Source organism: Oncorhynchus masou, chromosome 17, assembly GCF_036934945.1.
Source record: "Oncorhynchus masou masou isolate Uvic2021 chromosome 17, UVic_Omas_1.1, whole genome shotgun sequence".
NCBI lineage: Eukaryota > Metazoa > Chordata > Actinopteri > Salmoniformes > Salmonidae > Oncorhynchus > Oncorhynchus masou.
The window spans coordinates 27,677,241-27,821,419 of NC_088228.1; the positions used below are offsets into that span (position 1 = coordinate 27,677,241).

Sequence of the window (144,179 nt, forward strand, 5' to 3'; positions counted from 1 at the left end):
TAACCTCTCTGGGATCGTTCGGGACACTAGCGTCCCACCTCGCCAAAAGCCAGTGAAATGGCAGGGCGCCAAATTCAAAACAACAGAGATCTCATAATTAAAATTTCTCAACCATACAAGTATTTTACACCATTTTAAAGATACACTTCTCGTTAATCCAACCACAGTGTACGATTTGAAAAAGGCTTTTCGGCGAAAGTAGAACATATCATTATGATAGGTCAGCAACTCGTCACAGAAAGCATTCAGCCATTTTCCAACCAAAGAGAGGTGTCACAAAAAACAGAAATATAGATAAAATGAATCACTAACCTTTGACGATCTTCATCAGATGAATCTCCCAGGACTCAATGTTACACAATACATGTATGTTTTGTTCGATCAAATTCATATTTATATCCAAAAACCTCCATTTACATTGGCGCCATGTTGAGAAATGCCTCCAAAACATCAGGAGAAATTGCAGAGAGCCACATCAAATAACATAAATACTCATCATAAACTTTGATGAAAGATACATGTTTTATGTAGAATTAAAGCTAAATTTGTTCTTAATGCAACCGCTGTGTCAGATTTCAAAAAAGCTTTACGGCAAAAGCACAATATTCAATAATCTGAGAACAGCTTTCAGCCACAAATGCAAGCCATACAGTTACCCGCCAAATTGTGGAGTCAACAAAAGTCATAAATAGCATAATAAATCTTCACTTACCTCTGCTGATCTTCGTAGGAATGCACTCCCAGGACTCCCACTTCCACAAGAAATGTTTGTTTTGTTCGATTACGTCCATATTTATGTCCAAATACCTCTGTTTTGTTTGCGTGTTTAGTTCACTATTCCTAAGGCAATCCAGACGAAAAGTCAAGAGTTCCATGACAGTTTGTGGAAACATGTCAAACGATGTTTACAATCAATCCTTGGGGTCTTTTATAATATATCTTCAATAATATTCCAACCGGAGAATAGCGTATTCATTACAGAGGAAAAAGACCTCATTGGAGACAACTGATTGGCCTCAGCCTAGTCCACTTGTTGAAACAGCTCTTATTCAACACCCTTCCACAATAGAAACCTCAAACAACTTTCTAAAGACTGTTGACATCTGCTGGAAGCCTTGGGAAGTGCAATCTGGCCCCATAGACACAGCATATTGGACAGGCAATCACTTAAATGAAACTACAAACCTCAGATTTCCCACTTCCTGGTTGGATTTGTCTCAGGTTTTTGCCTGCAATATGAGTTATGTTAAACTCACACACCTCATTCAAACAGTTTTAGAAACTTCAGAGTGTTTTATGTCCAATACTACTAATATTATGCATATATTAGCATCTGGGACAGAGTAGCAGGCTGTTTACTCTGAGCACCTTATTCATCCAAGCTACTCAATACTGCCCCCCGTCACCAAGAAGTTAACAAATTATAGTTTTGGAAAGTCGGTTAGGACATCTACTTTATGCATGACACAATTAATTTTTCCAGAAATTGTTTACAGACAGATTATGTCACTTATAATTACCCGTATCACAATTCCAGTGGGTCAGACATTTACATATACTAAGTTGACTGTGCCTTTAAACAGCTTTGAAAATTCCAGAAAATGATGTCATAGCTTTAGAAGCTTCTGATAGGCTAATTGACATCACTTGAGTCAATTGGAGTACCTGTGCCTGTGGATGTATTTCAAGGCAAACTTTCCAACTTAGTGCCTCTTTGCTTGACATGATGGGAAAATCAAAAGAAATCATCCAAGACCTCAGAAAAACAATTATAGACCTCCACAAGTCTAGTTCATCCATGTGAGCAATTTCCAAACACCTGAAGGTACCATGTTCATCTGTATAAACAATAGTACGCAAGTATAAACCCCATAGGACCACGCAGCTGTCATACCGCTCAAGGATACACGTTCTCTCTCCTAGAGATGAACGTACTTTGGTGCGAAAAGTGCAAATCAATCCCAGAATAACAGCAAAGGACCTTGTGAAGATGCTGGAGGAAACCGGTGGCAGCATCGTGTTGTGTGTCTGCTTTGCTGCAGGAGGGACTGGTGCACATCACAAAATAGATAGCTTCATGAGGAAGGATAATTATGTGGATATATTGAAGCAACATCTCAAGACATCAGTCAGGAAGTTAACGCTTGGTCGCAAAGGAGTCTTCCAAATGAACAATGACCCCAAGCATACTTCCAAAGTTGTGGCAAAATGGCTTAAGGACAACAATGTCAAGGTATTGGAGCGGCCATCACAAAGCCCTGACCTTAATCCCATAGAACATTTGTGGGCAGAACTGAAAAGGCGTGTGCAAGCAAGGAGGCCTACAAACCTGACTCAGTTTCACCAGCTCTGTCAGGGGGAATGGGCCAAAACTCACCCAACTTATTGTGGGAAGCTTGTGGAGGCTACCTGAAATGTTTGACCCAAGATAAACAATTTAAAGGCAATGCTACCAAATACTAATTGAGTGTATGTAAACTTCTGACCCACTAGGAATGTGATGAAAGAAAGAAAAGCTTAAATAAATAATTATCTTTACTATTTTTCAGACATTTCACATTCTTAAAATAAAGTGGTGATCCTAGCTGACCTAAGACAGGACATTTTTACTTGGATTAAATGTCAGGAATTGTTAAAAACTGAGTTTAAATTTATTTGGCTAAGGTGTATGTAGTAATCTTCCGACTTCAACTGTATCTATAATTATCTATGGCCCTTTGTGTGGTCTTATGGCTTTGTTTACACAGGCAGCCCATTCTGATATTTTGCCCAGTTATTGACTGAAGCTGATCTGATTGGTCAAAAGACCAATTAGTGAGAAAAAACATCAGATTTGTGCTGCCTGTGTAAATGCAGCCTATCACATATCAAATATTTAAAATAATCAAATAAGATAATTTAAAAATATGAAATAGAATGACAAAGCTGTTAAACATTATCCTAAATTTAAACTGTCAACTTAGTGAACACCATTTGTGTTTAATATGAGGGTTTTTAAGCATGAAATATCCATTATATTTTTTTACTCACTTATTAATTTTACTATGTCAGTATGTTGTAAATGTTTTGGCACCAAACCGGTGGCAGTTGTGAAAAAAATCAATAGTTGGAAGAGTTTTAGAGTTAATTGAAAATAATGCCGTTGTTGATTAAATGCTTTTTTAATGAATTAGGCATGTTCTCTTTAACCATATGGTCTATCCACTAGAAACTTGTGTACAACATGGTCTATATATGAATATTTTGGGGTTGTTGTATTTGTTCTTCAAGTATAAATTACCAAAGTGTTTATAGATTGCCATAGTTTACTGGTAACTTTGGTAAATTACTGGTAGTTTTGCAACCCTAACTGAACTGATCAGCCAACAGCCACCTTCCAGATACGCCTCTAATAACCATTAAAAAGTAGACTAGAGACCACAGAAGGGGTAAGAGTGACACCTAGCGGTTGTAAAAATTTATAATTTGCATTGTAATAAGACATTTCCAATGGCCAGGTCCTTCATATTGTAAATGGAAATATCCTTACAGTGAACTAAAAATCATTTTGAAGTCCATCAATGGTTAGGTCACTGTGGTAAGGGACAATTTTATTTAAAATCCACTAATATCAGAGTATACTGTTTATGGAAATGATCTTGACTTGAATTATGTTCATAGAAGCAAAAATGTCAGCAATCAAATTTCAAGTCTATTGACTTTGATATAGATTTGGAAACATTTTTCACAGTGACAAGAAAGAAAAAACAATTTTGGAGTGTACAGTAGGCCTTTGTGTTTAAATAATAGGACTGTGGGGTTACAGCCACCAGTGGTTTAAGAGGCCACAGAGAGAGCCCCTGCAGTGCATTGTGTCTCCCTGTCAGCCAGTCCCTGTCAGCCATGGAGGACTGAGATGCAGCAGCCAAGTGCCCTCAGAGTGTCCCGTGGAGGACGAAAACGAACATCTAGAGAGACTGGTTTCAGAGTATGCAGAAAACTAATTACAAGCAATAAATTAATTTCACGCTGTCGCTTTAGAATTAATTGCATCTTTAAAGAACTGACTGGAAGAGATGGCTTGAGTGGTGATAACAGTGGACAAAGTGTTGTATTAATTTATGTACCAATGGCATCGCCGTGCTGAAGGTTGCACTTCATGCTTCTTAAAGGAATGCGCTAAACCTCATTTAATTGCTGCTTTAGTATTTTCGTCATACATCTTATGTGGTCTATCTACAGTCTATAAATGGCCATAAGTGCTTAGATTGCCTCAGCCTGTTTCCCCACTTTTTTCTAAAGTTTGGTGTGGGAAAAAGGAAAGAATGAAATCTCCCAGTCATCTTGATCGACAGTCTGCTAGCCTCGCTTCAACTTCTCACCTATGAGACAGCCATTTTGAGGTGAGGTGATACATTTTACACCATACAGCTGGGGCTAATAATAACAACTGTTGTACCAGGTAACCCTGACTACCAGGCTTCCAACAGGTCCACGTAACACGGGTGCACGTCACAAGTCCTCAATAAATAGTACCTGCAAAACACCAGTCTCAATGTCAACAGTGAAGAGGCAACTCCGGGATACTGACCTGCCAGTTGAGGACTTGTGAGGCGTCTGTTTCTCAAACTAGACACTCTAATGTACTTGTCCTCTTGCTCAGTTGTGCACCGGGTCCTCCCAATCCTCTTCATATTCTGGTTAGGGCCAGTTTGCGCTGTTCTGTGAAGGGAGTAGTACACAGCGTTGTACGAGATCTTCAGTTTCTTGGCAAATTCACATATGGAATATCCATCATTTCTCAGAACAAGAATAGACTGACGAGTTTCAGAAGTAAGTTATTTGTTTCTGGCCATTTTGAGACTGTAATCGAACCTACAAATGTTGATGCTCCAGATACTCAACTAGTCTAAAGAAGGTCCGTTTTATTGCTTCTTTAATTAACACAACAGTTTTCAGCTGTGCTAACCTAATTGCAAAAGGATTTTCTAATGATCAATTTGCCTTTTAAAATTATAAACTTAGATTAGCTGACACAACGTGCCATTTGAACACAGGAGTGCTGGTTGCTGAAAATGGGCCTCTGTACGCCTATGTAGATACTCCATAGAAATCAGCCTTTTCCAGCTACAATTGTAACTTACAACATTAACAATGTCTAAAAACTATTTTTGATCAATTTGATGTTATTTTAATGGACAACAAATGTGCTTTTCTTTCAAAAATAAGGACATTTCTCAGTGACCCCAAACTTTTGAACAGTAGTATATGTGTTTATATAATATAAATATATACACACACACTGTATATATACACACATATATCATCAGGGGTGCTGCAGCACCCTCAACATCCCTGCATCCCGCAGCTATGTATAGGTGCCAAGGATTCAGACATGTTGAAGCATTGTGTAGAAGGGATATCCCACAATGTGAGAAATGTGCAGGAGGGTATAGTCAGAGGGAGTGTAAAGTTGGGATAGAGAAAGCATTGTGTGTGTCAACTGTGGGGGCGCAGATGCAGCTGAGGATCCGAAGTGCCCTGTGAGAGAGACAGGTTGAGATTGCCAGAGTATCCACTTTGTTAGATTTGTTGAATATACTCCAATCCGGCATCCTTCTTTCTAACTAGGTTCAAAATATATCCCATCTTCAACCGTCTTCTATCCCACACGGTCTGCGTTCCAGTAACCTCTTTACAGCATGAGCAATAAGCATGACACATTTTGAATATTAAGTAACTCTGTGTATAAAGGGGAATGCTTATTTGGATCATGCCGGCCAGGCTTTCGCTCCTGTAAAATACGAGTTATTCAAAGAAAAATTTTAACGATAAAAAGTACTACGTCATTCATTGCCTTATCCAAGCACAGTTTTAATGTCACAGGGGAACATTTGAAAAATACATATTTGGTTTGAGGTTATTTGTAAGTCTGTTCTTAGAATGCCTTCTTATTAAAATTGGGTCAACTGTTATTTTCTATTATTTTTAAATGCAGAAGAACTGCTGAAGTCATTTTTGTGGATTAAAAAACAAAAGAGAGAGTCTTTTAAGATAAAACTAATTGGCTCCTTTGGGAATTTGTGCAGAAATCTTTGATGTGGCTGCTCTGCTCCCAACTCTCTAGCAAGGCTCCTTTACATGAAATAAAAACTATGTTATTGTGTAATCCTCTCATAATTATGATAGTAATTGTAATCTTACCAGATAACATTGTATTTTGTAAAGCACTTCACTGTTTGATCATTGTGAGGAATTTCAGACTTTGTACATTAATTTCCATTCCCATTTTACTGTTTCACTCTCATCTTTAATATTCATCACCCACAATTGATTGACAGATGTTCCAATCTGGACCTTCTGTGTTATGTTTCATAGACATCTTCAGAGTAATTTTAATTAAATTGAGAAATGATAACTGCAAATCTCCTAAGTTGAAACACGGTACAATTCCACCATTGGAATGTAGCACAATTTTCTGTCATTATGCCTAAAGGCCTACTCTGTATAACCATTTTAATCACAGTTAGATTGAAACCACCCTCTGTCAAGGGTTATGGTACGATAACCACTTTTTATTAGTAGGGTTTACACTATTTTTATTCAGCTGTGTTTAGACAGGCAACACAATTCAGATCCTTTTTTCACCAATCAGATTAGCTCTGAAAAAGATCTGATGTGAAAAGATCTGATGCATCTGGTCAATAGACCAATTAATGGGGGAAAAAAATATCAAAATTGGGCTGCCTGTGTGAATGCAGCCTAACACTGAGATCAGCATATGCATCTGGTTTGGGTGTGCTCCCTGTGTTACTAAGCTGTGTTCTATGGTATGTAATGTTGGGCGAAATTATATTGCTAAGCACAAAGTACCACTGAGTCAAAGGCTATTTCTTGTTGTATATACACAATACGAGTCAAAAGTTTGGACACACCTACTCATGCAAGGGTTTTTCTTTTGACTATTTTGACTATTTTCTACATTGTAGAATACTAGTGAAGACATCAAAACTATGAAATAACACATGTGGAATCAAGTAGTAACCAAAAAAGTGTTAAACAAATCTAAATATATTTAATACTTTAGATTCTTTAAAGTGGCCCACCCTTGATGACAGATTTCTACCCCAGTATGCACTGGAAGGAAGAGAGGTTAGTGGAGGAGTGGCGAAGCGAGTTCTGTGCCATCTTGGCCCAGGGGACGAACACCGCCCATTCCCCCATTCTGGGAGCCTGGTCTGTAGGAAAGGGTAAACACAAAACGGGTGAAAAACATGGCCCACCTTGCCTGGCGAGGATTCAGTCTCCTCGCTGCCCACATGTACTCCAGATTGCGGGGGTCAGTCCAGTTGAGAAAAGGGTGTCTAGCCCCCTCAAGCCAATGTCTCCATGCCTTCAAGGCCTTGACGACAGCTCCCCAGTCCCCCACATCATATTTTCGCTCCGCCGGGCTGAGCTTCTTCGAGAAGGCACAGGGGCGGAGCTTCGGTTGCGTACCGAGCGCTGACAGAGCACAGCTCCTATCCCAGCCTCGGACACGTCCACCCCCACTATGAACGCCAAAGAGAGATCCGGATGGCTCAGCACGGAAGCCGAGGTAAACAGAGCCCTCAGCTGACTAAAGGCCTGTTCGCCTAAGCTGACCACTGCAAGCGTACCGGGTCCCCTTCAGCAGTGAGGTAATGGGAGAAGCTACCTGACCAAAACCCCGGATAAACCTCCAATAGTAGTTGGCAAACCCTAAGAACTGCTGCACCTCCTTTACCGTGGTGGGAGTTGGCCAATAATGCACGGCTGAAATGCGGTCACTCTCCATCTCCACCCCTGAGGTGGAAATGCGATACCCTAGGAAGGAGACGGACTGTTGGAAGAACAGGCACTTCTCAGCCTTGACGTGCAGGTCAAGCTCCAACAGGCGACCAAAGCACACTGCGCACCAGGGAAACATGCTCGGCGCATATAGCGGAGTATATCAAAATGTCATCAATACACACCTCCTGGTGACCCCCCTGCGTCACCATGCCCAAAGGAGCGGTGACCTCCCTAATCAACCCTGACCCTAATGGTCGACTATCTAAGGCGTGAACGGGGAAGGGCACAGCCACGGGAACAATGGGGATCCCTAAACTATAGACTAACGCTCTATCAACAAAATTCCCAGCCGCGCCTGAATCGATGAGAGCCTTATGCTGGGAATGCGGGGAAAACTCAGGGAAAGTGACATACATAAACATATGTGCAACAGAGGGATCTGGGTGAGAATGGTGCTGGCTCACCTGGGGTGACTCCAGAGCGCCCTCCCTGCTGCCTCGACCCCCAGAGGAACCAAGTGTGACCTAGTGCCACAGATGGTGCACGAGCTGGAACCCCCTCCGGTCTCCCTGCGCACCGCCCCTACCAGCTCCATGGGTATCGGAGAGGGGGTGCAGGAGGATGGAACCACCAGACCCTGGTCAGAACGTCCGCGGGTAGCCAGCAGGTTGTCCAGCTGGATGGACAGGTCCACCAGCTGGTCGAACGTGAGGGTGGTGTCTCTGCAGGCCAGCTCCCGACGGACGTCCTCGCGCAGACTTCAGCGGTAATGGTCGATCAGGGCCCTGTCGTTCTATCCCTCGCCGGCAGCCAGGGTCCTAAACTCCAGGGCGAACTCCTGGGCACTCCTCGTCTCCTGCCTCAGATGGAAGATGTGCTCACCCGCTGCTCTACCCTCGGGCGGGTGCTTGAAGACTGCCCGGAAACGGCAGGTGTACTCCTCAAACTGGTCCAATGTCACATCTCCCTCTCTCCACACGGCGTTGGCCCACTCCAGGGCTTTCCCGGTGAGGCACGAGACGAGGGCGGACACCCTCTCATGGCCCGATGGAGCCGGGTGGACGGTGGCCAGTTATAGGTCCAGTTGAAGAAGGAACCCCTGGCAGTTCGCGGCCTTTCCGTCGTATTCCTGGGGCAAGGGGAGACGAACCCCACTGGGACCAGGAGGAAGAGGGGCGTTCAGAGGAGACCCCGGTGCTAGTGGAGGCGCTGGAAGAACTCCCCGTCTCTCCAAGTGGTCCATAGTCTGGACAACGCGGTCCATGGGGTGCCAAGATGGTGGAGCATTGCTGCATGCTCCCGGATGCGCTCCTCCACCCCTATACCCGGGGTACCTGCTCCTGCTGACTCCATAGTTGGGTCAGTGATTCTGTAAGGGGTGCGTACTGGCGGCAGAGAAGTCAGACGCAGGAGAGCAAAAACGGTGTTTCCAACGGCTCAGTTTAAAAAAAAAACCCACCGGAAACAGAACAATCAATAAATGGGTACATAACCCGACGCACACCAGGACAGACGTGCACAAGCACATACAATAAATAATCACCGACAAGGACATGAGGGGGAACAGAGGGTTAAATACACAACATGTAATTGATGGGATTGGAACCAGGTGTGATGGAAGACAAAACCAAAGGAAAATGAAAATAGGATCAGCGATGGCTAGAAGGTCGGTGACTTCGACCGCCGAACGAACAAGGAGAGGGACCAACTTCGGTGGAAGTCGTGACAGTTTCCTTACTTTCCGGCAACTGAGTCAGGAAGGAAGCCTGTGTCTTTGTAGTAAATGGGTGTATTGATAAACCATCCAAAGTGTAATTAATAACTTTACCATGCTCAAAAGGAATATTCACTGTCTGTTTTTTGTCTTCATTTTTACCCATGTAACGCTAGGTGCCCTTCTTTGCGAGACATTGGAAAATCTCACTGGTCTTTGTGGTTAAAACTGTATTTGAAATGCACTACTCTTCTGAGGGAGCTTACAGATAATTGTATGTGTGGGGTACAGAGATGAGTTAGTCATTCAAAAATCTAGTTAAACACTATTATTGCAGAGTGAGTCCATGCAATTTATTATGTTAAGCACATTTTTACACCATAACTTATTTAGGCTTGCCATAACAAAGGGGTTGAATTATTATTGACTCGAGACATTTTAGCTTTTCATTTTTAACTAATTAGTAAACATTTTGAAAACATAATTCCACTTTGAAATTATGAGGTATTGTATGTAGGTTAGTGACCAAAAAAATCTAAATGTAATCCATTCTAAATCAAGCTGTAACACAACAAAGTCAAGGGGTGTGAATACTTTCTGAAGGCACTGTACAGATTACTACTTGGAAATAATGTGTTTTTGCATGGACATTGCCATTGAGGACCACCATTTTAAAGTAGCCAACTGGGTGGGACTTCCTATAGATTAAGGAAGGATCCCATCCAGGTCATCAAATGAATTATACTAGTGAGCAAACATTTCATAACTGCAGGTGTTCAAACCTGTTCAAACACACTCCAGATGGAAGTATGCAACCATTCAGTTTGTTTACCAAGTCATAGTAGTAGAAGACAATTCATTACTTCAAAATGTAGATGGCCTCAATGGCGCTGCCCATTCCCTCACAGACGCCACAATAGGACAGGTACAATGTGTCGTGTAAGTCTATGGTTCAAGGGTGAATAAAGTGTCCTTAGTTACAGTACCTTGTGATGTTACAGTTATTGTGCAAGGCTATATGTACTGTAATGAACAATGAACCACACCCTCTTAACCATTCACCAGGCTTATCTAGGCATGAGTAACAATATTTCAAAGCTAATCCACTCTCTCTCACTCACATCCTCACTCTCTCTCTACTTAAAATGAAGTATTTACAGTAAAACAGCATGACCAAAGTGAATAACACAACAAGTGTATTTTATATTATTTACTTTAAAAAAAATATTAGCAAAATGTGACACTTACGAAATAGGCAATACGATTCATTTACAAAACAGGTCAGTTTGGTAATTGAATTCCAAATTAATAATATGAACATATGACAATGCTGCATAGAATTAGGAATTAGAATATTAGAATGGAAATGAACCTTCTAAAAATTGGCCAAAGGTCAGCCATGTTGGTCAGGGAGTTTGCCAGTGATCTGATAAGATAGTGTAAAACAATGAATGTGGAGAATTTATCTGCACTGTATGTGTGTTAGCTAGCGAGCCAAACAGTTTTAGATGAATGATTCCAAATTAACTACCAATATGCCAACATTCCATTCAAACAATGCAGTCAATTCACAGCCATACACTGGTTTCAATCAGTTGATGAGGGGACATAGACAAGTTGTAAATGCAACAAGTACTGAAATTGTATCATATATTAGCACTCACTGCTTTCCAATAAAACTACATCTGAGACATTTAGGGGCTATTTACACATAACATTTGTATAAAACCCATATACATTGTATTTATAATTATATGACAATATTTGAGGTCGACTATAATTACATTACACAATTTCTGATACATCACATGCCTCACTTTTATTTTTCTGCATAAGTAAAAATCAGGAAATAGATCACCTATACCTCTACTGCCATTCATTCTAATTAGACTAGTTTGGGATTTCTCCCTGACCAAGACAGCTGCCATTTTCGCCCCATTATGGAACGAACTTTGAGGGTTTATGACATAGCACCTCTAGTAATGTCATAGGGGGCGGCAGGTTAGAATGTTGGACCAGCAACCGAAAGGTTTCTGGATTGAATCCCCGAGCTGACAAGGTAAAAATAGGTCATTCTGCCCCTGAGAAAGTTAACCCACTGTTCCCTGTGGATGTTGATAAAGGAAGCCTCCCACACCTCTCTGACACATTTCAGTTGAATTCATTCAGTTGTACAACTGACTAGGTATCTCCCTTTCTATGGATCAATCAATAGAACAACATGTCGCTATGAATACTCACAGGCTGTCTGTCTGGTTCAAACCCCTCCCTGCTCACACACTCAGCCACATACTGAGTGTGTGAACTGACTCACTGTCAGACACCGTCTCATCAACCCCATGGGCCGTGTCAGCACCTGTCTCTTCAGAACCTTCTATTCTAAAAATAAAATCACCCAGAACCTTCTATTCTAAACAGAAGCAGGCAGAACATTATATTCGAAAAAGAAGCACCCCAGAACATTTTATTTTAAACAGAAGCACCTATAACCTTCTGTTCTAGTCTAAACACAAGACTGTCTGCAGCCAATCAATCATAGGAATCGAATGGATTAAAGGGACGATGGTAGTGTGACCAATTAAACATAGAAGCCCCAATGCAGTCTAATCAACACTCATATAGAATAGTGTGTAATGTTTGTACCCCATCCACCTAAATTCATAAGTTATTTTAAAAATCGAATAATCTCGTCAAATATTCATGTATTCTTCAAGGCACCTGTTTTTAGAGTCACATGAACAAACATTTTATTCTACGATACTAAACTTCATGGCGCTTTACCATAATATACACAAATAAAATAACATGACCAATGCCCCCCCAAAAAAAATCTTTAGCGCTAAAAATCACATAATGTACATTATTTACACACAGGAAATTGGTCAGTGTTAACGAGTATTGTTTTTTTTGTGGAATATTTCTAGTTCCCGATTTAAATGAACACTCAGTGGTGCAAAAGAACTCCAGTGTTGGTGTTAATAACCAGATTTGAGTGTGATTAAAAAAAACACTTAAAAACACAGCCATCATTATCATATTTCCCAGCAAGCTCTATTACAGTTTTTATTTTTTATTATTGTTTGTTTCAATATCTGTGTGTTTGCATGTACTGTACATTGACTGATCAATTAAGTTTATGCTACACAAAGATAAATAACATCATTTTTTTCTACACTAATTCAATCTGTTAGTTAGATTTATTGCAATGGTTGTTTCAGTTTAGATGGTTTAGGTAGTCTCCTATATCAAATTTTCCAAACTCTGACAGTCATTCTGAATGCAGGCTACGGGTGATCAAAAATGTACTCTTGGATATCCACACTCTGGCTAGATTCCAATAGGAATGACATCACCTTGCAAGCCAGCATGTGAATGCACGCCTGTTGTGGCCTGTAAACTATGAGTTTCGGGCCACTGTTAATAATTTTATTTGGTGAAAGCCACAGTACTGAACATGAATGAATGCAATGACCATGTCTTTGTCACTAACACCTCTACAATTCACTCGAAAAGGTAAGGCACACTGGGAAATATGCAAATATGGCTTTACACCATACCCCAAATACGAGTTACCTTAACACTACAGGTATCCATTAAAATGTTAATATCACTGAAAAAAGTGTGGACCCGTATAGATTCTGAAAAAGTGTTACATTTAACAATCGCAGAGTTGATTCAACACTGGGGAATTTGCTGTACAAGTAAATACATAGTACTTTCCAGTGCAAAATGTCTAACTAACAAACAGTTAGAACAATTCAGTGTGATTACTCTGAATGATAGCATAGCAACCCTCTTAACAGATTCCTAAAATTCATGGTATTATCAGAAAAAGAGTACACTTACAGTAATAAAACATATTGCATTATATTCTCTTTGTTCATTTCTTGTTGTTACAGACCTCAGCTAATGTCTTGAACTTTGGCCCCAATGTGTTTAGGAAGTCCAGGTCTTCCTGGTTGCCTTGGTCACTGCAGCAGCCCACCGAGCCGGCTGGAGACCCCACCCCCTCGAAGCCGTACGCGTGGATGATGTCATCGGCATATCGCCCCTCCTCCCTCGTCCCTAGGTAAGCCAACTTCTGCAAAGACAGGTAGACAATGTAAGAGATGAGGTGAAGAAAGGAGAATGCATTTTGTTATTAATCCATAGAGAGCAGCCAAGGACTAGTCCGATGGTAGGGAAAATATTACACTAGGTGATATTACATCTTTGCATAGGATATTACTGACAGGTATTACACTGAGAACAGACCAACATTTCACCAACCAGACAAGATATATGAAAGCTAACACAGGATTTAGCAAGAAAGAAAGCATTTCAGATGGGAATTGTCTAGGCTTTTACCAATAGGAAGAACGATTGACATTGTTTGAGCTGTTTCTCAAGTTCTCTACAACCACTTTACCTGTTGTAAAAACAGCCCGTTCGTTTGCCAGGTGTGCCAGGCTGCAGAGTTGTTGAATTTCATGAAACGTGTGTTGTCAAAAGTCATGTTTCCACCTCCATATTGACCTCCGCCATATTGACCTCCGCCATATTGTCCAACGCATTGGCTGCTTTCGTATTGGCCTGAGAAGCCGGTCTCCATATCGGTCACTATGACGCCGCCGGACTCCTGTAGCAGATTCTGTTGAGCGCCCAGGCCTCCTCCAATCATACCAGAGTTCTTAGCTCCCACCCACCCCACGTCAATCATGGATCCCTTCACTGATGAGTCGATCCCAGATGCAGGAACGATGATGAGATTTGAATCCTGAGGAGCCATATGTCAGAGAACGAAAAAAAACCATCCAAAAACAAATTAGGATATAACAGCGAAATTTGCTAAGATTCCATGAACATGAGAAATGTGTTTTGTAATGCTGTCATTATGACAGACTTACCACTGCATCCCCTGGGGCCTCAATGTTAGACTTCAGGAGGATACCGCCACTGTCTCCCATATCTTCCAGCTCCATTTTCTCATTCTTTGTAACACAGATGAATGCAAAGAAGATACCTGCGATAAAGAACGAAAAAGAAAAATAGCTCAATAAAAATGTATGGTCCGAAAGTGCTCACAGGTTCGTCTGACGAACAAGAAGCACAAGCCATTTGCTAAGGAACAAAGTTATACTAGCGGTCATCAGCTGCTTAAGACTTCACCTAATGTCTAACGCCTCAGGGCCTACACAAATAAGATGAATGAACATAATAAAACATTAGAGACTCACAGAGAAGAAGTAGCAGGCACAGCGCCAGCAGCATGGCCAGGATGGCCCACACCCCCAGCGACGTGGAGTTCTGGTAGGCCAAACACGCTCCGTTCCTGCAGCGGCAGATCCGGACCGTTACCGTCTGGGTCTTTCCAAATCCCTGTAGGTCCTCGACCATCAGGGGGACAGTATACAGACCATTAGGGAGCTCCTGGGTGTGCTCCAACATCCCTGCAGTGTCTGAGGAGGAAATACACTGTTGTAAAGAACAGGAGTTTGGGCACTAGTTTTCCTGGTGAGATTACAATGTAAGGACAAAAACTCCTGGCTCTAAACAATACTCATTGTCAGTTAGGTGCTGTGTAAGGTGGCTCTGGTGATGTTGCATTCTAGAGTATTTTGGCTCTAAAGCTGTATTGAAGAATGTATGAGACTGACTACTCACTATAAGATGCGCATTTTCCATTTAGATTTAAATAATTGCTTCACTTTTTAAATCACATATGCAAGATATCAATTTATATAGAGATGGAACGGAGTCCGGAGGTAGGAATCATTTTCATACCGTTAAGTCGCTTCACAGCCCATCTCCCATCATGCTCCTCTCCCAGTTTGAAGCTGAAGGGGGCGGCGAATGGAGCTCGGTCTTTGTCCTCTGCTACCACCAGCACAGAGCCCATCTCTCCCCCATCCTGCTCACACACCACCAGGTCTTTAGAGGGGATGACTGGGACATGGTCGTTCATATCCTCCACTTGAATAATCACTGTCCCTGTACCTGTCTTGAGACCTAAAAATAGAGTAAGAAACACAATATATATATATCAATGAACAATTCTTACTGTTTTTTTTGTGGTTTTATTGTGAGAGCTTGACTGAGTAAGATTTCCAATGTATTCAATAATCACACTCAGCAATACACTTTAAATATCAGTGAAATATAGATGCTATACAGTACCTGTATCTCCCTAGTAGTCACTCCCTGTTATAAATGCAAAGCAGAGATAAGGGCCAGTAGCTAGGGTAGATGTGGTTCTGTCCTTGAGCTGTTCTTGTCTGTTAATGTGCTGTATTATGTCATGTATTGTGTGGACCCCAGGAAGAGTAGCTGCAGCTTTCGCAATAGCTATTGGGGATCCTAATAAAATACCAAGTCACACCAGGTGTTATAGAGTGACTACTATACCCCTCATCTTGTCACTTAAACAACACAGACTTATTGTTCCAATTCATCGCAAAGATGTTCGATGGGGTTTAGGTCAGGGCAACAGCTGTGGCTGAAATAGCCAAATCCACAATTTTGAAGGGGTTTCCACATAGTTAAATACACAATATATACAAAAGTAAGACACTGTATACAATATCTACTTACTGGCATCAACAGCTTTCATAGTGACGTTGTACACGCCATTCGTTACAAAATGGGACTCCCTGTCGATATTATTGGCCATCTTCAGCTGCCCGGTACTTTCATCTACCTTGATCCATGAAGCAGGGTCTGAGACCTTGTAATACCTGAGAGGGAACAGAGAGAGAAGGAACTTTTACAGCATTCTCTATCTTCTTTTGAAACACAATCTGACCTTACTTGTTATAACATCATATTATTGTTATGATGATGATTATTATCAACATGGTCACACAATAGGCCAATACTACCATGGTTCCAGATCTGTTTGTGCAGTCTTGCCATCTCCTGTAATTATGGCAAGACAGTACAAACAGATCTGGGACCTGGCTAGGTCAATTAGTGGTGAGATCAATAAGGTAAACTAGGGTCTTACTTGATGCCGGCGCTGCTCTTGGTCTCTGGGTCTATGGCTATGTAGGTCCCAATCAGGGTGTCGTTAGGAGTGTTCTCCTTGACTGTGAAGACTACGGTGGGGGCGGTGAACTCTGGTCCCTCGTCCTCGTCCACTACAGAGACGGCTACAGGGATGGACATCCACTGGGCCGTGGTCCCACTCAGCTCAGCCTGGTTACGGGCCAACACCTCCAGCTTTAGGTTCTTTGTCTTCTCGTAGTCTAGAGGCTGGAGACACAGCAAGGACATTGTGTTATTTTACTGTATTAGCATCCGTCAATGACAATGCGCAAAGAAGTCTTTTGGCTCAATATTTTGACTGTCTTTATGTTATGGGATTGTTCACCAAATGTATAGATTAGCCTCATTTTATAAATAACTAGCAAGACATCTATGGAAAGTCATGATCAGATAAAAAATTAGAGGTTCATTGTGAGTACCAGCTCACCTTTATTAGGTAAATTAGTCCTTCATTCGTTTTGGGGTCTCTTTCGATCCTAAAGTTCTCGTTTTCGTTCCCCTTTTGGATGACAAACTCAGTGTTCCAGTTTGGTGTCTTCACCAAGTCCTTATCTTCAATGGGGATTCTGAGGATGAGTCCCTCTCCTTGGTTCTCTTTAACTTTTACATCGTACTGCAAAAGGAAGTAACATATAGGTATTTGGCCAAAGCAAACAGAGTATTCATAAAACAAACTGGGACATCCATGCCTTTTTTGTTATATTGCGGAATAAACTGCAATACAAACTCCACTACTGTAAAAAGTTGTCAAAGAAAACGTACAGATGTCTTTGTGAATGTGGGAGGGTTGTCGTTGATATCACCCAACACAATGGTGGCTGTGGCTGTGTTGAATAGACCATTCATAGCTCCATTCATGTCTCTGATTTCAACTGTCACCAAATAATTATCATTCACCTGAAAGACAAATAAAAAAAACATACATTTAGATCAATAATTTAAGCAATGATAGCCGTGATCAACAACGTGGAACCCTGGAAAACTGTCAGTGAGATATTTTTTTTAAAGGTACAGCGATGGGACTGACCTCTCTGTCGAGGGTGTCTGTTTTGGTGCTGATGACTCCCGTCTCTGGGTTAATGTAGAACAGGTTAGTCCCAGAGAGGAGGGAGTACCTGATCTTCGTGTGGTCTGTACCACGCTCGTCTATGTCTGTGGCATTCACCATCCCCACCACCGTCCCTGCAATAGAACGTATCACAACACACCGGCTGTTAGTTCACATCCACAAGTTCCCGTTACGAAGGTCAATGTCTGGATGTGTGCAGAAATTGCTCAGACAATTGACTAACTTGTGAAACATATGTCACTTTTTCCATGTACTGTATTGCAGAGGCTACGGGCACTCTGGTATTTCTTATTTCAGCTGTGTGTTTCTCACCTGCTTTGCTTTGCTCCAGCACAGTAAACTGCAGTAGGCCAGTGAAAGTTGGTGCATTGTCGTTCACATCGTCTACATTCACTGTGATGGGTAATGGTAGATCTGTCTCCTGGTTGGTGTATCTGTCAAACACTCTGGCTTGAAACTGGAGGAAGATGGACTCAGTTTAGAAATGGCTTACACTGTTTGTGTTGTCTGTGCTACAGCATCAAGAGTACAATTGTCATGTTAACATCACAGATAAAGAATCAATCAATTATTCAAGCAAGCAATCAATAATTGTTGTTTACTACTCACTACAAACTGAGGAGTTCTCTCGCGGTCGACAGCTTTGTTGACCTTCAACATCCCAGTCTCCATCACCACACTGAACACACCCTCAGGCTCCTCTGTCACTCCAGGCCCACTGATGGTGTAGTACACACTGCGAGTGGCCGACGAATCAGATGCAATCTGGACCAGGAAACAATCAAGTATTATTTGCGGTGAAGCTTCAACAAGCAGTGGGATAATAACATCACCCTGGTTCAAGGCCGTGCACAGACCTTTCAGGGGGCAGGTGCTCAAAATGACAATTTTAACATATTTGAGCATAAGCCTATTTATTTCTGCAGCAACAGTCTCAATCATTATCATAAATTGTGAACTTGACGATGACTTGCGGGCAGTGGGTTACGAACAACAATGACAAAAAAAATGAATACAAAATTATACCACCACCCAAAAGGGCACCTCAGTGACTAGAAGGGCAAAGGGGCATGTGCTCTCCTATCTGTGCGCGTGCCTGCTCAGGTTAAGAAATTGCACAATTTAGAATGTGAAGCATTGAGCTATGCAAAACAGAAATGCTCACAAGCCTTACAGGTAATAGGCCTAAAGCACAATACCTTTCGAATACTGTTAGAAACAGTTATTTTGTGTTAATATGTATTCCACTAGGCAGGTTACAACAGATCCAATTACAGTGCACACCCAGCCCAGTAGTTAGAAAGGAAGGGGAAGCGTTAAAAAGGAGAAAAAAACAACTAAGTAAACGCTCCAACTGAACCCTCTGTGTGTGTCTGGGTGTGTGAACCCCCAGGTGAGGGCGTGGACCATACAGGTACAGAATGTGCATTAGCTCCAAGTGAGAACGAATGAGAAATAGAGTGGAACATGGGGGTGGGAGAAAGGCAAGGACATGTAGAGGATAAATTGGAGTTTGTTACATGACACAAAATATGTACATGGTTTAGGTTTTTATATCAATATTCAAACACAAAATGTGCTGGAATGTGATGCAAGTTGTGACTTATTTTAAGGACATTACCAGATCAACGTCCTTTGGAAATGGCGGAACGTCGTTTTCTATGATGTTGAAGGGCAGAGGACTCCAACGTCTTTTGGAGCGCTTTAGTAGACCATCTTTCAATACCTGAAAAAGCAGAAAAAAGACCACACAAAGTCACAAGTCAACAATGTGATATAGATAAATTCACAAGAACAATACTTCTTTGAAAAATGAGACTTCGTACTATAAGCCCATGCAGAATCCACCTTACCTTTCTAGAGTTCTGGACAAGGTAAACATTCATTTCTCTCTTCTGACCATTGGGGTCCTGAAACTGCACTGAGAATGTTCTGCCATTGGCTGGTACCATGGTGGTGGCGACTGTTACTATAGTGCCATCAGTTCGTACTGTGAAGTCGGGGTCACTAGTTGTAAAGTGCAATGTGATGGTGTCACATTGGTCCACATCAACTGAACAACGAGAGAGAAAGAAACGTTGTCAACTATACAAGGACTAAAAAACAAACATGGATCATCCACAACACAATAACTTGATTATGATTAACGATCGTCAACTGGTTATAAACAGTTCATGACTATATTGATTGTTTCATTCAGTATTAAGTACATTCAAAGTTAGACAGGGCGGAAACATTTGTGAATGGCAGGACCTTTTGTAATAACATGTCCAACTTGTACTGTCTGAGGTACTGTTGCTTGTATAGAGGCAGGGATGAAGCAGGAGTCCACACATGAGAGGGTCTGGAATTGCATGAGAGAGAGATATTGTTCATACATTCTAACAGGTGGCATATCATACAAAAGCTGTGTTACAAATATGGTACTGCATTCATGGATATTCTGTCTTGTCAGTTCTTCGTACTAGATGAACCAAAAGAATATACATTTAAATGTGTACATGGACGTTTTCAATGAGTGCATAGGCTGCACAGGTACAGTGCCTTCAAAAAGTGTTGACACCCTTTAACTTGTTCAACATTTGGTTGTGTTACAGCATGGATTTAATATTGATTCAATTGAGATGTGTGTAGGCCAGTGACACAACAATACTCCATAATGTCAAAGTGGAACTATGTTTTTCAAAATGTTTCCGAATTAATTTAATTAAAAAGCTAAGATATCTTGAGTCAATAACTATTCAACTTCATTGTTATGGCAAGCCTAAATTAGTTCAGGAGTAAAAATGTGCTTAACAAGTCACATAATAAGTTGCATGGACTCACTCTGTGTGCAATAATAATGTTTAACATTATTTTTCGAATGACTACCTCATCTCTGTACCACACACATACAATTATCTGTAAGGTCTCTCAGTCGAGCAGTGAATTTCAAACACAGATTCAACCACAGAGACCTGGGTGGTTTTCCAATGCCTCGCAAAGAAGGGCACCTATTGGTAGATGGGTATATAAAAAAAAGCAGATATTAAATATCCCGTAGAGCATGGTAAAGTTATTAATTACACTTTGGATGGTGTATAAATACACCCAGTCACTACAAAGATACCGCCGTCCTGCCTAACTTAGTTGCCGGAGAGGAAGGAAACCGTTCAGGGATTTCACCATGAGGCCAATTGTGTCTTTAAAACAGTTACAGAGTTTAATGGATGTAATAGGAGAAAACTGAGGACGGACCAACAACATCGTACTGTAGTTGCTCAACAATACTAACCTCTAGTGTAAGGGACATTTTTGTTAAACCTTGCTGATGCTTGTGTACAAGAAGATCTTTCCTGAAGCTTAGTTGCTTAGGCATTAAGGTTGAGATTGCTAAAGAAACGAGATCATATAAGATAGAAGATATGTACGTTCATTAGTTTAGGCCTGTTTTAACTTGTCTTGTGAGTGTGTAGCATAGAAACCTAACTAGGAAATGAGGTCCCTATGATGTTCTGGGCACACAGTCAGTCAGCTGACTGGGGCAACCTTTGGTTTCCTGTTAGTAAGAAGGGAATGATCTGGTTCCTTTTCAGTATATTAAAACAGAGCAAAGTGTTGTATCCTGCACACCAGTCATAGAGCCTGTTGCTGGGCGACAGGTTCATGCTTGTGAATGTGTGTGTGTAAGTGAAACCATACATCATCCGGTCAGACAGTAAAAGGCTCTTGCTGGCTACTTTATGAGGAACTATGTCTGGAGTGATTTCTTGTTGCTTTGACACCTATTGTCCTCACTAGAAGATTAGAATAACCAGCAGTTGCTCCAGAACGAGATGACCAAATTCACAGTTAGTCTGTAACTTTAACTTCAGTTTTGTCCTGTTCTCCACACACGTACACATAACAAGATCATGTGTTTTGTACACGCTTGCATAAGACGGTGGGCCTATATAAGGTTTCTGCACTCCTTGTTTCATTTGAGCTCTCGGCTTTCAACCTCAGAGTGTAGGGATGACCAGCTACATTATTGCAAATCTTATCAAATAAAGGTTTATTGTTTGAAGAAATTACAAGTATCTCCTTATTGATTAGAGTTTCGACGACACTAGCAATGAGCAACAACCAACATGACAGTGCTTGAATATTTTTTTTTAAGAATAATGGGCAGAAATTGTACAATCCAGGTGTGCAAAGCTCTTAGAGACTTACCCAGAAAGACTCACAGCTGTAATCACTACCAAAGGTGATTCTAATATGTATTGACTCAGGAATGTGAATACTACATTTCTAAAAACATGTTTTCACATTGACATTATGGGGTATTGTGTGTAAATGGGTGAAAAAAAAGTCATCCATTTTGAATTCAGGCTGTAACACAACAAAATGTGGAATAAGTCATGGGGTATGAATACCTCCTGAAGAAACTGTCGATGTATCAACAAGCTGCACCTTGCCAGTGATCTTTTTAGCTGAATGTTAAACCACTGCATAGCCGTGGAAAGTAGGGGTGCTGAGAGTTCTGCAGCAACCACTGAAAAATCTGAATAAAAAAAAAATATAAGCGGAAATAGGCCTATATACACTATATATACAAACGCATGTGGATCAATTCCATATTAATGCCCATTACTTTGGAATGAGATGTTCGACAAGTAGGTGTCCACATACTTTTGGTCAAGTAGTGTATATATACAGAACCAGTTAAAAGTTTGGACACTGATTCATTCAAGGGTTTTTCTTTATTTTTACTATTTTCTACATTGTGGAATAATAGTGAAGACATTAAAACTATGAAATAACACATATGGAATCATGCAGTAACCAAAAAAAGTTTGGAACAAATCAAAATATATTTTACATCTGATATTCTTCAAAGTGGCCACCCTTTGCCTTGATGACAGCTTTGCACACACGTGGCATTCTCTCAACCAGCTTCACCTGGAATGCTTTTCCAACAGTTTTGAAGGAGTTCCCACATGCTGAGCACTTGTTGGCTGATTTTCCTTCACTCTGCTGTCCAACTCATCCCAAACCATCTCAATTGGGATGAGGTTGTGTGATTGTGGAGGCCAGGTCAACTGATGCAGCACTCCATCACACTCCTTCTTGGTCAAATAGCCCGTACACTGCTTGAAGGTGTGTTGGGTCATTGTCCTGTTGAAAAACAAATGATAGTCCCACTAAGCTAAAACCAGATGAGATGGCGTATCGCTGCAGAATGCTGTGGTAGCCATGCTGGTTAAGTGTTATTTGAATGCTAAATAAATCACTGACAGCGTCACCAGCAAAGCACCCCCACACCTCCTCCTCCATGCTTCACGGTGGGAACCGCACATGCAAAGATCATCCGTTCACCTCACAAAGACACGGTGGTTGGGACCAAAAATCGCAAATTTGGACTCATCAGACCAAAGAACAGATTTCCAACGGTCTAATGTCCATTGCTCATGTTTTTTGGCCCAAGCAAGTCTCTTCTTCTCATTGGTGTCCTTCAGTAGAGGTTTCTCTGCAGCAATTTGACCATGAAGGCCTGATTAACGCAGTCTCCTCTGAACAGTTGATGTTGAGATGTGTCTGTAACTTGAACTCTGAAGCATTTATTTGGGCTGCAATTTCTGAGGCTGGTAACTCTAATGAACGTATCCTCTGCAGCAGAGGTAACTCGGGGTCTTCCTTTCCTGTGGCAGTCCTCATGAGAGCCAGTTTCATCATAGTGCTTGATGGTTTTTGTGACTGCACTTGAAGAAACTTTCAAAGTTATTGAAATGTTCCGTATTGACTGACCTTCATGTCTTAAAAGTAATGATGGACTGTCATTTCTCTTTGATTATTCTAGCTGTTCTTTCCATAATATGGACTTGGTCTTTTACCAAATAGGGCTTTCTTCTGTATAAAACCCCTACTTTGTCACAACACATTTTATTGGCTAAAATGCATTAAAATCATTAAGGAAAGAAATTCCAAATTAACAAGGCACACCTGTTAATTGAAACGCATTCCATTCCACGCATTTACTAGTCCTGTATTAGTGGACCAATGCCATCTGTAACACGGGAAAATGTATACATTTTTTGAAAATGTTATTTTTTCACAAACGTACTGGACTGGGCCTTTAGTAGTACTGTATTAACTGACCTATGAACCCCCACCGCAAAAAAAAAAAACATCTTCCCAGGCTATGCAACACTGTAAAGTCAAAGTTTGGCTACAAAGTTTGCAAATTCAATTACATTAATAGAAACTTGAGCAGGTGATATATCAAAATCAAATGTGAAAAATACAGAAACACTTTTAATGTAATAGAATTGACTTACTTACCAAAAAGATGCATAAATGTACAGGTAAATTCGGTGACATTTTTGTTGTCGCAATTCGAAACACTGTATCCGACTAGACACGATTAAACACGCAATAACAATAACTAAAAGTTGTTCTGTCAAGTGGCGGGATTGAGATGGTGGATATTCTTTACGTCAATCAATTACAGTACCCTAATTTTGTCCTTATGGCGACTGGCATTGCAGGTAGCGGAATGACGATTTCGTTTGTTCTAATATGACCGTAGAAATGAAGGCATGCTCCCACGCCCGCGATTACTCACTAACTTGCATGTCGATGACGCATTCGTAGTCTCGGTATGAGATACTCCCCCTCTAGCAATCGTCAGTAGGAATTAGATCGAAGTCATGCCCAGCCTTCCTGTGGGGAAAACAACCTGTTGGCTCACAGTAAAAACTTCACCCTTTTTCAAACGCAATTTTCTTTTTGTTTTAGTCAATTACACAACGACATCTAAGAAAAGGGCAACATTGCCTGCTCCCTAGCGTTCTCACCACTTAGAAAAACCCTCAAGCTCTTTTTCATGACGGTGCCAGCAGCCAGGTGAGTGAGTTAGTGCTAGCTGCAGACCGGAACATTAACCAAGACCAACAACACAAACAAACAGCTACAAGTAGTGAGTGGAGTTATAAACGGACCATACTAAACAAGTCAAATGTCGTACCTGGGGTGAAATGTTTTCTACATACATAGCTACATGTAGCCTACTTGGACACCGGGTCAAATAAAATATTATTTGTCACATGCGCCGAATACAACAAGTGTAGACCGTACCGTCAAATGCTTTCAAGCCCTTAAAAATGCTTTCAAGCCCTTAACCAACAATGCCGTTCAAGACTATCCCACTCCCCTTACTAAAACAGATTGCAGTTGAATTGAGCAATTACTGCGTCTAATATACCACAGTCGACTGCAGTTATTGCACTTTTACTGCAGTTTCAAAACTAATATTTTTTGTAGGGGCCAAATGGCTCTTCTCGCAGCCTCTTTTTCCCTACCTGGGAACATTGAAAACCGTAGCCCGGGATTTCTGACCTGGTTTCATGTACATGGAACAAAACAGATGTATGACTTGTTATTTCTGTATAACAAAAGAATCGACGACAAAGTTGGCTCTTTTACAATGGGAAAGAATGTTTGTTTTCCCCAATTTGTGGACGTGATCAAAGGGAATGTCTTTGTATTATTATGTAAATATCGACTCGGAGTATATGTGAATTGCTGGCTTAAAAAAGTTTGATATTAAGTATGTGGATGATGGTCATACTGTATTTAGGCAAACCAACTATGAAGGGAAATAAGTGGCTACAGTTTACAATTGCCACAATGGTGAGAAAAAAACGTTTGTACAAGCATACATGTCTAAGGTGTACTTTCACAGACGAATTTGACACCAATAGTATGTATTTAAAAGTTTAAAAAACAAATACATTGTTACATTTGTTAAAGATTTTCATTGTAGTTTACATATGTACCTTCATTTTCAATACATTGAATCCATGATGCACGTGTTATATGAACATATCTTAGCGGTAACAATTGTGACCAATGGGAAAATATACTGGCACTAATTTATTATATACTGTATATTTAACCATAGCAGATTATACTTTTTTTCAGTAGATTGAAGTTGAGTTGGGTTCAAATGAAATAAAATCCCAATTTATTTGTCACATGCTTCGTAGACAACAGGTGTAGACCAACACTGAAGTACTTACCTTCGGGTCCTTTTCCAACAATGAAGATTTAAGGATAGGATAAATAAATTGAAATAGTGACACAGTGAATAACAAATGAAAATAAAGAATAAGAATAACATGGCTACATATAGGGAGTAGAAAATGACCACTATGTACAGGAAGTACAAGTACCGAGTCGATGTGCAGGGATATGAGACTACGTCTTGACAAAATGTATAAATACATATTTATAAAAAGTTTGCTATTCGAATGGTTGTTACAGTGACCACGGTCATTTGGCTGGCCAATTACCATCATACCACAAATCCATGACTGTCACAGCCCTAGTCCCCATGGGGCATGGGGCAAGATGCCTCATGAAGATTAGTGTGTTAAAATCCATTTTATACATTTTATTTAAAAAAAGTTAAGTAATTGACTCTTAAAAACTCAATTCTACGTATCTTATTTTTATTTATTAAATCAAATATCGAAAGAAAATGTTATTGCACCTCTCACTAAAAAATATTGTCACGATGATGAAGTTTTTAATTTTCAAGCTTCATGTCCAAATCAAATTGTATCTACAAATTGATTGTGAAACTAAATGAAGTTGCTTATACATGATTTGGAAAATGGTAATATACAGTAGGTACCGTTGACTTGCACTGGATTGCCCTGAGGGCATCTTTCCCCGCTGGAGGGGGGAGGGGGCCCAAACATCACTTAAAATATTACAACTTTATTAAAAACTGATTTCAGTTTTTCTTTCTTAACAGGTGAATTACTTATCTTTAGTCTGCCCTACTGGTATATCTAAAACGTTTATAGATCTAACTTCATATGTAACTTTTTCTAGATTACTATTTTTTTAATGATTTTGATTTTTAACATAGATGATATGATACAGATTACATTTTTAGTTAAGCAAGAGTAGTGGCAGCCAGGGAAGGTGTTGGGAAATAAAATGGATGACAAAAAGTGTTTTTTGTGAGAATTACAGGCAGAGGCAACTTTCACTGGGGTTCGCTTTACCCCAAGTTACCCTACTGTAGTCCACCCTCTGGTCTGTAAAAAATCAAATATACAAGTGTGATTGATGCTCTATTCACATGCGATCATAAGCTGCTCAAAACATGCTAAGTAATTTGTGTTACATTGTAACATGAGAAAGCACTGTGAAGAAATGTTACCGACAGGGGGAAATGTATTGGCAAAGGGTCATTGTCTGAAATGGAATGCCCCTTAGCGCTTGTTCCCATCTATCAACTGTCCCACCATGCAATGGATTTACAGTGCCTTGCAAAAGTATTCAATCACCTTGGATTTCTAAACAATTTATTATGTTACAAAGTGGAATTGAAATGGATTTAATTGTCAGCAATCTACACAAAAAAGTATAACAGTTTTTAATATAAATGTAATAACAAAAAATATAGTTGTTGCATAATTATTCAGCTCCCTGAGTCAGTACATGTTAGGAACACCATTGGCATCAATTACAGCTGTGAGTCTTCTTCGGTAAGTCCCTACGAGCTTTGCACACCTGGATTGTGCAATATTTGTAGCTGTTTTAAAATCACCAATGGCCTCATGATAACATCCCTGAGCAATTTCATTCCAGGCCTGCAGTTCAGTTCAGAAGGATGACTATCTTTGATGTGTCTGGGTGGTTTAAATTATAACCCACAGCATAATGTCTGATTTGTTATTGTTACCCATCTACCAATCACTGCCCTTCTTTAATGAGGCTTTCGAAAAGTTTCCTGGTCTTTTTAGTTGAATTTGTTCTTGAAATTCAATACCTGATTGAGGGACCTTACAGATACAGGAGATGTAAAGGGGTTTGAGGAAGGGTTAGTCATTCAAAAATCATGCCAACCCCTATTATTTCACAGAGTTAGCCCATCTCAATTGTTGTGTGATTTGTTAAGCCAAATTTGACTACTGAACTAATTATTATATATATATTATGTCTTTACTCTTTTATATAATTATATCCTCCTAGTATTAATATCTAGTTTTTATGTATCCTTAGAGATTGAACATAGTGTTAGGTTTAAGCTCTTGGTGTATAGAAGTGTAATTATACTGTACAAAAATATGAATGCCACATGCAACAATTTCAAAGATTTGACTGAGTTACAGTTCATACAGTATAAGGAAATCAGTCATTTGAAATAAATTCAGTAGGCCCTAATCTATGGATTTCACATGACTGAGCAAGGGCACAGTCATGGATGGGCCTGGGAGGTTATAGGCCCACCCACTGGCGAGTGAGGCCCAGCCAATCAGAATGAGTTTTTCCAAACAAAAGGGCTTCATTATAGACAGAAATAACCCTCATGCTTTTAATCAGCTTCTTGATATGCCACACCTGTCAGGTGGATGAATTATTCCTTTACACTTGTGTGTATAAGGTAGTTGTTGTGAAATTGTTAGGTTAGATTACTCGTTGGTTAATACTGCATTGTCGGAACTAGAAGCACAAGCATTTCGCTACACTCGCATTAACATCTGCTAACCATGTGTATGTGACAATTTTATTTTATTTTATTTATATTGGCAAAACAGGGATGTCAACAAATTTGTGAACAAAATTTGATAGAAATAAGCTTTTTGTGCGTACCGAAAATGTTGGTGATCTTTTATTTCAGCTACATGTTGCGTTTATATTTTTGTTCAGTGTATTTAGTGGACTGCAGTGAACAGTAGGGATGTGTACTCCCAATAACTCAAGGCTTCTCGTGACTGATAAGAAGTCCTGTGATATGCACAGAGGAGCATGGAGAAATCCTTGATGATGGAAAAGTACTGAAGGACACATTTGTAGTAAGGACTGTTTGAGTGCCAAGGGTATGCATCGAATGTATGCATTCAACTGGTACATCTTCCCCGAGTAAACATTTGAAATGTCAATCAGAGTTTGGCCTCTTTTGTATGAGAAATATGTTTATTGTATATTGAGATAGTGGTTTTCTAATCACTAGAGCTTTTGTAACTCTTTTGTAATTCCTTGGAAATAGGGTCAGATACATTTAATCACATCCACATCTAAGCCCCTACCATTTTGATTTGTTCTGAAGAGAAGAGGAGAGATTAAAATATGTTGTATGGTTAATGTCATCCTTAATGCAGCTATCATGTAAAGTGTCTTTCCATTCAACAAACCTATGATCAGCATTTTCTACAGCTGCTGTTCCGGGGAAAAGAAGATGACATAAATGACATGTTCCTATTTCTTTCTCTCATAATACAGGGATGCCAACATTTGAATAGAGCTTGGAGTGAGATTTCCTAACGTGAATGCCATTGGCTCCACTAGGTTTAAAGCTAATTTCCTGCTATTCAACATATTTTCACATGGCTTAGGCCCATGAACAGGGTGGAATAAAAAATACAAATACATTATTCTTTTAAAGTTGAATGCACACAAGCCATTTGACCACTTGGTTTGAAGGTACTTTGAAATAATTTTGCCATGAAAATTGGAGTATGCTAACTGGGGGACATTGAATTACTTTGGTTTTTGGTTAGAAATGGATCATTAACTGTTGGTAGCAGTGGCTAACCATAGGATGGATTGCAGTTTCTCCTTGTCCATAAGAAACAAATGTAAATATGTAATTCATTTTGGTGAACTATCACTTTAAAATAGGACAATAGAAACTCCTGCCTAGAGGTGCATGTATAGCTCTCCAAGAGCGTTGGCCACCGCTGATGTGTTTCCCAAGTCCTGTGGGTTTGAATATGTTCATGTTACATTAGAATTATACAAATTACACAAAATAACAAAATGAAACAGTTCTGTCTGGTGCAGACACAAAATGGAAAACAACTACCCACAAACCCAGGTGGGAAAAAGGCTACATAAGTATGATTCTCAATCAGAGACAACGATAGACAGCTGCCTCTGATTGAGAACCACACCCGGCCAAACAACAAAGAAATCCAAAACATAGAAATAAAGAAACTAGAATGCCCCCCCTAGTCACACCCTGGCCTAACCAAAATAGAGATAAAAGCTTCTTTATGGCCAGGGCGTGACAGGCTGACAGTCGTGGTATATCAGACCGGATACCACGGGTATGACAAAACATTATTATTTGACTGCTCTAATTACGTTGGTAACCAGTTTATAATCACAATCAGAGAGAGAGAGACATTATGTTAATCCTAGCACCTCGGGGGTTTGTTGTGTATGGCCAATATACCAAGGCCAACGGCTGTGTCCAGGCACTCCGCAATGCATTGTGCTTAAGAACAGCCCTTAGCCGTGGTATATTGGCCATATACCACACCCCCTCATGCCTTACTGCCTTATTGATTCTTGACATAGCTCACTCTAATATATCTACTGCTGTACACATCATTCTCTATGCTTCCACACGGCAAGTGGTACTGGTGCATCAAGTCTTACACCAACAGGCTAAATAGCTAAGAGAATGAATAAATGGACTACCTGAGGTGACCCTTGTATTTTATAAAACAATTTGCACTGTCTCTATGCACATTCACAGGACTCTACACTCTCACACACACTGACACTCCAACACACACATAACATGCATACACATGTATACTGACTCCACACACACACACTCTCACATGCAATCATAACTGCTGCTAGTCTGTTTATAATATACTGTATCCTGATGCCTATTCACCTACTGTAGCTTACCCCTATACATACAGTGCCTTGCGAAAGTATTCGGCCCCCTTGAACTTTGCGACCTTTTGCCACATTTCAGGCTTCAAACATAAAGATATAAAACTGTATTTATTTGTGAAGAATCAACAACAAGTGGGACACAATCATGAAGTGGAACGACATTTATTGGATATTCCAAACTTTTTTAACAAATCAAAAACTGAAAAATTGGGCGTGCAAAATTATTCAGCCCCCTTAAGTTAATACTTTGTAGCGCCACCTTTTGCTGCGGTTACAGCTGTAAGTCGCTTGGGGTATGTCTCTATCAGTTTTGCACATCGAGAGAATGAAATTTTCCATTCCTCCTTGCAAAACAGCTCGAGCTCAGTGAGGTTGGATGGAGAGCATTTGTGAACAGCAGTTTTCAGTTCTTTCCACAGATTCTCGATTGGATTCAGGTCTGGACTTTGACTTGGCCATTCTAACACCTGGATATGTTTATTTTTGAACCATTCCATTGTAGATTTTGCTTTATGTTTTGGATCATTGTCTTGTTGGAAGACAAATCTCCGTCCCAGTCTCAGGTCTTTTGCAGACTCCATCAGGTTTTCTTCCAGAATGGTCCTGTATCTGGCTCCATCCATCTTCCCATCAATTTTAACCATCTTCCCTGTCCCTGCTGAAGAAAAGCAGGCCCAGACCATGATGCTGCCACCACCATGTTTGACAGTGGGGATGGTGTGGTCAGGGTGATAGCTGTGTTGCTTTTACGCCAAACATAACGTTTTGCATTGTTGCCAAAAAGTTCAATTTTGGTTTCATCTGACCAGAGCACCTTCTTCCACATGTTTGGTGTGTCTCCCAGGTGGCTTGTGGCAAACTTTAAATGACACTTTTTATGGATATCTTTAAGAAATGGTTTTCTTCTTGCCACTCTTCCATAAAGGCCAGATTTGTGCAATATATGACTGATTGTTGTCCTATGGACAGACTCTCCCATCTCAGCTGTAGATCTCTGCAGTTCATCCAGAGTGATCATGGGCCTCTTGGCTGCACCTCTGATCAGTCTTCTCCTTGTATAAGCTGAAAGTTTAGAGGGACGGCCAGGTCTTGGTAGATTTGCAGTGGTCTGATACTCCTTCCATTTCAATATTATCGCTTGCACAGTGCTCCTTGGGATGTTTAAAGCTTGGGAAATCTTTTTGTATCCAAATCCGGCTTTAAACTTCTTCACAACAGTATCTCGGACCTGCCTGGTGTGTTCCTTGTTCTTCATGATGCTCTCTGCGCTTTTAACGGACCTTTGAGACTATCACAGTGCAGCTGCATTTATACGGAGACTTGATTACACACAGGTGGATTGTATTTATCATCATTAGTCATTTAGGTCAACATTGGATCATTCAGAGATCCTCACTGAACTTCTGGAGAGAGTTTGCTACACTGAAAGTAAAGGGGCTGAATAATTTTGCACGCCCAATTTTTCAGTTTTTGATTTGTTAAAAAAGTTTGAAATATCCAATAAATGTCGTTCCACTTCATGATTTTGTCCCACTTGTTGTTGATTCTTCACAAAAAAATACAGTTTTATATCTTTATGTTTGAAGCCTGAAATGTGGCAAAAGGTCGCCAAGTTCAAGGGGGCTGAATACTTTCGCAAGGCACTGTATCTACCTATGTCACTCCAGTATCCCTGTACATTGTAAATATTTTATTGGAACTGACCCTGTATATAGCTTCTTACTTTCCCATGTTCTTCTTATTTCTAGTTCTTCTGTGTTTTTTTTGTTCTACCTCTATGTTTATTTTTAGTGCTACATTGATATTGATTACTGCATTGGGTTTGGAACTTGCAAGAAAGGCCTTTGATTGTGCTTGTGCCAGGACATAAAGAAATGTGGTGTAAAGTCTTCTGGTGTATATATGTATAGATTGCATTTTGATTAGCGTTACAGTGCTATTTGGGTTGTTAATTGAATTCGTCCCAACAATCTTCATTTCTTCTTTTTTTTTATTGTGCTTTTTTAACATTTAATTATTTGTGTACTTGTTTTGTGGGAATATGCTTTGTCATTATTAAAATGAGTATGAGATTTTAGTGAGCCAAGTGCACCATACCTGTTGGTCCCAAACTTTTCTTTTGCACTCCAACGGACACGCCCAAGGCCTGTTAACCCATGTAAAGCCTTCCATGGTCTGTACTTGAAAGTACATGACCTCCCTCTGCCCCTCTTGCTGCATGTGGTAAATGTGTCTTGGATGGGAGCTAAAGTGGAGGAGGCTGGGATTTGTGTTTAGACCGTTGAGCTCATGCTATCACTATAAACTGCTGATAAGACTGGAGTATTCAGTCAGCTCAGTACATGTAGATCTCTGCTGAGAGAGAGAGAGAGAGAGACAGAGAGAGACAGAGAGACAGAGAGAGAGACATTATGTTAATCCTAATTGCTGCTATTATTACATTTTGGAAAAATGCTTCGCGTGGGTCTGGGTCATGGTTGTGGACATTATGACAGGCCTTGAGAAGGAACACCATAATGCAAAGCAGATACACACGCTCACAGGCACACACACACACAAAAACACACTCTGCAAATGCCCCTACAACGATGTCCCTCTCCTCTCTCTCTCTCTCTCCTCTTTCTCCTATGTCAGTCTCCAAGTGATCAACTTTTATACTGTTTATTTATTTATTTTATTTAACCTTTATTTAACTAGGCATGTCAGTTAAGAACACATTTTATTTACAATGACGGCTTACCAAAAGGCCTGCGGGAATAGGGGCTGGGATTAAAAATAAAAATGAAGGACAAAACACATCACGACAAGAGAGACACAACAACACTACATAAAGAGAGACCAAAGACAGCACAGCATGGCAGCAACACATGACAACAACACGTTAGAAACACAAAATGGCAGCAGCACAACATTGTAGCAGCACAAAACATGGTACAAACATTATTGGTTACAGACAACAGCACAAACAGTACTGTAGGAGCTGGACCAACAAAGTTGTGGTGCAAAGCATAAAGGATTATTCACCGTGTGCAGACGTTGATAATAATATAGACAGAAAACAAAACCACCTCATCCTGAGTTTCTGTCGTCGTGCCTGTGTTGAGGCATAATCTTTCTTCCACCTGAGTCATCCATTAACTGATAAATACTTAGTCATTTAGAGCTTAGTGTGAATAGGTGTGTCTACTACAGGCTAGTAGACAACTGCAGGTGTGAACACAACCCCAGGATACCCTATGCACAGGTCTGTTAGTGTTAGAATCATTTCACTGTGAAGTTAATTTGAGTTAGTAATGTCTGTTATTGTCAACCAAGGCTCAGCCAAAACTACAAACAAAAGTACCTTACCTGTGATAGCAATTTCATGTAAGAATGTTATTTTAAGTAGAAATCCATCCATGACCATATATTGCATTAAAACCTGTGCATTAAAAACATAGTGTGAGAAAGTTAAGGTAAAGTTATCCTCATGCTGGACAGTTCTGGAGACTTTCTGGAAGAGTTTGATGAGATGCTCTGATGTTACCGTTCTAAACCTCGCCTTCACATGTCACGCTGTCAGTTTTACACACATGATCCAACAGAAGAAAATATCCCGTAATTTAAATCAGTTCAATGTATGGGCATATACAAATGACAGATTGGGTTTCATATTCTCTCTGATTTACGAGTCCTAGTTTTATTTCCCCTAAACAGGATAACCAGGCAAGGATTGATGATTGTTCTTGTTCTTTCAACAAACCACATCATTTCAACCCCATTTACCTGTAAGTCTTATCAAACTATTAAGACCTAGAAGGAAAAAAAGGAAGAAAAAAAAAGGAGAGGCTTGTGCAACTCTCCCCTCAACTGTCAGTTAACGCTCTTAGTTCAACGTAAACACAAAACAATACCTTAGTCAGTACTGTTCGAGTACAAGGGAAAGTCTATAAAGGAGGTTGCTCAATGGAACTTTCTTCAGTAGAAAGGTCAGTGACAGGCGAGGGTGTGGCTCTGCGTATACCTCAGCCCCACCCCCCCTTACCCAAACATTAGCCTCACCAACACACCCTTTTCCTTTCCCTTGAAGCCAGTGAGTGAGAGGGAGGGGCACCAACGTTGTGTGTGAAGAGGAATCATTGTCTGGGTGAGAGAAGATGCATTATAGGCTTTAAGAAATCTAGACACTATCTTTACTACAAAGAGATTAACAAACTACTGCACCGTCAATGGCCCTTCTGATTTTAGATTTCAGATGACAAAAAGTCAGAAGGAACATTGTAATTTTTCAGTCAAAGGACTGGTCTGAGGCCTACTTACAAGTCATCTCAGTCTTTATTGGTGTACAATCAATCATACTTGACTTTTGACCAAGACCCAGGTTATGAATGCACAATATCACTAGATAGATGTCACATAAACACATATTCATATCCTTAGACACATCACCAAATATAACACACATTTCTGGAGTGCCTTATCTGACTGGCTGACTGCAGTCGTTATGTGTCTCATTTATGGGGTTTCCATAGCGGTGTTATCTGCTCTTCTCTCTTCAGAGAGGAATGCCGCTGAAACCTGTTCCCGGCCAAACACGGTGTGGTGAGGCATCCAGGGTTCTACTCAGATTAGAGAGAGAGCCATATCACTGGACACACCCTGTGTCCTGCCCTCAGATGGTATCACACACATACACATACACACACACACTTATCCTGCTTCCTATTCTATTTATTTTTTTAAGTGTATTTAAAAAAAATAAAAATAAAATGAATTGAACTTTTATTTAACTAGGCAAGTCAGTTAAGAACAAATTCTTATTTACAATGACGGCCTACACCGGCCAAACCCGGACGACGCTGGGCCAATTGTGCTGGATTGCAAAAAGGCAAAAATTTGGTGTCGTCCTATTCTTTAACTTAGATTTTAGTCGTATTCTTTTCAAAGTTAAAAGAATACGACTAAATGGAATTCAATCAAACTTTAAATAAACTTTTATTTTGATTTAGTCCTATTCTTTAATTTAGATTTTTGGTTGAGATGGAGACATGAATCCAACAGATCAATTATTCCCTGTAAGATTACATTTGAAAGCAACTAAAGCTTGAAAACGTACAGTACGCCTATATATATATATATATTATATTTTTGGTTGAACCCTCGGTTAAATTGAAACAATAGCTGTTGATGACTTTGCCAGTCCTATATACTAAATAGCATCATTGATTATATATTAATTATAAAGTATGGTTAGATTTCATTAGCTCTGTTAAACCTACCCTTTGGAATGACTTTGGTAGCAACAGTGAATCTATTTAGTCATTAATCATTTTCACTACATTGGTAGTAGTCAGTAACAAATATCAAAGCTAAGCATGACTGGGCTTGGTTAAAACTCTTGATGGGAAACCAATTGCTAGCTGTAGATAGATCAACTCTCCAGTAGGAAGTACTACAGAGCATTTTTTCTGATAGTTGAAGATCTGACATTGTTTCAAAGTTACAAATTCATTTTTTTTTTATTGTCTATGTGTAGTTGCCTGTCAGCACTCGTGTCTTATTTTTTGTCTTATTGTCACGGTTGTTTGGTCTCCTCGCTATGACGAACGTGACACACGGATGCTAGGGATGTTGCAATCACAACCAAGTGAGAACCTAAGGGAAGGGTGAGGGAGGCAGGATGACAAGATAGAAGGGCAGGACTTCTACAGAAATTATTATTCAATGTTTTTCCGTATGTACGTACGGTCACTGTGGTGACAACGTCGTTGATGTACTTATTAGTGGTAAACTCCTCAATGCCGTTGGATAAATCCCAGAACATCTTCCAGTCTATGCTAGAAAAACAGTCCTGTAACTTAGCATCCACTTCATCGGACCACTTCCGTATTGAGCGTGTCACTGGTACTTCCTGTTCCATTTATTACTTTCTAAGCAGGGATCAGGAAGATATATTTATGGTTAGATTTGTCAAATGGAGGGCAAGGAAGAGCTTTGTATGTGTCTCTGTGTGTGGAGTTATTTTTTGCACGTGACATGCTGGTAGAAATGAGGTAAACCAGATTTGTTGTTAATAAAGAGATAGACATCCCTACCTATTAGCTTACCCGACGCAGCCATTCTGTCCTGCTGATGTATAGAAAAACAGCTCGATTTATATTATCCATGTCCTTATTCAGCCACGACTCGGAGAAACATAGGATATTACGGTTTCAGATCACATTGATAGTATAGCTCGAACTGAGTTTATTTTCCAGTGATTGCACCTCTGCCAATAGAACGGAGGGTAGAGGCGACTTATCCACTCTCTCTGAATTAGTCTCGTCAGGTATCCTGCACGCCGGCCTGTCTAGCACTGTCTCCTACTTTAGTGTTGGGGATTTGGACCTGGTACGTGATAATCAATATGTCTTTTAGACTCCTGCTAATTGACGTAGAAGTCCTTGTCCAAATGGAAGTTAGTGATAGTTGTTCTGATGTCCAAAAGCGCTTTTTGGTCATAGAAAATGTAGTTTTGATTTTAAGCTTCAAAACATCTTGCTCAGCTAACAACTACATGTTTGTTTTTTACTTTATAAATTCTAATTATATTTTCGAGGCTCCACATGTTGTCATGGAAAACAACCAATGAGCAACTCCACCATAAATCCAGCACATATTGAACATTGAGATTGCCTAAAGGGAAAGTTTTCCCAAAAGGGAACGCCTACTCTGTGAAGTGCATGTGCAATAACTCAATTTGTCCTTGCACTCCTTCTAAACAATTCAATTAAAAAAAACTTTTGCAAGGAGTAAAGTCTACAAAATACAGTCCATTCTGTTTGTTCCAGATTATAGTTTTGGAAAATCTAAGGTAGATCAAATGTTTCATTGATGTGCAAAAGGTCGGCCAAAATCCATCTCGCTCCATTTTCTCCCAGACTCCCACTGCCGGCCACTGGGCTTCCTTTCATCACTGACCAAGACGCACCTCCAACAACCTCACAGAATTATTCCCCAAAACAATTACAGATTCTCTCAACCAGTGGCATATGTTACGTTGGCCCAGAAGAACCCATCGGATGTCGCTGCCACCGATAGTTGGCAAAATGCCCATAAAATGTCCATCGAGTAAAAATGACTTTTTCATGGAAATTGAAATTTGTTATGAATCAGATACTTTGAACCATTTACTTAGTATGTGTTCACAAGTCTTAAATTAGTCAATTTAGTTTTTACACTGTTCACGTTCGGTGCCTGGCTAGCCAACTGACAGCTCCCGCATTGGCTTAGGCTCGTAGTGGGTTCCTTGAATTATTTATAGTACAACTAGGCTATGTATCAACAGATCAGAGCGCAGATTGATTCTAATTTTCCATATCATTATAGTGTTGATGCGGATGCAGGGAGTTTATCCGAGATTGCTTTCCTAGCCTAACTGAAAGCTAAATCCATTCAGATGGCCCAAATAAAATGGAGTTGACAGTGATCAAAAGACAAACAGTGATGAATATTTTGTACCCTACTTCATGTTAAACGATAGCCTACCCTATTGTTAAAACATTAGAAGTGAGAGACAGGTCAGTCACCCTGTCCTAATTCACATGAAATGAACCTTGTATTTGACTGCACCCTCCCAATGATTCAAGCAAAGGCAGTGGATTATATGAAGTCCTTTATCTCTGTTAAACTATAATCTATAAATCTTTGAAATGAAAAGAAATCACGGAGAAACTGCCCGCATCCGCACCTTGTGAAGATGGTTAAAGTATTCAGGTGCACATCCCACTCTACGTCACCCCCTCCCCCGCGCTTCCCGCTGTGTCCGAAATGAGGACGTCAACTTCAAAAATTGACAGCTGTCAATCATCAGGATGGCACCTTTTTCAGGTAGTGAAGTTGCTCATTGAAGTTGCTAATTAGATCTAATTAATATGAGAATTGTTGATAGTGGTTCTGATTTGCCAGAATTGATAAATGATTATTTTACGAGGGCCCTGCTGCTGCTGAAGATGATGATGAGAGAGGAAGTCAAAGTGACAGTGATGGCTCTTCTTCCCAAAAACGTTGTTTGACCAATTCAGATGAGGAAAACAATCAGACGGATGATGATAAAGAACAAGGTTAACATACTGTGAGGTAAGTGATTGTTCTAACATATGACTGGACAACATTCCTTGGCAGTTTCTTCAGGAAAGTGATGGGGGTAAAAAAATAACCAACATTTTATTTCACACAGGGGTCAGGGTCTGTGAAGAACAAAGAGTTTGCAGACAGTGAAGTCACACAGCAAAGTCTGCTTAAAGATGAAGAGTCTATGCTAGAGAAAAAAAAAGTGATTGTTCCAAAAGGACTGGATACAAAATGACCATGGTATCGCTATGACAAGATAAGGCCTTTCACCGCTGAAGAGTGTAGGGACATCACCACCCCTTTCCCATCAGTCCCTAAGCCTGGGAGGAGGGCTTACTGGGAACTGAAGAACTCATCAGTTTTGCACACACCAACACGCACACACACACACACAATAACAACTCAACTGATTGGCTGAAAGAAATGTTTTGTCATACCCGTGGTATACTGTTTGATATACCACAGGTATGACAAAACATGTATTTTTACTGTTCTAATTATGCTGGTAACCAGTTTATAATAGCAATAAGGCACCTCGGGGTTGCGTAACTTGCATTGCGCCAAAGAAAAGCCCTTGGCCATGTACCACACCTCCTCGTGCCTTATTGCTTAATTATATAATCATAGTGTAATGATTGTATAATTACATATGGCCTTTAATATAATTATTATAGTTAATTGTTTGTGATCTTTTACACTGTATCCAACTTTTAAATGTAAACGGATGTCAAAAATAAATAAATAATATTGACTCTGAAATGTGTTCATTCAAGTGGTACCAATAATTCAACACTATTGTTGTCAAAATAATCTGTTCTATGTGATATTTTATTGCAAATAATATGAATAAGTGTTGTTTCAAAAGATATAAATACAATAACAATCTTTTTGAAGACAACCCAGTTGACTATCTTTGAATCTTTTAATTAATATTTTTCTCTTTTTAATTTGGGGATGTAGACAACATTAAAAGGTTCTTATTTTGGTTCTGTTAAAGATAGCGGTGTTAATAAAACAGATTTGTATTCAAGAGAGTTTGTAGTTTTCAGAAATACTGGATATAAACTCAGCCCAAAAAGTTACGTCCTCTCACTGTCTACGGTGTTTATTTTCAGCAAACTTAACATGTGTAAATATTTGTATGAACATCACAAGAGTCAACAACTGAGACATAAACTGAACAAGTTCCACAGACATGTGACGAACAGAAATGGAATAATGTGTCCCTGAACAAAGGGGGGGGGGGGGGGTCAAAAGTAACAGTCAGTATCTGGTGTGGCCACCAGCTGCATTATGTACTGCAGTGCATCTCCTCCTGGCAAATCTGGTGCAGTCAATGAGTTCTTGCTGTGAGATGTTACCCAACTCTTCCACCAAGGCACCTGCAAGTTCTCTGATATTTCTGGGGGGAATGGCCCTAGGCCTCACCCTCCGATCCAACAGGTCCCAGATGTGCTCAATGGGATTGAGATCCAGGCACTTCGCTGGCCATGGCAGAACACTGACATTCATGTCTTGCAGGAAATCACGCACATAACGACAAGCAGTATGGCTGGTGGCATTGTCATGCTGGAGGGTCATGTTAGGATGAGCCCGCAGGAAGGGTACCACATGAGGGAGGAGGATGTCTTCCCTGTAATGCACAGCGTTATGATTCCCTGCAATGACAACAAGCTCAGTCCGATGATGCTGTGACACACCGTCCCAGACCATGACAGACCCTCCAGCTCCAAATCATGTGATGTTCGGATGTACCGATCCTGTGCAGGTGTTGTTACACGTGGTCTGCCACTGCGAGGACAATCTATGTTTGGTCCGGTCTGGACAGATCTTGATTTGGTAAAAAAATAGACATCTATCAAGGACATCTTTTAAACTTTCATTCAGAACGGAAAATGAACCTGATTTCAACATCCTTAAAAGACATCTTTCCAATGTCACAAAATAAGTATTTTCACCTTTCATTCAGAACATAAAATAAACCAAAATTCAACGTCTGAAAAATACTTACTTTAGACCTCTTGTCGACGTAATTTTGCTTACTGGGACTTTTCTACATTTTTTTGGTCTAGCCTAGGGCGGCCAGGGTGCACATTAAGGAAAAACATTGAATAATAATTTCTGTTGAAGTCCTGCCCTTCTATCTTGTCATCCTGCCTCCCTCACCCTTCCCTTAGGTTCTCACTTGGTTGGGATTGCAACATCCCTAGCATCCGTGTGTCACGTTCGTCATAACGAGGAGACCACACAACCGTGCCGCTATAAGACACGAGTGCTGACAGGCAACTACACATAGACAATAACCCACAAAACCAAAATGGAAAATGGCAACCTAAATAGGATCCCCAATCAGAGACAACGATAAACAGCTGCCTCTGATTGGGAACCAATTCAGGCCACCATCAACCTGCATTTACCTAGACAAACCAAAACCCCATAGATATACAAAAAACCCTAGAGAAGCAAAAACACACATACCACCCTCGCCACACCCTGACCTAACCAAAATAATAAAGATAACTAAGGTCAGGGCGTGACACCGTGTCTCAATGTGCAATCCACCCCCAATCCACACTGCAATCCACCCCTTACAAAAAAAGATTGCAGTTTTGAAATTGCAGTAAAAGTGCAGTAACTGCAGTTGACTGTATTATTTTGGACGCAGTAATTACTGAATAACTGGAGTGTTTGGTAGTTGAATTGTAGTTATACTGCACTCGAACTACAGTTATACTGCAGTGTACTGCAGTTATACTGTACTCTGAATGCATTTTTTTCATAAAGGGACCTGATGGACTTTTACTGTATGAAGACAGACTGCACACATAATAAAACCATAGTTTTATCAGTCCAGATGAAAGATGAAATCAACCGCCCTACTCCCCAAAGACCATTAAGTAGTTCCTTGTAATTTGGAAACATATGCAAAAGTGGAATTGTTTTCTTTTATCAGTACACTTTCTTAATCTGTCCCTGTCTGTCTGTCTCTCTCTCTCTCACAGGCACACACACAGACAGGCACACTGCAATACTATTTAATTAGGTGAATCAATTTATTACCAGGCTAAAGACTGTTGAAAATGTAAACATTAGGAGTGTCTTTCAAGTTCTGAGTGTAGTCCTTCCTAGCAGAAACAGAGATTTGGGAATCTCACATCCCCGAATGAGGTTTTTCACCTGAATGAGAAAGCACTAAACACAAGATGGTGTCCTAACATTTTATAAAATATTAATGATTGTGGATGCATTAGCTGCAGTTTTGGACTACTAAAGAAATCAAAACAATGTTGGTCAATATATTGTGATGTGTGTTGTACATGAGATTGTAATAGTTTATATTTAATTTTCAACACAATAATAATAGCTTTCCCTGTCGGGACTGGCCACAAATATTCCCTCCCTAGTTTCGCCTCGATTGGCGTTTCTTGTAATCAGCATATGTGCTGTGGTGAAACTAGTCGAGGCGCCGCCTATTGCAGTTTGTATAATCTCAGAAAAGTTGTGCCTACACCTTCGAAGAGGCCAAAGTCCAATGCAGAATAGAAAATACTAACCGCGGATTTAAAGCATTGTACTTCAAGAGGAGAACGTTTTACTGAATTGCAATGGCCCGTGTAGAAACTGTTGTTATATTGTTGCCGTTCATACTAACGGTAAGTAAAGAATAATACGTTTCATATCGTAACAGGTGTTGATAATGATATACCCTAACATTTATAACAGTTCTCTCTTTTTGGGGTGTGGCACTGCTCAAGTAGATTTAAGCGTCAATCTCAGAAATACAGTTTATATCTCGAATTAATTTACTGTTTTCTTTTTTTTAGCATTGTAGCCATCCCTTAAACCGACAAGAAGAGAGTGCTTACTCTCTATCCCGTCATTTAATTACAATTTCTCTGTCATTGTTTGCGTGCAAGTGACAACGACTACGGACAACATGAGAAGAAAAAGTGTTTAGCTGCGTAGTGGTTCTCCAGGGAGTCATAGCCTACAGAATGTCAGACCACATCTGGTCAATGTCAGTTTTAGCTCAGATTTTAAAAACAAAAAATGATACCGACACCCACTATATCGACAGTGATATCACTATTACAACGTTCTCCTTTAAACGTTGTGAAATGAATTAGTGAGATATTTTCATTGGTCCTCAGCATACGTAATATGTTTTTTTCTTTCATAAACTGAATTAGATCCAGCTTCCTTTTGTAGGCCTTGTGATTGTGAACGAAAACTAATTGGCCTAATTGCCTAAAGCTATATAATTGTAAGTATGCATGTCATATGGTTTTCATTATGAACAGGCCTAAACATGCAATTATAATTTGGCCTGTGAAGAAACCACACACATTAATCGGTACAGTGGAACAGACACCGAGGAAACAATCATGACATGGAGCTGTGCACAGCACACTTAGTTACATTAAGCTATAACTACTGTGCTAGAAAATATACGTTTTTGTACAACTTGTACAGTGTTGCGTGATTTCGAAGAGATACATTGGTATTACAGTGTTATTACCGTAATGTTCAATGAGGAGTCAACGTTATTTGTTGTGTTTTTCTCCGTAGTTTATATGTGTGGTGGCAGTAGAAAGCGGCGGGCTGAACCTGAGAAGACAGAAGAGAGAATGGATCATTCCTCCTAAGAACTTGAAGGAGAATGTAGATTACAGGAACAGGGAGTACATCGCAAAGGTATGAGCTCGTCTCTTAGTCAAACTCGTAGAGCGGTTCAGATGTTTCCGACTACCATAAGACCATGTCTGGAGCATGACATACAGTCAGGTCTAATGATCGGCACCCTTGATAAAGATGAGCAAAAATATACTGTAAAATGAATAATACAAATACTGAGTTACATTGTATGCTAAAAAATATATATATATTGTTTATTATTTTTATACTAATACAGTTGCTCAGAGAATGAGGTTTCGTTTAACAAGTGATACAAATAAATACAAATAAAGATGTATGTGTTGTGAACAAGCTGCTCAGAGATACAAGCCCAATGTGTGGGCACGTACAGTCATTCTAGCTGAGGAATGGTTCAGGCTACAAACAAAATATGAAGTCTCTCAACAAATATTGTTGTATGCCTGCTTTTCTAGAACTCAGACATACAATTCATTGATCTATAGTGTCATACCTATACCTTGACATGAAAGCTATATTGAAAAAAACTAAAAACATTTTGGCAATAAAATAACATTATAGCGTTGTAGTGTACCAACCTAGCTATTCTCCCGATGCTTATAACACATTGTATCTGCATTTAGGGTCATTCTTGGTGACCATAATCCAGCTGTATAAATATAGACTGTGAAGTGTTCGATAGGGGCCTCATGTTACTGCATTTTTCTTTGGACAAATGAGGCTGCTATATGAATACTATTACAATAACAATGGTGTTTTACTATCTTGGCTGATTGGAATGTGTGTCTGTGCCAGATTCGTTCTGATGAGCAGTACACGTCAAGAGTGACGTACTCACTGACCGGGATCGGTGCAGACCAAAACCCCACGAACTTATTCACCGTCATCCCAGATAAAGGCCTTGTCAAAATCAACGGCATTCTGGACAGAGAGGAGATCGCTTCCTACCATGTAAGCTACCCACTAAAATCTAATCCAAGGTGTTGAATGCTTGTGCTCAAAATGTAAGAAATGAATACAAAATATGTTGTTCTATCATGGTCTCTTTTAGTTACTTGGAGTAGCGAAGTACAACAATGGAAGCCGTGCAGAGAAGGACATTGAACTGAATATTTTTGTTGAGGACCAGAATGACTGCCAACCAGTGTTCGTTTTTGGCCAATCTGGATCCGTCAATGAGTCCAGTGCTGCAGGCATGTACAGTAGTTTCCAACTATTGTATATGTTTCTATCAGAGTTGGTAGTCAGAGTAGTGGTAATGGTTGAAGTTGTAGCAGCTGTTGTACTAATATTGCTGGTACCAGTGTAATCAGTAGAATAGTGACAGTAGTGATACAATAGTAGTAGTAGTAGTAGTAAAATGAATAGTAATAATACCACAGTATAGTACTGCTATGCTGCACAAGTAAACCTTCCCCTTGGTCAATTCCAGAGACCGTTGTCATGAAAGTGACTGCCACAGATGCGGATGAAGTGAACACTCTACACTCTAAGATTTACTACAGCATAGTGGAGAAGAGTGCTTCAGATAAGATGTTCACCATCAACTACCAGACTGGAGAGATACTGGTTCGCAGGGCTACACTGGACAGAGAGGTGAGAGAGATGCCTTGGTATACTATTATACAGTACACAGTGCATCTATGTGAGCATCTATGTGACACTTTCAGTGGCCATTTGGTCAATATTTGAGTAACTGTAAGTGACTGTAAGCTCCATTGTATTTCCTGGTTGTCTAGACTCAAGACACCTACACCCTGACTGTAAAAGGTTCAGACATGAACGGAGCATTCGGAGGAAACACAGGAACAGCAGAAGTTGTGATTAAAATCCTGGACATCAATGACAACATCCCCACCCTGGAGAAAGAATCTGTAAGGACAAAACCTCCACTACTTTTCTATTTTCTATTCAGCATAATAGGGAATAATATGTATTATATTGTAGCAACCTTAACCTAACACTTAACGTCAATAGGTTCAGATCCCTTGGCTACGGTGTTGGGTTGACAGTTGCTGGACTCCCCAAATTCACTGCAATATGTTCCTGGGCTGTATGACCTTTATGATGTGTGTATGTGTGTTTGCAGTACGAGGGCAGTGTGGAGGAGAACACGGTCGGTGTGGAAGTACTGAGGATCAAAGCCATTGATCTGGATCTGATGTACACTGAGAACTGGCTGTCTGTGTTCACCATCATCACAGGCAATGAGGCCGGCTACTTCAACATCACCACAGACGCTAAGACCAACGAAGGCATTATATGGATAACCAAGGTAAGAGATTGACTCTGCGGCTAGAATTGAATCGAAGGACAGTTAACATTCTCTTTTAGATTGAATTCCAGCCTCAGTGTCCCCACTGGGCAAAAACTAGTTGAATCAAAATAGTTTCCACTTCATTTCAACAACAAAAAATGCAATGTCATGACGTTGAATCAACATGGAAAACTGATTGGATTTCCATTTTTAATCCTAAATCCAATGGCATGGAGACATTTATTGTTGATTTCACGTTAGTTGACAGCTCAACCAAATGTACTATATATCAAAACTAGATGTTGAAATGACGTCTGTGCCCAGCGGATTGTAACTACTATTTTTCTCACCTTATTCCAACATTGTTTGTATCACTTGACTGATTCTACTGTTTATTCCCTTTCGTTTGAATCTAAAGGCACTGGACTATGAGGAGCTGAAAGTGCTCAACCTTACCATACGTGTTTCCAACAAAGCAGAGTACTACTTTGGCTCCTCCTCTACGAGTGGATCCATAGGAGGAGGAGGGGTTATGGGAGAAGCCATCACGGGCGGTGGTAAGACTTACCCCATCAAGATCAACGTGATCAACCAGAAAGAGGGCCCCAAATTCAAGCCAACGGTTAAAGTGGTGACCATCTCTGAGGACTCCAGCTTGGTCACCATTAACAAGGTTATCACGACCTACACAGCCATCGACAGCGACACATTACAGATCGCTACCAATGTCAGGTGAGGTCCCAGATGTTTTCATATTGTTTTATTGGGGTTGAAGATTATGTGGTGTGATGTTGTGTTGTGTTAATCTCCATCATACAGTACTATAGAATCTTTTAATTTCATCCCGATCGCGTGCCGTTGTCATGATCATCTTCTCAGGTATGCCAAAATATATGACGAAGACCACTGGCTGATCATAGATGAAAAGACAGCGGAGATCAAGCTGAACAAACTGCCTGACCGGGAGTCCAAATACCTGGTCAATGGAACATACTACGCCAAGATAATAGCCATCACAACGGGCAAGTACCCATAGTAATAATCAATTGGTCCTAATGCCATTCTGTAATATATGGAATTAAGTCAAGAAATCTATCCAGAACAGTTGTAGTTGGAGATGCACTCTAGGACCTTTGCTCCACAAGAAGCTAAAAGAGAACAAGTCAGGTCTGTATCTAATTCTGTATTTTCTTTTGGTGTCCAGATCTGCCATCCAAAACGGCCACAGGGACAATAGCCATCCAGGTGGAAGACTTTAACGACCACTGTCCCACGCTGACAGCTCCGACTACGACCATGTGTCTGGGGGATACAGCTGTGTACGTTACAGCTGTGGATGGGGATGCCTTCCCCAACGGAGCTCCCTTCAAGTTCAGAGTGATTCAGGACGACAGCAAACAGAACTGGATGGTGGAGCACCTCAATGGTAACAGCCTAGTCGAGGACATTTAGGTTTGGCATGTAGGAAGCAGATAGACAAGCTTCTCACAAAGGGACTGTTTTGGAGTTATTTTGTTGAGCTTGTTTTTAAAAGTGCAGTCTTAAACTGAACTTAAATGATATCTTGTTGTATGTTGTATGATAGATTTAATTTTACAATTTGTATAATTCATTTTGTATTTTCTCTTTCATGTCTCTTTTAGCCACCACTGCCATTTTACGAGACCATGCCCACATGTGGCCAGGTTACTACAAGGTTGCTGTGGAGATCAGTGACCAGCAGGGGAAGGCCTGTGCTGACACCCAGGTTCTGAATGTGGTTGTGTGTACCTGTGATCAGGTCAATAAGGTCTGCATCGAGCGGCAGACGGGCACTGACATCACGTTAGGAGCGCCTGCCATCCTGCTGCTCCTCCTGGGCCTCCTGCTGCTGCTGCGTGAGTAGACCCTCTGTTATCTTCATACTCATTGGCTTCCTCAGACTGCTTACCTGATAAGAATCTAGGAAGGAGAGACTGCTTCATCATGCTCGTAAAACTACACCTGTTTCAGCATGCTTTGAGTGATTAGTAAGATGACCAAGACAAGTCATTGATGAGTCATGTCCACAACAGGCCTTTAAGCCAACCCACAGGGCACGCACTGGTTGAATCAACATTGTTTACCGTGGAACCAACGTAGAATAGATGTTGAATTGACGTCTGTGCCCAGTGGGAAGACATCCAGGTCTCTCACCTAGCAACATGTCTTGTGCTTTTGTCTTGTGTTCATGAGTTGAAATGTGGAATGTTGGTTCACAGTGGTTCCTCTCCTGCTGCTGTTCTGTCTATGTGGAGGAGCAGCGGCCATTGGAGACTTTAAGTCCATCCCGGTTGACACTAAAGAACACCTGATTGCATATCACACTGAAGGACAAGGAGAAGACAAGGTATTTTATACATAACGGCACTGCCAATGGATGACATGAAAATATTCTAGAGTGAGTGAATAAGAAAAATACATGTTATGTTCCATTATGGCTCAAGTTGAAATTTGTATTGCTCTGAAATTCCCTCCTCTGATTAACCCACGCATTCCCCCTCACAGGAAGTTCCTCTCCTGAACGTTCCCGTGGAGGTGGAGCATGGCCCCATCAAAACTGTGAATGTAGGGAAGTACGGGGGAAATGCGGGATTCATAGGAAGAGTAGGGGAGATAGGAGGAGCAGCAGGAGGCGTGTCAGGGAACGGCTTCACCTCATCCTCAATGTTCACAGGAGCGAACCAACAGTACCATGGCTTCCACCAGCCCAGTGGCAGATTAGAGGTGGACTATGGCATGGGCGGAGGAATCATGACAGAACATCATGAACACTCAATGTTCTCCAGATTTCCTGCTAGTGCTTACGACGGGATGGCACTCTCTGAGGAAGTCCTAGAGGAGTACTACTCTGCAGTGAGTATCTTACATCATCCAACTTCTTGGACTACTCCTTTGACATATGAGTTTAGGGGCAGTGTTATTGTAGCCATTTTGATTAAATTCAGTCATTGTCTTAATAAATCTGTCCCTATCAAATTACCTTTGCAGAAAGCCAATCACACTGCGCAGATCAACGAACAGAGAGATGCCCTGCTGATTTACGACTATGAAGGTCAGGGGTCACCGGTAGGGTCTGTGGGCTGCTGCAGTCTACTGGGGGCTGATGATGACTTGGACTTCCTCGACGACCTGGGGCACAAGTTCAAGACCCTGGCCCAGATCTGCCAGGGGTCGATAACTATGGAGGCGGAGACTGTCAATGTGTCTGTGTCACCCACTCATCCTAGACCTACCACATCCATTCACACAGAGGTCAGCAGAAATACTGCTCTCAATGTCAATACCCTGAACACCTCCGTCACCACCTCCACCACCTCTGTCCCCCGACAGGAGAGCCTGATTACTCGGGACCAGGGATCAGTCACCATCCCCAGGTCTCATATCCAGGAGAACGTGGTGATCCCCAGGCAGACCGTCCTCATCCAGCAGCCCACCATGTACTATGCCGCTGCCCCCACCATGTACATGGTGGAGCCTCAGCCCCAGTTGTTGCTGGTGGAGCAGAGAGAAGGAGGTGGTTATGTCCATGCCCAGCAGGCGGTAGGCCATGTGGGGGTAGGGACCGGTCAGGGGATGGTGCAGACAGGAGGGCTCCATGGTTCTCAGGGTATGCTGCTAGTAGAGAAGCAGATGGGGGTGGGTGGTGGTGGGGGAGGCCATGGTCATGTCGTTATGGGCGGAGGCCAGTTCTTACAAGGAGCCGGCCAGACTATTACTGGGGGAGGTCACGTTATTACAGAGGCGAGCCAAACCATTACGCAGGGAGGCCAGATTCTACAGGGGGCAGGGCAGACCATGATTGGAGGAGGCCATCTCTCGCCAGGAGGAAGCTTCTCACAGGGTTCTAGGAAAGTGCTGGTTGTTGAGAGCGGGTCCGGGCCAGCCTTGGCAGTAGGGGGCAGTGCAGGCTTATGGGCACCCCAGGTCACCCTGCAGAGAGGCCAGGGGTCATCCTCCACCTTTTCCTCAGGTGGTCATAGTGTAGAGGTGATAGGTCAGAGGGGTGCTTCCACCTTGACCTCCAGCTCCCTGTGTGGCTCGATGGGGTCAAATCAGGCCTCTGCTGCTGCTGTCACAGTCACCACCACACCCATGCCTACGGCTGCACCACGTAGCAGGAGCCACACCGCTGTGGTGCAAGAGGAGAAATCCTCTGTCACTGAGAAATACACTGAGACCAGTACTATAGCGTAGAAAAACAACCTCACATTTGCTTGAAAACATAACAGTACAGCCAAGTCACTGTGGGTGTTAAAGAGATGTTTTCTTTTTAGTCAATGAAACAACAGTCAAGGGAGAGACAGAGGGATTGGTGCTCTCTGCTGGTCTGAAATGATTCATGAATAATCTACTGACTGTTAACACTACTGTTTTATAATGATTTTAGTTTTTACTGGAGCGATGTGCTTTATTACGATTACCAGCGGGTATTTCATCCTTGATATGATGAATTGATAAATCTGTGGCTGTGGTGGATGATGTATTATTTGTTCATGTAACAAAATCTTTCTGTATCTTTGATTTAGCTTTTCTTTCTGGGATGGTCAATTCTTGATCTAATTCATAGTTGAGTAGGCCAATGTTTCCAATGTTACAGTTGTACAAACGGTACATACAAAAATATTGTGACATAGAAGTGTGGGACCCCTCAAACAGATCCTATTTTTCTATTGTAAATAGTTTACATTTTAAGCCAAATAGTGCCTTGTTTTTGCCGTTTGGCCTCATATGCATTAACTTATCCCATGATAAAAAAAAGTGTGTTATTGATGCCAAGTTAATATCATTTACAGAAAATGGATTTTAAATTGTTGCATATATTTTTTTCCGTTCATGCAATATAAAAATAGAGATTACGTAGGATATTTACCATGAGGTTGGCTTATTATGCACTGATATGCATTGAAGTATGACACAGATGTTGCTTTTAATGCTACTGATATTTTTTGCCAGTTATTTCACATATAATGCTTTGTGGCAATATAAGGGATTTTCCTGCTGTGTGTCTCATTCTGTATCAAAATGTTTGATAAAATGTTTTGAGAGTAACAATAAAACTTGAGTGATAACATACACGCTCTGTTAGTCATGTGTTAAGGTTTAATATTGACCCATATGCTATAGTCATGTGACTGGAAAGAGATCCTTTCTACCCTGGTACTGTAAGTGGTTCTTCTGGGGAGAGAGAGTGGAAAATCCCGTTTTATATTATCACTCCTGTATCACACCTCGACATGTTTACATACCTTATGTAATCTCAGACGTTGTCACTGCTCATCCACAAAAACAAAAGGGGACTCAACAAGTCTTTACCAGTTTTCAGTGAAATATTGACTCACCTCCCACCTGCCCCCTCCAAGAATGCAATGGGAGTATCTTTTGATCTTTCAGAGTTGTTTCTGAGTCAGCCTACGGAAGTCTGACAGGAACACTTATCACAGGTGAATTACCAGGAGAATGTTAGGTCTATAGTTCTATTTGATTCGATAAGGATGTTTGAAACCAGTTCTGACTTGCTACTGTGCATGGACCCGAAGTGCATGATTATAGTGCTGGACTCACAATACAGAACAATATAATGAGAAGGGGGGGAAAGAGCAATCTCAACTGTTGCTGTAAGCAATGGGCAACAAAGGAGTAATGCAAGTACTGTTGCCAGGTTACTTTAGGGCAGGGACAGAATGGGACCCTGGAGGAAAATGGGGGAGGCTCATTGTTTTTCAATTTCAGTCAGTTGGAGGGTTTAGTGGTGTTTAAGTCTAGTCTAGGGGAGGGTCATGTAATTTGCAATTGATGACATTTCTATTTTCCTCTGTGTTTTAGATTGAATTGGTTATTATGCTATATATGTCAGTGAAGTAAAACCAGGAAGAGAGGGGAGGGGGTATGAGAGGTTATGGGTATCATGCCATAGCAAAAAGCATACGCCTGACCTTGTTAGTTTAGGATTTGGAATAAAATAAAATAGATCTGATTATATAATGTGATCTATAACAGCACTTTGGTCCATGATGCTTTATGCTAGCAACAAATTGTTAAATACCTGGGAAAGACATGACTCTGAATGTATATGTGGATATCCTCCTTAAGATTCTATGACAATCATTGGCTGAGCCACAACCTTCTACAGCCGAGGAGACAAAAAACGTGCTTTGCTTGTAAAGTAATCTTATTCTGTCGCTATCACCTGATTGAGCTATTCCCTTTCTGTAAAATATAAGATGTTTTAACAGACCGTTTTTACGGAAGTACTTGTGACCATCTCCCGTTGGGTTATGCCACAGAATAAGAGTAGCTAGCAGTTCCAACTATTTAAAAAAATGCGTCGGTTGGTGGGAAGGAAGGCCGAACTTTTGATAGTACCATGCATAATGATTTGAAAACGGTTTATTTGCAAACAAGACACACTGATTTGGCATTGGAGAAAGATGATAAGATGAATGCATAGGTCTATCTCTCTGTCCATTCTTAGCCTGTAATTTCGGTAATTTGTGTGGTATAAAAAATTATTCTGCTAAAGTCTCTAGCCATGTAAAATGACGTAGAAATGCATTCATTTTTTACAGACCCGCAAATAGAATGATAGATTCATGCAATGCTTTTATTGTAAAGCAGATATTTCCACCACTACTCTTGTGCGTGGTGCATGGTGGTCTGAGAACCCACAACCTTCTGGCCCGCAGCCCTGTGAGCTATCAAAATTTCTGCAAATACTTACAGGGCGAAGAACAATGCCTAAAAGTGCATAGGCCTATCTAAGTTTCTGGTTTGTCCTAGAAGTGAGGGTAAACGGTAGGCATGTTCTCTGCTATTCACTGTATGTTTTAATTATTATTTCAGTTATAGGGGAGGGTTTGGTTGTAATATATTTTGCTGCAGGGAGGGCCATCCATTTTAATTTCAGAGAGGTCCGACCTATCTCCAGGTAACTCTTATTTTTAATAACATACACTTCCGTAACAAAAAAGAACAATGGCAATAGTTTTTCACAGAATAGCTTCAGATGAAGGAGACAGCGCACAGGCACAGAAGACAATACAGGTGAAACTCAAGCATTTTACGCTGAACCCACGGTAACATCTTCAAATCTGCGTACACGACCGTGAACTTTGATTTGACTTTGAGTGGTTTTTAATCACTCTATCTCAAAAGGCACTGAGAACGTAACGAAATATCTCGTTGGAAATGGTGTGAAAAATATACAAGAGCAAGTCGGTTTATCTCAGGGAATATTCTCTTCCTTGGAGTGTTATTACTTATTTGGCTTCAAAGCCTGAGTCCTTAGCATATACTCAATTGCAGTAACACTCCACTAGGTGTCATCATTGGCATATCAAACATTAGCAATGATTCTAACCCTAACTTCAAATCCACACCCCGACACAATTCTAATTCTAACCATAACTTCACCCTGGCCTAACCTGTCGTTTTGGGTGATCCTATTGGTTTCTAATGAATACGTTTCTGATAGGTCCTCCTTGGTAGTCACACATTCATTCAATGTATGATGTATTCGACAAGAGCATCTTCCGACCCAGTTGTCTGAATGTGAAAACATAAGACGTCATTTTAACACGTTGGCAACTTGAACACTGGCAGCATTCCTCCTGGTCAGACTTTTTAGACGCTTTCTGTCCAAATAGAATATCAGTTGCAGAATTCTTCAGTCTTCAAGTATTTATGGAACTCGGCGCAATGAAGAATGTAACCGTTATTTACTGTACCTCTAACGTAAGTCGAAACTCTTGGCAGTGAGCCTTTCTAGCCCTTGCAATTCATATTCGACCAAGGACCTTGTTGTAAATGATAACAAGCAAATTGAACAGGTTGAATAAAGGCGTGATATTGTGCTGAACCAATGTGAAGATCTGATTAGGCTTATATGTCCAAACCTTGGTACTTTGTCTTAATTATTAGCCAAAATATTGAGGCATTGAAAGAGCGGCCTAATGATGTCGTCATTGTTTGTGCGAGTCAGTAAATTGTTGGTCGTATACGTTTGTATATGGAGAGTGCTCTACTTCTCCACACGTTTAACTCTATAGTCTAACAGCTGCCAAGTCTGGCCAGCCCTTTAATCGGATTTACTAGCTCTCAGATCAAAACACGATAAAGAGGAATAAACAGATATTCCTTTTCTCTCTCTGAGTCTTTGAGGAAGTGTTTCCTGTCCCAGACAGACACACAGTCATGATGACCCAGGACACTCACAAGACTATAAAACGTAGTAAGCTTCTTGGGGTATGGTAATAACATTCACCTTGCATTTTAAAAGCAGAAAACATCTCTTTCATCCAGTATCATCATTACAGCATGGAGAACTGAGTTACTGAATTTTGGTTACACCTACTCCAAGTCTGGAGTGTTCATTGTATCTCACCTGCTGAATAAGATTAGCACTCCCATGAAAAAAAGCCTACAGATATTCATAGGACAGCACCATTTTATTTCACGACAAAGAATGTATTCTGCGGTAAATGTTACAAAACTCGTTTTTTGACAATACTGTAGTTGTTTTATTGACACAGCATGAATTGGAAAACCAATGACGTCATTTAAAATACTCACATAATTGTTATGTTTCTAATATCACTTATGGTCTTCAAGACATAATCGAAACAATGAAAATGCACTAGTAGTAGTTTTTAGACTAAACAGCTATAATATATCTTGACGCAACGATAACTCATCTGCGCCTCTATCCTTCCATAACTATTGATAATTTAAAATGACTGGTGGATATAACATACAGACTGCTGTGCTGCTTCTACCCGGCATCCCTCAGTGGCGGACATCATGGTGCTGCTGGACATCCTGCTCCTCATCCTCCAGCTCGTCTTCTTCGTACTCGCCAATCTCGTCAGCGGTGGCATCCTGGTACTGCTGGTACTCAGACACCAGGTCGTTCATGTTGCTCTCAGCTTCTGTAAACTCCATCTCGTCCATACCCTCTCCGGTGTACCAGTGAAGGAAGGCCTTACGGCGGAACATGGCGGTGAACTGCTCAGAGATCCTCCTGAACAGCTCCTGGATGGCCGTGCTGTTGCCGATGAAGGTGGCAGACATCTTGAGGCCGCGGGGTGGGATGTCGCAGACGGCCGTCTTCACGTTGTTGGGGATCCATTCTACGAAGTAGCTGCTGTTCTTGTTCTGCACACTCAGCATCTGCTCGTCCACCTCCTTCATGGACATGCGCCCGCGGAAGATGGCGGCCACGGTGAGGTAGCGGCCGTGGCGAGGGTCGCAGGCGGCCATCATGTTCTTTGCGTCAAACATCTGCTGTGTGAGCTCGGGCACGGAGAGGGCACGGTACTGCTGGCTCCCCCTGCTGGTTAGAGGGGCGAAGCCGGGCATGAAGAAATGCAGGCGGGGGAAGGGCACCATGTTAACAGCCAGCTTGCGGAGGTCAGCGTTAAGCTGACCAGGGAAGCGCAGGCAGGTGGTAACCCCGCTCATGGTGGCCGACACCAGGTGGTTGAGATCTCCGTAGGTGGGCGTGGTGAGTTTGAGGGTACGGAAGCAGATGTCATAGAGAGCCTCATTGTCGATGCTGAAGGTCTCATCTGTGTTCTCCACCAGCTGGTGGACTGACAGGGTGGCATTGTAGGGCTCCACCACAGTGTCGGACACCTTGGGTGAGGGCATGACGCTGAAGGTGTTCATGATGCGGTCGGGGTACTCCTCGCGGATCTTGCTGATGAGCAGGGTGCCCATGCCAGAGCCGGTGCCCCCTCCCAGGGAGTGGGTGAGCTGGAAGCCCTGGAGGCAGTCACAGTTCTCAGACTCCTTCCTGACTACGTCCAGGACAGAGTCGACCAGCTCGGCTCCCTCTGTGTAGTGGCCTTTAGCCCAGTTGTTACCAGCTCCACTCTGACCTGAAAGACCCAGGGTGAACCTGTGTTAGAGACATCACACCTTTGTGTTCTAATACACATCTACAGTTGAAGTCAGAAGTTTACTTACTTTTACACAAAAAAACTCAGTTTTTCCACAATTCCTGACATTTAATCCTATAAAAAATTCCCTGTCTTAGGTCAGTTTATTTTTAGAATGTGAAATGTCAGAATAATAGTGGAGAGAATGATTTATTTCAGCTTTTATTTCTTTCATCACATTCCAAGTTGGTCAAAAGTTTACATACACTCAATTAGTATTCTGTAGCATTGCCTTTAAATTGCTTAACTTTGGTCAAACGTTTTGGGTAGCCTTCCACAAGCTTCCCATAATAAGTTGGGTAAATTTTAGCCCATTCCTCCTGACAGAACTGGTGTAACTGAGTCAGGTTTGTAGGCCTCCTTGCTCACACACTTTTTCAGTTCTGCCCACAAATGTTATATAGGATTGAGTTCAGGGATTTGTGATGGCCACTCCAATACCTTGACTTTGTTGTCCTTAAGCCATTTTGCCACAACTTTGGAAGTATGCTTGGGGTATATTGTCCATTTGGAAGACCCATTTGCAACCAAGCTTTAACTTCCTGACTGATGTCTTGAGATGTTGCTTCAATATATCCACATGGCATCATGAGAAAGGAAAACTATCTATTTTGTGAAGCACACCAGTCCCTCCTGCAGCAAAGCACACACACACACACACACCACATGATGCTGCCACCCCCGTGCTTCACAGTTGGGATGGTGTTCTTCGGCTTGCAAGCATCCCACCTTTTCCTCCAAACATAACAATTGTCATTATGGCCAAACAGTTCTGTTTTGGTTTCATCAGACCAGAGGACATTTCTCCAAACAGTACAATCTTTTTCCCATGTGCAGTTGCAAACCGTAGTCGGGCTTTTTTATGGTGGTTTTGTAGCAGTGGCTTCTTCCTTGCTGAGCGGCCTTTCAGGTTATGTCGATCTAGGACTCATTTTTACTGTGGATAAAAGATACTTTTGTACCCGTTTCCACCAGCATCTTCACAAGATCCTTTGCTGTTGTTCTGGGATTGATTTGCACTTCTTCTCGCACCAAAGTACGTTCATCTCTAGGAGACAGAACGCGTCTCCTTCCTGAGCAGTATGACGGCTGCGTGGTCCCATTGTCACGCCCTGGTCGAAGTATTTTGTGTTTGTCTTCATTTATTTGGTCAGGCCAGGGTGTGGCATTGGTTTTTGTATGTGGTGTGTTTGTATTGGGATTGTAGCTTAGTGGGGTGTTCTAGTTAAGTCTATGGCTGTCTGAAGTGGTTCTCAATCAGAGGCAGGTGTTTATCGTTGTCTCTGATTGGGAACCATATCTAGGCAGCCATATTCTTTGAGTGTTTCGTGGGTGATTGTCCTTAGTGTCCTGATGTCCTTGTTCTGTGTTTATTTTACACCAGTAGAGGCTGTTTCGGTTTTCGTTACGTTCTTTGTTTTGTAGTGTTTGTAATTGATTCATGTTTAAGTTTGTTTATTAAACATGGATCGCAATCTACACGCCATATTTTGGTCCGACTCTCCTTCCCACCTAGAAAGCCGTAACAGAATCACCCACCAGTCCTCCGGTGGCAGCTCCCTGCACCAGGCTTCCTGTGCATGTCCTCGGCCCAATACCACCAGTGCCAGCACCACGCATCAGGCCTACAGTGCGCCTCGCCTGTCCAGCGCTGCCAGAGCCTTCCTCCTCTCCTGCGCTGCAGGAGTCTCCCGCCTGTCCAGCGCTGCCAGAGCCTTCCTCCTCTCCAGGAGTCTCCCGCCTGTCCAGCGCTGCCAGAGCCTTCCTTCTCTCCTGCGCTGCAGGAGTCTCCCGCCTGTCCAGCGCTGCCTGAGTCTCCTGCCTGTTCAGCGCAGCCAGAGCTGTCAGTCTGCATGGAGCAGTCAGAGCTGTCAGTCTGCATGGAGCAGTCAGAGCTGTCAGTCTGCATGGAGCAGTCAGTCTGCATGGAGCAGTCAGAGCTGTCAGTCTGCATGGAGCAGCCAGAGATGCCAGTATGCATGGAGCAGCCAGAGATGTCAGTCTGCAAGGCGCTGCCAGTCTGCAAGGAGCTGCCAGTCTGCAAGGAGCTGCCAGTCTGCATGGAGATGCCAGAGCTGTCAGTCTGCAAGAAGCCGTCAGAGCTGCCAGTCTGCAAGAAGCCGCCAGAGCTGCCAGTCTGCAAGAAGCCGCCAGAGCTGCCAATCTGCAAGAAGCCGCCAGAGCTGCCAATCTGTAAAAAGCCGCCAGAGCTGCCAGTCTGCATGGAGCAGCCAGAGCCGTCAGTCAGTATGGAGCAGCCAGAGCCGCCAGTCAGCATGGAGCAGCCAGAGCCGCCAGTCAGCATGGAGCAGCCAGATCTGTCAGTCTGCCAGGATCCGCCAGTCAGCCAGACTCTTCCAGATCCGCCAGTCAGCCAGACTCTTCCAGATCCGCCAGTCAGCCAGACTCTTCCAGATCCGCCAGTCAGCCAGACTCTTTCAGATCCGCCAGTCAGCCAGGATCCGCCGGTCAGCCAGGATCCGCCAGTCAGCCAGGATCCGCCAGTCAGCCAGGATCCGCCAGTCAGCCAGGATCCGCCAGTCAGCCAGGATCCGCCAGTCAGCCAGACTCTTCCAGATCTGCCAGTCAGCCAGACTCTTCCAGATCCGCCAGTATCCGCCAGTCAGCCAGGATCCGCCAGTCAGCCAGACTCTTCCAGATCTGCCAGTCAGCCAGACTCTTCCAGATCCGCCAGTCAGCCAGGATCCGCCAGTCAGCCAGGATCCGCCAGTCAGCCAGACCCTTCCAGATCTGCCAGTCAGCCAGACTCTTCCAGATCGTCCAGTCAGCCAGACTCTTCCAGATCCGCCAGCCAGCCAGGATCTGCCAGATCCAACTACCTGCCTGAGCTTCCTCTCAGTCCCGAGCTGCCCCTCAGTCCCGAGCTGCCCCTCAGTCCCGAGCTGCCCCTCAGTCCAGTGGGGTTCTGGGTGAGGACTACTAGGCCATGGTCGGCGGCGAGGGTCGACTATCCAAGGACGCGAGGAGGAGGGACTAAGACTTTGATAGAGTGGGGTCCACGTCCCGCGCCGGAGCCGCCACCATGGACAGATGCCCACCCGGACCCTCCCCTATAGTTTTTGGTGTGCGTCCGGGAGTCCGCACCTTTGAGGGGGGGGGGGGGGTTCTATCACGTCCTGGTCGAAGTATTTTGTGTTTGTCTTCATTTATTTGGTCAGGCCAGGGTGTGGCATGGGTTTTTGTATGTGGTGTGTTTGTATTGGGATTGTAGCTTAGTGGGGTGTTCTAGTTAAGTCTATGGCTGTCTGAAGTGGTTCTCAATCAGAGGCAGGTGTTTATCGTTGTCTCTGATTGGGAACCATATTTAGGCAGCCATATTCTTTGAGTGTTTCGTGGGTGATTGTCCTTAGTGTCCTGATGTCCTTGTTCTGTGTTTATTTTACACTAGTATAGGCTGTTTCGGTTTTCGTTACATTCTTTGTTTTGTAGTGTTTAATTGATTTGTGTTTTACGTTTGTTTATTAACCATGGATCGCAATCTACACGCCACATTTTGGTCTGACTCTCCTTCCCACCTAGAAAGCCGTAACACCCATGGTGTTTATACTTGCGTACTATTGTTTGTACAGATGAACGTGGTACCTTCAGGCATTTGGAAATTGCTCCCAAGGATGAACCAGACTTGTGGAGGTCTACCATTTTTTTTCTGAGGTCTTGGCTGATTTCTTTGGATTTTCCCATGATGTCAAGCAAAGAGGCACTGAGTTTGAAGGTAGGTCTTGAAATACATCCACAGGTACACCTCCAATTGACTCAAATTATGTCAATTAGCCTATTAGAAGCTTCTAAAGATATGACATCATTTTCTGGAATTTTCCAAGCTGTGTAAAGGCACGGTCAACTTGATGTAGGTAAACTTCTGACCCACTGGAATTGTGATACTGTGAATTATAAGTGAAATAATCTGTCTCCAAACAATTATTGGAAAAATGACTTATGTGATGCACAAAGTAGATGTCCTAACCGACTTGCCAAAACTATAGTTTGTTAATAATTTGTGGTTGAAAAACAAGTTTTAATGACTCCAACCTATGTAATCTTCCGACTTCAACTGTAGCAATACACATCAATTAGCATGAAAAGTCAGTTATCCAGTTAACAAGCAAATGCATCGGGCATATTATTTGTCAGTTTCCATTGAGAGAGACAATTCCAGTTTGTTAAGAGTGGACAATAACAGCTTAATTGAGCATGATCAAGAGTACCATTACCATGATCTAAAATATTATAGTGTAGAAGTCTGCATATACAATAGGATGAGGAATGTAGCCTAACTATCCTTTATGCAGTAGAATTGGCAAGGTGTGGTGGGTGGATTTGATTTAACTCTATATCCCCATCTTGATGGGCACTGCAACAGTAGCAGTCTATGCCCTATTTTCTGCTGCGCCATGCTAGCTGTCTGTGCCTGACAACCGCTCGACCGACCATTGCATTCCCTTCCTGGTACATTGCTGAGCTGTTGCAGAAAAGTTGCACACTGAACACACCGTCTATCTAGGTCAAAGTTAAACTAAGCTTAGCTTTCAGAGGAGATGACAGTGGATGCTGACACAGACGTGACATGCTGTGGGTTGAGGATGGAAGTGCTGACAGGACATGATGATGACCCATTGGGCAAGACAGCACAGACAGATCTGGGACCAGGTTGGGCAAGATAGCATAAAACAATCTGGAACTCGGTTGGATAACCACTACTCACCAAAGACAAAGTTGTCTGGTCTGAAGAGCTGGCCGAAGGGCCCTGAGCGGACAGAGTCCATGGTGCCTGGCTCCAGATCCACCAGGATGGCCCGGGGGACAAACTTGTTACCTGTGGGGGGGGGGGGAGAGAGGCAGGGACATCAGGTTTAGGGAGGGAAGGAGGATGGGCTCTCCCTCTCGCTTTCTCTCACTCACTCAGCCTCTCTTGCAGACTGCAGCACAGAAAAACTGCTAGCTCCAGTCCAAGGAGGCTGAGGTAAGCTGAATTCATTCAGACCAAGATGGCATCTCCCAGTAGACATGACACATTTTCTCTCTTATCGTCATATCATCTTATCATGCTGCTATGCGCATTTCTCTATGAGTAGATATTCAATCAGAGCCACGTTAACAAGAGAGGTCAATAGTGCTTAGCATTGCACGCACAGGAAATAGGATCGGTGCTAAGTACAGGACATTTAGGCTACTATAGGCCCCGGAATCTGCAGTCTGGCTGGTTTGCCATAGGAGACTGACTGTTCCGTATGAGAGAGAGAGACAGAGACAACGGTTGGGATTCTGCATGGCCATGACCTTCAAATGCCTGGGCAATAAAATAAAATAAAAATCAGACCAACGCAGACAGAAGGCAAGCGTTAGGGTTGGGTTGGTTTTACAGAGACTGCACTCACTGCAGATATATACATGCCAACCCTCCGCGACGGGCTCTTAAGAGACGGAGAGAGAGCCAGAGAGAGAAAGAGATGATGCTGCAGAGAGAGGTGATACAGGGAGAGAAAGAGAGAGACCGGGAGGGAGGGAGGGAGAGAGATTGACAGGTCAATGCTGCTGTCCTCATTTCCCCTGCCCTGCCACAGGGCCCACTGCACCCAGACAGATATTATGGTCACAATGTCACGTTCTCAATTTAAAATTTGGCCTACAGTGCATGAGTTTGCAAGTCAAAAAAGGTCTGCAATTTTCATCACCAGGGAATATCGTTTTTATTCTGAGTTTATTTAGGGCAAGGCCAAAGCACACTGAGTGTACAAAACATTAGGAACACCTTCCTAATATTGAGGTGCACCCCTTTTGCCCTCAGAACAGACACAATTTGTTAGGGCATGGACTTGACAAGGTGTTAAAAACATTCCACAGGGATGCTGGCCCATGTTGACTCCAATGCTTCCCATAGTTGTGTCAAGTTGGCTGGATGTACTCTGGGTGGTGGACCATTCTTGATACACACATAGGAAACTGTTGAGCGTGAAAACCCAGCAGCGTTGCCGTTTTTGACACACTCAAATCAGTGCGCCTGGCACCTACTACCATATCAAAAAGCACTTAAATAGTCAAAGGCACTTAAATATGTTGTCTTGCTCAATCACCCTTTGAAAGGCACACACACACACACAATCAATATCTCAACTGTCTCAAGACTTAAAAATCCTTCTTTAACCTGTCTCCTCCTGTTCATCTACACCGATTGACTGGATTTAACAAGTGACTTCAAGGATTTAACAAGTAACTTCAATAAGGGATCACAGCTTTCACCTGGAAAGAGCTGGTGCTTCTAATGTTTTGTACACTCAGTTTATGGTTGATTATTTTCTTGGACCTGTTGTTTAGATGCATGCAGAGATGACTTAAAGACCAATCTAGATAGTAAATTGAGATGTATTTACCTGATGCTTCATTGTAGTACACGTTAATCCTCTCCAGCTGCAGGTCACTGTCACCTTGGTAACTGCCGGAGGGGTCGATGCCATGTTCGTCACTTATCACCTCCCAGAACTAAAAATGGGACAGAGAATAGGTCATGCAAACGTGATGCTTCATAGTTTGACCTAAGAGATCTGGCTATAACCTGATCAAGACATGGAAAAGTACTGGACGGTCGTTGTGCGTAGTCTATCGCTATGGCGCAGCTCCTTTTGGCGACGGCATGACGCGCCAGCCCCGCAGGTGCGCGACATCACTGCAGACCCTTTGGCTCCTAGCCCAAGTCCAAAAGCAACACACCCATAATCAACCTAATGGCATCTTATAGTTGTGAATAAATGAAACACTAATTTCCACGAGACATTCGTCCAAAAACATGACCACAAAATATTGGATGGCTGATTTTGTTCTCTTGGAAAATGTAGTGCGATTCATGTTGGGACAAAATTGTAAACATCTAACAAAAAAAAAGGATTGCTCTATAATAACCTCTGCGTCTAGACAAATATACACATAACACCTACCTTCGCACCAATCTGGTTTCCACATTGCCCGGCCTGGATATGAACAATCTCCCTCATGATGATGCCTTTTGGGTGCACGCAGATAGCAGCCTTTTGTCTCAACTAACAACAGTGCCCTCAACCTGGTTGCGACCACTGTGTTACTCGCCTCTCAGCAGTTGTTACATTCTTATGGCGATCGGGTAAACCAAGGGAGACTCATCATGTTGATGCTGATTGGGTGACGTCACACCTGTGCTGCAGCCCAACTTTGTGCACCAGCCTATCAGCGGGCACCGGTTTGATGCAGTGGACGGGATGAGGATCCTGCTGCATCACTCTCCATGACATCACCCTGTCCCGGGCCAAAATGCGGGTTGTTGCCAAGCACTTTTAATCTAATACGTGGCGCATAGGCCTAACTATTAGTTTTTCAAGTTAAGGAAACACAGCCTAATCGTCGATAAATACGCCCCCTTTCAATATAACCAAGGCATCGTCCATGTACCTTGCAGTCCTGAATCTACTTCAGGTGTAGCCTATATTTTGTCCACTAGAGGTCAGTTTGGAGCTTTGCAACTATACCGTCCACAATGTTCCCATCAAAGACAGGTTACTTATTTGTTCTTACTCATCACTTGTTTATCAGAGACAGGAAAAGCCTTCACCTAGGAGCACGTATGACATCATACAACAGGAAGTGGTTAAAGTATTCCAAGCTGAAAAATCTATTGGCAGCATGAGTGAGTTATTTTGGTTAGCTAGTATGGTCTTAAAATATAAAGATCAAATCAAATTTTATTGCTGACATAAAAAAAAAAGTGTATCAGATGTTGTGGTTGTAGTGAAGTGCTAATCAATACAACTAATTACTGAATCATATTTAGGAGATGACTTTCCAGCACAGCAGTACACCAACATGAATCCACAATTCATTAAGAATGTGAATATTGACAACTGATTCATTACATACAGAATAGACACACTTTATGCCCTTGTCATTATCTTGGGTTAGAGAGGACATCAAGTGGTAAAAAAAAAAAAAAAACCTTGCACAAAAACACCAAGATTCAAGAGGTAGCTTGAAAATTGTCTGCAGACCAATTAACTCAACCAAGACCCAGAATGCATCATTGATCAATAAATAGTGAAGTTTATTACGACACGTATGGCTTATATACAAATGCATTATTCAAGTTAAAATAAAGGGAAAATTCAACTGGTAAAAATCCATGTTTTTACATTCATTCATTCATTCATTCCAATCATGCAAAAACAAAGTGTTATATCAGGATTATTTCTCATTTCCGCAACAGTTTGGCTGCAGTGGGGACAATTTAGGATGAGGGGAGCCATTTGATCAGTTGAGAACCATTTCCAGACTACTGTATCACAGCACAACCTATCAATGCACAGCAAATCAAAGTTAGTTTACATATCAGTCTGCTTTTCCATCTCCAAATGCATTTTCTTTACCACTGTATACTCAATGTATTATATTGTCCATCTACTTGTACCATTTTAGTGTAGCCACTTTCCAAGCCATCACCCCACTCTACCCATAGAAATAGAATGTGTCATTATACTTCTGACCAAGCATACACCATCGCTGGTGCGGACGATGCTGTCACATATGAAATCGGAGACTAATGTGAGGTTGTAATGTGTTGTGACATTTTAAGACAAGAGCGGTTGCAGTTCAAGAAATGTGGGGTCGAGAAGTATTGCTACAGCTGCAGACAATATACTCTTAACATTTGTACGATTGACCTCTGTTGTTCCAGTGTCAATAGACTATCGTGCGTTCGTAACACCGTCCTCACATCACAGCTAACCAAATGTACTAATCTGACGGGAGTACAGGAGACATTATGGTTTGAGCCGTGAAGTCTATTAGATGTTAAAAGAAGCTAAGAGGCTCATATAGGGGTGTAATGAAGTTTTACTTGATTCACATATCCTTTCTCTACCGTGCTTGAATTTTCCGAACAAGGTGGATGTAGTATTAGGAATGAAGACCACAGCAACAAGTATATCTTCTTTAACAGTGTGCTTATTTACCAGGAAATAACCAGAGAATATACGGAAAGTAGGTTGTTACACTTTTAGTATTTACATAGTCATTTTTATATCCACAGAACTACATGACAGTGTGTGTTGTGATGACTACTTTATGATTAGTGTACAGTTGAGTGATCAGTGGCTGCTATTGCATGATATTTTGGTCACCTCCAAAGCCATTGTATTTTCCATTTTAAATAGATATTAAACACACTGTAAAAGACAGGACTCCATGGCATTTGAAAAGGACAATACGTCAAAGATTTTTGAAAAGAAAGAAGCTCTACATCACAACAAGTGATGTTGTATTTGTAAAACAGTGGCCTACCAACACAATCTGATGCAATTGCCTAACCAGTGAACTGACAGCCACCATTTTGTTTGTCCGGTATGTACTATTGTCAATAGTCAGTCATTCACAGGCGTTGGTAAATCATGACGTTGACACTAGACATTTGGGTTTTTCAAAAGAAAAAGAAAGCTCTTCATACATTTTTGTTTTAATTAAAATAATCAGAGACATTTGTTGTAGCTTTTCTAATAATGACGACAACATTTCACTATCATGTCTGTATTGATTACAATGAAAGTAATTCAAGTAAATGGTAGTTAAGTTTTGAAGAAAAAAAAAAGAAAAAAAGGGATAAGCCTACATTTCAAAACGTAACAGAATTTGAGTCAATATCACAAATATAAATGTTGCATACTTTGGTGAAGTTTAAATATTTCTGGTATATTATTTGGGAAATATACTTCAAATATTTTTACATCACCAAATATGCTAATTACATGTAGAAAACACACACACAAGATGGTGGCAATGACAGATGTATTTGTAATGAAGACAAAATCCTTTTGTCATTCATGTGTCCATTTCAGAGATAGCTCTTGTGATTTTTTTAGGTAACATTTGAACATCACCTCCCCGTTTCATGGAAAAGTTCACATTTTTGTTTACATGCTCAGTCCCCGTAGCGAAGATTAAAGTGCCACTTACATTCACACAAATAATGTTAACAGTGCCGCCTATCTTTATACACTAAGGACACCCCCCCCCCGTGAAATAATGGCAATATTTTTTTTGGTTTTTGTGATCAAGCGCAACATCAGTAGCACAACAACAAACTAAGCAATTTGACCTAGAGTATCACATTAACAAGATCCAATTGCCTACAGTACAATTCATTAACGTTTTTTTAAGAGTGGAAACAAATGTCCCATGAAACATTTGATATAGTCTGTAAATTCTCAAATGTTTCACTTACAGGACCGCAACGTCAACAAGCACAACATAGTCCTAAAGGACCATCAGACCTCTCACTTCTACCATGGCACCGGTACAGCTCTCCTTCTCTCAACATAAACAGTCCATAGTCCTAATAAAAGTATGAACATGTCTCTTCAGTTGGCAACATTCTCTTTCTCTAGTACCTCTTCATACACCCATACTTGTATAACACTAAGGACTGAAGTCTTCAGATGTTTCGCTTGTCATTTTTAATTCATTGCATCATACATGAAAACACCTCCAATACTTGGGGCCAAACTTTTATTGCCCTTTTTTTTCTTCATATTTGGCAAATTGCTCTTTTCCCTACACAGATTCCATTCAGTTTCTGACAACAAAAACAATTGGGTGACTAAACTCAGTTTAGATATCTGGCACTGTTGACATTTAAAATTCTGCATCGTAATCCTAAAGTATTTTTTTTCTACATAAGGCAAATGTACATCAAACACATTGGGCGTACATCTAAGTCTGCAATTGAGGCAAATGTACAGTCAAATGGTTTTTAGTGGTACGTATAGCATCTCCAACTAAGCATTGGGATAAAGTGTCAGAGGAAGTCAAAGGGAGTTTTGGCTGGCAGTATCTCAGTCTAAAATGACATATACAGATTCCTCCAACAACAACTATGTAAAACGCTGATGATGTCAGTTATTTACAGTTCCGCACTGTGGCAGAGTAACCACTCATTACTTTCACCGCAGCACGGTCCCCCTGTCCTGTTTTCTGGCTGTTCCCAGTAAAAAGGTGTCAGAGACACACTCGTCCCCATATCAAGCTGTTCCCTCTCCTGTCTGTCACTGGCATTCTCCCTACAGAGCAGCCAAAATGTCTGAGGCCTGATCAGCCAGTTAGTGACTCCATACATGTGACCTGGATGACCAGGACTTCTTCTTCCGCGAGGGAGTGGCACACCTCCTTGTTCCAGAGGTAGAGCCTTGGATCATGACGACGCCACCCCGTTGATGACGCGGTTTTCTGAGATCGTACAGTCCATTATAGGGAGGATTCCCGAGTCTATGGGGGAGGAGATGGTACAGTCCATTATTGTGGAAGCGGTGGCCGCCTCTGTGGTCTCAGAGTCTGTTACGTTGGGGTGCTGAGAGTCTATGACAAGCGGAATGGTAGAGTCCAATGAAAGGGGTTGAACAATGTCTGTGATGGGGTGAGTGGTAGAGTCCACAGTGGGGCTGTGAACAGTGTCCATGACAGGGGGAATGGAAGAGTCCACTGTTGTGGGGATATGACCTGAGTCATTGGGTGGTGGTGGTAGTGGGCGGATGGGGGGATGAACAGGGGAAAGAGCTACGGCAGGGTAAGTGGGAGAGACAATAACATTATTAACACATGGGGATGAAGAGTCCAACTCTGGAGTATGGACAGAGTCTATGAGAAGGGGAATGGTACAGGCTGATGTAGGGGGAGGAGGGGCGGGGAGTTTGTCATCTAGAGAGTATATGATCGGGTCTGTGGTTATGTGGTCAGCAGAATCAATAGGAGTCGTACAGTCCGCCATGGGGGGAGGGAGAAAAATGTCACTGATGACAGGACCAGGGGAGGGTGTTGGAGAGGGGGTAGAAGGTCAAGTACAGGGGGAGTGGCAGAGTCCAATGTAGGGGTGGTTTCTATGACAGGGGGAGTGGTAGAGTCCAATGTAGGGGTGGTTTCTATGACAGGGGGAATGGTAGAGTCCAATGAAGAGGTGGTTTCTATGACAGGGGGAGAGTCCAATGTGGAGGTAGGGGGAGTTTCAATTACTTCTGGAGCATCCAATGAAGTGGGGGTGGATTCTATAACAGGTGGAGTGGAAGGATCCACTACGGAACTAGGAGTGGAAGGGTACAATGCGGAGGTAGGGGTTGAATCAAGTACAGGCGGAATGGTTGATTCCAATGAAGAGATGGGAAGAGTTTCAGTGACAGGGGAAATGGTGTTGACCAAGACGGATGTATGGGTATCTTCTGTGAGGGGGTCAGTGGTAATGTCTTTAGTAGGGGAGGGAGCTGTCTCATCAACATTGAAAGTGGATGAAGGGGCAACAGAATTAATGAGGGGTATATCAGTGGAGTCTTCAGTGGATTTGCCATCAGACTCATGCTGGTGTGACATTAACGTCCTAGTGGAGGGCGCCGAAATATCAATAACCGATGGTGCTGCGCGGTCAACAGCGGAGGACGCCGTGAACTCCATTGTGGAGACGGCGGTGGCGGCCGCCTCGTGCAGCGGCGTGTCATGGACCCGGGTGTAGTCCCTGTTGCTCTCCACCTGGGCCAGGAGGAGGCGCTGTTCGCCAGGCCTCCTGGGGGGCAGCAGGGGCTGGCGGGTGTAACACTCCCCGTCGGCCAGGGTCTCGGGCAGGGGCTGGTAGCGCGTCTCGGGGAGGAGGAGAATGCAGATGATGCAGATGAGGGTGCAACAGGCGAAGATGATGTGGTGAAGGAAGTAGCCCTTCTGGTTGTGGAGTTCCATGATGGGGGCGGTCAGCATGCCGAAGCCAGCGCTGGCGAGCACCAGGCCCAGACCCCCACCCCTACGGAGAGAGACAAAGACCATCAGTTAGGAAGTCACTATCTCTGAAGAACATGACTATACCCAATCCCAAACCAACCTCCAAGCCCTACCGTCTTTAAACCATATCCATCCTGTAGAAAAGGTCTGCCCTGAAACCTCTGCCATTTCCAGTGCAATGTTCTGCTTTGTTACATTCCAAGTCCGTTCCATTTCAATGCTTTCTTTTATATTCACATTCAATAGCACATTCCAGCCCCTACTATTCTCATTTCCTTATGCAGACACACGTGGTCTGTGTTATTGACATGTCCTTGCCATTTTACGCCCACAGCAGCAGAGACTGCTGCAATACCATGTAACAGCAGTCTGCCAAGGCAGTACCCTCATTTCTCTCCCGTCTGCTCCATTACTGGCCACCAGGTGGCGATCCACAGTCACTCTTCAGGCAGCACAGTGCACCATATCTTACATAACACAACATCATGATGATGATGATCCAAAGCTGTGTCAGTTTGTCAAGCGAGGGAAAGGCTAATTCAAAACCAGGCTGATCTGTGAAAGAGACCTCTGTCTCGGCCTGACTCCCTGTCAAAATAAAAGGTTAAATTAATTAATAATAATATAAAAAAATATGGATATTGAACAACACCTTTTATGGTTGTGCATATAACAAGAGATCCATGATCACACACTCATTTTAAGTGCTTATAGCAGGGTAGTAATATTCAGGTGATATCCTGGCAGGTCAGACACACTGAATCATGAACCTCTCTATTGAGATCAAAGACTGCGACTACATTCCATTATGATATAGTGCGCATCATAAAACAGGGTATTTTCCCTTCACACTACATGATGACAGCAACCTTCAAACCTCTTTATCTTTCTCCAATTACAGATGTGTATACGGTATGTTTTTCATAGCTCGACAGAGTGAATGTTCTGTAAAATGTTATAAAATTAACCAGACACTTGACCCGACCCATCTCTGAATGAAAGGGGAAGAAAATGGAACCCTGTTTTTGCTTTCCATGAAGCTTTCTCCTCATCCCTGGCCTGCACATATCCTGACTGACAGCCCCCTCTGAAACCTATCCCTCCCCTCTCCCTCGGCCCCTCTCTGTGGTATGCTCCAGTGGTCCGTTCCCAGCGCGTGGGTGGGCTTACCTGATGACGGTGGGCGTGATCTCAGCGCAGAAGAAGATGCTCAAGTTGCTGACAGCGTGGGAGGAGAACATGCCGATGATGGAGAAGGCGATGGAGAAGTTCTTATTCAGCGTATCCGAGCGCTCTGCACAGACAGACGGCAACATACGAGTCAGCCATTAAACACGACTCACTATTAAGTTGAGGTTTGTGTATCCGAGTACTCTGCATAGCAAGAGAGCAAACATAACAATTATCCAGCCATCATACAGAGAGAATACATTCTAATGTACTGTAGAAAAGGGGAGATTAACTCAAAAAGAAAAATACTATATCTAACCCTGAATGAATGCTTCTCATATTAGAAGGCTCAGTGCACTGATGAACAGTATCTAATACATTCTCAAAGAGCAGGTTGTTATTAAAGTAGTAAGATGATCCTATTAAAATGTACTTAGACTGTTACATAATTCCCATGCGTGTGTTGGACAACATACAGGATGCTCAACATCACCCTGACCATGTTATCCATTTAACTAAACTAGCCATGAAGGATTACCCTGACGTTGATCTGTCTGATCCTCAGCTAAACAGCAGCAAAACAATCCTAGAACTAACTCACACGGGGCTGCTGAACGAGACATGTTCAAAATTGACAGACAATCATCTGAAAGTGGTCTCAGTATCAGTTTGTTGCTGAACGAGACATGTTTGAAGTTGCCAGAAGAGCATCTGAAACTGGTCTCGGATGAGTTTGTTGCTGAATGAGACATGTTTAAGTTGCCCTAAGCGGATAATCTGAGGCAGAACTCAGATCAGTTTGCTGCTCCTCTCTAATCCTCTGGCTGTCAGACAACAGGCCAAGCTAATTCTGCTGCCAGGTGGAGGACTAGGGATGGAGAGAACGGAAAGAAGAGAGGAGCTAGATAAACACACGGGAAGAAGAGGGCAAGAGGCTACTTAGGTTAGCTAGGGTCAATGAGACTGAGCCAAACAGAGAGGATCATCAGAACAAAGCAAGGATCGGGAAGTGAAACACAGACAGGAAGACTTCTAATAGTTGCAAGAAGTTACATGAAGAACAGGCAAGATCAAAAAAAGTTATGATGAACGATGGCGATAAAACCATATAACGTACTATAATACCATGCAGTAGTCTGGTTATTACACAGTCAACGTCAGGTTTATTTGTTATAATGGACTGTTGTACTACCAAGTTGCACGACTAGCCTACTGCTGGTTCCATGTGTTAGCTGTAATGTTTCACTGAAGGACAAGCAGGCTGGATCTGAACGTGTGTTTATGCAGTAAACAGAATGCAGCTAGATTGTCCTTGAGAGATGTATTCATTCCTCGATGCCTACGGGCGTTCTGAGCCCCATGGTGCCTGTGTTTGAACTGTCACTCAGTCGGCAAACAGAAACGGCACGCCACGGTTTGCGCTAACGGGATCTGACTGAACTCTGCAATGAGTTTGAGTTTGTTGTTCTTAGGGAGTGGGTGGGAGAGTGGGAGTGATTGGGAGAAGGGGAGCGATAGGACAAGTCACAGTATTTAGGTCGCAGTGATGGTGAAATACCAACCTTTGCTTTAAACCCCCTCCATTGCACAACAAAACACACTGCAAAGCACCCTCGTCTTTCTGCTACTATGCTGGAACACTGACATTTTCTTAGTGTCCTCCAATCTTACACAAATGTCAGAGTTCCTCCAGTCTTTGTCTAATCACATCAAAGAAATCACGTGAAGACATCTGCAGCTAGCCAGCGATCATAATGTGTTTCTAACGGCTTGAACCACATTTAAGACAGTAGATTGGTTATCCATTTATTGTGGAATTCTCTCATCTGCCTAGGACCTTGTTGTTGTTTTTGTTTTTAATCGAGCAGTTGCAGTATTTCCAGTAAGCGGATTATAAAATGGAGTAAACAGTTAAGATCCAGAATGATGGGCTATTGATTAGTTAAGAGTGTAGGGTCGAGCAACTGCAAGCAGGGAAATATGGGCTGAGTTCCCACAAGAATGAAGAGAGAAATCGATGGTTGTACTGTACCTATATTCAGATGTACACTGTATTTCCCCAGTACTATAGGAGCCATAGGGAGAGAGAGGAAAACAGAAACAGGTTAATATGTAGTCAAATGATCACACACACACACAGATTTCCAGTCACAAAACACACACTGGTTACACCATAGCAATAAGACAATATGTTTGCTATTTGAACGATCTCAAGGTGTATTTTGTAGGTCTAGGTTAAATATATGTTCCCTCAACATTTGTGACTCTAAAAAAAAAGGACTAGGTACTGTAAAATTTCGGACAACAGCCGTCCTTGTTACACAGTAAAGAGGCCACCTCCCACAGGCCTACATTCAAACATCATCATCAAAACAACTATATTGTAGCTAACTATAAAGACTATTTCACCTCCACCCCCAGGAGGTCAGGGCCCCCTGAGCACATGACCTGCGTGCTCGGCCGTCAGTAATTTGGTGACGATTAGGCCTACCAGCTGGCTAGACTACCTTACCTAGCAATGTTAGCTGACACTGGCTAATTGATTGCCTGACATAAGAGGAAAACTACTGATGTACTACCAAAGTTTCGAAATGTGGGTTCTACTTTTCTAACTCTCAACAGAAAAAAAAAATGTTTTTTGGTCAGGGGCCCCCTAGTGTCCACAGGGCCCTACACGCAGTGCATAGTTGGCGTATAGGAAGAGGCAGTTGTGTGTGTGTGTGTGTGCGCACTATACCATTGCGTATTATACTGTAGGCTACTCACAGTTGAGCAGGCCTAGCTGAAGCAGTGATGCCAGTGCAGTGATTATCATGAACATGAGCAGGCCACCCCTCCTCCCCATCAGGGACACTGCCGGGCACAGTGCAATGCATGATGCCACTGCGATGCCCGCCATGGTGTAGTAGTCAGCGTAGAAGTTGTGGAACATGGTGGACTCGTGGGTCTCGTGGTGGTCCATCATACTGCGGGCAAAGCAATGGTGGATCCCATAGCCCGTCAGTCTGGATATAGCGAGAGAGAGAAAAGTGTATCAAGAAAGACAACTAATGAAAACAGGGATAATGGGTGTGTGGTAGTGCAAGAGAGGGAGAAAGAAGTAAGGAGATTAGTGTACAGAGCACAGAGTGAAAGAAAGAGGGATATTAGGAGAGAGGACAAAGAGTTCAGAAGATGAAGGGAAAAAAAAAAGAAAAAAAGAGGAAAGTGTATTTCTATGAAACAAAACTAAAAGCACACAAACCCTCTTGCTCGTCTCCAGTTGTCTCATAAGAACACAGCTCATGAAAAATGTATGGTCAGACTACAGCCAGGGACACTGTGCACTGAAATAGCCTGGGCTATGTCTAAGTCTGTCTACAAATGACTGGGTTACGTGAGTGAGGAGAGGTGAAGCTCGTTCTGAAGGCCAACGGACAGAAAAACCGGCGGACAGACAAATGGACAGAGGCAGGACTGCAAACAGCACAGAGACAGGAAGACAGAGGGATGGACAGACTGATGGATAGACAGACAGGCCTGCTAAAAGCAGACGGCCACTGCATCGAGCTGACCGGTCAATAGTCCCATAATCACGGCACACCGGTTTATAGGTAGTTTCAGGAGCCAATGCTAACGAGTGTTACCACAATGACTGGAAGTCTACAGGAACAGCCAGCATGCTAGCTGTTATGCTAGCTGTTCCCATAGACTTCCAGTCATTGCGCTATAGCAATTGAGCAAATGGAAGTGAGAAACGTCCTTCAAACTGAACGCAGAGACAAACATGTTATCCACAAGTTCATCTGACTCTGGGGAAGTAGACAAAGGGCCTCATTGCCAAAATCCAGAAGTATCGCTTAAACACCCAGAGTCATCTGACTGGCAGCTGCATCATGGACACACGCACATAACACTACATAAACTCACACACACACAAAGATTCTTACGAGTTCACGCAGAGGACCACAATGTTTTTCCACAGGTTCCTTGTCCCCACCATCTTCACAATACATGTCCTTTTGGGCTTCTTCTGAAGAGCTTTCTGCAACTCTGAAACAACGTAGAGAAATCAGGTAAATATGACCACAATGCATTCATCTACAGGCTGTACACAGCGAACAAAAGGGCTCCATCTGAGGATAAGAGTGAGGATAAGAGACTAAGGAGGATAAGAGACTAAGGACTAAGAGACAAAGGACTAAGAGACAAAGGACACCTTCAGCTGCAAACTGTGATTCATACCAATACATTTCATCACTTATCTCTGTTAGAAAACAGGAATGACAGGGGGAAAGAGTGAGTGGGGAGGAACAAGTGAGTGAATGAATGAACAATTGAAAGAGGAATGTTTTCAGAAGACAATGCCCCAGGACAGCGCAGATCATAGCATGGGGCATGGATGTTTGGAAGTACGAGGTGTTGCTATGAAAACAAACCTCCGCTTTGGTCATGTGCACACACACATACATGTATGCACGTGACGGGTAACATTGCTTCTACACCTGCATTGCTTGCTGTTTGGGGTTTTAGGCTGGGTTTCTGTACAGCACTTTGAGATATCAGCTGATGTAAGAAAGGCTTTATAAATACATTTGATTACAAGTTTTTACTCAAAGTTGCTCTCTATACAATCATGGGGCTCTGAAGTCATCCTCTGGCCTAGCGGCATAGCCATAATCCCTTGCATAAAATTGGCCCGCAAATGGCAGGCCCTTTTCAGGGGTTAGTTATGTTACATTCAGTAGGCTACATAATGTGTGTGTTATCTAATCTTTATTTGGACAGGGAAGATATGACACCTAGGTCTCTTTTCGAAATGCGCCCTGTATAATAGAATATAAAACATACCGTACCAGACAAAAGTTTGGACACACCTACTCATTCAAGGTTTTTCCTTGAACTATTTTCTACATCATAGAAAGAAATAACACATATGGAATCATGTAGTAACCAAAATAAAAAGTGTTCAATGAAAATATGTTTTATATTTATGATTCTTCCAAAGTAGCCACCCTTCACCTTGGTGACAGCTTTGCACACTCTTGACTTTCTCTTAACCAGCTTCATGAGGTAGTCACCTGGAATGCATTTCAATTAACAGATTTTACTTTTAACAAGGAACTTTGTAGAATTCTTTCCTTCCAAATGCATTTGAGCCAATCAGTTGTGTTGTGACAAGGTACGGTTGGTATACAGAAGATAGCCCTATTTAGTAAAAGACCAAGTCCATATTATGGCAAGAACAGCTCAAATAAAAGTGAAGAGAAACAACAGTCTATCAATACCTTAAGACGTGGAGGTCAGTCAACCTGTAAAAATGTTTAAGAACTTTGAACATTTCTTCGAGTGCAGTTGCAAAAACCATCAAGCGCTATGATGAAACTGGCTGTCAGGAGGACCACCACAGGAATGGAAGACCCAGAGTTACCTCTGCTGCAGAGGATACGTTCATTAGAGTTAACAGTACCTCAGAAATTGCAGCCCAAATAAATACTTCAGAGTTCAAGTAACAGAAACATCTCAACATCAACTGTTCAGAGGAGACTGCGTGAATCGGGCCTTCATGGTCAAATTGCTGTAAAGAAACAACTACTAAAGGACACCAATAAGAAGAGACTTGCTTGGGCCAAGAAACACAAGCAATGGACATTAGACTGGTGGAAATCTGTCCTTTGGTCTGATGAGTCCAAATTTTAGATTTTTCGTTCCAACCACCACCGTGTATTTTTGAGACTCACAGCAGGTGAACGGATAATCTCCGCATGTGCTTCCCACCGTGAAGCATGGAGGAGGTGGTGAGATGGTGGCTACCACAACATTCTGCAGCGATACACCATTCCATCTGGTTTGGGCTTAGTGGGACTATCATTTGTTTTTCAACAGGACAATGATCCGACACACCTCCAGGCGGTGTAAGGGCTATTTGACCAAGGAGAGTGATGGAGTGCTGCATCAGATGACCTGGCCTCCACAATCACACAACCTCAAACCAATTGAGATGGTTTGGGATAAGCTGGACTGCAGAGTCAAGGAAATGCTGCCAACAAGTGCTCAGCATATGTGGGAAAGCATTCCAGGTGAAACTGGTTGAGAATGCCAAGTGTGTGCAAAGCTTTCACCAAGGCAAAGGCTGGCTACTTTGAAGAATCTCAAATATATTTTCATTATTACATGATTCCATATGTGTTATTTCATAGTTTTGATGTCTCCACTATTATTCTACCATGTAGACAATCATAAAAATAAGAGTAGGTGACCTGGAAACTAATAAATAAAATAAATATATATATAAATAAGTAAACAAATACATAAATCAGTGCAGGCTCCTCAGAGAAGGAAGGAGAGGACCATCCTCCTCATTGATATGTAATATCAATAAAAATAATTAAACAAAGTTAGCCTTTTTAGATACAACTATACTAATGTCACCAAATAATTGATTAAAACACAGTTTTATCAATTAAGGTCTATGGTGACTTCAACAGCACTCACTGGGGTAGCATAATGGTGTAGCCAGAGGACAGCTAGCTTACATTCTCATCTGGCTACATTGACTTAAATATAAAACCAAGGAGGCTTGTAGGCCTCACCCCGTCATAGACCTACATGGTACTTATGACCAGTTCCGTAGGACGACCTCCAACCAATCAAAGCTTTTGCAGTATGAAGTGATATGTTGTCCATCCAATCATAGGATTAGGATCAGAGAATTTATCTAGTGTGTTTAATTGGGGTTGTGCTGCAGAGCATTATGGGGGGGGTTCTATGTGTTGAGAAGCTTAGGGAGCTGGGGATGTTATGTTTGTTCCTTGTATAAATAGGTTGAACTTCTTTTAATGAACATATACCGCCCCCCCACCTACCACCACCCCCGCATAGCTTGCTGGGTGACGTAGTCTAACTGTTATTAACACACACAACACATCTTCCTTCCTTTAAAAAGAAAACTACTTTTCTCTGTAACTACACGTCACATCACGTGTTTACTCAACCTGCATAACACGCAATTTTCAAGAACACACATTTCTTTCCCCCAATATATATTATATAAATATATATATATTTTTTTTTACATTGCTCTCATCACTTAAAAGGCAATGAACATATTCTGATGTATTTTCTTCCCAACTAAATATAGTCTGTCCAACAATACTCTATTGTGGCTCTTTCTTTTCACATAAACAAAACATTCAGTCCAGGTGCCCCTTTTGAAATTTTTTAAAGCAAATTCTCCATAAGCCTTTCAGGGGCTCTGACAGTCCTTTTTGGTTGTTCTGCTGAAGTGCTTCCTGAAACAGTTGGACAGCGTTGTCAGTCAGGGTGTTCTGACTGAATTGTCCATTTCTAAAGGCATTTGACGCTTCAGCAGTATCCTCCCGGTAATCCTCAGTCCCTTGAGTGAATGGCTGAAACCTTAGATCCACTCTGTTTCATCTCAGTTGTGATCCATGCTCCGTTTGGATCTCATAGGATCGCGGTGCAACTTCTCTGCACACACCCTTGCTCCATCCAGGTTCCTGTAGTGATGTCTCGGAGTCGTACATGATCTCAAGGTTTCAGTTCAGGTAAGTGTCTTGCACTTTTGTTGTGTCGCTGTTTTTGTTTGTCTTTCTGCTTCTCCTTCACAAGTTTGATTTTGCGAGCACCTCCGGGTGTTAGCAAGTCCTCATGGATGGGTAGGTTGGTTCTGATGCGACGTCCCATCAACATTTGTGCAGGTGAAAGTGCGCTGCGGTAGATCAGAGTTTAGGAAATCCCCCTTTCCATCGTGTGCCTTTTTCATCAGACCTTTGACAATTTTCACTGAACTCTCTGCTAAGTCGTTGTACCTTGGGTAGTTGGGGTGTTGTGTCGGATTCCCTAGTCGTTAGCGAACGATTGGAATTCGAAACTTGAGAACTGTGGGCCATTGTCCGAGTACAGTTCAGACGCAACGCCATGTCTTGAAAAGACTGATTTCAGGTAGGTGATTACAGCTTTGCTGGAGGTAGTTGTCAGTGTTGCTACTTCAGGGTAGTTTGAGTAGTAGTCGGTAACAACAATGTGACTTTTGCCATTCCAGTCAAAAAGGTCAACTTTGTAGTAGAGTCTGTTGGGTACTGGATGAGGCATTAGCGGCTCTGCTTGCTGCTTTGGCCTGTAGGGCAAACAGTTTACATGAAGCAGTGGTCTGGCTGATTTCCTGGTTCATTCTTGGCCAGTACATAACTTCTCATGCTCGTCGTTTGCATTTTTCCTCACCCAAGTGGCCCTCGTGTATTTTCTGTAGCATTTCTTTGCGTAGTGTCATGGTAATGACAATCTTGTTGCCTTTGAACACTATGTCAACCACAACGGTGAGCTCTGCTCTGGACATCCAGTAATCCTGTACTCTACTTTAACAGTTTTTCTGTGCGGGCCAACCTATCAGTGTTGTTTCTTTCAACTCTATCATCGTTTGGTCATTCTCTCGGAAGACACAGGAAGTGATGCTTCGATCATGTCGACGTAGGCTTGAATCTCAGTGTCGAAGCTCTCGTGTCAACTGCTCGAGAAAAGTGTTGGCTGCGAACATACCCGGGGTATGGATCATCTTCACATCATTCTTTGCAGTCTGATCAACATTCTCTGGATTCTCATTGGACAATCATTCAGTGGCTTAGACATGATTGACACCAATGGTTTGTGGTCGGTTTCTACTTCAAAGACCTGTCTGTAGACATATTGGTGAAACCTTTTGCACACGTATGTGCTCGCCAGTAGTTCTTTCCATTTGTGCATACCTCGTCTCTGCGCCTGTCAAGGCTCTGGACGCATAAGTGACGGGTTGCCATGTGTCGTCATACTGTTGCAGAAGGACTGCTCCCAGGCCAAACTGTGACGCGTCTGCAGAAATCCTTGTGCTTTTCTCTGGATCATAGAACCTGAGCAATGGCTCATCTGTGATGGTCTTTAGGTTTTTGAAGCAGTTTTCCTGTTCATGGGACCCTTCCCATTCGTTATTCCGTTCCAGGAGACATTAGCCATGTTGATGGCTAATGTTTTCCTTCGGTCTGGTTTGACTCCATCCTGTGAACGTCTCCCACGAAGGCAAGTAAGTGTTTTCACACCAAACTCACATTTGTCTATGTTTAGTTTTAGGTTGGCTTTCCGTGTCAGGTCCAGCACTTGTCTCACTCTCGTGTCGTGTTCTTTTGTGGACCCGCCGATGATGATGATGATGGTGTTCAACTCCTGGAATGTGCTCAAAGATCATGTGGATTGTCTTGTGGGAAACCTCTGCCGCTGAGAGAATCCCATATGGTAGATGAAGAAATGTGTACCTGCCCTCAGGTGTGTTGAATGTGCATAGCCTTGAGCTTGCATAGTCTAGCTTAATTTGCCAGAATCCTAATGAGGCATCAAGCTTACTGAACCACTTTGCTCCAGCAAACTGCGACATTATCTCTTCTCTGGTTGGCAACTTGAAATGCTCTCTCGATTGCTTTGTTGAGATCTCTCGGGTCTAGACATATCCTGAGATCGCCGTTCTTTTTCGCCACAATAACCAGTGAGCTTAACCCAGTCTGTAGGTTCATCCATTTTTGTGATGATGCCCATCTTTTCTATGCATCAAAGTTCCCCCTTGAGCTTTTTCCTCAGTGCAAATGGAACTTCTCTGCCTGCATGCACGCACAACTGGAGTCATTTTGTCATCAGTACCTTTGTGTTCTCCTGGTGAACATCCAAGACCCTCAAACACATCCTCAGCCAGTAGTGATTCTTGGTCATTTTCAGTCTGATGTCACTACATACATTTTTTAACAAATTGAGCTGTTCACATGCATTGATTCCTAGAATAGGCTGAACACTCATGATCAGCAACTGTGTTTTGAGCGGTTTTCCTTTGTGCTGTAAAGTTACTATGCAGCTTCCTTCGACTGGTATGTTCTCCCCAGTAACCTTAATTTTTGGTGTACTTTGCTCACTCACTTTGTGTTCATCCAGCGACAACCTGTGCTCCAGTATCAAGATTGAATGGTATTATAGTTTCATTCACAGTCAACGGCACAATCCACTCAGCTTTTAATGCATGGCATACTTCCACAGAATCAACAATGAAGAATTATTCAATCTCCTCCTTGACTGTATGAACCTTTTTCCTTTGTAGTCTCAACTTTGCAGCATATTTTCTCCCCAGTTATTACATGATTTGCCATTTGCAGGGCAATTTTTTGGCTTGTGGATGAATCACAAGTAGTGTTTTGATTGCTCTATTTTGCTTGTTTTTGTTTTGTAAGGCTTTGTGTGTGTGGTGCTCCTCTCTTTTTATTACATGCACTGACATCATTCCTACACAGCTCTTTAGCTTGTGCTCTGGTGGTTTCAGCTGCTCGACATATATTTTCACTGCTTTATCCAAAGTTAAATCTTGCTCACGCAGCAATCTCTCCTTGAGTCCATTATCAAGTATGCCACAGACTATCCTGTCTTTCACTAGTGAGTCTTTCAGATGTTCAAATTCACACGTTTTGCTCAGTGTGTTCAGCTCAGCCAAATACTGGTCAAAACTGACTCCCTGTTTCTGATCAGAGTGAAACTTCCCTCTCAAACGTGACGTTCTGGATTGGTACAAAGTACTCCTCAAATTTAGCCATTCGCACAGTCAATGTCAAGTTTGCCTCTCTTGCTGAAAGCCATTGTAAAATGTCCAATGCATCCTCTCCAATAAAATGCAGAAAAATGGAAGCTTTCAATTTGTCATCATCTCCCCCTGCTCCACTGGCTGCTAGGTAGATATTGAATCTCTGCTTGAAACGTTTCCAATTGTCAGCTAAATTGGCTGTTAACTGCATAGGAGTAGGAGGACTAAGCCTATCCATGACGGAGAACAGGAACAGTGTCAATTTCTCTTATTTCAGTATGTTGCTCATCAACTTGCTCTTCAACAGATTCCAATGCAGCCTCGCTCTCGCTGCTGCCACTCTTGCTGCTGCGGCTCGTTGCCCTCGCTCTTGCAAGCTAGCATCTTCGACTACTCACGTCACTTGACTTGTGGTAGAATGTTACATTTTTCATCGCAGAAATTTGCAGAGTAACTCCTTTCTTTTCTCTGTCTCATCATAGGGACTACCAATCTGACACCATGTTATATTTGTTTCTTGTACAATGACAAACCGGGGCGTAGGTTTTAACAGACTTTAGCTACAAAACTCCTTGTTTAGCCACGCAAGGCATTCTTCAACCACCTACAGGTTAAATCAACCATAGCTGGTTAAGAAGGAGCCTTTCATCAAACCGCCTGATCATGTGGACCAAGGTCTGCGTATTCAAACTGCGCAACACCATGAGAAAGGAAGAAACAACATGGATATTCTTAAATGCTTATCGACACCACTGCGTTTTTGGCATGTAAGAATGGGCTTTTAGAGGACACGGCGAGCCGGAAAGTTCCGCTAACAATGGCAACCACAAGGAGCTTGCAGCGGTAATTGCACTGTACAATGCTTTTACTTGCTGAAAATATGGAACTTTCGACTGTCTTTTCTGGGATGTCGAAATCAATAAAGATCTCTTTTTAGGTAGCCTAGGCTGCTGCAACATTTATGAAATTAGTTTCTCTTGACTTGATAGCTTCCATCGTATCATCCATTAAAAGTGAGATTAAAGAGAGAGAGGCTGAGGCAGCACATTTCCTTCCCCCCCCCCCCCCGCACGTGTTTAAGTAGGCTTTCCACTTTCTTTCTGTATTTATGTAGCATAGGTGAGAACACAATCACTCCGGACAGACACAAGAAAAAAACTAATTTCATAAATGTTGCAGCAGCCCAGGCTACCTAAAAAGAGATCGGACATGCTGTATTTGATGAAAAAGAGACTATATTTCAGTCTGACCAACTGTAGGCTACAAATAATAGCAGCTGCATACAGACTAATGTGCCCTGTCCATCTGGTCAGGGTAAACAAAATTGGTAACGTGATGTATTTATAGTCCATTTGTGTGTCCGGAGAAAATGTGAATGGGAACAAATTTGGTTTATATTCAAACCCGGGCTGGCTCGGCTGGCTATATGTTTTCAATCCCAAATTATTAATTGGAATGAATTTATCAACATAGTCATGATGACAGATGTGAGTAAATGTTTTATTAGTTGCATGATAAAAGACATGCCTAAAACAAGCTCAGCCCTGTGAGTTATATTGTCTATCAGTTGTCTTTTTTTTAATCCGTTTTACCAGGTAAGTTGACTGAGAACATGTTCTCATTTGCAGCAATGACCTGGGGAATAGTTACAGGGGAGAGGAGGGGGATGAATGAGACAATTGTAAACTGGGGATTATTAGGTGACCGTGATGTTTTGAGGGCCAGATTGGGAATTTAGCCAGGACACTGGGGTTAACACCCCTACTCTTAAGTGCCATGGGATCTTTGACGACCTCAGAAAGTCAGGAAACCCGTTTAACGTCCCATCTGAAAGAGGGCACCCTACACAGCGCAGTGTCCCCAATCACTGCCCTGGGGCATTGGGATATTTTTTTTAGACCAGAGGAAAGAGTGCCTCCTACTGGCCCTCCAACAACACTTCCAGCAACATCTGGTCACCCATCCAGGAACTGACCAGGACCAACCCTGCTTAGCTTCAGAAGCAAGCCTGCAGTGGTATGCAGGGTGGTATGCAGCTATGTATTCACTATTATTCTACAATGTAGAAAAAGTAAAAAATAAAGAAAACCTTGAATGGGTAAGTATGCCCAAACTTTTGACTATTAATGAGCACACACACAACTCACCCAGAATAACAGTTACATTCAAAGGGGCATCTATACCATAACCTCTGTCAATACCATAGTTCTCTCTTGTCCACTGCAGGAATATGGCATTGCCTACAGTATGGCACTGCCTATGGTTGTATCTAGTCACTATCCAAAGTGATTGACCTGGCCCCATCTGTTGTCTGTGAGCAATGTCTCTCTCTCCACCCTCAAAAGGCCCTAATAAAGTTAATTAAGGGTCCGGAGGGCCCCATCCGGAAGGCCATGGTGTAGGTTTACAACCCTGCCAATTTCCCTCGGCCCCAGGAGAGAGGACTGTTACTATGGAACCAGGCATAGAGGAAGGAAGGGGATTTCCCCAGTCAGATCCATTCAGACTGACCAAGCACTTCTGTCTCAGAGACAAGCCAGCGGATCGTAGATGTAGTAGATGTAAAGTCCTTTCCCTTCAGAAGAAGACAAACTCATCCACTTTCAAATAACCAAAAGCACAGCAAATACACAGAGAAAGAAATTCAAGCCCGAAGACTGATGTCTTGAGCCGAGTAGTTACACTGCATTAATATCACCAGTTTTAAAACAGAGATGTGTACCTATGACTAGAGCAGTTAAAAAAAGGATGACCTCTGCCTCTCCCCTGTGTACTATACCTGTGAGGATGTGATCAGTGTCCAGCTCGGTGTTGACCTGGTTCTTCTTGGCAATGTGTCCCATGATCCACTTGGAGCGGCCATACTGTTGAGTGGCCAGCAACCACCGCAGAGACTCGGGGAAGATCCTACATGGAAACAAGAGAACAATCTGCTCAAGAAAATATGAACCGTTGAATCAATTCAATTAGTCCCTTTTTTTTCCCCATTGGGATTTAATGAGAGGCTGAAAGGAACCTCAATATATTATCCTCCTTCCTCAGGCTCTGTGGGAATCCCCGGGTACTGGAAAGGTGTGTGTGTGTGTGTGTGTGTGTGTGTGTGTGTGTGTGTGTGTGTGTGTGTGTGAGAGAGAGAGTGCATTCATGCTTTCTTTCTAGCTGATTGAAAAGCATTAATAACTGCAATACTGTACTCTCACTCGTAACCACTATGCTACCTGCCACTCATCAGGTATACAGTGTGAATACAAGGTAAATGGTGGTTAATGAATGAGTATTTATTGCCCAGGTCTTAAATACAGGTCATTTGAATGGATGTTAAGCTATTAATTATCATACGCTATTATGGATGTTACTACAGTGGGGAAGCAACGCTGGAAAATTCCCTTGGGTCCAAGAAGCTTCCCTCTGATTCCACACAGATAAGACAACATGTCCAATTACATGTTCTCCCATGCCTCGCTATTCCCACTTCTATTTCATACATACACTACCGGTCAAAAGTTTTTGAACACCTACTCATTCAAGGGTTTTTCTTTATTTTAACTATTTCCCACATTGTAAAACAAAATTATGAAACAACACATATGAAATCAAGTAGTAACCAACAAAACCAACAAAAAGTGTTAAAGAAATCAAAATATATTTTATATTTGAGATTCTTCAAATAGACACCCTTTGCCTTGACGACAGCTTTGCACACACTTGGCATTCTCTCAACCAGCTTCATGAGGTAGTCACCTGGAATGCATTTCAATTAACAGGTGTATTAACAGGTGTGTAAAGTTCATTGATGGAATTTCTTTCCTTCTTAATGAGTTTGAGCCAATCAGTTGCGTAGTGACAAGGTAGGGGGGTATACAAGTCCATATTATGGAAAGAACAGCTCAAATAAGCAAAGAGAAACGACAGTCCATTACTTTAAGACATGGTCAGTCAATACGGAACATTGAGAACTTTGAAACGTTTCTTCAAGTGCAGTCGCAAAAACCATCAAGCACTATGATGAAACTGGCTCTCATGAGGACCGCCACAGGAAAGGAAGACCCAGAGTTACCTCCGCTATAAAGGATAAGTTCGTTAGAGTTACCAGCCCAAATAAATGCTTTGCAGTGTTTAAGTAACAGACACATCTCAACATCAACTGTTCAGAGGAAAGTGTGTGAATCAGGCCTTCGTGGTCGAATTGCTGCAAAGAAACCACTACTAAAGGACACCAATAATAAGAAGACTTGCTTGGGCCAAGAAAATCGAGAAATGGACAGACCGGTGGAAATTTCTAATTCAAGGCACACTTAACCAGCATGGCTACCACAGCATTCTGCAGCGATACACCATCCCATCTGGTTTGGGCTTAGTGGGACTATCATTTATTTTTCAAGAGGACAATGACCCAACACACCTCCAGGCTGTATAAGGAGAGTGATGAGTGCTGCATCACATGACCTGGCCTCCACAATCCCCCCAACCTCAACCCAATTGAGATGGTTTGGGATGAGTTGGACTGCAGAGTGAAGGAAAAGCAGCCAACAAGTGCTCAGCATATGTGGGAACTCCTTCAAGACTATTGGAAAAGCATTCCAGGTGAAGCTGGTTGAGAGAATGCCAAGAGTGAGCAAGGCAAAGGGTGGCTATTTAAAAAGAAAATCTGTTTAACACTTTTTTGGGTACTACATGATTTCATATGTGTTACTTAATAGTAATTTCATAGTTCTACAATGTAGAAAATAGTAAAAATAAAGAAAAACCCTTGAATGAGTAGGTGTCCTAAAACTTTTGACCGATAGTGTACATAATATAAGCATTGGATAAATATAACCCACATTAGCCCAGGCTAATATATAACCCAATCATGAACTGTAGTGTATGATGATTGGGAGTGGTAGGCTATAGCAAGTAACCAAGTAAATTAAACCAGTAGTATCAATCTCAATGGGATCACCCGTATAATAAACAGCTAAATATATCAATACTAAGATGCTAAATTAAAGCAGGTGGTGGGGGTAAAGCCTGTCCCAAAACTGTTTTGTGCTTTGCCTGAGATGGGGAGTAAAGTAGGTGTTGTCCTCACCAGATATAAGAGACCATGAGGATCAACGGGCAGATGATGACGGCCTGCAGGACCTGCCAGTCTCGACAGAGGTATGCCATCCCTGGCATAAGGAGCTGCCCGCCCAGCACCACGAAGCTGGCAACCATGGTCATGGAGAAACGCCAGGCTGGTAGGCACAGCTCAATCCCTGGAAAAGAGAAAGACTTGAGTAATATTACAATACAGGCATAGGCACAGTCACAGTTCCAGACAGAGCTCGACCGCAGGGAGGGGGACGGACGGACGAAGAGAGAAAGAGGAGAGGTTAGCCTACAAGTCAAACCAAAAGGTCAACAATGTCACCCCCACATTTTCACAACTTGACAGAGTGGACAGAGGGGAGAGTGGTGGCACTAGTTCCACCACACAGCTCCATCCCTGGGGAGGAATCCTGATACCGATGCCACTATCGTGAACATTGTCTAATTACCTTGTCTGGAACTGATGCAATACCGAGGTAAGATCAGGGACATTGTATGACTGACGCCACGGCATAAATCTGCAATTATCATGCAGAGAATATGACGTCAAATATTTGCTCATTTTGTCTTAAGAGCACTGAAGAGTCACCGCCCTGAACCGAGCCCATTGCGGTGAACTAACGATGGCCAACTTGTACTTACTTCTCCCCAGCTACGAAAAGAAAGATCCTGGTTCATTCATACAGTCATTAGCATGCATGCCACCACCTCGCGAGCCGCTAGCCGGCAGAAACACACAACTCAGCCCCTTCGCTGGCTAGCTCGACACTGCAGCAGCACACATTATAAAATATATTAAAAGCAGGCAATGTGTCTGGTATTGTAACAGTTACTTTGCCTCTTTCTTCCCCTGTCTCTCCCTTAGCCTTTTGTCCTCCATTAATTTCTTGCTTTACATCTCCTCCTGTCTTTTTTGACTTGTGTTTTATTTTCTGGCGGCCGCATTCTGCAGCCGGAGCACGCGGCCCAGCTCCAGATGGGTCTGTCAAGGTGACAGGACCGGGATAATACAGACCGCAGGCTGTAGCTCCGCTCCACTACCAAAGAAAAGCCTGGAATTTCAATTAGGATCTGCCCCCCTCCTAGCTCGTATGAATAATGCTCTGTGTTCATGGAACAGTAACACAGCTGGAACCAAGCTAGCTAAGAGGGGGAAAGAGGGGAGTTGGGGGGGGGGGTTGGGTGTAACTTCAACCTGACACTAACAGTACCACAGCTGGAACAACCAAGCTATGACTGAAGGAGTGAAGAGAGGGGGGAGAGGGAATGTTGGGTTTTGAATAACCTCGTCCTGTAGCTCAGTGAGAGTTTTGTGAGTAAAGTCATGGGTCAATGGGAATAGCATTGGTTTGGTGTTATGTGGTTGTGAGGATCACACATATACGGACACACCAACAGAACATTCTGTACAGAATGACTACGTATGAAAACATGTAAGACACTCACAAACAAACTCCTGAAGGGGCAGAATGGGGGTTGAGGGGTGAAGGTGGGGGCCACCTGAGCACCTTCCTCCAGCTGCCACTACATCTTCCCCACCCCTCCTAAATCAGCAGTCCCACAATTCCCTGCCCCAGATCCGAACCGCCAACCATCAGCTCGGGCCCTTCCCTGCCTGCTGACACAAACAAGTGCTCAGCTGACGTCAAGCAAAACACTCACAGAAAGCCAGTGTGACAGGAGTGACCAAATGCACTAATAAAGGGCTTTGGTGACAACAAGGTGGTCATTGAACGTCAGGGTGATATCATCGAAGGTTGACTAGGGGTAGCCGTACCAACAAAAGTGATAATCTTATTTTGCTGCCTTTACCAATACAAGCAGTTGAGTAACACAGTGTGGGATCCTAATAGAGCATGCAACTTCAAGAACTGAACGTCCAGTGAGCCAAAGAAGGCCCATTGTTCTGAGAACACTACAATAGCTGACCACTGTCTTTTCCTCAGCAATCACATGATCTCCTCATGCCCTCCCCCCTTACCTCGCTGACCCCGGCTACTGGGTTTGAGTCTAACACATTTGTGTTCCCAGGGCCCGCTCCTTCTAAATACAGTACACACGGACATTCAGTTGAAGTCGGAAGTTCACTTTCACCTTAGCCAAATACATTTAAACCCAGTTTCACAATTCCTGGCATTTAATCCTAGTAAAAAATTCCCTGTCTTAGGTCAGTTAGGATCACCACTTTATTTAAGAATGTGAAATGTCAGAATAATGGCATAGAGTGATTTATTTCAGCTTTTATTTCTTTCATGACATTCCCAGTGGGTCAGAAGTTTACATACAGTCAATTAGTATTTGGTAGTATTGTCTTTAAAATTGTTTAATTTGGGTCAAACATTTTTGGTTGCCTTCCACAAGCTTCCCACAATAAGTTGGGTGAATTTTGGCCCATTCTTCCTGACAGAGCTGGTGTAACTGAGTCAGGTTTGACCCCACAAAGTTTCTACAGGATGGGGTCAGGGCTTTGTGATGGCCACTCCAATACCTTGACTTTGTTGTCCTTAAGCCATTTTGCCACAACTTTGGAAGTATGCTTGGGGTCATTGTCCATTTGGAAGACCCATTTGCGACCAAGCTTTAACTTCCTGACTGATGTCTTGAGATGTTGCTTCAATATATCAACATATTTTCTTCCTCATGATGCCATCTATTTTGTGAAGTGCACCAGTTCCCCCTGCAGCAAAGCAGACACAACATTATGCGGCCACCCCCGTGCTTCACGGTTGGGATGGTGTTCTTCGGCTTGCAAGCCTCCCCCTTTTTCCTCCAAACATAACGATGGTCATTATGGCCAAACAGTTCTATTTTGGTTTCATCAGACCAGAGGACATTTCTCCAAACAGTACAGTCTTTGCCCTTATGTGCAGTTGCAAACCGTAGTCTGGCTTTTTCAATGGCGGTATTGGAGCAGTGGCTTCTTCCTTACTGAGCGGCCTTTCAGGTTGAGTCATTATAGGACCTGTTTTACTGTGGATATAGATACTTTTGTACCCGTTTCCTCCAGCATCTTCACAAGGTCCTTTGCTGCTGTTCTCGGATTGATTTGCACTTTTCGCAACAAAGTACGTTCATCTCTAGGAGACAGAATACGTCTCCTTCCTGAGCAGTATGATGGCTGCGTGGTCCCATGGTGTTTATACTTGCGTACTATTGTTTGTACAGATGAACATGGTACCTTCAGGCATTTGGAAATTGCTCCCAAGGATAAACCAGAATTGTGGAGGTCTACAAAATTTTTTTCTGAGGTGATTGGCTGACTTGATTTTCCCATGATGTCAAGCAAAGAGCAACTGAATTTGAAGGTAGGCCTTGAAATCCATCCACAGATACACCTCCAATTGACTCAAATGATGTCAATTAACCTAATCAGAAGCTTTTAAAACCATGACATTTTCTGGAATTTTCCAAGCTGTTTAAAACTTCTTACGGCTAGGGGTTCCGCCTCGACAACATTCCTCTGAAAAGGCAGAGCACGAAATTCAAAAATATTTTTTTGAAATATGTAACTTTCATTACATTCACAAGTGCAATACACCAAATTAAAAGCTTAACTTCTTGTTAATCTACCCATCGTGTCCGATTTCAAAAAGGCTTTACAGGGAAAGCACACCATATGATTATGTTAGGTCAGAGCCTAGTCACAATCACTAACCTTTGTTGATCATCAGATGGCACTCATGGGACATCGTGTTATACAATACATGTATGTTTTGTTCGATAAAGTTCATATTTATATCCTACAATATCAGTTTACATTGGCGCTTTATGGTCAGTAATGCTGTGCCTCAAACATCCAACGAATTTTCAGAGAGCCACATCAATGTACAGAAATACTCATAATAAACTTTGATTAAAAAAAAGATACAAGTATTAAGCACAGAATTATAGATATGTCTCCTTAATTCAACCTCTGTGTCAGATTTCAAAAAAGCTTTTCGGAAAAAGCAAACCATACAATAATCAGACACAAAAACAAGCCATGCAGATACCCGCCATGTTGTGGAGTCGGTAAAAGTCAGAAATAGCGTTATAAATATTCACTTACCTTTGATGATCTTTATCAGAATGCATTCCCAGGAATCCCAGTTCCACAATGTTTGTTTTGTTTGCTGAAGTCCATCATTTATGTCAAATTAACTAATTTTGTTAGCGCGTTTGGTAAACAAATCCAAACTCACAAGGCGCGGGCAAGTCCAGGCAAAAGTTCAGACGAAAAGTTCAAAAAGTTATATTATGGTTTGTAGAAACATGTCAAACAATGTATAGAATCAATCTTTAGGATGTTTTTATCATAAATCTTCAATAATGTTCCAACCGGAGAATTCCTTTGTCTTTAGAATTGCAATGGAACGCAGCTACCTCATGTGCGCGCATGATCAGTGCATGGCACTGCCAGACACCTGGTTGAATCAACTCTCATTCTCCCCCACCTCACAGTAGAAGCCTCAAACAAGGTTCTAAAGACTGTTGACATTTAGTGGAAGCCTTAGGAAGTGCAATATGACCCCATAGACACGGTATATTCAATAGGCAATGAGTTGAAAAACTACAAACCTCAGATTTCCCACTTCCTGGTTGGATTTGTCTCAGGTTATCATCTGCCATATAAGTTCTGTTATACTCACAGATATCATTCAAACAGTTGTAGAAACTTCAGAGTGTTTTCTATCCAATACTACTAATATGCATATATTAGCTTCTGGGCCCGAGTAGCAGGAAGTTACTGGGCATGCTTTTCATCCGAACGTGAAAATGCTGCCCCCTATCCCAAGCAGGTTAAAGGCACAGTCAACTTAGTGTATGCAAACTTTTGACTCTGAATTGTGATAGTGAATTAAGTTAAGTAATCTGTCTGTAAACAATTGGAAAAATGAAGTGTGTCATGCATAAAGTAACTGATTTGCCAAAACTAGTTTGTTAACAAGAAATGTGTGGAGTGGTAGAAAATTGTGTTTTAATGACTCCAACCTAAGTGTATGTAAACTTCCGACTTATATATACTGTATACTTAAATGTAAATGCAACAATTTCAAAGGTTTTACTGAGTTACTGTTCATAAGGAAATCAGTAAATTGAAATAAATTCACTAGGCCCGAATCTACGGATTTCACATGACTGGGAACACGGATATACTTTTTTTTTTTTTAAGGTAGGGGCGTGGATCAGAAAACCAGTCAGTATCAGGTGTGACCACAATTTGCCTCATGCAGCATGACACATCTCCTTTGCATAGAGTTGATCAGGCTGTTGATTGTGGCCTGTGGAATACTGTCCCAATCCTGTTTTTTAAATGTATTTTACAAGTCAGTTTAGAACAAACTCTTATTTTCAATGACTGCCTCGGAACAGGTTGCAAGCTCGAATCCCCGAGCTGCCTTGTTCAGGGGCAGAACGACAGATTTGTACCTTGTCAGCTCGGGGATTTGATCTTGCAACCTTTCGGTTACTATTCCAACGCTCTAACCACTAGGCTACGCTGCCGCCCACTATTCAATGGTTGTGCGAAGTTGCTGAATATTGGTGGGAACTGGAACACGCCGACGTACACGTCAATCCAGAGCATCACAAACATGCTCAATGGGTGACATGTTTGGTGAGAATGCAGTCCATGGGAGAACTGGAATATTTTCAGCTTCCAGGAATTGTGTAGAGATTCATGCGACATGGGGCTGTGCATTATCACTCTGTTCACATCAGCAAACCGCTCGCCCACACAATGCCATACATGTGGTTTATGGTTGTGAGACCGGTTGGACGAACAGCCAAATTCTCTAAAACGAAGTTGGAGAAGGCTTAAGCTAGAGAATTGAAAATGTAATTCTCTGGCAAAAGCTCTGGTGGACATTCCTGCAGTCAGCATGCCAATTGCACACTCCCTCTAGACATCTGTGGCATTGTGTTGTGTTACAAAACTGCACATTTTCGAGTGGCCTTTTATTATCCCCAGCACAAGGTGCACCTGAGTAATGACTGTGCCGCTAAATCAGCTGCTTGATATACCACACCTGTCAGGTGAATGGCTTACCTTAGCAAAGGAGAAATGCTCAGTGACAGGGATGTAAACAACTTTGTGCACAACATTTGAGAGAAATAAGCTTTTTGTGCGTATGGAACATTGGACGGTACTGGGCAAATGTTACGTATCCAAAGGGTGACTACATCCTTTGGATACATCATGAAAGTTTGAGTCATGTCTCTGTACATTGAATAAAACTGAGTCAGCAATATGGGCCTACTACATTATCAAGCTATGGGATAGAAAGTCCCCATCCATCCATGACTCTGGGACTTCTGATAGGGAGGGATATAGCCCCAGGGGAGAGGAAGGGGTCTAGGGGTGAGAGATAAGAATAAAGGGACGAAAGTTTGCAGAGCAGCCGGTGGGAATGTACACCCAGCACAAAAGTGAACTTTCCCCTGCTCAGAGGAAGCACAGAGTCTCCACCATAACTCATCTAGAGCAGAGAGAGGGGAAGAAGGGAGAGGGGGGGAAGATGTGAAGAGAAGGACGGAGGGGGTTCCGTGGTAGCCCTCCCAGTGAATCTCTCAGCCAGTCACAGATTTCCTCCTCTTCTGGCTGAGGAAAGAAACACCATTTATCCTGCCTAAACATCCTTCTCCGTCTCTGAGAAAAAGGGCTGATTTCAGCGCTCATTAATGTCTAGTGGGCCAGGGCTATACATCACCAACTGGTCCATGTTCCATTAAACCTTTATTCAGCCTTTATTCCTTTGGGCCTCCATCATTCAGCACAAACAGATCCTAGTTTAGTCAGATGCTTAAACCTGTGTCCTCCGTGGCCTCTTCATTCTGCTTTAACTGATCCTTGTGCAATCCTAACTCATCCTAGTATAGTCAACTAGCTAAGTCGGGGTCCTCCATCCTTGCCTCCATCGTTCAGCTTTAACTCATCCGGTTACATTGTTGGGGGACGGGGATAGTCTGGATAATCCGTCTGTAAATGCTCTACAGATGGTCACACCATCAACATACTATCTGTTGATAACTGCTTTCGAAGACCCATAGACAATCAATTAATGAAAAATATAAAGTGACATGGAAGCTACAGTATAAGGATCCCAGACTCGTACATTCTGCACCATGGAAGCGTCCGACATTCACATATGGTCACCGACATGAACTCAGTCTCAGCATGACCACAGACACGTTCACTCACTCAAACCCACCCCCCCCTCCATGTCTGTCTGCACATCAGTCTCTTCTCTCCCTTTGTACTGGGAGATTAAAGCTTCTGGATACAGACGGACGGACACACTAATTACCGACAGTCAATCTGTCTGAGCAGCAGAACCCAGCCATACATACTGCAGCAGGAAGGGGAACAGAGCCCAAATCCTGCCTGAATAAACCAGCTTTACTCTCCCATCACCAGAGGGGAAACAGACCAGGATAGAGCATGGCAAACAGGGGATACACCGTCATCAATCTACTTTTTAGAGTAGATAAGTGTTGTCCTGTGCCTCTTCTCAGTTTCTCTGTGCAATGCTAAATGTATAGCAGACTCTTAACTGTACATTAGAGCTAGGAGTAGGACTGTGCATGTAATTAAGTTGGAGTGCAGGCTCTAGTGTCTAAGTTGTAACTACACAGAATAATCGATACAGTCCAATAAGTGTTGAGAAGCATAAAGACTACAATACGTCAGACTGGAATGAATGGACTGATCAGATAGTCAATAGTACATTTCATTTAATGTCACTACTTCACAGTGATCAAGATACAACCCTACTCCTTTAGCACAAACAGAGCAAGACCGTGATGAAGTCACCACCTGATAAAAAGTCACAAGACTAGATTTCCCGGTGAGAATATCACACGACCTTCATCTGGAGGTGTGGAATTCTGAATAGATGAACAAATATGGTCACGTAGAGGACGCAGTGATTCAAAGTAACTGACTTAACTCATTCCATCTTTATAAACATGAGAGTATAGACGAGTTAAAGTCAATCATATAAAATCACAATTATTTTGAAGTTATTTCTTAATGAGTGTAAAAGTTGACTAATCTTAACCTTTTGTGAAATACAACCCAAGTGTTCAATAATAAGGAAGGGTTTGGCATTTGGCAACAACATGTAGTCAAATCTGGATAATTCTACACACACAAACTTGTGATTCCTACTAGTACACAGGGCTGGGGCACTCCCAGTTAGCTATTTGGTGACATCATCAGCTCTACCAGCTCATCTTTCAACAAGATGCCAGAGTCCTGAGACAACACGAGTATGTCGTGAGCCAGGCAGATGGGGGCAAGCCTGGGGAACACACTGCAGCCAGAGAGTGATATCATCAAGTATCGTCTGCTTAGACACTGTTCAACATCCCAGGATCACATGTGCTCTGGAATGATGCAGTATGAAGCAACAAGCTGAGGCCTATGTTCAGGGTTGATATGATTTATATGTGCTGTAGATATACAAAATACTGTGATCTCCCTAACACACGGTATACCATTGTGATTAGCCAAATGAACAAGAGTATGGTCGTCAACATTTTCGATTCATTAAGTTAAAATAATAAATTGGCAATATAGGCAACTATATTTATCCAATGACCTAGCTAAAATGATTAAAAAAAGGAAGACTAGTTAAATAGTTGAATTCAAAAATCGCATCACAGGCTGGGAGAGAAGAAAAGTGACCTACATAGCTGGGGCAAGACATGAGCTAACAATAACACAGAGAAAGAAACAAATCTAGCTAGCCAAGTCTACCCACTGCGCCTGAGCACAATAACCCTAGCATACCGTATTTCTACTGACAGTGGTATTTCTACTGACGCTACAGCGCAAAAATGCTAACATACTGTAGTCCTTGTCAGTGATGGAACTCTGAGGTAGAAATACCACTGCATTTCATTAGTGATTCTGCAATGTTTTAAAAATAGGGTGGATATGGATGTGCTCGTCCTAATATGGCCCACTGCTTTGGAGTGCACACATCCTGGGCGTTGCAGGTAAATGCACACATTAGCACAGCAAACATTCAAACTTGTGCCAGCATAAAAAATAAAAAAAGAGATTGATAACATCAAATCCTCACCAAAAGAGTAATAATGAGTCATCACATCGATAGTGAGCTATATTCCTATCCCTTGCTCCATTTGCCCCACCCTCCATCTCTCTCTAGCGCGCTGCCTTTCTGTTTCTCCCATTGCTCTCCCTCTCCCTTGTCTGGATGGTGATAGGGGTTGTGTCAGGAGCCTCACATCAGCCCTGTCAGCCCCTGCAGTGTGGCTGAATCTGACAGGCCAGTGCAGCGAACAAAGGCATTTACACAAACCTCTCCCCTACCGGGGCTTACCGCCCGCCATAGAGCTCACTGAATGGCTGGCTGGCAGGCACTGGGGATATCATTAAGGGAGGGAAAACAGAGAGGAGGTTGGTTATGTTCTCTTACTAACCATACCATCAGTGTTTCCCCATGCAGGTACAGTAAGGCCCCTAAGCAGCAACCAATGCCCAAACATACCATGTCCTATACTTTCAGGCAGGGAATGACAGATGGAAGCTAGATGGAAGGGAGCACCTTTCCTACCTAATTAAAGGGGAATTACTGTCACACACTCCAGAGCCTTTTGAGTCACCAGCGGAAAACCCAAGTCACACAGAGAGTATGTCAATCAGCTCCATATAGTGCAGCACTGCGTCGTGTCTCTAGGTAAGATGAAACCACACTAAAAAAAAAAGACAGTAGCTTACATGGTGGTTTCCATGGGGAAATACCGTTGTTGACAGTGAACCCTGCAAAGTTTTACCTGGATTACAGTCCCTCTGTCTAGATTGACGTTTGTGTACGATTAACAAAGCAAAAATCAGACCTACAAGATAATGACTACGCACTCACAGCCACACTTTAGGAGAAGGAAGAAGAAAGAATTCCATTGATGTGGGAAATCTTGGGAGTGCAAGGCAAGGTGGCATAACCACGATGAAATACCTTTGGTGTATGGTCACTCCCTTGGTCCAATCATGTACCGTTGACCTAGCACATTTCATTGACGGTAACACTAGCGCATTAGAGAGTCTATTCACTTACATTTCTGCAATATACACCGATGCGCCAACACTGCCCCGAAGCGCTGTCCAAACGTTAATAGGCTATGCCTCGCTTGCGATACGGTTTTGTAAGCGTTTGGAACCTGACAATTCTTTCTTGCTGATGTGATGGTTAAGACTAAAAGGATAAATTACCACACATCTTTATAGGGTTAGGGTTCCCACGCGGCCATATTTCCATGTTAGAACGCTTGTTTACGGAAGACAGAGGTGACCACCTGTTCTAATTAGCCATCTAGCATCTCCGAATACCCGTGTGTAACGAAAGAAGGCTCCCAGGGGGGAAAAAAATGTAATACTGTCAGCTGCAACTGTGTTAAACAGGTTAAAACCAGTGTACACTGTGTGCAGAAAACATTAAGGACACCTGCTCTTTCCATGACATGAACTGACAAGGTGGTGAACCCAGATGAAAGCTATGATCCTTTATTGAGGTCTCTTGTTAAGTACTTGAAAATAAATTATGGGCAGAAAGACAAATTCAACTCCATCTTTCATCGAATCAGATGGCCTATTCATCACGAATCCATTTGATGTTGCCAATTATTTTGTATGATTATTTCATTGGCAAAGTGGACAAACTTAGGCGGGCGGGAAATGCCAACAAACGAACAGTGAGCAATTGTATTCATGCATAAAAAAAAAAATCTAATAATGAAAGAAAAGCAGTGCAATTTTGAATTTTGTGAAGTTAGTGTGGGAGAGGTGGAAAAATCAATCAATAAATAATGACAAACCTCCTGGCTTTGACAACTTAGATGGAAAGCAACTGAGGATGGTTGCTGTCTCTATAGCCACTCCTATCTGTCATATGTTTTATCTGAGCCTAGAGGAAAGTCGTTGTCCTCAGGTCTGGAGGGAAGCCAAAGTAATTCCGCTACCCATTAGTGGTAAAGCGGCCTTTACTGGTTCTAACAGTAGACCTATACGCTTGCTACCAGCTCTTAGCAAACTGTTGGGGGAAAAAAATGGTGTTTGACCAAATACAATGCTATTTATCTGTAAACAAATTAACAGGCTTTCAGCATGCTTATGGAGAAGGGCAGTCAACATGTACTGCAGTGACACAAATGTCTGATCGGTTGAAATAAATTGATAAATAAGAAGACTGTGGGAGCTGTACTGTTAGATGTCAGTGCAGCCTTTGATATTATTGACCATAACCGGTGGTTGAAAAGAACTTGTGTTATGGCTTTTCAACCTCAGCTCTGAATCCACGATATGGCAATCTAATAGAACTCAAAGGGTTCTCTTTAATGGAAGCTTCTCTCGTGTCAAACATGTAACGTGTGGTGTACCACTCTCTAGGCCAATGACCTGCCACTGGCATTAAACAAAGCATGTGTGTCTATGTACGCTGGTGATTCAACCATATACACGTCAGCAACCACAAGCACAGGTAATGAAGTCACTGAATCTCTTAACAAAGAGTTAAGTCTGTTCTGGAATGTTTGGCCAGTAATAAACCGGTCCTGAACATCTCTAAAACTAAGAGCATTGTATTTGGTACAAATCATTCCTTAAGTTCTAGACCTCAGCTGAATATGGTAATTAATGGTGTGGCTGTAGAACAAGTTGGAGGAGGCTAAATGACTTGGCGTTACTTTAGATTGTAAACTGTCATGATCAAAACATATAGATTCAATGGTTGTAAAGATGGGGAGAGGTCTGACCGTAATAAAGAGATGCTTTTTTGACACCACACTCCACAAAGAAAGTTCTGCAGGTTCTAGTTGTCTAATCTTGATTATTGTCCAGTCGTGTGGTCCAGTGCTGCAAGGAAAGACCTAGTTAAGCTGCAGCTGGCCCAGAACAGAGCAACACATTTTGCTCTTCATTGTAATCAGAGGGCTGATATAAATACTATGTTGCCAGTCTCTCTTGGCTAAGAGTTGAGGAGAGACTGACTGCATCACTTCTTTTTAGAAGAAACATTGTGTTGAAAATCCCAAATTGTTTGCATAGTCAATTTACGCACAGCTCTGACACACACACACCTATCCCACGAGACATGCCACCAGGGGTCTTTTCACAATCCCCAAATCCTGAACAAACCTCTCCCATATTTGACCTAGATAGTTCGTGCTGCATTGATATGTAGGTTACGTGTGCCTTTACATTTTTTTTTAATATAGTTCTGTCTTTGAGCTGTTCTTGTCTATTGATGTTCTGTATTATGTTTAATGTTTTCTGTGGACCCCAGGAAGAGTAGTTGCTGCTTTTGCAACAGCTAATGGGGATCCTAATAAAATACCTCCCAAAAATACACAGAAAAAAATATGAAGGGGAAGATATAGTTTAAAGAAGGATTTTTAAGCCTTGAGAAAATTGTGATGTGGATTGTGTATGTGTGCCATTCAGAGGGTGAATGGGCAAGACAAGATTTAAGTGCCTTTGAACGGGGTCTGGTAGCAGGTGCCAGGCGCAACGGATTGGGTCAAGAACTGCAATGCTGCTGCGTTGTTCATGCTCAACAGTTTCCTGTGTGTATCAAGAATGGTCCACCACCCAAAGGACAGCCACCTAATGTGATAACTGTGGGAAGCATTGGAGTCTACATGGTGTGCTTAAGAAAGGTGTGCTTAATGTTTTGTACACTCAGTGAATTTTGCAAATTTGAAATTATATTGATGTGATATGAAAGTAGAGGGATTTATGTTTCTACAACCGTAGGGCAATTGAGAATCGATTCACATTTAGATTGAGGATGACAGTTTTGTTTGCCAGAGCCAGTTACCTCAGAACAGAACAGAACATATGAAGTCCTTGGATATTATAAAGCAGTAGCCTCGCCTACACTCCTTAACAGTACATCTTGAACTATCCTTGACCCAAATACTACATAGTTCTTCACAGGTTTTCCCCCACCACACGTCTCAGCTGTGTTGATATGAGAGTCTAGATACCTGGCATACACAATTCTTTAATTTGCCCTGAAAAATGTAGATGTTTTGTGAATAGAACTTTTTTGGAAAGTCTAAATATGCCTATCCTGTACATGGCAGTATTTTGAATTTAGTGATATAGGGTTTGGATAACAACAGTGCCAATATCTGAAGAGAACCCGCATTAGTAGAGTTGTGGCAATACAGAGGGGAGACGCAGAATGGAACATATTCCGCCTCCACATTAAGAACAACAATATAGGCAACGGTATAGCTCAACTTAAATGATTTGACTCGCTGGTAAAAAATAAACTCCACCCATTCCATAGAGTAACTATTCCAAACTGTATTGGTTGGCATTTGCACAACTTGAATGGCGAATTCAGACATAATCCAGACAAATCTGTAAAGCAAATATCGCACAGCCAAAACCATGGGTATGCTACAAATCAATTATACCAATCATTCTAAATGCGTGATGACCGTGTGATAGTTTTAACAAGTTGACAGCCAATGTAGTCCCGACATAATGAATCCTCTCAGCACATAACCTTCATGGAAAATACCCATATCCTTGCTCTGCCTCTCTGCTGTGTGTTCCTCAACGACACTGACGGAGAATGAAATGCAGTCGGTTTGAACTCCAGGTTCGTACATAGTCTTTTACCACCGTTGCCGGAGTGATTAAGTGGCACTCCTTAGAGCGTACGTACACTCTACAGTATTTACTCAGCAACCACTGGGATGGCAGTTGATAATGGGTGGAAATACAGGATAGAGTAAGACAGGGCGGAGAGGTGGAGACTGGAGAGAGAGCGAGAGAAAAAGAGGGTGGAGAGGGACAAAAGAGTTGGCGAGACAGACAAGAGGGTGGGCCTTAATTTAATTGTGTCCATATATACACAGTATCTAGTCAGCATACAGTGAGACGACTTTGCGAAAGCTATGTAAACAACCAACCATTGAATGCAATTATCAAACACAAAACAAACTGACAGAAGATCCCAGCCATCTATTTTGGGAACACTGCGAGGCTTTTCAAGGTAGACGGTGTGGAGTAAATTAGAATGACAAGAAGGGGCCCCCTGGCTCTGCCCCCCTTCCGTTCCGCCCCCCCGCACATCAACCACAAGACTAGTTATCAGGACGTTATCATCTCCTCCTCACCCCATCCCCCCCACCCTCTCCTCGCTAGCTGGGTAAATGCATTTCAACGGGAATGAGCGCCGGGACCGACTGGAACAGCTTTCTAGAGCAGATTATCACTCATCAAACCTTTACTGTGGAGAGAAAAGGTCACAAGGATTCATCGCTCTGACTGTTATGGAGTGTATAGTACACACAGTTCCAGTGAAGTACTGCAGTGGGCAAGGCCAGCGAGTACAGCGGAGTGGACAGATATCACCTTGCCACCTCTTCTGTTTCCATCTCAGTATCTGTCACTCAGTCTATTGGTTAACAGTAATGAGAGGACAAACCTAGGAAGTGAGCTTGATTTAGAAAAACTGCACTTATTTCAAAGCTGTTCTGCACTTGTTGGGAGTGCTTCAGAGGGACTTCCAAAAAGTGGAAAGTCAGCAATTCTCTGTCAGTTGATACCTCCTCCGAAGGAGGTCACACCCTTTAAAATAGAAGCTGTATGCTATCAGAGGCTACATTTACACTGAAAGGCACTTTGATCAAGGGTATTTGACTCTACAGGAACACAGGCAAAGTCAAGCTGGGATGACCTTTAAAAAAACAAAAAAAAACATTGATAACTTTCCACTCCGTCTACCAGTAATGTGATGTCGTCTTTCCTAGAACTATAACCCAGACCAAAACAAACCTAGTGTAACTGACCCCATCAAAAGGGTGAGCCTGACACAGCTCTGACAGTGTCCCGTGTAATAGACCAGACAGGCTGCAGGTACCTTATTGCTGCTTTGCCTCCCTCTGTGTTTAGTACATATTCAACAGCCTCTGACCCTCTGCTGACCCTCCACAAACATGACCCACATTGGAAAGGCTAGGGCTGCATCTGAAGTGGTACTCTGTTCCCTATATAGTGTGCTACTACTGACACAGAGCCCTGGTTCAAAGTAGGGTACTATATAGAGAATAGGGTGCCATTTTAGACACAACCTAGGTTTCCACACCGGTACATATACTTGCAGTCATCTCTATCGACGCAGAGGCCTGGTGGAAATGGGGACGAGTGACAACACAGATCGATAGCTAGGACCTATGGAAGCTGCCGCAACAGCATCTACATAACCCACATAGGAAAGGCAGCGTCTCTCAGTGGGGCGATAGGTTTCCACAGCTCCTTCTGAAACGCTTGCAGTCATCTCCAGTGATACAGGGGCCTGTCCTAACAGTTTACAGGCAACGAGAACGAACAGCAGCTGTTGGAAAGAACACACCCCTCACACCATATTTACACCTCGTCACTAGGGTTTTCCCTAATCTGGGTCCCAAATGGCACTCGATTCCCTACTGTACATAGTACACCACTTTTAACAAGAGCCCTAGAGAATAGGGTGCCATTTGGGATGTAGCCCCTAGTCAGGTAATATGGCCCTACTCATAGTCATAACACCATCTGTTGATATATAGAATCCCAACGCCAACTCAAGACATGGGGGTCTGTCTAATATAACACACTCCACAAAGACAAGGCTATGGAAACCAACAACTGCCCACACTGCAGCACATCCATTACCACAACACTAATTGAAATTGTCACAAAACAGATACATCAATTGACTGTACAGCATAGCAAAGGCATGGAGAAAAGCATGGTGCACTAGGCCTGCAGGACTTACTGAAGACTTACTGAGGATGTAGAGGGAGAGGATGATGCCTGCCAGGCAGAAGCCCTCGAAGAAGCGCAAGGTGCTGAACATGGGAACGTTGACCGAGAAGGCCACGGTCAGACCGAACACCAGCATGAACAGGACCGAGATGATCAGGACCGGGTGGCGACCAAACCTGAGGATGGAGGGAGGGGAGAGAGACAAGGGGGGGAGGAGATGTCCCATATTTAAACAATACAAGCTAAAGACTTCGAGTCGGCCCCTTAAGGTATTTTGTTTCGGTGCATTAGTAAGAAACACACTGAACTGAATGTCTATTCAAATATATTACTTTATTATGTAGTAGTTAGAAATAAAACTCACCAGTCTGCCAGGACCCCAAAGACCAGGTATCCGAATATGGAGCCCACAAGCAGAGAGAACTTAGCGATGTGGACCTTCCATGCCGAGTCACACACCAGACTCCACTGTAAAGGAAGATTAAGAACATATGAAGGTTAGGCTACTATTGGCCATCCAATGTAAACAACAGATGTGTTGTTTCTGCTTTATCCGGACCCATCTGAAACACACACACACACACACACACACACACAGAGAGGGCAGCCACAATACGGTGTAGGGAGAAAGAACACGTTAGCATCAGTCATTTCATATTCAGAGTGGAATTAATTCTCAGCCAGGGTGGGGGGGAAAAAAAGCACCACCTTATGGTTGGTGAACTCCGAAAAGTGCTGGTTTAAACTACAGACAATCGCCTCGGGTCCCCGGTCACAGGGAAAATGACGCAGCAGGAGACATACTCAAGTCACTCATTTATTGCCACAAACACAGCATTGAATTGTTAGTACTATTGTTGATAATGGTGGAAGCAAAATGTTGTTTTTTTTGCATTGATGCACTAGCACCCCACCCATGTTAGGAGAAGTGTCCAGAGTTTGCAGTACAGTATGCACTCTTCTGCTAAAGTGTACTCCACTTGAATGAAGGTATCCACATCTCTCTTGGAAGAACTAAGACCTGTTAGGGTGGAACTATGTTTTTGTAATTGTCCCTGCCTCACCCGCCCATTGGCCTGGGATCAGGTGGGCTGGTTCAACCGTTGGGAGAAATGTCCTAGCATGTTCTTAGAGCAGCCAATACTCCCTCCAGCAGGCCTTACAACTAAATAAACAGGCCCTGACTATTTATTTAACTAGGCAAGTCAGTTAAGAACAAATTCTTATTTACAATGACTGTCTACCAGAAGGCAAAAAGGGACAAAAGAAGATTGTGGACTACAGGAAATAGAGAGCCGAACACACAGACAGGACTGGAGTGGAGCGGGTTTGAGAGCTTCAAGTTCCTTGATGTCCACATCACCAACAAACGTCAAATGGTCTAAACACACCAAGACAGTCGTGAATAGAGGGCATGACAATGCTAACGACCTTTCAGAGTGCATACGGCCCAGAACATCACTGGGGCCACGTTTCCTACCATCCAGGACCTCTATATTAGATTGTGTAAGAAGAAGGCCCCCCCCAAAAAAATTGTCAAAGACTCCAGTCACCCAAGTCATAAGCTTTGCTCAAATACTCATACTTACAGGACTATCTGTGACGTGATTGAGTATATAGTATGTTTATTGGTCATAGTATGGATATAGTTAGTATGACAAAAGTTTCCGGATGTCGTACTAAATTCGCCAAAATAAGAAGCACACACGCAAAAGGACACTAATTCTGTAGTTTAGAACCATAATTCAATTCTTCATGAAATGGACATGGTTCACATCGTTTCCAGATTTTAAGAAAATGACGGAAAATACGCAGTTGGAGTACAATGAGAGCGGATACAAATTCATTGCTTTAACTAATTATGACAAATGTTATGAAAATGTTGAGCAATGTAATAAACTAATGACTCTTCAAATAAGTTACCTTATATGTTATATTGGCTGACAACGTGTTAGCTACACTGTCCTTACGAACCACATAGCGTCTCAGTATAGCAGTATGTACTGGTATGTTGTAGCTCGCTACCTAATGTTAGTTGGCTACTTAAACATCAAACTTGCCAGTATATTAACTATAGGCTCACTACCTACCCAACATTTATTGATTTGATTATTCCCATCATTCTTAGCTTAGCTAAATGGTATAGTCGTTCTGCTTTCTCATTGGGCAATCGGATGCTTTCATAAATTCGCTCTGGCTATTTACTCTGAATTCGGAGCACTCGCGTTTGAGTGTCCACAGTGCAGAATAAATCATTTACAAGAGCTCAACACCCTTTGAATATGGCCAGTGTCAGTAAACGTCGGCAAAAAAAGCGTAATTAAATTGTTGCCAGCAGCACAGTTACAGTCACCAACGCTCTGGATAACCAGCTCTGCCACCAGAGACACTGCGTTCTGAGCCCAGGCTCAGTCGCAGCTGTTGGTTAAGGGCTTATAAGTAAGCATTTCACGGTTAGATCTACACCATGTGACAAATACAATTTGATTGTCTCTAGAAGCGCTGCGCCGCCCTGTGTGATCAGGGTGATTGCAGGCTGGTGTCCATTGCCTGGATAGCTGCCCTGTGAGCACAGCAGGGGGTGCTGCATTTGTGGGGGGAATCTCGTCTGGTGGATGCAGGAGATCCGTGGGTCCCTGGACCAACAAGCTCAGCTTTGTCTTAACAGCTACATGACTGCCTGCAAAACATGATCGAACAAGCTGGACTGGGGTGATGAGGTGCGAGTAATCAGCACTGATAAGAAGCAGAGATGTCACTTGGTTCAGCTCCTGAAGTGGCAGTCGCCTGAGGTGGTGGTGTTGCCTTTGAGCCTTAGCAGGGTGGGATGGGTTTGTGTGTGATGGAGAAGGGCCTGGAGAAGGCCCTCCTGGGTCCCTCCAAGGGACAGCATCTGAAGCTGAGAGATGAGCCTTCCAACACTTCATAGGTCTCAAAAGGTTCCCGTCCTTGTTTTGCAGGAGAACCTTGAACACTTTGAGCAGTGTCCGGTCTGAGGAGCTCACCTGACCCATCTGAACAACCGCTGTATATGAAGAGGTGTCGGGATATATTTGGACCTATAATTCTACATGTGCACTTAATGGAGTACAACGAGGTGCTATCCACCACAGATAGTCTCCTGAAGTTACACAGAGCCTCACGGTGAGCTTGGCTGCACCGTCGACAGTGGCCCTTGTCCACTTGAGGCTCTGCTCGACAGTCATTGAGTTGAATCTCTAACACCTGATGAGGTAGTGGTCCTTGCTTTTGCACAGGGGCAATACTCGTTGGCCTCTGCTGTGGGCTGTGTAAGTGGTAGTTCCTGTGCAGGGGTCTTTGAAGCCCCATAGTATAGCAGCACCGGGGTGTTTCTGCTCAAAGGCTGCAGGCTTGTCCCATTGTTTAAAGGGCACTGGCTGCTCTGGCACTCTGCTTCCATCTTCAGCCATTGTGCTAGGTACAAGTGCTTGCTTGTAGGTAGGTAGGTAGGTAGGTAGGTAGGCATGTGACTGGCGTTGGCCCTGTATTCAGAGCTTCCCTAGAAGACACTCAACTTTGGAGCCACAGGACTCGATTACCCCTGGGCCAAAGTGAACAGGGCATGCTCACTAAGGTCTTGATGAGAAAAGAAAACTGACAGTAGCCTTGTGTCCCCTGCCCGGATGTCTTGCAACTTCATGATGACAGATCTCCAGGGCAAGGTAATGTAGCTGGCCCCATTGCTGCTCAAGGTCTGCCATGGCAGCGGTGTATGGCACTGGGACATGGAGTGAGATGGTCATGAGACGGGGATCAGGCAGCTTGAGGTGGTCGAGAAAGTGGTGAAACTTGACCAATGCGTCCTCATCGGGGAGCAACAGGGTTTTCGAGGGCCATCTTGAAGAGAGCAAACTCCTGTCCTCTTTGTTGAAATCAGGGAGCGACAGTGTCTCTCGGTGCAAGAAGGCGCCGATCCGTGGCAGGTACTGTGGCAACCTTGGCCAGGGCCGAGGCTGGTCAGGTGGGTAACACGGGATGCGGAGGTGGGTCCGTGTAGGCGATAGTACCTAGATACAGCTACTGGCTCGGGGCTTCTGCTGGTCATCTCTGCTGGTGCAGCTGCTGGCCCAGGGGCTGTACTAGCTGCTGAGGTGGGTACGTGGTAGCCACAGCGTCTGCATCCGGGTGGTAAGAGTAAGCTTCTCCATCTCCAGCGTCTCCAGGAGACCTTGTACACCTGAGGCCTGTGACTAAGGATTGGGCCGGTCGAAAGCTTCAATGAGCACGTCAAAAGATCTCTCCGGGTAGGTGAGCCTTCTGAGCAGACCGCCGTCATCCTCTTCTCGCCGGTGTGTGCTTGCATAACTCTGGTCAGGACCGCCCTGATCCAAGGCCAAGAGTTTGCTGGGGAGCTGAGAGGACAGTGACTAGCCCTTACTGGTCGTTTCTCCAGGTTAATAGACACGCGGAGGCAGACCCGTGAGTCCCTAGACCAACCAGCCCAACTGTGTCGTCTTAACATCTACAGGACTGCCTGCAATACATGATCGAACAAGCTGGACTGGGGTGATGAGGTGCGAGTAATCAGCACTGATGAGAAGCAGAGGTGTCACTTGGTTCAGCTCCTGGAGTGGCAGTCACCTGAAGTAGTGGTGTTGCCTTTGAGCCTCAGCAAGGCAGGCAGGGTTAATCGTCTCTAATCTGTCTCGAATGACCATTGGGGGGAAAAAAAAAAAGAGTGCCACCTGTTGGTGGGTGAACTCAGAAAGGTGCAGGTTTAAACGAGAGACAATCGCCCCGGGTCCCCGATCACAGGGACAATGATGCAGCAGGATACACTCAAGTCACTCATTTATTGCCACAAACACACACACACACACACAGACAGCATTGAATTGTTAGTACTAGTGTTGATAATGGTGGAAGTAAAAGTGAGCTAGCACTAGCACCCCACAAGTATAATTGTAATTTTTTCACATTGACACACTAGCACCCCACCATGTTAGGAGAAGTGTCCAGAGTTTGCAGTCAAGTATGCACTCTTCAGTTATGGTGTAAGAGCAGTGGGCAGCCCATCCCCACTTCTAGCAGGCATTGCACCTCAAAAGAATAAACAAGCCCCAACTATTACTAGAAGGAGGATTTTGTGCATAGAGTGTGTTACTCAATACATCCAATAACTAAATGAAGCACATACATTATTTGCCAGACAGTATGGGGACCAAACGCATTAGCTACCTTGCTATAGGGCTTTGAAACAGGCAACAAAACCCCTGATCCCAATCCAGTTTCACCAAACTCTCACTTTGCCAACACTGCCTTTACCAGAGAGACTCAGCAAAACACAGAAACGTTGTTTTAAAGCCTCCATTAAAATTGTTCAGCCATGTAAATGTACTATAGCCTATTATGCAGCGTTTCCTCTTCCAGCGCCTAGATCTCCCTCTGTGCGTAGGCTATAATTACATATACACTCTGTCTGTGTACTCTCCCTCCGGCTGTGTACTGTAGTCCACTACCCCAGCAACAGTGGGATTCCCAGAATGCAAAGCATACTCTGCCACTCTAGATGATTTGCATTTGATTTATTTATAGATATAGTAGGTGCATACATATATGAACAGAACAAATCAACTTTGAACAAATCTCACAACATTAATTAAGAAGATAGATTTATTAGACATGATGTACAACTAATCGTATACAGAGTCATAGCACCTGTACAAGTACTGTATGTGTACAGTACATAAAGTAGATGAATAAACTCACTTGAGAAAACTGATGATAATTTCACCCCAAATCTGTTTGACTTATCCACTCCACTATCACCCGACAATTTGGGTCCAATGCAGCTGTGAATGAACTGAGAAGCAGGCTATTGGGGATGGTTACTAGGTTCCTCGTCCTCTGGTCTGGAGCCCCCTCTGTGCATACAAATATGAGGAAGGAATATAACAATGGATATGAAGTGGGGACTGGGTTTGCACTTCTCCTTTGAAACTCAATGTCTTTAGGCGATCAGGGTTTATAACCTCTTATAACCTCTGGCATAGTGACCTGTTGTGTTCAAAGTGGAAACTTCTGGAGGATTACTCATTGCCACCACGCAGTAATCATGAGACACATGTATGCCATGTCATTCATACCTTCAGTATCGATGTCACTATGGATCAAGACCAAGACAGGAGGCAAACAAGTTACTCAATGTTGCGCAATACCACATAAAAAAAGCCAAGGAAGTCTGCTCTGTCTTGGTCTGTGTCAAACTAGCGTGCTGAAAGTGTGGTATGTGTGTGTGTGTGTGTTTGCGCTTCAGAGCTGGGACTGTGAAGAAGACCATGGGATATGGAGAACTCATGACTGTGCAGAATGGGGGACCAACCAGACCACGCGGTCGAGGTGACTGACTAAGCATGACCGATTAATGCGGTTCAAAGCAGTTGACGACTGCAAGGTTGAAAGTAACCTTAACCATTAAATCAGCAAAGCAAGAGATGACTGGGCAAGAAGCCTGAACACATCTTAGTTAGAAGAACAGTATGTCTTAAAGCTAATCTTAAAATGTTAACCATGATAAAAAGCCTAACCATGCTTCCTTTCGTGCACTCATTCACTCACACACTATTGTAAGGGTCATTGCAGAGAGCTGAATTGAAGGCTCTGTGTTAGAAGGCAATGCCTTACTAATCCATTAGTTTGACAGGCAAGTGGAAGGACAAAAGGCCTATTTGTGCTCTGGGTCTGTGTGTGGCAGCAGTGGAGGGCATCAGGGCCTGAACACTGGCCCCGAGTGACAGCCCCAGTTCTGGGAGGAGACAGGGGCCTCCCTGTATAAACCCCGCTGCTGCGTCTGTCGTTTAACCCCAGCGGTCACCCTGCATCAGTGATTCTGATTCGTTTAACCCCAATGGTCACTCTGCATCAGTGATTCGGACTGGCCCTGACAAGGACGCTATGCACCAACTACAGCTACATGTACAGTACATGTCTAACTAAAGAGCGGTAGGGAGTAGAAAGAGGGAGGTGGGGGAGGTAATCAAATGCTTGACAGTGAATGAGGATTGGAAAGAGAAAAAATGAGAAAGAGAATAAGGAACTATATTAAGGGAAAAAGAGCGAGAAATTATATGCCTGACAGGGACTGTGAAGAGAGGGAGAGTGGAGTAGAGACTGATGCATAGTTACCACCTAGCAACAGACTCACCTTGGTTATCAGTTCTCTTTCCTAATTAACAGTATATGTTTAGAAGGATTCTTTCATCTCTGGGATCAGGGAATATAGGAGAGTAGGTGGAGGTGTGAGTGACAGAGAGAGACGTCAAATACCTTCCATTACCGATACATCTATCATAGAAAGAATATCCAAAAATAAACCCACAACTGTACCATCAGTGAGATCATTTTGATAATTAATATGCAACTCATTGAGAAATCCCCTAGGTTGGAAATGCCATATTCTAGAGCTATTATGTGAAGATTTTGATATCATATCCCAGATAAATATCATACCAGAATCAATTCTAAAGTTACACAAAAGGTTAAACAAATGTTCAACGGGACTGTCTGGGACATACAATTGACATGCTGAGCAGACAATGGTGACATACATTCAAAAACCAACTCAGGTCAAGTCTCTACTGTTACTAACATTCATGGAAATAACGGGGCACCTTTTCTCTCGAGGGCACAAATAAATTAACAGTCTGAAGAAAAGTAACATTATTCCTCTACTGAAATGAATGGTTTTAGCCTTGGAGAACAGTGGCACGCTCAGTGACAGCAAAGGGACAACAGTCTTCTACCACACCACAATCTCCTTATGAAGGCCTGCTGTGTGTGTGTGTTTCCATGACAGAGCACACAGTGAAAAATGGTACCAGTGTCCGTCAGACCACTTTCTGAGACAGAGACAGAGAGAGAGAGAGAGACTTGATCAGAACAAACTAAAAAAAAAAGACTTGTCTTTGAGTTCTGCAGGAAGCATGACGACACAAGACATTCTTACCATATCCTGGAAGTGTATACACAAGACATACTCAAACACATCAAGGATCAGAAGACATTCTTCAGTTTGGGTGTGTGTACACTAAGGTAATAGCATACTGGGTATGAGTCACCATGTACTGTGTGGAGAGAGAGACTAGACAATATTATTGGGCGGATAGTGGATGAAACGAGAGGCTTTTGTCCTTGTAGTGTGTCGGCATGCAGTGAACGATTACTGTACTGCCTGACTCTCATAGCTCCTTCTCTCTGTCTCTTACACACAAAGTGCTCCATTCTATTCAGTTCTGGTAATATAGCTGATGAACCATATAATTCAATGTTTTTTTTAAATATAAATCTTACTGTTTGTCATCCTGCAGAGAGAGGGCTTGAGAGAAAGGGCGTGATTAGCTATTTCCCTCTGATCCTTGCATGACATCAATGAATCCTAAAACCACTGTGACCAGGGCCAAAGGCTGAGCCAGGTCACATATTTAGTTGCATGTTTACTGCCTCTCTGCTCAAAAACACACCCCTTATCAGAATCTAACTCCCGCCAGCACACACACACACACACACACACAACGCCTGTACAAAACTTTATCTTTCAGTGCCACAAGCAGGCCTCTTTTCCTCCCACCTGACGTGTGTGTTTGCGTCTATCCAAAACAGATGTGTCGGTCTCCTGCTGTTCCACCCTGATCCTGGGTCTGTGGATAAGACAAGGCAGGCCAGTATATGGAAGATAGAGATTCTCAAAGGCTAGGTGTTCTTGTATTCACTCACAGGGCATTTGTGGGGGCCATTATCCAGTCCTGCTACTCTGTCACTACAGTGGAATTGGGTGCAAACCTTATCTCGCCATACTTGTATGAAAGTGAGGTGTCAAGACATACAGTTCATCTTTTTCTACAGGTAAAGAATAAAGACTTTTGTAAAAAACGAAAAAGATATCTGCATGGACATATACACAACAGATAACGTGTATGAGAGAATAGGGGTGCAAGCTTGGGGAGCTGTATATTCTAACATTTCTTATTTAAATTTGAGGAATTACTGCATGTTGTTATACTACAGAAATATAAAAACGAAACAATTTCAAAGATTTTACTGAGTTACAGTTCATATAAGGAAATCAGTCAACTTAAATAAATTCATTAGGCCATAATCAATGGATTTCACGACTTGGAATACAGATATGCCTCTTGGGTCACAAATACCCTTTTTTTTTAAGGTAGGGCCGTGGATCAGAAACCCAGTCAGTATCTGGTGTGATCACCAATTGCCTCAGATATTGGCGGGAAATGGAACAGGCTGACATACAGAGCATCACAAACATGCTCAATGGGCCTCAGGATCTCATCGCAGTAACTCATTCAAATTGCCACTGATCAAATGAAATTGCGTTTGTTGTCTGTGGCTAATGCCTATCCATACCATAACCCCACAGTCACCATGGGGCACTCTGTTTACATCAGCAAATCACTCGACCACACGCCGCCAAACACGTGGTCTGCGGATGTGAGGCCGGTTGGACGTACTGCCAAATTCTCTAAAACGATGTTGGAGGTGGCTTATGCTAGAGAAATTACTATACAACAGTCCCACCTAGATACTTCTACAGCTACATTTTAAGAAGTGCTGTTCCCCCTTCTCTGCCTTCTCCAACCACTAACTCTGCAATTAATATGGACAACCACAACATTCCTTGACCACACTGGGGGTTTTAGTCAGTATAGTCTAGATCAGTGGCCACCAACATTTTCTAAGTCAAGATCTCTTTCACAGTCAAAAAGCAAACTGAGGTTTAACCCTCAGATTTTTATTTTTTTATTTTTTTTACATGACTTAAAAAAACATGAATTTAATACAACAGTTCTGTAGAAATGTGGTTTGGGCAGTAGGCTTAATTCATGATCACAGCATATTAGCTATATGCCTGGCCTGCCAATCATGTTATTCTCAGACCATATTATATTTAAAAGCTCATGCTTTGATAAAAATAAAACAGTTAGTGTAGTATTTGCAAGGAACTGCAGGGGATGAATTGAAATAACAAGCTTTTTTATTTTTATTTTACTGGACTGATGATAACGGCTTGATGGTCATGGTGCTTTCAAGACAACTAGGAACTCTCCCCCAGCCCCCAAAAAATGTGAAGTCAAATCATGAGGTCAGTGATCTTCACGTTAGAAAGTCGGAGCTCTAGAAAGAGTTTGACTTGGAAGTTGGATCTAGTTTTTTCCCCCAAGCATTCCCAGTTGTCTTGAGCCTATACGGTCAGAATTGGTATTACAGGATGTGGGTAATGTGTGTTTTGCTATTGCACATCAGTGATTTTAATGAACGATCTGCATGGGATAAGGCTTCCCCCCCCAAAAAAAATATAAAAATATCACTGAGGGAGTTTGATAATATGTTTGGTCTGTTCCCAGATGTACTTGTCACACACTACTTCCGCCTACCACAACAACACACGTGGAAACCGCAGCGGAAATTCAAAATATGGCACCCAAGTCGAAGAAAACCAGGCACTGGGCAAGAGAGGAGACATTATGCCTGGGGGAGCAGCGCTTCCAGCACCATTTCGAGGAAATGATTCACAACCATAAAAAGTTGGGGAATAAATATTTAAGCAGGTGTGTGAGGAATGTCCAGCCGTCAAGTCAACATTTGGTGATGCAGCGAAGTACTGTGAACAAATAAACTATCGACAGAGCATTAAGCACAACAACAACAAATTGCTCAAACCCCCAGTATTGCCCGTGCTTTAAAGAAATTGATGCAGGTCTGAGTAAGAGCATATTTTTATTGCATATCTGTTAGGTAAGCTAGCTAGCTACTGAATGCATGGCTATTATGCTAGCTAACTATCATTAGCTAGCTAGCGGGATCGATATTAAAATACACTTGACGAGGTGATAATAAATAATAAAAACACAGGGCTATCGATACACTTAGCTACTTATTTATTGCAGCTTTTATGTTTTGTAATAGTGTTGAATGAAAACAGTGTCGACAGTTCTGAATAAAAGCTTAAACATGAACTCATAAAAACAGCAGCTCTTTGCTGTATACTTTGACAGTCTCTCTCTGGTCATGATTTTAAAATGTTTTAAATCTTACGCAGGCTAGTAGCCCATCAAAAACCTTGCTGTTGCCACGGAAGTGGAAGCTCTGTAGGAACATGTGATTTGAGCTATCCGATTGGCCAGTGCAGTAGACGCACAGATCTCCCGGGCCCGCCCGGTAGGCGGAGCGCATGTCTGGTGATCAACTTGGAATGTCTTGAAGATCGACCAGTCTATCGTGATTGACCGGTGGGCGACCACTGGTCTAGATAGAATGTGATGATAGGAGTAGAGCCATAAAACTGGCTGTGTGATGCTGCTGCCATCTGAATGTAAGGTAGAATATATGAGCGGCGTGAGATTAAGCAGGGAGAGTGGGAGACCCTCTGTCTCGCTGTAATGATCCAGGCTCGTTTTATTTTATTCAGCTCAGTCCAATTAACCGAGTCCCCGAGGAGCCCAAGGTCTCAATTAGGATGGGCCTCCACATCCACACCAGCCAGTCTGGATCCCCCATCAGCCCCTATCCGCTCCTCCTCTGAGCCTAGCGTTATCAAATCCTTCTCTGAACAAAGCTATGAGGGAGAGAGTTGCACTGAGGAGCACAGTTACTATGCCATGACTATTCAAGGAGACGTTACCGTGGAAATCCATTCTGTTGCTCTACTATTAATATTTAAAAGACGATATAGCCAAACTCTTATTGCATTATTACTACGTTGTACTATTACTATTCAAGGAGATATCCTCTTGCTGTATTGCTATGCCAAGGCATACTCCGAGAGACTTTGCGAAAGTAATTCCTTTGATTTCTTTAAAAAGAGTAGGAGTCTGAGCTGAGACGTTGTCGGTGTGTTCCGGTACATTGTGACAGGAAAACGACACCTCCTTCCCATCGTGTCGACACTCTGCTCCACTCCTGAAGGACAGGGAGATACAGCATTTTCAGACGGAATCATGCTCCGTTATTCCTATGTAATCTAAAACACACCAAGGACTGCGGTCCTATGTCATTGTGTGTGTCACTTCCTGGTTATCGCATGTCAGACCAGGAGTCTAGGGAAAGGGAGTGGGCTTATAATGAGGTCCTTTAGTGGGATTGGATTCGTCCATTAGCCGAGAATCAATTCCTTCTGGGGTACGACCTTGTTGGTTTGTGGAATGCTTGCTTGGGAAAAAGGACACCTAGTCTTTGTCACCAACTGCTCGGCCGTGTCAAGAACTGCCTTGCCCTGGTGCCAGTGTCAACAGGAAAATCAACACAAATAGCAGTAGCTATACTACTTAGTCCAAGAGAGGAGGTGGAATGATGCAACATTGTTAGATATTGTTGGTTTTTTTTATGTAAAAAAGGTCCAATGCAGACATTTGTATCTCAATATTTAAAAAATTATGGGCAACAACAACCTTACTGTGATTGTTTTCAAAAAATGTTTGTCAAAAATAACTTCTTAGCAAAGAGCAATTTCCCAAACAAGAATTCTGAGTGGCGAGCGGAAAACTGAAAACTAGCTGTTATTTACAGATGGCTTTTTAAGGGTCTATTAACTAATTTACCTTCTGATGACGTCGACATGCAGGCCAAAACTCCATCCCACCAAAACAGGCAGTCTTTTCAAACAGCTCTTACCACTAAAATAATAAACGCAGCAATGTGCACATGTTGGTAGGCTTTAAGTTTGAATGTTCCATTACTTGAAAACTGCATTATCAAAAGCAATTATAAATGTACAGCTTTTATTATAAAGGTGCATTTATGGTGAAAATGATCTTCCTCAAACTTGAAACTCACACACTGCTTATACATGTCAGTTAGACTCTACACCCCTTGTAAAGCAGATTATTATGCTTCATTTTAAGAATTATTTTTGCCACTTTAGTTAATTATACAAACCTTAGGCCTAAAACACATAGGCCTATGGGCTAGGCAACATGAGGTGTGTGACGCGGATTTTGAAAAAATTACAATAAAAACGCATTGTTTCTTATGCAGGGCATCATTCAAGTGATAATATAGAACTCACAAGTGATAGGCTAACGTTGGCACCGATCAGACTATTCTTAATTTAATCTGGTCTTTACAGACTAAATAACAGATGTGTGACATTTGTTTAGATGTAGAATGGAGCATTATCATGCACCTGTATCGAAATGGACAGGGGAAAAAAAAATACATGTCATCTATGCACTTAAATAGCGAATGCAGGACACTTTTCCCCATGGTTCATTTTCATGCCAGCCAGGTAGGCTATTCTCCTGTTGTAAATATAAGCAATGTGCTTAATATTAGGAAAGTTGAGAAATAAATATAGTAAGCCTATAGAAAGCTGATGGGATCCTCTTTTTAATAGTGGCCATCAACTCACTTTCCTCCCGCAATTGCATAGCCTATAGAAATGTTGCACAACATGAGTTCATTGGCTCTCATGAAGTGTTTGAATTAGATTTTCAAATACAATTGCATTGGATGTCAGAGTGATTAGAGGAACAATAGAGTGCCGAGTACAAGGCAGGTTTGGTAGGCTACTAATTACCAGCAGCAGCAGCAGAGCTTGGAGAAGTCTTATTACCGTGACTAAACGATCACGTGGTATTATGACTGCCTTTGACAGTGACCGTATAGTACTGAGGCTTCAAAACCAGCCTCTTTATCAAGCTGGTCCTCTTACGCCTTTGAGTGGCAAAATGTCAGGTCTAAGGTCAATTTTTTTAAATTTCACCTTTATTTAACTAGGCAAGTCAGTTAAGAACAAATTCTTATTTTCAATGATGGCCTAGGAACAGTGGGATAGCTGCCTATTCAGGGGCAGAACGGCAGATTTGTACCTTGTCAGCTTGGGGGTTTGAACCTGCAACCTTCCGGTTACTAGTCCAACGCTCTAACCACTAGGCTACCCTGCCGCCCCGTCACTATAGACCAGACTACAGTGTTTCCCCAACTCCAGTCCTCAAGTACCAACAGTACATTTTTTTGTAAGCATCAACAAGCACACCTGATTCAACACGTGAACTAATCATTAAGCATGTAATGAGTTGAATTAGGACTGTTTGTCCCCGGGGCAACAACAAAAATGTGTACTTATGGACTTGAGTTGAGAAACACTGGACTGGATGACGCATCTGTGGGTAAACTGGTGTATTTGAAGTACAGTGTTTGATTACGAATATGTACCTTCAACAGAAACCTAACAAACTCTACTACCCACGGAGATGAGATAGTAGGCAACTTTTTTTTAAAGTTTGCTTTCGACAGGTGTAAACACACACCTTTGACGCACATAAAACAAATGACAGGGACACAGGACACAGCATTTAGAATGTAGTAATACGTGACCTTAAAGTTCAGTTTTCAACCTTTTTGATAAAAATATAAATCATTAAACTAAACATCCTCTGGACTGAGTTATCTATGTAGAACTTACTACACATTAGAAAGGACTCACTGGGAGAAAGTGTAACGACAAAGCCCAGCAAACAATTTGGGGGTGTACAACATTGGCCTACAGTCGTAGTTTTGTTGCTTATGTGCAGCACTCCAGAAACGGCATCTCTGCTATGGATGTACTTTTATACCGCTAGGAGTCCATGAGAAGAATGCCAAATGATTTCTCAATATCTTCACACAGTAAAACACCCTTTTGTGAAATAGTAGGCCTTGTGAGGTCTATTTTGAAAGTGCAAAATCCTGTTTTGTGTCACTATTTGGGTAAAAAAAAAAGTATATCTAAGCCTAGTATATAATAATAAATAAATACATTTTGGTGGACACCTTCCAGGGCACTCAATAACATCTTATATTAAAAGGTAGGGCTACATCAAATCAAGTGCAGTTGGTAAATAAGATCATCAAATCAAGTGCCGTTGGTACATAAGATCATCAAATCAAGTGCCTCAAAGTACAATTTTAAATTAATGGACCAGACAAAACAGGACCGATAAAAAGAGGGGTTGGGTAGAGGATACGGTTTAGACTAGAGGGTAAGAGTTTAGGGGGTTGGGAATAAGTTACAGACCGGGTTGGTTGGGGGGGGGGGGGCAGAATCAATCCTAAACTATAGGCCAGGGGTAGGCAACCCTTAGCTCAGTTGGTCAGGTGTGGTGACTAGTTGGAACAACTTCACACAGTCTACGGCACTTCATGAACAGGGTTGCCTACCCCTGCTATAGGCTTAATGTTATCGACATCCTTGAAGAGGTGTGTTCTTATGAGGATGTTGAATGAGATGACTGTCTCTCTGCATGTGTGTGGGGGAGTGCATTCCAGGACCTGGGTGCCTTGCAGCTGAAAGGCCGAGCACCCATGTTGGAGAGGGGGGTGGCAAGGAGACCAGCAGAGGTACTGGGAGGCATAGACTGGGAGGAGGTGGGTGCCAGGTTGAGGACAGCTTTGTAGGTGAGGAGTGTCTTAAAGTTAATACGGGATTGCACAGAGAGCAAGTGTAGATTGATTAGGATTGGTGTGATGTGTTCGGTTGGCCTGATGCGGGTGAGGATTCTGGCAGCAGATTTCAGTTGAAGTCGTTTGGTGGGGATACCAGTGAGGAGAGTGTTGCAATAGGCTAAACAGCAAGTTCCAGAGGCATGATTGAGAGTTTCGGTGCTGGAGGCCTAGATCTAGGCCTGTGTGGATCGATAAACACCAGAGGAAGAGGAATTGAACTACAACTGAACTAAGCAGTATATTTTCTGACATACTGTTATTGATGCAGGGCCCAGTTTGGGTTTTTACTTCTCCACCAGTATTTGAATGTTTGGTTTGTTAAATGTGATACGCCATGTGTAATGTCATTTTTTATAGCTTACTTCGCTACTTGAGTCATCTCTCTCAGCACCACTTTCCACAGACCTAGCCACGCCCCCTGTCATTCAAGGAGCGCATGTGATGTTCCTCAACCACGAGAGACTTGCGTTCGTTCAGTCTGCATGGTCAATTCAGCACATGCAACAGTTTTGATAACAATGTTGTTTTCACTTTGCTTCTTAATATAAATCCACTAGCATTCTATAATGACAGTATTAGTTTGTTTTTTACTTAAGCAAACAGCTAGTTTGTCTTTTCTTAGCAAGTTGCCCTAAATCTTGTGATATGCTAATAGATAGCTAGCTAATACATGTAATGAGTAAGAGCAAACATAGCTAGCTAATACAGCCTGATAATACCAGCGATAGTGTAGACCTAAATCAGCATGCTGTTTGTGCAAAAGTATCTTCTAAATCAAAGAGGAATATGCAAAGCAAGAAAACGTTAGCTACTTGAAGCTAAGAGAAAACATGCAATGCAGCTAAAGCTTACAGAGTCCCCTAGGAAACACTTTTCAACACTTTAGTTCCTATCCTGTCACAATAACTCCTCCCTGGCATTTTAATTAGTTGTCATCTAAAACTGTATTCAAAGTGCCCACTATTATAACTATAGAATTAGAATAGTCATTATATTTCCACGATTCCAACAGTTTTTTCCTCTAATTCGCAAGTCAAATCGCAACATTTGGTTAAAAATAAGTGCGAGATTATTTGCCCATATCGTGCAGCTCTACGTGGCATTGGGGAAATTCTCTCAATTGAGCAGTGGTGTAAAGCACTTAAGTAGTATTTGAAAGTATTTTTACTTAAGTCATTTTATTTTTTATTTTTACAACTTATACTTTACTACATTCCTGAAGAAAATATTGTACTTTTTACTCCATACTTTTCCCCTGGTACCTAAAGTACTCATTAAATTTGGAATGCTTAGCAGCACAGGAAAATGGCTAAATTCACACACTTTACCAGGGATGTTCTCTTGACATCTACTGCCTCTGATCTGGAGGACTCACTAAACACAAATGCTTTGTTTGTAAATTATGTCTGAGTGGTGTAATGTGCCCCTGGCTATCCTTATGTAAAAAAATAAAAAATAATTATGACATCTGGTTTGCTAAATATAAGGAATTTGAAATGATTTATAGTTTCACTTTTGATACTTAAGTACATTGTATAAATTACATTTACTTTTGATATTTAAGTATATTTTAAAACAAAATCATTTTAGACTCTTACTCAAGTAGTATTTTACTGGGTGACTCACTTTTACGTGAGTCATTTTCTATAGCTTATCTTTACTCAAGTATGACAATTGGGTGCAGGAACTTCAGAAATTATAAAAGTGCTGACATTTGTTTTGTTGAAGTTGAATTGAACAGTATAAAACAATCAGACTGGAGAAAGACTAATTGAAATCACTTAGAATGTATTTGTTGCCACCCTAGGATCACTAACGACTCAAAGCAAATGTAGACCTTTCATTATTCAAAAACGAAAAATACCGTCATACCGTTCAATGTTTTTTTTAAATACAATGAGATAATATTTGGGCCATATCTCCCAGCCCTAATCTGAACTATCAACATCTAAAAATAAAATGGAAACGGGGACAAAATCCCATTACCTGATGACTACAGTCCTTGATACTGTAGTCGTGTCTACTTTTCAGATATAAATTCAGAAAGAAAGAAAGGCAGACTAGTGTTGGCGTGTTAAATTAAATATATGGCAGGTGACAAAAGCAAAACAGGGAAGCCCTTCTCGGGAGGCGCGCGCGGAGGAGCACTAATGAGCATGACAGTACATGCCCTTTGCTCTAAATCAAAACTCGAGTATCACTTTGGTCTGGGTCTTTATGACCACAGGCACATTCCGCCGTGGTCAGAGATCTCTCTACTCTAGCTCACACCTCGTCAGCTGCTCGGAAGAGTAATGTCATGCAATCCCTCGTTTACGAATACTGTTGGCATGTTAAAATTAAGATCACAGAACTGCCAACATACTGCCAGTTATTGACCATTATTATTATTCTTAGCCCCACGAACAGGTTATTAATGTACTCAGTGTAGCAGCTCATTTTTTGATCCATTCCTGGGCTTGTTGCGCCAGTAGGATATTGGAGGCTGCAATGCATGAACCAGCCATATGTTTTGACTCATATGAAGGTGTGACGGTTAAACCAGGTGCTGGTCTGTAATCAAAACATTATATTATGAGACCACAATAAATGGAATTGTTTTATTGTACGACTATTAACCTATGTGAAAACGACAAAGCCTTTACTCATGGCTGTGGGTAACCCGCCACCATATGCTAATAGCCTATTATAAATCAATTGACCCAATGCACCTCGACCGAAAAGAGGGAGGAATGTATGACATAATATAAACTATGGAAATGCAGTCCTAATTGCTCAATGTCAAGCCACGAAACTTACCTTGGTAACCACATTCTGAATGAGTCCGGTATGCAGCTCAAACGTCCACTCTTTGCACATACAATGTTGCAGATGCCTAGCCGTATCATTGTGGGTGCCATTGGTATAAACGTACGCCGCTGTTCGCGGAAAACTATTATTTGCCCCATGAAATAAATGACTTCTGGTCAAATTAGTCGTGTTTGCCATAGGCGGAACACATGTGTTGTTCGGTTGGGCAAGAAGGAATTCATCAGAGTACTGGCTGAATCCAATAAATAACGCCGGAATCCATGTCAGCACGATAAGCTGTCTCTGGTATTTCCCAAATCCCCCAAGAAAAGGCAAGACACAACTGTCAATGCGTGTGAGCAATCCCGGCGACTCGGTTTCGGGGGACACGAAGCCGTTCTCCGATTGATGATCCTCGGTATCGAGCTGTACCACGGCCATCCCGGTTTCGCTCATGGATGCGTCTGTAGTGCAGCCGAGTTGGCAATGCTGCCGGGAGACTCCACACTGCGTCAATAACCCCGCTCTTGTGGTGACTGCGGTGCGTAGGCAATCACTGAAATTGAAGCAAGACGCACTTCTTCATGACCAGGAAGCTGCTCACTCCCTGTGATCCTGTTTAGGTGGACTCCCCGCACTATTGTCACTGAAGGAAAAGCGCTTATTTGGCTGACAGCAAGCAGGTTGAAATGCAGGCTGGCAAATGTCCTACATTAGAACAGACAAGCGCGACAACATGCGGCGAGTGAAGTTTTTAATCACCAATATTTCCCATCTGCTGGATACATCTAATTTGCATATAATTTCATCAACCTATCTGTGTGAGCTGTGCCGGAAGAAGTAGTAAAACCAAGGAAGGGAATGCAACCTTGTCCCTTACACAGTTGCACGTACAGGTAACACACCCGCCCAAATACAGTCCTTTAGAGTAGCCTATAGCGTTTCGAGTTAAATAGTCACATGTACAAGGTTGCAGATGTAATTACAGAGTACAATACACTCATTGAGCTCTGACTTCTTGTAAACACAAGCCTATTCCCTCTTTCCTGTCAAGTCATCCGCTATATCGAAAGTTGAGGCTTTTTTAATCATTTACACAGCGGTGGAGTACTACGGATTCTGTTTGCAGAATAAGATAGGCAGGACTTTGAGCAGCCCTCTACCCTTGTCCGTCGCATACACCTACAAGGTGCATAATAATATACTAGTGGTGGGTCGTTTGCGAAGAACGTCGCTTTTTTTAACAGCTCATTTTGTTGAACGTCCCCATTGTAATGTGTGTAGGAGACGTTTAGTAGGCCATACGCCTGCCCTTTATAGTTCTGTGACAATAGGACTGTGATAGTGGAGGGAAAGGAGAAGAGAGAATGCAATTGAGAGTTGAGAAGAAAAAATGTAGGGGTGGAGACCTACACACACGCACACACACACACACACACACACACACACACACACACACACACACACACACACACACACACACACACACACACACACACACACACACACACACACACACATTCAGGGGGTATTTTATTATTACCACAGATATACAGAGAGAGTGATTAATATCACCTGTGCAATACAGTCAGTCAACCACATTATTTTATGATCTTATCACATTATTATTTAAGTAATGATTAACTGTAACTCTCAGCTACACTGTCTTGTGTGGTCAGATAAAATAATGTAAACTATGAGGAAATTACTTAATTGAAATCAACACAACAAAATCAATATGAAGTATAGTACCAGTCAAAAGTTTGGACACACCTACTCAATCCAAGGTTTTTCTTTATTTTTACTATTTTCTACATTGTAGAATAATAGGGAAGACATCAAAACAATGAAATAACAGCTTTGCACACTCTTGGCATTTTCTCAACCAGCTTCACGAGGTAGTCACATGTAATGCATTTCAACTAACAGGTGTGCCTTGTTAAAAAATAATTTGTGGAATTTCATTCCGTCTTAATGTGTTTGAGCCAATCAGTAGTGTTGTGACAAGGTAGGGATGGTATAAAGAAGATAACTCTATTTGGTAAAAGACAAGGCAAGAACAGCTCAAATAAGCACAGAAAACAGTACATTATTACTTTAATACATGAAGGTCAGTCAATCCGGAAATCCAGGCCTTCATGGTCGAATTGCTACAAAGAAACCACTACTAAAGGACACCAATAAGTACAAGTTACTTGCTTGGGCCGAGAAACACAAGCAATGGACATTAGACCAGTGGAAATCTGTCCTTTGGTCTGATGAGTCCAAATTTAAGATTTTTGGTTACAACCACGGTGTCTTTGTGAGATGCAGAGTAGATGAGTGGATGATCTCCACATGTGTGGTTCACACAGTGAAGCATGGAGGAAGAGGTTTGATGGTGTGGGGGTGTTTTGCTGGTGACACTGTGATTTATTAAGAATTCATGGCACGCTTAACCAGCTTGGCTACAACAGCATTCTGCAGCGATACGCCATCCCATCTGGTTTGGGCTTAGTGGGACTATCATTTGTTTTTCAACAGGCCAATGACCCAACACACCTTCAGGCTGTGTAAGGACTATATAACCAAGAAGGAGAGTGATGGAGTGCTGCACCAGATGACCTGGCCTCCAAAATCATCCAACCTCCACCCAATTGAGATAGTTCGGGATGGCCTCCTGTATGGCCTCCCGGGTGTCTAAGACACTGCATCGCAGTGCTAGCTGTGCCACCAGAGATTCTGGTAGCCGGCCGTGACCGGGAGGCCCATGGGGCGGCACACAATTGGCCCAGAATCGTCCGGGTTGGGGAGGGTTTGTCCAGCAGCAATATCCTTGTCTCATTGCGCACTAGCTACTCCTGTGTCGGGCCGGGCGCAGTGCACGCTGACCAGGTCGTCAGGTGTACGGTGTTTCCTCCAACACATTGGTGTGGCTGGCTTCTGGCTTGGTTGGGTTGTGTTTCGGAGGATGCATGGCTCTCGATCTTCGCCTCTCCCGAGTCTGTAGTTGCAGCGATGAGACGAGACGTTAACTACTACCAATTGGATACCACGAAAAAGGGGTGGGAAAAAAACAATGTATTTGGGATGAGTTGGACTGCAGAGTGAAGGAAAACCAGCCAAGAGTGTGCAAAGCTGTCATCAAGGCAACGGGTGGCTGCTTTGAAGAATATCAAATCTATTTGAATTTGTTTAACCCTTTTTTGGTTACTACATGATTATATATGTGTTATTTCATAGTTTTGATGTCTTCACTATTATTCTACAATGTAGAAAATAGTAAAAATAAAGAAAAACCTTTGAATGTGTAGGTGTGTCCAAACTTTTGACTGGTATATATTTGATTTAACGTTTCACCCGTTTCACCCCTTCCTCTTTTCTTTCTATCTAGTGGCAATGCCACCCTCTGCTGGTTACAGTGTGTCACTACAGCATTGCCATTTTTAGTTTTCACAAAAAAGTGTGAACAGTCATTCTGAAGGACGTAGGCCTTGACATAGGCCTTGGATTGTCGGTAGAGGTTTTGTTGGTATTGGAACTGTCCCCAAAATGTGATGTTTTTCAATTATTATTTTGGTACCACTTTAATTTACAGTACAGAAATTACAAGGTATTTATTTTGAATGTAGATAGTAAATGGAAATTAGTCAAATGACACATAACTCAGTTACTTATTTCCTTGTTTGCCATTTCAATAAGCACCACTAGCATAGGCTCCATTTGGTAACAGTCAGCCCCAACCAAAGATGCAACTCTCTGACTGTTTCCGAGCTCCTCTCCGCTACTGTAGAATACAGACCTACTGTAGTCTTAACAGACCATGGAGCAGCTCCAGCTTGTTACCATTGTCTTAACTGACACACTGCTGACCTGCACTGCTAAACCTGAATAACAACTCTTGTCCACCTTGATGTGGGAATTATACAGCTCTTAGCAAAGATCAAAGACATATATCTACAAATGTAACTGTCAATGTAGCATTTGACTGTTCAAGGTACTATTCTTATGCTCAATGTGGCTTAGGGCATAGTTGTTATGAAAAGATATTGTGTAAAAAATAAATGTATTGTCATATGCATTGTTTTACAGGGTCAGCCATAGTAGTACAGCACCCCTAGAGCAAATTGCTTTGCTCAAGGGCACATCAACAGATTTTTCACCTTTTGACTAATTAACTTGTGTATTTGAACGAGCACCCTTTTGGTTACTGGCCCAACGATCTAACCGCTATGCTACCTTTATTGTGTCTGCACCAAGTCTCGAACCAACAGGACCATGAACAGCTTCTACCCCCAAGCCATAAGACTGCTAAATAGCGAAGCAAATGGCTACCTGGACTACCTGCATTGACCCTTTATTGGACTCGTTTGCACGGACTCTATGCATACACACACTGGACATACTTACACTAACACCCCAACACACACATGCACATCCCAACACACACAAACAATTATTTGCACTAACTCTTCTGCACTGACTCTATGCACACACACCCACTGACTCAGACATACTTACAATGACACCCCAACACACTTACACTTACACACCACAGAAACGCTGCTGCTACTGTGTATTACCTATCATGTTGCCTAGTAACTTTACCCTTACCTGTATGTACATAGCTACCTCAATTACCTCGTACCCCTGCACATCGACTCAGTACTGGTAGTCCCTGTATACATGTTACATTTTCTCGTTATTGTTATTCGTTATTTACTGTGTATTTATTCCTTGTGTCACTATTTCTATTTATAAAAAATACATGTATCTTTCTCTCTGCATTGTTGGTCTACACCTGTTGTTTACGAAGTATGTGACACATAACGTTTGATTTGATTTACAAAAATACAATTATTCCCATCCTAGTTGAACAGAGTTAACAGTAATGTTTCAGGGAAACTTTTTATAATTGCGCAATATCACTAATATGCTCACAAACCTTTCCCACAAAACCTGGTCCTGTCAATGTAGCCTGTTTACAACCCACTGGGTACAGACGCCAGTTCAAAGTCTAGTTTTGATTTACATTTTGTTGAGTTGTCAAAACATACAAAATTCCCTTACGTAGATGACTTTGCAAATCCAATTCGTTTTCTACGTTCATTCAACATCATCATGGAAACAATATTGATTCAACCAGTTTTTGCCCACTTTGTTGAGTGTCTGCCAATAAAACCTGACCTGTCCTCACACCACAACACTATCTGTGGGCACGTTCGAATGGGTCACTTTTGTGAACCGCTTACAAAGCGTGTTGCATTATGGTTATAAAAATTGTACGACTTGCCTGACATGTCGACTGCATGAACTGATCAAAGGTCATGCCGTTTTTGATGATGTCACCTTCATGTCGCTGCAGTTGCTTCTCACCATGTGAGAATGTGGCCAAATACGTGACTGAAACAGGAACCAAATTTTGGATGTTTCTAAAGCTACAAGGGATAGCTTTAACAAATGAAAAGTGGTATTTGAGACCAGTCTAACCAATACATTTTTTCACACGTTATGTTTTCAGTTTGTGAGTATGTGATATGGGGGTATAGAAACATTTATTTTGACCTTTAGAAATACTTTTATAAAGAATACAATCTATGTTGACACTGCCATGATGATATAAGCCTTGCTGTTGGAAATCCACAACGATGTCGTCCACAGTCGGTTGCTTTCGCCTTACCACTCAAACAAGCCCTGTCTCACCATACTGTTTGTTATTGTTCAAACCTGCTTCTTTGTCACCATGGCAACAATCTCAGGTGTGGCGGGAAGCCAAACCGAATGTGCATTTGACCTGCGTGTGTTTGTGTGTGTGCGTAAATGTGTGTAGGTGTGTGTGTCGGAAACTGTCAACACTCACTAGGCTGGTGATTAATGCTTGGCTGGAAAGCACTGGTGGTTTGCCTCAGGTTTAAACAGTGCTGTCAATTGTAACTTTGCTGTGTAGAACACTCTCTCTCTTGCTCGCACACAGACACGCGCGCACACACACACATACACACAAATGTTAAGGATCTTATATCCTTGTGGGGACCTAAAATACATTTCCATTCAAAATCCTATTTTCCCTAACATTAACCCTAAACCTAGCCCTAACCCAAACCCTTACCATAACCTTAACCCAAACCCTAACCACTAACCCCTTACCCTAATTGTAACCCTAATTGTAACCCTAAACCCAACCCCTCATGGGAATGTGGGAAATGTCCCCACGAGGGAGAATTTTCCTTGTTTCACTATCACTGTGTGGACTTTGGGGATTTTAGGTCCCACCCCCCCCCACACACACACACATATTTCCCCCTTTACTGTATAATGATCAAAGCTTTGTGAGCACACCATCATTGCTCCATGTCAATCATACTGTTTAAAATTATCCAAAACTGTCAGTTGCTATAGGATAAACAGTTCATACCAGACTCATAGTTTTCCCACAGAAGAAGCTGCAAGAAAATCACCTTTCAAACGAATGAGTAATTATTTAGTTCTTCCCTGTCTGCCTTTAGGTCATAGAGTGTGAGTTGAGGTGTTTATGTGACATTGTTAAACTGGATTTCCCATCCTAGCTGTCTGCTGAGTTATACTAGCAGTGCCACACCCTGCTACTGTAGCTGTGCCAGGCAAGACTCCAAGACAATGCAGACTGTACAGTGGCTTGCGAAAGTATTCACCCCCCTTGGCATTTTTCATATTTTGTTGCCTTACAACCTGGAATTAAAATGTATTTTGGGGGGGTTGTATCATTTGATTTACACAACATGCCTACCACTTTGAACATGTAAAATATTTTTGGTCGTGAAACAAACAAGAAATAAGACCCCAAAAAAACTTGAGTGTGCAAAACTATTCACCCCCCAAAGTTAATACTTTGTAGAGCCACCTTTTGCAGCAATTACAGCTGCAAGTCTCTTGGGGTATGTCTCTATAAGCTTGGCACATCTAGCTACTGGGATTTTTGCCCATCCTTCCAGGAAAAACTGCTCCAGCTCCTTCAAGTTGAATGGGTTCTGCTGGTGTACAGCAATATTTAAGTCATATCACACATTCTCAATTGAATTGAGGTCTGGGCTTTGACTAGGCCATTCCAAGACATTTAAATCTTTCCCCTTAAACCACTCAAGTGTTGCTTTAGCAGTATGCTTAGGGTCATTGTCCTGCTGGAAAGTGAACCTCCGTCCCAGTCTCAAATCTCTGAAAGACAGGTTTCTCTCAAGAATTTTCCTGTATTTAGTGCCTCATTCCTTCAATTCTGACCAGTTTCCCATCCCTGTCGATTAAAAGAAATCATACACCACAGCATGATGCTGCCACCATCCTGCTTCACTGTGGGGATGGTATTCTTGGGGTGATGAGAGGTGTTGGGTTTGCGCCAGACATAGCGTTTCCCTTGATGGCCAAAAAGCTACATTTTAGTCTCATTTGACCAGAGTGCCTTCTTCCATATGTTTGGAGAGCCTCCGACATGCCTTTTGGCAAACACCAAATATGTTTGCTTATTTTTTTCTTTAAGCAATGACTTTTTTTCTGGCCACTCTTCCGTAAAGCCTAGCTCTGTGGAGTGTACTGTTTAAGGTGGTCCTATGGACACATACTCATATCTCCGCTGTGGAACTTTGCAGCTCCTTCAGGATTATCTTTGATCTCTTTGTTGCCTCTCTGATTAATGCCCTCCTTGCCTGGTCCGTGAGTTTTGGTGGGTGGCCCTCTCTTAGCAGGTTTGTTGTGGTGCCATATTCTTTCAATTTCTTCATAATGGATTTAATGGTACTCTGTGGGATGTTCAAAGTTTCTGATATTTTTTTATAACCCAACCCTGATCTGTACTTCTCCACAACTTTGTCCCTGACTTGTTTGGTCTTCATAGTGCCACTTGCTTGGTGGTGCCCTTGTCACGCCCTGACCTAAGTTATCTTTGTTTTCTTTATTATTTTGGTTAGGTCAGGGTGGGACGAGGGTGGTATGTGTGTTTTTGTCTTGTCTAGGGTTTTTTTTGTATATCTATGGGGATTTGGTATGTCTAGGTATATGTAGGTCTATGGTGGCCTGAATTGGTTCCCAATCAGAGACAGCTGTATATCGTTGTCTCTGATTGGGCATCCTATTTAGGTTGCCATTTTCCATTTTGGTTTTGTGGGTTATTGTCTATGTGTAGTTGTATGTCAGCAATAGTTTTGTATAGCGTCACGGTTGTTTTGTTAGTTTGTTTAATTGTTCTTCGTTAAATAAAAGAAGAATGTATTCCAATCACGCTGCGCCTTGGTCTCCTTGTTATGACAAATGTGACAGCTCCTTGCTTAGTGGTGTTGCAGACTCTGGGGCCTATCAGGACAGGTGTATATGTACACTGAGACCACGTGACAGATCATGTGACACTTAGATTGCACACATTATGAGACTTCTGAAGGTAATTGGTTGCACCATTTAGGGGCTTCATAGCAAAGGGGGTTTATACATATGCACTCACCACATTTCAGTTTTTTTTTTTTTACATTTTTGAAACAAGTTATTTTTTCTTTTCACTTCACTTATGTCCATGACATGAAATTCAAATAAAAATCATTTAAATTACATGTTGTAATGCAATAAAGAGGTAAAACGCAGAGGGGGTGATACTTTTGCAAGGCACTGTATGAGATTTACATACATAGTATCACTTTGATGTGTCCAGGCGCATCACTGAATTCAAAGTCCAACTGAGAGGTGCAGATTAACACATTTATTATTACTCAGAAGGCTTTATTGCCATGTGTCTACTCTGTTATACAGAGTTCATGTGAGAGCAATGTACACGTGTTGAATTAGTTTATCTTTCTCTCACACATGCATGTGCACACACACACACACAAAGATAAATCAGATGTGTATCTTGCTAGAGCGTTGGTGATATTGGTGTGTAAGGCAGAAGAGAGATCTACTAACCAATCCAATCCCCAAGCTATAATGGTATAAGGTTATTAAATCAAATCCAATTTCACCTGTCACATGCACATGGTTAGCATATGTTATTGCAGGTGTAGAGAAATTATTTGTGTTTCTAGCTCCAACAATGCAGTAATATCTGACAATACGCACAACCTAAAAGTAAAATAATGGAATTAAGGAATATATACATATTAGGAAAGCAATGTCAGAGAGGCATAGACTAAAATACAGTTGAATATAATACAGTATATACAGTGCACATATGAGATGAGTAAAGTAAAAAAAATGTGTAAACATTATTAAAGTGACTAGTGTTCCATTATTAAGTGGCCAGTGATTTCAAGTCTATGTATATGGGGCTGCCTAGTGATGGCTATTTAACAGTCTGATGTCCTTGAGATAGAAGCTGTTTTTCAGTCTCTCATCCAGCTTTGATGCACCTGTACTGACCTTGCCTTCTGGATGATAGTTTGCCCCCGGTGATGCGTTGGGAAGACCGCACCACCCTCTGGAGAGCCCTGCGGTTGGGGGTGGTGCAGTTGCCATACCAGGGTGCGATACAGCCAGAGAGGATGCTCTCAATTGTGCAAGTTTGTAAAAGTAATCTGTAACGGTTTGTGAGGGTTTTAGGTGCCAAGACAAATTTCTTTAGTCTCCTGAGGTTGAAGAGGCGCTGTTGCACCTTCTAACCACACTGTCTGTGTGGGTGGACCATTTAGATCGTCAGTGATGTGTACGCCAAGGAACTTGAAGCTTTCCACATGCTCCATTGTGGTCTCGTTGATGTGGATAGATGCATGCTCCCTCTGCTGTTTCCTGAAGTCCACGATCAGCTCCTTTGTTTTGTCTACGTTGAATGAGAGGTTATTTTCCTTGCACCACACTCCCAGGGCCCTCACCTCTTTTCTGTAGGCTGTCTCATCATTGTTGGTAGTCAGGCCTACTACTGTTGTGTCGTCTGCAAATTTGATGAATGAGTTGGGGGCCTGCTTGGCCACGCAGTCATGAGTGAACAGGAGGGGGCTGAGCACGCACCCTTCTGGGGCCCCTGTATTGAGGATCAGCGCATTGGAGGTGTTGTTTCCTACCTTCACCACCTGGGGGCAGCCCGTCAGGAAGTCCAGGACCCAGTTGCACAGGGCGGGGTTCAACCATTTGTTTGCCTGCCATATCAGTTCTGTTATACTCACAGACATTATTTTAACAATTTTAGAAACTTCAGAGTGTTTTTATCCAACGCTACCAGTAACAGGCAGTTTACTTTGTTTACGTCATTCGTCCGAACTTCCGAACACTGCCCCCTAGCCCTAAGAGTTTTAAGGTAGAGGGGATATAATCCTTAACTAGCCTCTCAAAACATTTAATGATGACATAAGTGAGTGCTACAGGGCAATAGTCATTTAGTTCCGTTACCTTTGATTTATTGGGACATGGGTGATTTATTGGAAAAAAGACTACAGTATCATAGACATTCCAGATGTAATGTACATTATACACAGTGGTGATTTCAGCATGTAAATCTTTGTGGGGCAAACTCCCCCCAATTTTTGTAGATGCGTGCCAGCAAGGCACTGCACAACACAACACAACACTAAAGAATACATTATAAAGGTGGCAAACGATGGCCACAAACTATAAGGGCTTATATAAATCTGTCCCAACAGCAGTGGGACAGAGCCTTGTCTGGGAGCGAAACAGTTAATTCAGCGTCATTTACTACCTTTGAAAAAAACATAGCTGTTATGGCTGACTTGTTTTAACAAATGTGGTTTCTACTGACAATTGAGATGTACAAACTATAGCATAAGGGCACGAATAGCGGATGAGAGGCAATCCGTAATTTCGGTTAAGACATGAATGAGTGAGCTAGGACGGACAGAGTCAATATAACTAAACTCAGCAAAAAAGTACACTTTTTTTCAGGACCCTGTCTTTCAAAGATAATTGGTAAAAATCCAAATAATTTCACAGATCTTCATTGTAAAGGGATTAAACACAATTTCCTATGCTTGTTCAATGAACCATACAAAAATGTATGAACATGCACCTGTGGTAGGAGATTAAGGTCACAGTTATGAAAACTTAGGACACTAAAGAGGCCTTTCTACTGACTCTGATGAACACCAAAATAAAGATGCCAAGGCATGAGGACTGCAGATGTGTCTATGGAAACAAATTGCAATATCTATACCTAGAGACACCTAAGACAGCACTACATGGAGACAGGACGGACAGCTAATCGTCCTCACAGTGGCAGACTACATGTAACACCTGCACAGGATCGGAACATTCGAACATCACACCTGCGGAATAGGTACAGGATGGCAACAACAACCTCCGAGTTACACCAGGAATGCGCAATCCCTCAATCAGTGCTCAGACTGTCCGCAATAGGCTGAGAGAGGCTGGACTGAGGGCTTGTAGGCCTGTTGTAAGGCAGGTCCTCACCAGACATCACTGGCAACAACGCCACCTATGGGCACAAACCCACCACCGCTGGACCAGACAGAACTGGCAAATTGTGCTCTTCACTGACGAGTCGTGGTTTTGTCTCACCAGGGGTGATGGTCGGATTTGCATTTATCGTCGAAGGAATGAGCGTTGCACCGAGGCCTGTACTCTGGGGTGGGATCGATTTGGAGGTGGAGGGTCCAGCATGGTCTGGGGCGGTGTGTCACAGCATCATCGGATTTAGCTTGTTGTCATTGCAGGCAATCTCAAAGCTGTGCGTTACAGGGAAGACATTCTCCTCCCTCATGTGGTACCCTTCCTGCAGGCTCATCCTGACATGACCCTCCAGCATGAGAATGCCACCAGCCATACTGCTCGTTCTGTGTGTGATTCCTGCAAGACATGAATGTCAGTGTTCTGCCATGGCCATCGAAGACCCCGGTTCTCAATCCCATTGAGAACGTCTTGGAACTGTTGGATTGGAGGGTGAGGGCGAGGGCCATTCCCCCCAGAAATGTCCGGGAACTTTCAGCTGCCTTGGTGGAAGAGTGGGGTAACATCTCACAGCAAGATCTGGTGCAGTCCATGAGGAGGAGATGCACTGCAGTACTTAATGCAGCTGGTGGCCACAGCAGATACTGACTGTTACTTTTTTATTTTGACCCCCCTTTGTTGAGGGACACATTATTCAATTTCTGTCAGTCACATGTCTGTGGAACTTGTTCAGTTTATGTCTCAGTTGTTGAATCTTGTTATGTTCATACAAATATTTACACATGGTAAGTTTTCTGAAAATTATGCAGTTGACAGTGAGAGGACGTTTCTTTTTTTGCTGAGTTTATTTGTTTGGCACTCTTGAAATGTAAAGTGACAGAATTAAGAACATGGGCTGTTCTTACAGTATTCTCCCTGTACACCAAGTCAGAACCATAGGATATACGGTATAATGGGGGCTTATCAGCAGACAATGAAAGCTCTTACAATTTTCGATGATGACATTTATCTAAAACAGGCTATAGACTACATTTGCACCACCTACTGTAGTCAGAATAGTAGGCTAAGTTGTGAGGGGAAAAGGGACCAAAATATTAGGCTGAGGCACATGGGCTACAAGCAGCTTACTACACAACATATACTTAGTATTACTTTCTTATCTACAGTATACATATCTCCCTGGTAAATTGGATAATTTATAATGCAGCATACAATACTTTTTGGACTTACCTTGTTGTGCTGTACTCACTTGAACAGGAAGGAGGTGTGGGGTCCTTCTTGTAGGCAAATTTTGTCATCAAACTTTGTTATCAAAGTCTGGCATTCTATGGATTTATGGTGTTTTCAAGACAACTGGGAAATCTGAAAAAAACAAGGTTGAATCATGATGTCAGTCATCTTCAGATCGGAGCTCTATAAAGAGGCTTGAGTTCCCGACTTGGAATTCTGAGTTGGATGACCGTTCAAAGCGTATTTTCCCAGTTGTCTTGAACTCACTGAAGTCTGAGATTTCATAGTTCTGAGTTTCCAGTTGTTTTGAACACAGCAGAAGTCAATGTTGAATGTTTACAATTTTAAGCTTAGAAAATAGACCATTAAAGACCACACACCCACTCCACTGAATAGCAGGCTAGTGATTGCTTTGCAATGCTTGCAGTAAGCCACTGATTCCTTCCAAACCACTCATTGTTGAATTTGCGATTTCCAACTAGTAATGTGTATGCACCCAAAACGTTTTATCTATAATTTATCTTCATAACTTCTTACAAGGGTTAAAAAGGATTTGCCAGTAGATTGTCAACTTGATTCATGATGATAATTGCCTGGTTGATAGCTAAGATTTTGAAAGTATGATGTTGACATGATAAGTCCAATCAAAGCTACAGTAAGGATAACAGGTTTTTTTAGTCACTTTATCTGTGGCCAATGATCTTGAGTCTTCTTGGATGGGCACTTCTAATGTAACTCTATGGCCCCACCCAGGGGTTTGAATTTTCGAGCTCTCCCCATAGATTTTGAGGTGACGTAGTGTCTCCATGAGTGACAGAACACTGAGCTAATCATGTCGCAACTAGAAAACATTACCAACCCCTGTGCTCTGTATTTTCTGCTGACTGCTCCACCACCACAGAAAACAATGAGTTAAACTTAAAACACCGACATTTTCGAGCTGCCTTTTCGAGCAAAAAAGAGACCATGTTTGCATGCGGCTGTCATAACTCAATGAAAAACAAATATTGTTTACAAACTGATATGTGACACGTATTAATGCCAAAAAAACATGCAAAACAGGCTTACCCCAAAAATATTTATTACCATTCAAAAGTTTGACACACCTACTCATTCAAGGGTTTTTCTTTATTTTGACTATTTTCTACATTGCAGAATAATAGTGAAGACATCAAAAGTATGAAATAACACATATGGAATCGTGTAGCAACCCAAAAAGTGTTAAACAAATCTACATATATTTTAGATTCTTCGAAGCAGCCACCCTTTGCCTTGATGACAGCTTTGCACACTCTTGGCATTCCTTTAACCAGCTTCACCTGGAATGCTTTTCCAACAGTGTTGAAGGAGTTTCCACAGCACTTGCTGATTTTCCTTCACTCTGCAGTCCAAATCATCCCAAACCATCTCAATTGGGTTGAGGTCAGGTGATTGCGGAGGCCAGGTCATCTGATGCAGCACTCCATCAGTCTCCTTCTTGGTCAAATAGCCCTTACACAGCCTGGTGTTGGGTCATTGTCCTGTTGAAAAACAAATGATAGTCCCACTAAGCGCAAACCAGATGGGATGGCATATTGCTAAAGAATGCTGTGGTAGCTATGCTGGTTAAGTGTGCATTGAATTCTAAATAAATCACAGACAGTGTCACCAGCAAAGCACCCCCACACCATCACACCTCCTCCTCCATGCTTCACGGTGGGCACCACACATGCGGAGATCATCCGTTCAACTACTCTGCGTCTCACAAAGACACAGCGGTTGAAATAAAAAATCTCAAATTGGGACTCATCAGACAAAAGGACAAAGTTCTACTGGTCTATGTCAATTGCTCGTGTTTCTTGACCCAAGCAAGTCACTTCTTATTATTGGTGTCCTTGAGTAGTTGTTTCTTTGCATCAATTCGACCCTACCCTGGGGCGGCAGGGTAGCCTAGTGGTTAGAGCGTTGGACTAGTAACCAGAAGGTTTCAAGTTCGTACCCCCGAGCTGACAAGGTACAAATCTGTCGTTCTGCTCCTGAACAGGCAGTTAACCCACAGTCCCTAGGCCGTCATCGAAAATAAGCATTTGTTCTAAACTCACTTGCCTACTTAAATAAAGGTAAAATGAAGGCCTGATTCACACAGTCTCCTCTGAACTGTTGATGTTGAGATGTGTCTGTTACTTGAACTCTGTGAAGCATTTATTTGGACTGCAATTTCTGAGGTGCAGTTAAGTCTAATGAACTTATCCTCTGCAGCAGAGGTAACTCTGGGTCTTCCTTTCCTGTGTACAGTCCTCGTGAGTGCCAGTTTCATCATAGCGCTTGATGGTTTTTGCGGCTGCACTTGAAGAAACTATCAAAGTTCTTGAAATTTTCCAAATTGATGGACATTCCTATCTTAAAATCAAATCAAATCAAATGTTATTGGTCACTTACACATGGTTAGCAGATGTTAATGCGAGTGTAGCGAAATGCTTGTGCTTCAAGTTTTGTCTGTGCATTAATATCTAACAAGAAATCTAACAAATTCACAACACCTACCTTATACACACAAATAAACACAAATGTAAAGAGATGAATAGAATATGTACAAATAAATATCTGGATGAGTGATTGTGTGCGGCATAGGCAAGATTCAGTAGATGGTATAGAATACAGTATTTACATATGAGATGAGTAATGTAGAATATGTAAACATTATTAGTGACGTTATTTTATGTGACTAGTGATACCTTTATTAATACTATTTATTTAAGTGGCCAGAGATTTGAGATTGTATGTTGGCAGCAGCCTCTCTATGTTAATGATGTCTGTTTAACAGTCTGATAGCCTTGAGATAGAAGCTGTTTTTCAGTCTCTCGGTCCCAGCTTTGATGCACCTGTACTAACCTTGCCTTCTGGATGATAGTGGGGTGAACAGGCAGTGGCTCGGGTGGTTGTTGTCCTTGATGGCCTTCCTGTGACATCAGGTGTTGTAGGTGTCCTGGAGGGCAGGTAGTTTGCCCCCGGTGATGTGTTGTGCAGACCGAACTACCCTCTGGAGAGCCTTGCGGTTGAGGGAGGTGCAATTGCCGTACCAGGTGGTGATACAGCCCGGCAGGATGCTCTCGATTGTGCATCTGTAAAAGTTTGTAAGTGTTTCAGATGAAAAGCTAAATAATGTTGGGCTGTCGTTTCTCTGTGCTTATTTGAGCTGTTCTTGCCATAATACAGACTTTTTCTTTTACCAAGTAGGGATAACTGCAGTATACCCCTTTTAACAAGGCACACCTGTTAATTGAAGAGCTGGCTGAGAGAATGCCAAGAGTATGCAAAGCCATCATCAAGGCAAAGGGTGGCTACTTTGAAGAATCTCAAATATAACATATATTTTAATCAACACTTTTTGGGTTACTACATGAGTCCATATCTTTTATTTCATAGTTTTGAGTATTATACAATGTAGAAAATAGTCAAAATAAAGACAAACCCTGGAATGAGTAGGTGTGTCCAAACTTTTGACTGGTACTATATATATTTAGCTTAACAGGTGGGGCTCAGAACAGGTGGGTTTCTGCTCCACCTGGCGTGAATGACGGGTCGCCACTGAAGTATACAGTGCTCATCACCTAGCTGTCACAGTCCGTTCTCTGTCTAACTCAGATGATAAGGATGTCACTGTCTGGTGGAATCAGGTGTGTCTCTACAGGTACCAGCTGTCTTCTGCCTGGCTCATAATCACTGTGATTCACAGTGAACACTGTATTTTGGGACTGGAGTAATTATCACACACACAGACACCCATAACACATTTCAGACAAGGTGTGCCTCATAATGCTGTTTATATTTGTTTTTAAAAAATACAACTGTCTAAATGTAAAGGGATATTAGATTTATTTAGTAAATCATATTTTTTATGTCAATGTCTGAATTGTAGTAGTGTACACTCCAATGTGCAGTGTCGTAGAGTGGAAAGCAAACATTGGAGTGATTTAAACGTTAAAGGAATGCCAAGCGTGTGCAAAGCTGTCATCAAGGCAAAGGGTGGCTGCTTCAAAGAATCTAAATTCTAAAATATATTTAGATTTGTTTAACACTTTTTTTTTCTTTTTTTTTAAATTGGAAATGCAGGTACCTCAAAAAATGTTGACTTTGTGTGTGTGTGTGTGTGTGTGTGTGTGTGTGTGTGTGTGTGTGTGTGTGTGTGTGTGTGTGTGTGTGTGTGTGTGTGTGTGTGTGTGTGTGTGTGAGAGATTGAGTGTGAAAGATCAGAGACAGACAGAAATAGTTGAGAGAGAGAGAGAGGGGTTAGGATAGACATGCAGCCAAACTGGTCGTGCACTGCCAATCGAAAGTGAAAACTTCCAAAAGTTCTCCAGGTTGTTCATAGCAGCACATGTAGCCAATAGGACATTGAGTAAGGGTTAGAGAGGGTTAGACAGGTTGTTAAAATGGACACACGCTCTTAGCATTGCTGACAATGAGAGAAGTGGGCGAGGGAGGGGGGGCAGACACAAAGGCCCAACCCTGTGCCACACCTACTATACTGTTGAGTGAGTCTGTAAGAGATTCATACATTCTGACTGGAGCCTTCCTACTGAACCCCTTAGACTTACCAACTTTCCATTCTAGAATCAGACATTAATTAACAGCAAATACAAAAAAACGAGGCATGGACATAACTGCAACTCATTGTCATCTTTCTGTTTACTATCTAATGATCCCAACCCCATCATGCTGGAGGGAGTCAGAGTGACACATCATGTCTGTTGAAGTCTTTGTTAGGAGATATTAGGTAGTGTTCAGTCCAGCTATTTCAGGGTGGCTCCCCACTGTACACATGACATTTGAAAACACAGGCGCGTTCAGTCTCGCTCTGGGGTTTGTTGGTGCAGTAAGGATTATTAGATCTAAGGAGGGAAAGAAAGGAGAAAAGCGAACACCATCACTCTATCTCTGCTGAAAAAAAACAAGGTGTGTCCCTTGGGTGTGGGGTGTGTTTGGCCCTTCAAGTCGAGAACCTGGTTCTGATTATGCATACAGTAGAGAAGAAATGAGGTAGAACTGTTTGGTACATTGCAAAATAGAAATGTTACTGTCGTTGTTGTTTTCACCCAAAAATACACTGCGAAGTGTCTACACACCTCCCTACCCATAGCAGAGATTGGTTATAAACATTTCAGTATTGGTTATAAACATTGAATGACCTTATATTAATAGCCTAGCCCTAGGAGGACACTCATTAACACCCATTAACACCTCTGAAGGATAAAGGTAACTGGCCAAAATAAACACTTGTGTAAATTAGGGATATAAAGTATATTGAAAGCAGGTGCTTCCACACAGTGTGGTTCCTTAGTTATTTAAGCAATTAACATCATATCATGGGTAATGTATAAAAGAGCATAGGGGGTTTAAAAGTGTGTTTGTGTCCTTGTGTGTCAGTCACCAGATCTCAACCCAATGTAACACTAAATAAGAATTAGTTCTTAACTGACTTGCATAGTTAAATAAATGTTAAATGTACTTTTTTTATTTTTTTATTTTTATCTGAGAGATTCTGGAGCACGCCTGAGTCAGCGTTTTCCAGCACCATCAACAAAACACCAAATGATGGAATTTCTAATAGAAGAATGGTGTTGCATCACTCCAATGGACTTCCAGACACTTTTAGACTCTATGCCAAGGTGCATTGAAGCTGTTCTGGCAGCTTGTGGTGGCCCAACACCCTATTAAGACACTTTATGTTGGCGTTTCCTTTATTTTGGCAGTTACCTGTATATGCACATGCCAAAAACTCTTCATTCTAAACATTGTCCGTTCAATAAGAAACACGAATCATGGATTCTGCTGCTCCATACATATCAAAGAGATATCTCATGATACAGAGATAGAACCAGTGGTGTAGCGGAGGGTAAACACAAGCAAACACCGTTTAATCACCTTTTTTTTGCATGACAGTTTACCCACCTTTTGGGGGATTGTATTTCATGAAAAACAGGTACCACTATTTTAGCAGGGAGTATATGTAGCGTTACTTGTTTTCACTGTGACCAGCTATTACTGGACGTAGACACTGGAAGTAGTGGCTATGACCACACACGCACGCACACACACACGCACGCACGCACGCACGCACGCACGCACACACACACACACACACACACACACACACACACACACACACACACACACACACACACACACACACACACACACACACACACACACACACACACACACACACCAGAGAGAGTGCACTCGATCCATTAGGGATCGACACATAGCAGATTTAAACACCAGAGGGCAGAATATGTCCAAAAAAAATCTTTTCTCAGACACATTGTTTAAAAAGAGACACATGACTCAGTTGTTTTATCTTCTGGCCAAAATAAGGATGTCTGGCCACTATCTATTTAAGATGGAGTGTTTGATAACATTGAACATGTGAGTGTCATATTGTCGAAGGTTTTGTAAAGCACTTCAGATCAGCTTCACTTGTTCCAGCAATCAACTATTCGCTTGTGTGACGTTGCTGTCTTGTGATAACTCTATGATTTAGCCCAATGTTATTCAAGCCGGGGTCACGGAGGGACTGCAATGGGGTCACTAAAAAGGAACAGAAGATTAAGATTACAGATTATTGTATGGGACAATATACAAATGTTTTTGAGAAAGATCATTTGAAAAATCCAATTGTGTAAACGTATGTATTGGTTTCTTTTCATTTTAATAAGAGATGAAAATGTAATGAATTGAGGGTTATTTGTTGATGTAAAAATGACCGATTTTAAGGTTGTGTCATTATATTTGGGGTGGGGTCAAGAGAAATTATTGTGGAAAGAAATTGGTCCCCAGAAATTCTGCGAAAAAATGGGGTCCCCGCTGAAGAAGTTTGAATACCACTGATATCGCACGTAGGTGTTCCAATTCTCCCATACTGGAGCACAGCTTAACCTCTGCCGCAGACTGGGTGTGTACTGCCCTCTCTCCTCCATTACTCTATCCTAATTTCCCTTTAAAGCCTGCTGCTCAGACACACCTGTACGCTATGTGTGTCTAAATCTAATTTATTCGACCTAATAAAACCAATTCCCATATTAAAGTATTTTGTTTTTTTTTATGTTTGCAGACAGAAAATATAATTGTACCAACGAATTTATTGTATAATAATCACTTGTCCATTTGAGCATTTAGTTTGGGAAAAAGTGACAAATTCTTTGCACAGCTATCCGTCATATTCCCAGCAGAAAAAAGTTACCCCCAAATATAATGAACAAAAGGGCGTTACAGCAGCCTACTGTCTGTCTTCGTTTAAGACACTTTGGCGCTAGGAGTGGTCTGTCCAAAAACGACACTCCTCCGTGTTCTCACACTAGTAACTACAATATCTGCGCGACAGGAGACGTCGGAGAGGGTGGGCGTAGGGACGAACTCCTCCGATGTTTAGGACTATATTTCTTTCAAGACCGTTTACCTTTTTTTTTAAACACATTGTAAATCAGAAACTGTATTTGAAATTAGTATGTACGGCTCTCAAAATAGACTTCCGACAATGAGTCGGAGGACTAATTCTCGACCAGACCTGACAAGCGGCACTCAGTTCGTCGTTGGTGGAAACAGCTATCAACAGGAATATGGAGACGGATACAACTATTCACAAACTTTCTCCAAAACGTCCATGGGGGGAGGTGGTGGAGGCTACGGAGGGGGACTTGGAGGGGGGGCAAGGTATGTGCACCTTGCATTCAGAATTAGGCTAAAGGTTGATTAAGGAGAGGATACAAATTGGACCAATGGTTAATGACTAGTTTATTGTGAATCTGATGAATAAATGCATTGTATATAGACGGTGAAAAAAAAATCTAACTTTTTTGGTCAAATACATCAATTCAACATTGGATCAGCATTTTTAATCATAGTGAATTCGGGGATTATCCCCGACCAGAAGTCAAACCGGGTTCCAGCAACTGTCTAGCCAACACCTTAATCGTTAGGCCAAGAGGTCCGAATCACGCGTTTAGGTGGCTAGGTGTTGGTTTGACAGTAGCTGGACCAGGGTTCGCGTACCGGTTGTGGCGCCTCTTGAGCAGAAATGTGCAGTATTTCTGTTGTAAGTATTTGAAATATATATTTCAATTACTTCTGACTATTTCGTCATTTGAAATACATTGGCCTGAACTACACTCTAGTGTATTTTGTAACAATATACTTTCGAGAGCTGTAATTTGTACTTTCACTCTGCATTGGTGTCAGAGTTCTGAAGGCACTATGGTGTGATAAGAGCCTCTGCTAAATGAACTAAATAAAAAATACATGATTGCAAAGCATGCTTAGTATTATTCTAATATGCTTCGCCCTGAAACAATACCAATAATAACACCCAGTGTGCTTTGCAGCTCATTTAGGAATGTTCATTTTCACATATATATTTACATATTGATCATTTAGCAGACACTTATCCAGCGTGACTTACAGTCAGAGTATTCAACTAAGATAGATAAACAACAACATATCACAGTCACTGTCAACATTTATGTAATATGTTACTGAGAACGTTGTTAGGCTGGCTATTTGAAAATGTATTTTTGTATTCTAAAATACAAAATTCATGTATTCTAATTAAATACATTACAAAATACAAGTATTTTGTAGTTTATTTTGATACATTGATCTTTATGGTATTTTGGAATATTAAATACTGAATATATACACTGTTTAGACTTAATTAAGATGAATCATATTACATTGAAACTAGGCCTATCTTTGATATTAGGAATCACATTATTACATTATGATTAGCATTATACAAAGTACTGTTTTACATTATGTATTAAATGACAAAACTACACTCACAATAGTGGTCATTGCCCTGATTCTATACATTATCCAGTTAACCCACTTTTCTTCTGCTACATTATCCAGAATACAATCACAGATTATTCAACTCAACACATATTCTGGGTCAAAGTCGATAGATTGAGATCTGAGATCGATATTTGACTGTGTTCAAGAGTGAAAAGTGTTGGAAACTTGCTACACACACATACCCCTGAACTTGATCCTCCCCCAGAACGTGATGTCACCTCACGATGTCACGTACCTTGTTGTTATTGTTAATATTAATATAATGCCAATATAATGGATGTGTTGTGTTGCAATGTCGCAAACACTGATGGTGTGTTCTTTGTTTTGTCATGTTTAGTGTGCAGAGCATCCAACACAAAGCTTCCTTCCTGCAAAGCCAGTGTCATGAGTACCTGCAGAGAGTACAGCAGATTCTCCAGGCAGTAAGTACCTTACACAGGTCAATTACGGATAGAAACACACATACATGTGTGGATGCACATGCCCACACACAAACATGTTTGGTTGTGGAATAGCAGCATTAAAATGGGTTTAGCTTTAGCATAATAATTCATCTTCCACTTACAAAATATAAAGCCATATTTTTTTGAATTATCCAGGATGTTTCTATGTAAACAGGAGGATTTTGCAATGCTGTTTTCTTTTCTGTGTTGATGCAACATTGGTAGCAGCTGTCTTCAGCTGTACTGATAATATTGCACTCCTCTAGAATTACTGCCCTGAAAAGTGCTGTTTGCCTTCTCGTCCGTGAATAGTCCATTATTATTTCCCCTCCCTGAAGTGTTTTCAGCCATTATGAGTCATAATGGTGTGGTCTTTTTGACCTTGCTGGTCTTCCTGGTTGTCTTTTCCCAAACTCGGTCCTCATGACCCCAAGGGGTGTGCGTTTCGTTTTTTTGCCCTAGCACTGGGGTGACAGGCAACCTAGTGGTTAGAGCGTTGGCCCAGTAAACAAAGGTTGCTGGATCAAGTCCCTGAGCTGACAAGGTAAAAATCTGCCTTTCTGCCCTTAACCCACTTGTCCTCTGTAGGTTGTCATTGTAAATAAGAATTTGTTCTTATTAACTGACTTGTCTAGTTAAATTAAGGTTAAATTATTTAAAAAATCCACAGCGGATTCAAATAATCAAAGCTTCATGATTTGTTAATTATTTGGATCAGCTGTGTAATGCTGGGGGGGGGGGGGGTGCTCCCTTTGGGGTCCCTAGGGCAGAGTTTGGGAAATGCTGGTGTAGTGTGTACCACAGCAGGTTGGTGGCACCTTAATTAGGGAGGACGGACCCGTGGTAATAGCTGCAGCTGATTAAGTGGGATGGTTTCCATGTGTTTGATGTTGCTTCGTTCTAGCCATTATTATGAGCCGTCCTCCCCTCAGAAGCCCCCACTGGTGTGTACCGTGTACTGTGTTGCCATGTTCAGGTGTTAGGCGGTTGTCTTGTTGGCTGTTTTGGTGTGCTTACCATGTTGACATAGTAGCTTACTGGGCAGTCTTGTGGACAGTGTGGGTGTATTGACAGTACTGTGTTGACTGTGTGTGTGTGTGTGTGTATTGTTGTACTGACCATATGATTGTCCTCCCCCAGGGTGGTCCAGCGGGGGAGGTGGACAAGCTAATGAGTATGTCTTCTGAGGCCATAGACCAGCTGAAGGGATGTGCCATGGAGCTGCAGCACATGAAACAACCCAAAGACAACATCATCAAGAGGTAAAACAGAGAAAGAGATGGAGAGACAGAGAAAGAGAGAGCTAGCGAGAGTGTGCTCATGTGTTTGTGTGTGTGAAAGAGAGAGAGAGAGATTGTGTGTGTTTGATACATTCATTTGCATACGTGTTTGCATTTACATTTGTGCTCAAAAACAGATGGGACGAATCCACTCTTATCTTTCATGTCTGACATTTGCTGTCTCACCCTCCCTACAGCATACAGCATCTCCAGAACATGCAGAGTGGGATCACCTCCTCCATCACTGGCTCGACCCAGAGGAAGAGCAGGGGCAGCATTGGCTGGGAAGAGAGGGGGAGGACCTACACTGATGCCATGTCTTGGATCGGCCAACAGAAGGTATTCAATCTAGAAAAATTATGCAGGTTTAATTGCAGGTTATCTACCGATTCCCCCTCAAGGTGATTGCAAAGGTTGAAATAGATGACTGCATCACTCTGGAACTCACCCCCTAGACATGCCATCCTTCTCTCGAAGCTCCAAACCGGTTTAGAGCAGTAGGATAGATAGTTTGAGTGTGTGCGTGTGTGTGTGTGTGTGTGTGCAGGGAGGTTGGAGCATGACACCAATCTTATCACAGATTCTGGCCTGCTGAAACTCAAACCACTACGATGCAAAAACATAAGCTCCTCAGAAAGAGAGCGAGAGATAGAGAGGGGGGGACTTACAGAGAGCGAATGAAGGGGGGAGGGAAAAGAGAGAGAGGGAGAGTGATGAAAGAGAAACGACAAACAAGGGGGAGAGAACACATACCAGAGAGAGAGAGAGAGAGGGAGAGATTGAGCAGTAGAGAGTGAAAAAGGGGCAAAAGAAGGAGAGGAATGTGAAATCTAACACTCACTACTGACAGTGTTGTGGAACATGACTGTTAGACTGATGACTTACATGCCTATGCGAACACACCCTGCATGCTTCCAACTAAATCTGCTCAGTCACACACACACACCACTCCCTACCCCTCCCTATTTGGGGTGGCAGGTAGGCTAGTGGTTAGAGTTGGGCCAGTAACTGAAAGGTTGCTGGATCGAATCCCCGAGCTGACACGCTGAACAAGGCAGTTAACCCACTGCTCCTACGCCGTCATTTTAAATAAGAATTTGTTCTTAACCGACTTGACTAGGTAAATGAAAAATGACATCCCTATGTCTCACTCCTTATCTATCATTATCTCAGAAGTTTTTCTTTCCCAGATGTCTGTCCTTCTGACTTGTCACTGTGTTGTGTTGTGTACACTCTCTCCTTCTCTTTAGCAAGTCAAGTTGACAGGAGTATTTGGCAACAGTAAAACAGCAACAATGAAAACGTTTCTCTTTCGTGACCCTATTTGAGCCATCACATACCCTCTCTCCCTACCCACATACCCTCTCTCCCCACCCACATACCCTCTCCCCACCCACATACCCTCTCTCCCTACCCACATACCCTCTCCCTACCCACATGCCCTCTCTCCCTACCCACATACCCTCTCTCCCTACCCACATACCCTCTCTCCCCACCCACATACCCTCTCTCCCCACCCACATACCCTCTCTCCCCACCCACATACCCTCTCTCCCCACCCACATACCCTCTCTCCCTACCCACATACCCTCTCTCCCCACCCACATACCCTCTCTCCCTACCCACATACCCTCTCTCCCCACCCACATACCCTCTCTCCCTACCCACATACCCTCTCTCCCTACCCACATACCCTCTCTCCCCACCCACATACCCTCTCTCCCCACCCACATACCCTCTCTCCCTACCCACATACCCTCTCTCCCCACCCACATACCCTCTCTCCCTACCCACATACCCTCTCTCCCCACCCACATACCCTCTCTCCCCACCCACATACCCTCTCTCCCTACCAACATACCCTCTCTCCCCACCCACATACCCTCTCTCCCCACCCACATACCCTCTCTCCCCACCCACATACCCTCTCTCCCCACCCACATACCCTCTCTCCCCACCCACATACCCTCTCTCCCCACCCACATACCCTCTCTCCCCACCCACATACCCTCTCTCCCCACCCACATACCCTCTCTCCATACCAACATACCCTCTCTCCCCACCCACATACCCTCTCTCCCCACCCACATACCCTCTCTCCCCACCCACATACCCTCTCTCCCCACCCACATACCCTCTCTCCCTACCCACATACCCTCTCTCCCCACCCACATACCCTCTCTCCCCACCCACATA

General features: G+C 42.4%; 5 protein-coding genes and 1 long non-coding RNA gene across 9 annotated transcripts in view; 3 read left to right on the forward strand and 3 right to left on the reverse strand.

Annotated features, from left to right (window-relative positions):
* Positions 1-10,700: 10,700 nt before the first annotated feature.
* Positions 10,701-24,270, reverse strand: LOC135558785 (desmocollin 2-like protein). Its single transcript, XM_064992919.1, has 16 exons — positions 23,898-24,270; positions 19,851-19,941; positions 19,451-19,650; positions 19,219-19,323; positions 18,207-18,362; positions 17,910-18,054; positions 17,556-17,710; positions 17,291-17,425; positions 16,956-17,141; positions 16,488-16,735; positions 16,076-16,218; positions 15,269-15,493; positions 14,722-14,943; positions 14,392-14,507; positions 13,914-14,261; positions 10,701-13,586 (listed from the first exon to the last, which is right to left on the reverse strand). Exons 1-16 carry the CDS (start codon positions 23,934-23,936, stop codon positions 13,386-13,388), a joined length of 2,715 nt encoding a protein of 904 aa, XP_064848991.1. The 5' UTR covers positions 23,937-24,270; the 3' UTR covers positions 10,701-13,385.
* On the forward strand, positions 24,262-39,105 carry LOC135558786 (uncharacterized). Of its 2 annotated transcripts, XR_010458396.1 has the most exons (4): positions 24,262-24,461; positions 34,339-34,395; positions 34,808-38,366; positions 38,467-39,105. It is a non-coding gene; the product is annotated as an uncharacterized LOC135558786 (long non-coding RNA). The 2 variants fall into 2 exon arrangements; XR_010458395.1 differs by lacking the exon at positions 34,339-34,395.
* A 2,710-nt stretch (positions 39,106-41,815) lies between these two features.
* LOC135558787 (desmoglein-2-like protein) lies at positions 41,816-50,364 on the forward strand. Its single transcript, XM_064992921.1, has 14 exons — positions 41,816-42,013; positions 42,930-43,055; positions 43,809-43,964; positions 44,065-44,206; positions 44,446-44,609; positions 44,753-44,887; positions 45,103-45,288; positions 45,689-46,002; positions 46,150-46,292; positions 46,475-46,696; positions 46,914-47,147; positions 47,511-47,638; positions 47,797-48,144; positions 48,280-50,364. The coding sequence occupies exons 1-14, from the start codon at positions 41,966-41,968 to the stop codon at positions 49,483-49,485; spliced, it is 3,552 nt and encodes a 1,183-aa protein (XP_064848993.1). The 5' UTR covers positions 41,816-41,965; the 3' UTR covers positions 49,486-50,364.
* A 3,419-nt stretch (positions 50,365-53,783) lies between these two features.
* LOC135558788 (tubulin beta-2A chain-like) lies at positions 53,784-62,394 on the reverse strand. Its single transcript, XM_064992922.1, has 4 exons — positions 62,177-62,394; positions 61,616-61,724; positions 59,950-60,060; positions 53,784-55,166 (listed from the first exon to the last, which is right to left on the reverse strand). The coding sequence occupies exons 1-4, from the start codon at positions 62,231-62,233 to the stop codon at positions 54,073-54,075; spliced, it is 1,371 nt and encodes a 456-aa protein (XP_064848994.1). The 5' UTR covers positions 62,234-62,394; the 3' UTR covers positions 53,784-54,072.
* Positions 62,395-63,281: 887 nt separating this feature from the next.
* LOC135558789 (solute carrier family 22 member 23-like) lies at positions 63,282-119,899 on the reverse strand. 2 transcript variants are annotated; one of them, XM_064992923.1, is made up of 10 exons: positions 118,865-119,899; positions 100,971-101,074; positions 100,628-100,782; positions 84,839-85,007; positions 82,547-82,674; positions 73,112-73,214; positions 71,949-72,187; positions 71,215-71,247; positions 69,183-69,306; positions 63,282-68,034 (listed from the first exon to the last, which is right to left on the reverse strand). In XM_064992923.1, the coding sequence occupies exons 1-10, from the start codon at positions 119,309-119,311 to the stop codon at positions 66,978-66,980; spliced, it is 2,559 nt and encodes an 852-aa protein (XP_064848995.1). In that variant the 5' UTR covers positions 119,312-119,899; the 3' UTR covers positions 63,282-66,977. The 2 variants fall into 2 exon arrangements, with proteins under 2 accessions (XP_064848995.1, XP_064848996.1); XM_064992924.1 differs by lacking the exon at positions 118,865-119,899 and adding an exon at positions 106,337-106,485.
* An 18,821-nt stretch (positions 119,900-138,720) lies between these two features.
* The window catches only part of LOC135558790 (desmoplakin-A-like), a 26,180-nt gene continuing 20,721 nt past the window's right edge, over positions 138,721-144,179 (forward strand). Inside the window, exons 1-4 of one of the 2 annotated variants that reach the window (XM_064992925.1) lie at positions 138,721-139,123; positions 140,598-140,682; positions 141,844-141,965; positions 142,181-142,322. In XM_064992925.1, the coding sequence (XP_064848997.1) occupies positions 138,918-139,123; positions 140,598-140,682; positions 141,844-141,965; positions 142,181-142,322 (555 nt within the window). In that variant the 5' untranslated portion in view covers positions 138,721-138,917. The remainder of the gene's footprint in view (positions 139,124-140,597; positions 140,683-141,843; positions 141,966-142,180; positions 142,323-144,179) is intronic. The other variant, XM_064992926.1, reaches the window with a different exon arrangement.

Bases quoted from the DNA above. Each gene is read 5' to 3' on its own strand.
- LOC135558788 (XM_064992922.1), bottom strand. From the start codon at position 62,233: ATGAGGGAGATTGTTCATATCCAGGCCGGGCAATGTGGAAACCAGATT. The intron at 61,725-62,176 runs GTAGGTGTTATG...TCCCATTTTTAG, and splicing joins GAAACCAGATTGGTGCGAAG to TTCTGGGAGGTGATAAGTGA. The intron at 60,061-61,615 runs GTAAATACATCT...CCCCCCCCACAG, and splicing joins GTACTACAATGAAGCATCAG to GTAACAAGTTTGTCCCCCGG.
- LOC135558785 (XM_064992919.1), bottom strand. From the start codon at position 23,936: ATGTCACCGAATTTACCTGTACATTTATGCATCTTTTTG. The intron at 18,055-18,206 runs GTGAGTAGTAAA...ATCTTCCTCCAG, and splicing joins AGAGAACTCCTCAGTTTGTA to TTTCAAGCCAGAGTGTTTGA. The intron at 14,944-15,268 runs GTATGAAAATGA...TTTCCTCCTCAG, and splicing joins GGCTGTGAAGCGACTTAACG to ACACTGCAGGGATGTTGGAG.
- LOC135558789 (XM_064992923.1), bottom strand. From the start codon at position 119,311: ATGAGCGAAACCGGGATGGCCGTGGTACAGCTCGATACCGAGGATCAT. The intron at 82,675-84,838 runs GTGAGGACAACA...GTTTCCATGTAG, and splicing joins CTCATGGTCTCTTATATCTG to GATCTTCCCCGAGTCTCTGC. The intron at 73,215-82,546 runs GTATAGTACACA...ACGTTGTTTCAG, and splicing joins CACTGATCACATCCTCACAG to AGTTGCAGAAAGCTCTTCAG.
- LOC135558787 (XM_064992921.1), top strand. From the start codon at position 41,966: ATGGCCCGTGTAGAAACTGTTGTTATATTGTTGCCGTTCATACTAACG. The intron at 43,056-43,808 runs GTATGAGCTCGT...TGTCTGTGCCAG, and splicing joins ACAGGGAGTACATCGCAAAG to ATTCGTTCTGATGAGCAGTA. The intron at 46,293-46,474 runs GCAAGTACCCAT...TTTGGTGTCCAG, and splicing joins GATAATAGCCATCACAACGG to ATCTGCCATCCAAAACGGCC.